Genomic DNA, 119,104 nt, shown 5'->3' on the forward strand with positions numbered 1-119,104 from the left:
ATTTACGCACGTAGGAGTGTAGATATAATTGCGGTTTTGAATCGTTGGACGAACCTTTCTTCAAATATGTTCTTGTGAAATTTTCTGCGGAGGTGTAGGTAACAATATTTACACGTATATGAAGTGTTGTTGTTGATGATAATGATAAAATACGACTTCTTGTATGTTGCGTCGCTGTTGTATCACTGTTGGATCACTAAACAATTGGTATACGGATTTTTGTGCATTCAAATGTATGAAAATGCATAAGATACATATGACATGCATTACGTTACATTTTCGAAACATTTAGACAATATACGTAATATAGCACAGTATAGTATTCACGTCTTAAGTATTATTATACGTAATGTAATGTATTATTGTTTAGTCCCTGTAAAAAATTAGAAATATATATTTTTGTATTTGATATCAGAAATCAAAGAAATTTTAACATTAAAAATATAATTATATTTAATATCGTTCATCCTGAATTTTTGTTATTTTGTTTGATTTACGACTGTATCGCAGAAATTGCATTTAGCATTACACGTAGCCAATTATTCATTTAAAAAAAAAATTTATTTTGTTAAATTCTCTGCAGATAACTTTTATATTGATGCATATTCACATTTTTCGCAAAATAATCAAATATTTAATCATACTTTTCTCGTATTACAATTGATTTATGTTATGTGTACGTGTAATGTACGTACATGTTACAGTAATAAATTCAGAGTAATAATTTGACTAACAGTGATACATGAGCATGAAAATTACTCTATATTATGTCGTATTTATCCATTCTTGTTGCACGGAACTGTTCAGATTGTAAAACATTTGATCGGGAGCTTTAGATAAGTCTGTACAATGTTATCAGGTATTTCACAACTCAAAAATTATGTTGTTACAAGTAATTGCTTATTATTATTATTATTTTCAATATAATACGCGAAGATAACGAAGTTTCCGAGTAATACATTTTCGCTCGTATGTCGACCAACTAATTCAATTACTTGTTTTACTTATTTTCAAATACTTATTTCAATTTAAAGTTTAAACAATTAGTTAAATATTTCATAATAATTCAATAATTATTATAATAAATCAGGTTGTTATTTTCTGTTATTATATTTATCAAACAACTGAACTTTTATTTCAAATTTATGTATAGAGGCTCACAAAAGTATTGCAATACTTATAGAAAGATTTTCTGAATATATGTGTTTTGTCTTATATTACTATTTTGAAATATATATAGAAATACATAGAAATAAATTTATTGCAAATACATATTTGCAATATAGAAGGTGATAAAGTTATTTCATCATTTGATATTTAGTTAAGTTAATTATCCACTATATTAGTAAGCTTTAATGTTTAATGTTTTAATAAGCTTCAATTTTGCCACTAATTATATATAAAGCAATTATTTTGCCACCAATTATATGTAAAACAATTTAAAGCAATTATATGTAAAACAATTTAAAGCAATTATTATTTATGCTCCGTATTAATTTTTTTATGAAGTATATATTTGTGTTAAATGTTCTGCTATTTATATATATATTATATATATATCTATTTTTTTTTTAGAATGTTCCTTCACTACACTTGTTTCTTTTATTATAGATGATTATTTGAATGAAATCTCGAAAGTTTAATACACAGTTTTTTTTTTATAATATAATAATAATAAATTTTTCGATTGTAGACGAAACAGTTGGTAAAAGTAATAAGTAAATTTATCGTATTTTTGCGTGAAGTAAAATTGTTTCTTTCAGAATCTTTATCTTCTTTCGCTTTCCGATAAATAAATGAGATAACAGTACATTAAATTTGCATTCCTGACTAATGAGTTTAATGAGAGATACAGCATTGGATAAAAGAAGAGTTTCTGTTCTAACTTTTTTTATTACCTTCAATGCAACATAAATTAACTTGTACATCTGTTACATGTACTAACCAGATTGAATGAATTTTTCAAATTCATTTTGAAAAATGGTAACGTAGAAGTTGTCATTGTTTGAAAATTTCAAGTGATGGTAATGAATGATAAATATAGATAGATTAAATATGTGTGTGTGCGTATAACAATTAATGCTAGATATATGTTATTTTATATTTAGCAATATTTACATATTATATCTAGTAATTCACATAATTGAATAGTTCTCAAGTTTTATTAAAGATTCCAATACAAATTCACGTATAGTAGAATCTCGTATCCAAAGATTTTGTATTCTTTACTTCGTAAATCCTTTCATGTCCGCGCAAGTTTGAGAAGTATGGCAGTAGTAAGTAAAAGTATGACACAGTAAGTAAAAGAATTACGTTCCGCTGATGTTATTTTAACAATATCGACATTGTGCAAACAGTTATTCGTAATTAAATTCATGTACAACGAAATACTATTTATCGCAAATAAAGAATGAAAAAAAAAAAAAATAGAATTCCACTGTGCACGCATGAAACCGCAAATACAAGTAAAATCCACGCTCATTTACAGTCTTTTCTCTTTTATATATAAAAATATGACTTTTAATTTCAAAAAAGCTCCCGCGTATAAAATTGCTGCTGTTAGTCAGTCGTATTGAAAAAAAATCTCGGGAATGTAAAGGTTTAAACAATTTGCAAACGAACGGATTAACGAACGTTCGATGACTTATGGAAGAGATCGAACAGCACGGCCTGCCTGCGCATTGCGATTCGGATCAGCTAATCGAACCGAGTGTCATTGGCACTGGCCCATTTACCCGATCCTAACATTCTTTATCCACGTCAATTCAACAACGCGATCATAACAGGCACACGCGTGGCGTAGTGTCTAAATAACCGGTAATCGGTTTTAAACGTTACCCGCTAATCCGTCGGATAACGAATGAATAGTAAATACGACCTTCGAGCTTCTCGCACCGTTTTCTAACATTTGTCTGTTCACCGGGGGGGTTGAACAAGGGGAATAGCCTGTAGTGATCACGGCGCGGCAGGAGGGGGTATGAAAAGTGGTCGGAGAATGGTTTAAGCTGGCGCCGAGGGGTGGCGAAATCGCACGAATCGTACCGAGCCAAACCGAAAGCTCGGTTGCCCCTGTCAGTAGGCCTGCCGCAACGCAGCAGTGAGCGCGCCTTCAACTACGTGGAGAGATTACGCGACTTTTTCCACTGAATTTCGTTGATATTCTATTCTATGTACTTTTGCTACTGCCGACCTTTTGCTATCGATACCTACACTTTTCTTTGTATTCGCGAGTAAAACGACACACAACTGGAATAGAAAAAAAAAAAAAAAAAAAAAAAAAAAAAAAAGAACCATCACTGCCCCGTGAATTTCGTAATCCATCGCGTTGGTGTAACATCTCGCATTTTGTGCACGCCAAGGGTTTGCTCTTCGAAAAAGATAACCGGGACGGTGAAACGGATGGAAATTAGGTCTGCTGAAACGAATATAATCAAAGCGTTCGTCCTCGTTCTTCCTAGTGGACCTCGCCGAGTAGAATGAATAAGAATCCATCGATTCCGAGCAAGCGACCTTAAACGTCCCTATTCTCAACGGGGCCAGGAGCACTTTCCACACTGGTGCTCGTGAAACTACATCGAAGATGAAAATGAGATTGTAACCGTTCGCTGGAAAAGAGAGGATAATATTAATCTTACTGGCATTTACTGGTGTTCGTACTGGTGATCGAGAAGCTGGTGGAATCGCCGCTCTCGCCGGACGTGGGACGATTCTGATACACCATGGTGAGCCATGAAGCTCGTACGCTGACGACAGAGCGTGCACCCTTCGACGCGATAACATCCGATGGACCCTAATGACACCGCGCCGGTTCTCTGTTACCGTCAGCATCGTCGGGGCCGTCTATTTCCGTCGCTTGGAACTTGGCGTCGTACGCGCCACTCGAGCAACTCGCACTCGGGCGAAAAAGGGCAGCGTTACGTCATTATCGGTGAACGATGACGGCAAGCCGTGTGATGTGTAACCGCGTATGAAGCGGGCGTTAATGGACCGTGGTCCGAGCGTACGATTAACCGATCGAGTAGCTCCATTAATAACGACCAAGACGCTTTACAGAGGAGGAGAAGGAGAAGGAGGAGGAGGAGGAGGAAGAGGAGGAGGAGGAGGAGGAGGACGACGTGCAGCGAGCGGCGGTTGCACCGAGGGGGATGACCGTACGACTTTAAAAAAAGACGAACACCCTCGGCTGGAGCCGCATTCTCGTTCGGTCGTTTCGTGAATGAACCACCGTTCGATGCGTTCGCTCGTCGTGCACCGTGTATCGCCGCGTGTGTTGCATTATTCTACGTGTATGTGTATGTGTGTGCGTGCGTCGGACATCGTTGACGGTCACGGCAACTCGAACGTTGATCGACAGTTTTCCCCATTCGTTCTCGAAAGTTAAATCGATCGCCGGCCAGTTCGCAACGTGCAACGTGCGCCGAGTTTAGTTAATAACTTGGTTAACTTGGTGTTAAATAATTGTACATGCACCTCGAGTATAGTACCCAGAGTTCGGTAAAAATTCGGTAAAAATTGGTTGACGAGCTGAGAGAGATCGCTGTGTGAGGTTTGCAAGGGAAACGAGTGTGCTGTGTGAAGTTCTCGCGACGGCGTGCCACGACGGTTAGTCGTGCAGGAATCCCAGAAGACGGTGGGAATCGGTTCGGAAGCGAAGTTCTAACCCATCGGAGAACTAGATTCATTGAAACTTATCGCCTATATCTGGCAACTTGCTATTCTGGGAGTTAAGGCTGCTGGATACCGGCAGCGGGGAACAAGGGGGACACGCCGGGACTCGTCCGTTTAGTTACACCCGGTCCCAGGATGAAGGGGATGTTTCTGGTGATGAGCGCGATGGCTTGGTTTGTTGCGGCGGAAGTTTTCCTTGGCGACGTCGACGAGCCGAGTAAGTGATTGAAACTTCTGATTTGCCAGCCTGCTCTCGCTCAGGAACGTTCAATTAAGACGCGACGATAATTCTGTTTGCGATTAGAAGTGGAAGGACCGCGAGTATTATCGACCGGTTATTTTATTTCGACTTCTAGACTATGGCGAGGACGACGAACTTTGAAATTTCGTTGATATCGTTGATCCTTTTGCTTTTACGTTTCATCAGATCGCTGTTAGATCGTTGTGGTCGCATATCATTATTTATAATAGGCGAAAATGAGAAAGATGCGAAGGTAATGTTTGGAAGATAGATTTTTTTTTTTTTATTTCTTTCGATAATCGTCAGATAATTGTTTTGTTTTTTAGCTTTGAGATTTCTGTTTCACGTCATTTAGATTTTTAGATTTTCCTTTTGTAACGCGATGTCTTTCTGACTTTAGAATGTCGAACTCAATTTAGTTCTTTTTGATCTTTTAGCTGTTTTTATTTCGTCTAGACTTTGTCGGACTGTGGCCGTATACGTTTAATTATAGTCGTTCGGGGAAAACGAAAAAGATACGAAATTACTTTTTGAACATATAATAACAGTTTTGCCTTTTATTTTGTAATTTTTGTTTTACTTTCTTTAAAATTGTGATGCACTTTATTGCGACGTAAAACTTATCAGTTAGGAGTTTCGATCGATAATTTTCCACTTTTAGGCATATTAATTTTTTAGACGTTTCAAAAACTTGAGAAATTGAACAGAAATTAATTATTATTTACTCTACATACTATGGTATGACATTTTCACGAAGCTGTAAGCAATTTTGGAAGTAGATTTCAACCGATTTTTAGTATCTTGTCGATTCTGAGTGCGAATAATTTAACGATTCGTTAGAATTTTCTAGTTTTCTAATTCAGTTTGTGATATTGAAACTTTATATTCCAATTTTATACATAATATAGTGAACCTCGATAGTAGCCAGAGAAAATGTAATTAAAATATATAATGAAATAACTTAAAGATATTTAGACTCTCCAATAATACGTGCTGTTGAATTACAACGAGTTTTCATTATGTGTTTCGAATGAAAATATTTTTAACTTTTATGAAATAAAAGCGTTTATGAGTTACGAAAGGAGTAATATATGAATTGTATTCACGAAGTGAATAACCTTTTTTCCACAATGTTCAACATCATCGTTCACTCGTTTCTTAGACATTGAAGGAATAAATTGTTTTCCTTTGGAGTGCTTCCTATAGCTTTGAAAGATTTGTCTTCCCTTCATCTCTCTTAATGTTTCATCAACCCATTAAGGGCCGAGCAATGATTTATTATGACAAGACTACGGACTCTTGTGCAATTTTATATTATCAAGAGAATAATTTAAAAAGTGGAAACTAGTTAAAAAATTATTTAATCTAAGAAACTGAATATTTCTATATCTTTCTTATTTTCTGTTTTTATTCTTCGTAGTATGTTTCAGCGTATTTAGTGCTGCATTATGCTCGTCTTTGCAAAATTATTGCAATCAAAGTCTTTAATTAATTGTCGTTAGTAGATTATTTTCGTAATCTAGATGGAGGGTTAAACAGACTGATAAATATTGTTGAATAGAATTTTTAATCACTAAATCTGCGTTCGTAAAATTCGTAAAATTCATTTCATACTGAAAAAAATTCTACTGTACTGTTGTATGTCTTATCCAAGGATTTATTTTTATTTCATCGACTCCATAATCTTTCGTTGTTATTTCATGCAGTGTGATTGACGTTCGATGGACAATATTTTTTAATGTTTTCAATATTTTTCTCTTGAGGGAAGTCTAAATGTGTTAAATCGAGGGATGTGTAGTTCCGCGTTCTATTCACCGGTTTGGAAAAATTTCTCAATGGGACCGTTTCTCACTTTCGAGTGCAATCTGCTGGACATTCATTGTGTTGGAGTTATTATATTATGTCTCACGAATATTTAGTGATATTAGTTCTTTAATAAATCCTACGTAATCCATAAAAATGTTTCATATTCTTTGAATGTGTCAATGACGAAATACAATCCGATCATTCGTCGGATTACGATTGTACGCAGTACGAATTAATTCATCTTCGTCTTTGATGTTCGATCGTCACAGACAGCAAGGATGCTCTATTAATCTTGATAGTATATGTCATATAAATTAATATCTCCATTGTCTGTGAACATGGCTCTGATAGAGAGCACGATGAAGTTTAAATTAATTTGTAATTGGTACATTGTAGATATTTAATATTTAGATTTATGAAAAATTAAATTAAAGGTGAAAGAATGTGTAGAGTGTACACAAAATGTAGCAAACACTGTAATATTTAGTAGACGAAAGAAATTATTATTTTGTTGGTTTCGTTTCTTTAATAAATTGATGACAATTCTTTAATAGTTGTTCCTTAGATCGTATACAAAATTTAACGTGATTTATTGTGAACGTGAAATTCCATGTAATTTCTAGTAAAATATAATACAGTAGATAAAATGTGGATGAAGATACAAGTCTTTGTTTAGGTTTCATTTCTTTATTGATTCATAACGGCATGGATTTATATAAATTAATATCTTATTAATAGCTGTGCCTAAGATCACACATATATATATTAAAAATTTACTTGAGAATCATGACTCACTATCGTAATGTTAATAATTTCATTGTCTCGCGATTTACAAACGAACAAGATTTAATGGAACTTACAATTTCTTGTAGTTTTTCCACTATTTTTCGAATATACGACGGGAAGAATACGCGTGGTTCGAATATTTTTCAGCCGCAACTTCGCAAAGTTTCTCTGCCCTGATTAAATCTTTCCTACTTTGAGTCATAAATTGTTATTTTACGATAACTGATCGAGAAACTTTCTAACACTGAAATATATCGGAAGTTACATAGTTATATTTTAAGATATTTACGATGAATTATTTCATTTAAATCATGAACTTATTAATGTAATGTATAAAATACTCTAAAAATTTCTTTGGCATTTTGTATTTTGTATTTTTGTGAATAGAACCTGAATAGAAATTTCCTTCGTGTATCTAACTGTTACAATAAACATTCTATTTCATAGTTTATACATCTTTGCATTTCATACATTTCTACACTTCTTTTACATTCTTTTCTTTTTCCTGTTTTAATCTAGTACAATTGTTAAGTTGTACTCTGACTCTGTATTCTGAAAACGAATCGGAACAGATACCCGTGAAATAGAAACCAGTCGATATGAAACTTACATCATAAATACAATTAATGCACCTCTTCTAAAATTGAAAGAAACTTGCTCCTTGGAATTTCCGACTATCCGACCATCCAATATTCATCGTCGCCACCGATAATAAACCCCCGACGGAAGATTTCCAATTAAAATTCATCGATCGCCGAATGCAACTTGGCCCGGCGAATAATCGCGTCAAGGGTTGTCAACCCCTTACCGAAAATTCTCATTGATCGCGACGAGAGTTCAACGCGATCCGTCAAAACGTTACGCGGGGAAACGGCGCGCGATCGTTGCAATTACGCTTCCAATTAATGCCGAAAGACAACTGGCCGCGGTGTCAGTCATCCGTAATGACGCTGTCGGCAGGCTCATAATTGTTATGAAGCATTTATGGCCCGTGATGAGGCTAGCCGCGCGTGCACGCTGACTGACAACGTCGAACAGGAGTAGAAACTAGAGATCGCGGATTCCAACCTGTAATAAAATGCGCGTATCGAGGAATTAAAGATTCGTGTTCTTGTAGTGCGTGCATGTACGCGAGGAAAATTCTTCGAGTGTTTCGTTAAAATTGGACTGTTGCATAATAAATCTTGTAATCAATAATAACATGATAAAATAATTATTTGTTAGAAATTTTTTGATGTTGCATCCTTTTTATTTATTATGCGCGTTTATGATATAGAATCTTTTCATGTATTTTTATATCTTTTACATAGCGTAGTCTTCAATACACGTTTTTCAAGGAAACCTTATAGGTGGACGATTTTTAGCGATCGTCTTTTCAGCTTGATAGCATGTTTCTGATTTTCTACACGCGATTTTCAATTGTTGCGTACGCCTGTAAAAAAAAAAAAAAAAAAAAAAACAAAATTGCGTGAGTAAATAACTAATTGTGTGAATAAATAACTCTTACACGAAATTCTGGTTAACTGTTAACTTCTGCTGAAGCTAACTCTTAACTTCTACTCAAAGTTTGATAACTAATAGCGATTATAAATCATTCATTTAGCGTTTTTGCAATGATGCATCGATAAAATACAGCTGTGGATAGAAAGGCATTCAATTTTCGAGTCGCACGACGTCGTAGAGAATTGAAATGTATCATCTTTCAGTTCACGTGGACGATTCTTGGTAGTTGCAGAGATTTCGTCGATTTCGATCTGTTCAATTTTCAATCATTAACTTTATATCGAAAATACTGAAAGTTTCAAGTGATCCTTCGTTTAATGTATGACGTCTGTATCTGCGCTCACGTGAAACAGAGGTACATAGAAATCGGTTCGAAGGAATGGAAAAAGAAGACGATGGGGGGAAGGGGGGGGGGGGGAGTGGAGGTGGAGGAGGGCGCGTTAATTTCAACGTGTTCGACGAGGTCGGTGCACGGTATACGTGGACAGTGTGGAGAACTCGGCTGTCAATAGTTGTTTTGCGGGCCGGGCATAGCTTCGGTTTCCGTGCTCTACGACATCGTACGGCACCGCAACCCGTTTATTTAATCGATGCATTATGCAAATTGACATAACGGCTCCACTTCGGATGCAGTAATCGACCACCATCTCTCGACTGATTCACAATGGGACAATGTATACGTTGAATAATTGGCAGTAACGTGCTGCGGCTTCGAAATCAAAGCTAGTGGACTTCCTGTTCCTCAGGAACTCGGGCAACGCCATGGACACGCGCGTCGCGTTCCCCTTTCCCCACGGTGTCGAGGTATATAAGTACTTATTTCGGTGGACGTTGCGACGGGGTTTCGCAATGTTTGTTTCTTGATGAACGAGTTCGGAGTTGGTTCGGTTGCGTAACTACAGTCTATAGCCAGAGAAGTGGTCGCATAATGCGGCTCGGTGGAAATAATCAAACGCTTGTACTACTGTACGGGAACTTTGTGTTACGTAAAACATTTTGGAAGTTAATAAGATTAATCGATTGATGATTGATATGACAATATTTTATAGTTTGACTACGGTTTGAGAATGCAATGTAGAAATTAAAAGACATTCATTTAGTAAAGAATTTAGTATAAATTGAGGTTCATGGGCTTGCAAGTTTGCTTGTATTGTACAGTGTAAATAGAAAATACTGTGCATTAAAAATAATAAGTGTCTGAAGATTTTGAACATAACAACTGTTATAAATTCACAGTTTAACTTGCCAAAAGTTACATTGTACAGTGTTAATGCAAAAGTTATTCTTTTTACGTTAATTTTACCATGTATTTAAAAATCTCGAATTAAATGTGCAAGAGAAAGTGAGTTTCATAATTAATTAAACATCTAGTGAATGAGTGCAAAGTTGGCAATGTCGATCGTAGAGAAGAAAAGATGCACGTGAAAATTTCATTAGCTTTTATATCACGAATTAATCGATATGTTGCAAAGTTTTAATTAATCCGGGCAATGAAGGTAATGAGTAAAATTTATAGGCATTGTACGTGTGTTAAACGATGTTCACCAGCATATAGACGGTTATTAGAGGAAATGAAATATATATATATTAAATTGCACATAGACATATAATAATTAGTACATTATACGTTGAGACCCGCCTCTTTGAAGGCGTTTCGACACAAATTGCGATGAAAATTAATACATCATACGATTAATAATTTCTTGACAATTGGAATAGTTTTGTACATAGTTTTGTTACGTGTCAACATATTTGTGTACGAATAACGATTAAATTCTATTTTTTTCTTTTTATCAATTTTTTACACAGTTATACAATATTCTTAAAAAAATTTTTTAACGTTGCAGAATTTCAAGATAGAAAGCTAGTAAATAATTAAAAAAAAAACACTTATTATTAATACAAAGGAAAACAGTTTCGTTCATTTATCTTTTGACGGTTCTCGCTATTAAAATTGTATGAAGCTGAATAAATTTTAACGTGAAGCGCGGAAACTTTTTTTGTGATTTTCCATGTATTAAATAGATATATTCTTCGAAAATGTAGTTTCAAAATATAAACTTATTGCACAACCTAATATTTAAAAAAAAATTTAAGAATATCAATGACAAGTTAATTTAAAATTTGAAATTTGACTTATACACTGTTGCTAGCGCATACAGAGATTTATTACAGAAAGGCTATAGTACCGTGTGTAACACGACACGGTTTTCGTAAAAGTATCTCTGCTATATATGTACGTAAGCAGTACGTGTGTGCAATAAATTAAGACGGAAGTAGCTAGTATTTCTGGCTACCTTCCATCTTTGGATGTAAGACTAATAAATTTTCTACATTATGGCATGGCAAAACTTTGTAATTAACGCATAGTCGTGTAAAAATTTGATGGTAATATGCTTGGATCGCAAGTATCGATCTTAGTTGGTAGCTGGGTTTATTATATTTCACGAAATATTCCTATTAGCTATTTCTTTTCCTCAAGAGCCCCGATATCGAATGATTTTTAACAAGCAAGCCATACATATGCTACTCATTAGAATATTTCGTTGTGTAATATATTCTATTTGATAAGTATATCAGAATTATTATATTCGGCTTACAATAAACAAATCTATATACAAGTGTATCATATTTATTATATGCAACTGTATGTGCACTAAACTCTTGATGCACTAATAATCTTAGAGTATCAAAGAGAATTAGCTTTTTTCAAAAATAAGATATGTATCTATTATATTTTTTGCAGAAGTATTTCATAATAAAACGTATTACAGATTTTTAATAAAGAAATACTTATATGAATTTTTACGCTATTATCGACTGATTTTTGTCGTTAAATATGCATTATGAATGACTTTTAATATAAATTTTTCGCCGAGAACAAGCGTTCAAAAGAATTTAATAAAAACGTGATACAAATTTTAATTTTTATTCAATGTTCAATCTATTCAATATTGCAAATTCAATTTGTATAGTTCAGTGTCATAATTGCAAATTGTTATTTGCAGTTATGTTATGTTTTATATTATTTTACATTATCTGAAGATACTATTGTAGAATTAATATAATATTCTATAAAAACGTAACATTCTCCTCGCTTTTAATAATTTATACAGTCATAAAATTCTCATGAATGATTCGCTTCAATGTGATGTTTTGAATCGTACACACATTGTACGTGCATACATACATACGTGCACCCTTCATGTTCTATTTCGTAAACATGCGTAAATATTCGAATGAAAATATCGCATGTAAATTTCTCGACAAAAAGGTGATTCACTCTCCATAACGTTTAGAACAACTTTCGCGTATCGAGATTCGAATATAGCATTTTCAAATCGTTTCACGTTCCTATATATGTACATACGTAGTTCTAGTTCCATTTTTTGTTTCGTAAATACACATCCGAACGTAAATATTCAAATGAAAATATTTCGTGTAAATTTGACAAAAGAACAATTCACCCCTCGAAACGTTTAGAATTATTTTTACTTATCAATTCTAGAACCTGATGTACAGATACGAGCTCCCATTATCCAAATATTCCAATATCCGGATGTTTTACCAATCGAACACATTGTTATTCGAACAGAGCATTTACTGTAGTAATCGATATTTTCTCTGCCATTAATTTATCAATGTTTTTCGTATTTGCGACAAATAACGTACAGAAATACGCGATATCAGACTTTACAATGTTGATCGAACGTATGAAAGAATTGTATTTAATTAAATTTCGGGATGAATCAACTTTTCATTTGCTAATATACGTAACAAAAATACGGTAGATAAAGGCACGTTCTTTTTATAACGAAAAATTCGAGAAATTTAGAAAAAATCTTTGGTGGCTTGAAACATAAGAATAACGTAATTATGCAAAGTTGATGACCTAATAGTCAAAAATAGTTCATTTTATGAAAGCGTAGAAAAATAATTAAGTAATGACTTTTCAGTGGTCTAAAAATGCTGAGACGTACGTAATTTCATAGAATCAAATTAAAAATTAGACAGGTCAATAACTATTTTTCGACATACATCCGAACAAATTGACAGTTCTTTCCGTCTCCGTTTGAATAATTAATGCAATCGACATCACGGAAATAATAATTCTACAAAAATTTTATTAACCGTACAATCTTGAGCTTTTATTCCCTCAAATGTAGAAAACTCTGTTATTGTATCTTAGATCGTTTCGTGCCCTCTCCAGCCACTTCATTTTCATTTTCTATTTCTTCGAAAACACGCATTCAGCTATATGAACATTCAGATCAAAATGTTCCACGTAAATTATTCGACAAAGGGTTAATTCGCTCACCAGAACTTCTAACGGGCAACGTTGCATTTCCTTTGTCGCGACAAATTTTAAATAAACGGACAACTGAAATAATTTTCAGCGACGGCAGCGGCAGCGGACTTTCTATCTTTTAACTGCTTCCGTTTCCGAAGTTTTCTACCGCGGTCGGTGAAAGTTCATAGAACATGAACGCCGCGCTCCATAGGTGTTCCTTGATTAGGAATAAAGAGGGAACAGTGAATACAAACCTCGGCGGAAGCGGTGGCGAATACGCGGAAGGAGATGACGTTATCCGTGAAACGGTGTTCGCGTGGTGCAGCTTAGTACCACTTGCAAAAAAAAAAAAAAAAGAGAAAGAAAGAAAGAAAGGAAAAACGCTTTGAAATATTTAAAACGCACGCGATGGGGAATCGAGCTTTTCAAATTTTATGTCGCTCGTTGAGCGGAGACAATGTTTCGAGTCGTGATTTTTTCATAAAACTTCTGCGCCGTTTCGCTCCGTTTCGATTAATTATGTTCGGGCATAAAGAACGTTGAGTTTTAATCCGTTGGGGGAGGGAGGCAGCAAAAATATTCCGAGTTAAGTTCTAAAGTTGGCCAAATTTGAAATGCGATAATCTCTCTTTACCGTAGAAATTATTAAAGAGACGTGAGTTATTCCTTGCGAGAATTGTTTTGTATTTTTCTTTTTTAATTTCCCGTTTTATCGGGTGGGATATTTTAGCATTTCGGTGTTGGTTAGGTGTGAATTAATATTTCAGAGGCATTAACGTTTCAGATTTTATCGACGTAATATCTTTTTGAAATATTCATTCGGGCCAAGTTTAAATAGGATCTCTGCTGTTGTGCTCTGATAATGATAGAAATGTAAAAAATGTCAGTTTCCAGGAGAAAATTACTTTTCATTAGTTAAACTAGTAATTACACTTCGTTTAGTAACAACTAATAGAATAGATAGTATAGAATAGATAGAAATGTTTTATAGTGTTGAGATTCAACTAACTATTCGCTATTAATTGAATTGAAATTTGTCGTGAATGATATTGTGAAACTTTTCACTTCGTAGCGTGTTTGTATTTACGAATATACATTTTGTAAAAAAAAGGAAAACAAGTTGAGAAAGTCAGTTTGTAGGAGTCAATTGTTCTGATCTAATAATATAATAACAGTGAAATTGTTAACACCGATAGAACAAATGGTGATTGTTACACCAGATAATAAATTGATATCGTGTTTTTTCGATAAAATATAAATAATGGTTACGTGGAGATATATTTTCCTTCGTTTAAGTGTTTTGTTAAAATTTCAATTGCACTTGCAATTGCCATTTAAAGCAATTTTGTTTTCCATCAACTAGAACTCAACGAAAATGAAGTGTATAGTGACGTACATGCATATTTCCTTTCGTTCGATGATATAACTGAATTGTTATTAATTGATATAATAGTTCGCGTATCATCGAATACTACAAAATTGCTTTCACGTTGGCGCAATTATTTGCAGATAATCGATGGCTACATTGAGAAGTAGTAGTTATTTAATACATACATATTTTATCAAAGAATTTTATTGAAAAACTTTTTTATTCGTTTGCATTTTATTTTAAAGGAAATATGTATGAACGTCAATAGAGTTATTAATTTATTGGTTCATTCTTGTGGAAGACAATATAATTTAATACAGAATTCTCAATGAATCACACAAGTCCGTACATAAAAATTACGTACATAGGTAAAAGATTGAAATACTACATAAATGTAAATTTTCATTTATATTTTGCGTACTGTATATTTTTATAAATTTATGCGAAATTTGTAGCAGCGAAAATAATATCTACAACAGAATAATCGTTGTAATTTTTAATATTTTTAAGCAAAATATCGTCATAATTTTTCACAATCGTCCGACATACAAGAATGGTTATAATTTTTATTTAATTTTTGTTTCTTCAATTACGTTTGTAAAAATATGGATGTGCATAAAAGTTCGCTTAATTATTAATATAATGGTTGCTAGTTACATTGATTCGATTCCAATCAAAGGAAATGAACGATGAACAATTACCACGTTCAACTTGAACGTTTAGGGTTTAGAAAACGCGGTATGAATGTTGGAAGTAAGGAGAAGCTGCAATTACGCGACACCATCCCAGGAGAAATACGAAAAGGGAAGATACTTCCCTCGAGATATCATTCGTGTACACATTGTGCCAAGTGTTACGTGACAGCTGATATAGAAATATAGAATATAGATTTACTGACATAGAATATGAAAGAACAGTATTAAAAATAGAGGAATTTTTCGGGACCTCAGATTGAAAAATTCTTTCACAATGTTGTGTGCATTGGATCGAAGCTTTCTGTAGATAAAGCTTACATCACAATCTGAGGTTATTCGAAAATTTAATTTTAACTTATAATTACATTTCTCGCATAATTAAATAATTTTACTTGTAGCGGCTAGCAGATGTCGGAGAAAAGACGTTTTCTCAGACAACAAAGTTAGAAGAATTTACGACTCACGTGGCGGCGACGCTATTGAANGTTTAGCCAATTAGGGATGTCCGAGACGGGGACCGAGTTTTCCTCGGAGCAAAAAGCTCCGAAGACGAGAGATAAAAAAGAGCAGTCGAGAGATTAAGTGTACGGCCTCCGAGTAAAAAAAAGATAAGAACGCGACGGAAATTCCGGGTTGCATTTAAGTGCATCCAAACTTTGCGATACGCCGCGAACGAATTTCCACGTCGATCGTGATATCAAATAAAGGTGTTAACAAACGATACGTGTCCGAATTATTTATCCAGCACTATACCCGCGACAAACTTCCCCAAATACTAAAATGAAAGACTATAAGAATTTAAAACTGAAGAACGTATCAGTTTGTCCTTGTCTCACTTTGTGCTCTGTTATCGTTGCTGGAGATTGCAGCGCAGTATAAGACGAACACGGCGTGCCAAGTTTGTTTCGTTACATCGTGTAATTTATCGTCTCTGTAAAACTTACTTGAATCTTTGTGAACAACTTCAGTTTCAGTAACAACAGAAATTCTCAGCAGTAAGGGGAGTTTTGTAAATACTACGACGACTAATTCATATAGTGTTTTCTAATGATCATCCCAATGATTATTCGTCGCAAATTGAAATTGATCTATGCCATCACGTGTCAAATTAATATCATACGAGAGTATTATATTTTGGATATTTGTACATTTTTGTTCGTATCGATTGCTTTTAAAATAATAAAAGGAAATAGTTTTATTTTAATTATTTAAAATACAAAGGCGATTTAAAGCCACCACGTAGCTTCAAGCATTGAGGAAATTCGAGACTTGGCAATTAGAAAATTTCCATCAGTCGCGCGCGATGATATCGATCGCGATGAATATGGAGGGGGTGAAAAAAAGGGAGAAAAAAAAAAGAAAGAAAACAGGATACACAAAACGATTGCGTGAAAACGAATTTCATAAATCACGTAACGGCGATCGACGACGCCATTTGTACGTCGTCTGAATTTCGCGAATCGTATAACCGTGCTCTGGTGGCAGGTCGAAAAATCGCGTGACGCCGCGCGAAATGTGCTTTTTACGTGCGTGACCGTTGTACCGAAATTGCAAGCACATAACGCCGTCGAAATGGAACGCAATACATGGTGAAACCACTTCAAATTACCATTTTCATGTCAACTAATATTATTATTTCTCGGAAGTTGAGGAAGGGACGAGTGATTCAAATGACGATTTCGTAATTTTGTACACAACGAGTAGTTGTAATTGGATTGCATAAAAACTCGTCGACAAAACAGTCAAATGCTTGCATGCGTATCTGATGAACATTTCGAACGTAATTTCGAAAGGACATCAGACTTTGAATAGATATGATCAAATATTATTCAGTATAGGCAGAAATTTAAATTGGATGGGTGGAAATTTAAATTGTTAGCAGCGCAACTAATGAATTTGAATTTAAGTGGGAATTCATTGAATATCATAATTAGTGCTTTGCAATCTTTACAGTTTCAAATTTCCCATAAGTGATTATACCACATTGTACTGATCAAATACTTTCATTGACTAAAGATTTTGATGGCATTACACTGATTGCAGTCCTCTGTGTTAAATTTTCATTCAACTTTTTCAAAAGAATTTTCCGATAAAAAAACACCGTGGAATTTCAATCATCATTCGCGCGCGAAGAACAATCACTCAATTTCAATGTCAAAAACGCGCAACCGAAACGAACCGAGATGAAAGCCTTTCGAGAGTCGCGGAACGCGAATACCGGGCGGGAAAAATAAATCTTGCCGCCGGCAAGAGACGGAAACAACAGCTTCGCGTCGCTGGAGCAACTTTTTTAATAATCATTCGGTTCGCTTTGCGAGAACGCATCGCAGCCCGGCAACACTTAATTTCGTAATCATCTAATATTAGAGCCTCATAACAGAACCTATCGTTGTCGGCGTTATTAATTTGCAAACTGCGCGAGGCAACGTGTCGAGAAACGCGAGGGAGCGAGACTCGGGAGAGACGGAGGAGTAGAGATCGCTTCGTAAATCACTCTGCAGGATTTATTATCGAGTATCTTCGCGAGGAACGCTCGGTGCCCGACGACCGGAAAAAGAGCAACGAAATAAAGTAAAATGAGGGGCAGGAGGGCGCGCGAGAGGGAGAGAAGAACCGTGAAAGGAAAAAGACGAGACGGAGAGAAAAGAGAGAAAAAAAAAAAATGAAACAAGAAAGAAGGGACACGAGGTACGACGAGTTCGTTTAAAAGGAAGACATCGGTTCGGGGGTAACGAGTAACGGCGCGCCTCGGAGAGCAACGAAAAAATGGCGAAACTATTCGCTTGGGAAGCGATAGGCGGACGCGTGAGAAAAACAGCGAGGCTCGAGTTTCGAGCTTGAAAAGTTCAGTCGTGAACGAACGTGAGCTGCACGGCGCGGAGTGAACTTTTCACGAGGAAGCACCTGGCTGCAAAATTCCTCCCGCAAACTGCCGCCGAATTGTGAATAATGCGCCGGTTTCGGTTGGCCCATAGGATTTTCGGCGGTCGTATACCTCCCCCCCGTATCCCCTCATTACCGTTTTCAACGACGTTGCTGCACGTTGGCTCGCAACCCCGTTGCGGCTGGATTTATAATTAACTCGGCCGGATAAACGGACCCAAACTAATGTAAACGTATTACTCGGTTTCCTCGGTTCGAGCGGCAATTGTTACGCGTATGCCGAGTTACTGATTGATGAATAACCGTAAATATGACGGAACTACGCGATACACGGGGATTTCAGGAGTATGTTGCTTTGAACATTAGTTCCTCACGATCGTGCTCGGACATTTTTTCTGTTTTTTTTTTTAAATATTGCGCGTGTCGATGGAAATGTTTAAACATTTCATTAGCAGCGAAATTCAAGAATCACGATTTTACTGAATAAGTACTGAATTTACACAACTATGTACTCACCTATGCTTCGATACTGATCTGTATAATATTATATAAATAGATTATCACACCGTCAGCACTCGTGTATAAAAATATCTGTGAAATTTGCTCATTTATTTTCTGTCATGTACAAATTTGGCGGGTCGTTCCAGAACTTTTTTATTTTTCAAACGAAAGAATGATGGTAAAATTGGTCAGTTTGGTTCCCAAGAAGTTCATACATATGTCTCTATTCTCCACTCATTCTGATTTTTTTTTTTATCGAACGTGAAGAACGCAAGCACAAAGTATTTGTACACAACACTGGAATGTCGTAAAGTTAGTCGCATGTTACTCCAAATATATTTCGGACATCAAAGTAAACGTATCGACAGAAACATGAGGATATTTGAATTCTAACTTTGTTCACGATAGTTTGAACTGTAGTTTAGAGACATAAAATGAGAAAATTCCGCCGTCTTATCAATACTTTATCGATATCTTTTGAAAGAGAAGAATTCAAAGTTACACATGCCATGTTTATTTCATTTTATGATTAACAGCACGTCTCATTGCGAAGCTAGTATTAGTTGCTGATATTGAGAAACACAGAAACGATACAGTACTACACGTAGAATGTGTTCATTGAGTTTTGATGTTCAATTTTTTTTCTATACGTTGGAGTTAAAATTCCTTTTACTGAAATTCAATTTCCAGAGTCAACATTTTTTTAAATAAATCTCTTTTGCCGGCATTTATTTAATTTCGAGAATTGATCTGTATGCCGTTAGATAAAACTAGTTAAATTTGGCTTATTTCAACTAAACGATAGCGGTGATCGATAGAAATACCTGTGAAAAAACTAGTTTTGATTAATCAGACCAACGTTGCGCTTTTATGAAAAATAAATGTCAGTTGAATATTAACTTCACGATTTTATATACAGTGAATCATTGCGATCCATATATGTACGTATATTTGTCAAATTTCGAATATGTGAAAAGAGAAACGAAGAATTAAAAAATTTTTATAGTCAGCAAAGTATAGGAATTCCAGAAAAATGACAATATTTCTTAAACATGTTTATTTAAGTATACAAAATGAAAGTTCTCGTTTGCAATTATTCTCGAAATATTTAATGCTTAATATCTACTTGATAATGTATTTAATAATTAACGATAGTCCGCAATAATAGTACAATAGTATCATTTTCCAATTTGCGGTTTACATAATTAATCAGTAATAGTTAGTTGTACAACCGTATATAATAGAAGTTCAACTAAGTGAATTCAGCTAGCAAAAGTTATTAAAATTTATTTGATCGGGCACTGACTAAAATTTGTTTCAAATAATGAAGTTTCAGATAAATGAAACTCTACCACGTACCATTTCCATTTCTACCCCTCAATTACCATTATATTTGATTACTGCTAGCCTGGACCATAATATTACGAAAGTACAATTTGCAATATATTCTAATTACTCGACTGCGGATTTTTGTGTATTTGTGAAAAATTTAAAATTGTAAAATTGCACATAACGTGGAGAAATATGGAAAAATATCTGAAGCTTTCTATAGTTTTCTATAGTTTTTGTAAAATAATTTTCTATCCAAGTTTCTTTTTTTTTTTTTTTTAATTATATCCTTAAAAGTATGAATTTACACAAAAATCCACGCAGGGGGACCGCATCGGTTTGCCGGTGACGTGTCTTTGGGGAGTGACGACCTCACGTACCCGAGTTGGTCCTACCCAGGCCGAGGTTTGCAAGAACCTCCTGGGAAGCAGACTTGTCTGCGAAAGGTATGATCTTTATCACTGGTATCGAGGAGGTTGACACATGAACCCACGGTGGGTTCGCCCATCGTTGTCAATCGATTGGGTTGGTCTCTCGGGGGTAGTGATAAGCCCACGTCGCGAGCGAGAGTCTTCGGACTCGGCGGATGAGTTACGTTTTAGCTTGGGCGCCGACCAACACATTCGGTAGGGTTTAGAAAGGATCCAAGGTTGGTTAGAGTTGAATGTTTTTCTGGTAGTTCTCCAGGGGACTCGTAATTATTGTATCGATATGTCGCCCAATTTCTATATTACAAGCACGAGACAAAATAAAACTTTCCCTAGTTGCAATTCCTCAATTACCAGGACCAGTGTAAATTCCTCAATTGCCACAAATTATTAATATAGCGCTATTATACAGAACAACTTATGTTGTGTTTTAATTAGTGAATCAAGGCTCGTTCAGAACACATTGTGCAGGACTAAACGAAAGTTTCTAATTTGTATGGAAAATTCTAATTTCGTAATTTCGCCCAAGGATTCGCTCCCAGATGATTACCAACTGCTGAGAAAGCCGCAGTGTCCAGTGTAACGCTTGATCATAAAATATCTACGAGCAAGAACTCACCAACAAGGAGTTTGCCTCGATTTATGGCGGTTACCTGACGATTTATAACCCTCAACGCGGATAATATATACGATGTTATTTACATCTCTTTTCAGCTAACGAAGGAACTTCACTTTATAATCGAAACAGACCAAACGGAGTTCTCTGGTTTGTTCAATGTTTGCCCAGCATTTCGTATTCTCGTTGCATCTCCCCTTCTCCCTCTCTTTCTCGATTTAGCTTTCATTTGCTTTGTTATCATTCTTTAAAATAGAATTAAAGGAGAAGATTCGCCCTCCCCCCTCCCGCCCTCCTTCGTTTTCTCGTTTTCTCCTCGTAATTTAATCGAGTAGTTTCTTCCAACAATGTCGATTGAAACAAAATGCAGATTCGCGCAAGTTGTCGGGGGATCGATCTCTCGTAACGGATAGCGGTCTGGCTTAACCAGTAATGGATTTAGATAGACTTCGGAGTACGATCTGGAGTTTCGTTGCCAATGCTTTCTATGCGGCGCGCAATGGAAAAGCGGATCCTCTCTGTTGGCGATACCTTTAAAAATCGTGACCCATTAGACGCTGCGAGAATACGCTTCGCTCTTGCAACTGTTGCATAATAACGCAGCTGTGGAGGATTCTCGCAGAGTCAGTGTAATAGGGAAACTATTATACGTTCGAAGAATATATGAATCATGAGAAATAAAGTATCGATGAACGAAACAAATTTCATTTTTGTCGCTGCAAGGTGTAAAGTTTGGGGTTTCCTTGCAAGTCCCGCTTCGAGGGAGTCGGAACACACACCTGTTTCGGTAATCACCTGCTTTTTTGCACCGCCTTTCGTAAACATGTGTACACTCTTCTAGAAACACAGTGTACATACGCGAGACTTGTCAAGACTTTGTAGGCTCCCTTTACGGTTAAGTTCCCTCCAGCAAGTCTTAGCTATCTTTTCTGCTCCATATCCTCTGAAAGTCGCTTCACATTATCTCGAGGATAATATAGTATCATCGATTATCAGCGAATTAATTTCTTCGACGGTAATACTCTACGATGAACACATATATTTCTTGACAGCTACGCGAATGTCGAGTGACTCGCGAAACCTTCGATCAATCTTTTACTACCTGATGGATCGCTGACGATCGTCACGCTTAAAAATGCCTGTTCGTCGCGATGCAAATTCCAAAATCTGCGATATGTAATCCAGCATATCGTTTACGAACTGAGATTCGACATTATCGAAACAAAGTTTCGTTCGAACGATCGGGTCAGATGAAATTCTTACTTTGTTTCTTAGTCGTTTTGCTATCTTATTTTGAACGATGCAATAACAATGTGTTTGCAAAGTGAATTATTAGGTTGCTCACAATTTAATTTTCTTCTTTTTAGGTAGCTCTAGTAGTAGATTTTATTTAAATTCTTTCGAGCTCAATTTCCGTGAAAGTGTTCGAACATTTATTCTAAGAAATTTTTATGCATGTACAAAGATAATAATAAGACGCAACTATTATGCTTACATTGGTAAAATTTGAAACACAGATTTAGTAAAAAGAAAAACCAATTCTAGAAAGTGTCGTTTGAATATTTTATTCATCTTGAAATCTCCCACAAATGGCTAAATATTCATATTCCAATATCACGGTCTTCATTTCCAATTCTTTCGAAACGGAATACAAGCACACGAAATCACGTGACATTCGCCATTTTGTTACCCCTGAAAAATCTGCCGAATCTTGTTACAAACCGATTCTGCAAACAGCATCGATTTCCCCTATCGTTGCGCGTTCATCTCACCCTCTCTAGTCGAGAGACTTTGGTGTCGATTATCGCGTGGATCGCGGCACGGCGTGTTTATCGCGTGGCTATAATTCCATCCACGGCGAAGAGAGTAAAGAGATTTGCATATAAAACAAGCAATTTACTCGGTCACCATGGTGTGCACGGAAAAAGGGGGAGGAGGTGGTGTTGGTGGGGCGACGGGGGTGGGTCATTACTCCTGCTTTGAAGGGTAATGGAATAAAGCGGTCGCCTTGTGTTCGTTTTACATCGTTATACCGGTTATCGGGAATTTGCTTTGATTATACGGTGGAAACGCACGGCAATTTCGGCGGGACTATTAACCGTTGAGGATAATGGATGGACAGCGCAGCGCACGTGTCATTCTCGATATTTAATTTCATATCGCGATGTACCTGGGCGACTAACTTGCCACTGGTAGTAATCCTCTTTGCTGACGCGAAATGCACGACCCTGCTTCAGAAATGAATCGCGTCAAATTCAAATGGATCTCGATGCACTTTTATGCACGGACGGCTGACGAACTGTTGTCCCGTTTCTTGGAGAACGGCGGTTCTCGGAGGTACAGACGGTGGGACGATTAAAACGAGTCGGCTGAACTGAACGTTTCGATATTTCGATCTTTCTCTCGCGTTGTCTTGTTTCGTTTAACGTTGCATCAACGATTTAAGGAGGCAAACGTTGTTAGCGAGTGAAAATTAATTTATCAAATTTGCCATGTTGCGTTTCGATGGACAGTGTTATATTATGACGTTTATAATAATTTACAAAATCAGATAATTTTGGAAGACTGTGTGTTACTAAAAATTCAGCTTAATTATTAATAGTTATGGATCGTGTTTTATTTTTTTCTTGAATATCGTACAAACATCACTTTGAGCGAAAACGTTTTCGAAAGACTCTCGTCTTTGTCGAAAATTCTGCATTGAAAGTTTGTTAAACTCCGTAAGTTGACGAATGTCTTTTCTGTCTTCAAACGGTCGGCCCCTTTTATGAAGTTGTTCCGCGTTAATAAAACTCGGATTGAATATTTAGAACAGTATATTTGAAAAAGTTCAAAAGGAGTAATGCTGTCTTTTTTTTTTGAACAAACGCGCCTTCGCCTCATAAAAGAGCCCATTTGAAAAAAACTGCATTGTTGCATTGAAAAAAATTAAAAAATTGTCAAGTGATGCTCGAAGTAAATGAAAATATAAATTCTCATTAATTTAAGCTGCTTGTAGTCCGTGCCGTTGCTCGTGTTGCTGTAAAATAGAAGAGGTACCTTTGGATATTGCCACAGAAAAGATTAAAACGTGTTTAAAATGGAATATTTGCTTTGCTTTTTGTTTCGGGCAGCTATTTCATGGCAGAAATTTTGTGGAAAAAAAGAGCCGCGTATATACTCAATCTAAACGTTGTTATCTTGATTGTGATTTTTTGGAAAGTAGAATTTATTTCGCCAAATTATGGTTTTAATATATCTCTTTATTGTTTGAACACCACAGGGAGGAAAGGTGTGATAAATATATTTTTCATCAAAAAGGTATGTTTTAACACAACACGGCTAAAGATAGAAAGAATTTGTTAAATCCAATAAAATAGCTTATAAAATAATAATATTTAATAATGTGTCCAGTGAAATAGTTAATAAAACAATGAGAAGAAAGAAATATAATATTTAAGTATTTTTAGAAATAACATTTTAGAAATAACAAAGACATGGACGGTGGGAAATTACATTTAGTTACAAAATCAAATATAAGGATAAACGATAAGGATAAATATGAAATAAAATGGTATGAAATATGAAACAAAGTAAATAAAGTAAAACGACACAACTCGAAGAATTCGAAGGATTCGTTACATAATTTAGTTTCTTCAAATAGGACAATCGATTACATTTTCTTTGATTTATTCCAGTCTTTATATCGACGTTCAACAAGTCTCGTTTAACAACACTTTTAATTATTTATTAAATTCCGAATGAATATCAAATTTGGTCATAGCAACAGCATAATCTTAAGAAACATTTTACACGCGAGTTACGTTTCACAGATCACTCTTTAAAATCACGCTCTGTGCAACGAGACGTGCCACTCTATCGTCGTGTTCACAATTCTCCAGCAAACGACTCAACCAGCGACATATTGTCGCGTCCACAAAACGTAATTAAGTAACGGTTAAATCGAACTTCCATTAACGTGATTTCCCTGAGTGATTTTCTTGTATCAGTGAAATTTATAGTCGTTGAATAAGCAGCCGTTGAAAGGGATTACTTGGGAAACCGGGTCGCGGAAATAGAACGCATCAAGAACTCGGCGTTCTCTCCTTACCCTCGGCCGAAACTGCAACAAACCGTGAAACACGGTTCTCTCTCATTCTTAATCTACTTTCTGCTTATTCCACTCTCTTGCAGGGAGGCAGTCGAAAAGCCAGACTTAACTTCGACGCCTTCACTTCAAATCCAATCCGTTTCGTTTCGTTTCGTTTCGTTTCGTTTCAAGGGATCCAATCCGTCTCATGGTAAAAGTATCTGTCCGCAACTTCCGCGTCCGAATCCCGACGTGTACTCCATTCGCTCCGCTATCTTCCTCGTGACCAATTTAATTCCTCGACTCCTCCATTCGTCGCGTCGAAATCCTTTATTAATCTCGATAATCCCTGTCAACGGCAAACGTGGTTGCGTAGTGTTCGTTTCTGTACGAGTCGGACGAGGATTTGGTCTTGGGACGTGTTGCGTTAACGATTAGAAATGTTTAGGAAATATCGGATAGTGTTGCATAAAGATCGATTAATCGAATATTATTCGTCGTTTGATTGGTGCGTGTGAAATACATTTGGATCTGACGGGCTATTTATTAAATCTTGTCTTATCGATACTTAGTAATACATTCGGAAACAGAGTACTTGCTATGAACAACGTATATTCGTTATATGTTGAGAAAATTTATAATAAAAATTCCTTTGTTAATTTTCTTATATGAAAGCATATAGATACATAAAAATATATAATGTAAAACACGTACACAATACATAAGAGTGCATAAAAACATCAAAATTATACAATATCTGAAACTTGGAACAAACTTCTGTCTAGATCCTCAATTACAATAAAGTAAAAACCAAAAAAAAAAAACATGAATTTGCATGAATAAAAATCCGCAATTTAACAGTAAGAAAATCACACAATTATTCTGAGCGTACGTTGGTATCATAGATAATAGATTTTATCGTAACGTTGATTGTCACTTGCTACAGTGTTAAATTCCAAGATAACGTGGCGCGCATTTGACAAGAATACGCACGACGTGGGAGGGATGGGGGGAGAGAGTGAGATGCTGCGTTGATTCAGGTGCAGCGAAAACTAGGTCGTTGAATGTTTGTCGGATGCGGAAAACGGGGAAAATCGCGCGTCCAAATATTGCACGCGCTCGACAATCGTGCGTGCATCGCGAGGAACGAGAAGAAGGACGGATAGAATGATTCCCAACGAGAAGGAACCGGTGGAATCCCGAGTTTCTAGCAGACGGAATGGAAAAATGCAATATGGATGGTGGCGCGTAAACGACAGCGGCACGAATGCTGCGCTCAGACAAAAAGCTCCGACAATCACGATGGAATGCAAGAAGTCCTTCAGCCCCGGTGTACGTTGTCCGCGACGTTGCTCAGGCCAGGAAGTCCCAACTGAGCGTCATTATTGCTTTGCATTTATAGCCTCGTTCCACGTTCCTTTCCATTGTTCGGCTTGGAGGCGCGCGCGCGCGCCGCCCGTTCGTCCGGGAATGAACAATGTTTAGCAAGAATCGAGAAATTTCTCTTTGAATGAAATCGTCGTGTTACGTCGTATTAAGCTGCCGAACGAAAATTGAAAGTCGCTTATTTTTGGGCATTAATCCTTTCGCTGGTGAAAGTTCATTTAGGGTGATTTTTTTAAGATTAAGTTTTATTTAGGGTGGTTTGCTAGGGTGATCTTTTAATTGACTAAATTTTATGTACGGTGGTCATTTGAGTTTTCAGATTAAAAGTTTGATATTCGCACGTGAATGTTAGCTCTTTTTTCTTTCGGTGTGATTTTTATGGTATATATGTGTGTATAGATATATGTGTGTATATTTATGGACGTTTGTGGAAATTCAGAATTTTTGGAATGTCATACTGCGAGATCAAATTTGTGTTCGAATTTATTTTGTGTTTTTTAGTAGTAGTTACATAGACTGCAGAGGGTCGGTTTAGTTTTTTTTTTCTTCATTCGTGCGTTAATTTATCAATATTATCTATTAACCTTCTTGGGTGTATAATGATTCTAGTGGACATTATATTTCAATAAACATTATTAGAATATAAATAATTTTCAAACATTTGCTTGTAATATACAATATGATTTTAAAAACTATATTCCATACTTTTAGTATTCATACTTTACTATTTAAAATATTTGAACGTGATGAAAATGTGGGAAGAACAGCAGGCTTAAATTATGTCTAGGAATACGTATACTAAATGTTCGTACTAATTTCGTTCCTCTCAAAGATTCCAACAATTTTTGAAAATTTCGAAAATCATCAAATCATCAACGCTGTACCTTTGTTAATCAGTTTTTCGTTTTGAAAGCTGACGTTTCTCTGTTTGAAGCATCGCGAGAGCTCGTGACATTTTTTCTTTCTCTCTTTTGCTTTCGAGATTAATTTCGAAAATAATGGAAGATGAAATTTTGTTTATGTTACTTTGTGTATGAACGCTCGAAAATTTGTACTTCTCTCTTATTTCAATATTTTTTGTGCGACGTGTTTTTCATCACATATCACGTGTACAGATTGTTCCGTGAAATACATGGATGAAAGCAGCAAATAAAATTAAAGCACAAAAAAGTGTAAAAATTATTTACAACGAAACAGATAATGGAAATGGATTTTTATGTATGAAGCATGTAGTTTGTTACGGGGTATTATTTTCAAAATAAAAATCGAATTGATATGATATCTTTGTTAGTACCACCAAATATCAGTTTCAAACTCACGTTTTAATGTATTTTAACGTGTATGTTACGCGCAACCACATGTATATTTGTTTCATAACACATTAAAGATAACTCTCGTAAAACGTGAAATATTGTAATGTGCAATTTCGTATATGTTTTCTTTTATACACTATCATATCCTTCGTACAATGTACTAATCCATTTTTCACACTGTACACTATTAATTCTATAGTAATTTTAATAAAAAAATATGAGATTTTGAGATTGCACAGATACAATACATGATTATATGATATTTCTGGTATCTGAAAAATTTCTAATAAAAATATATCAACCATGTTGGACAAATTTATACAGATTTTACGAAGCGTCAGCTAATATATGTATTATTCATATATATATATAAACATTAAAAACAGTAGAAGAAAATTTCAGTTGTAATTCACGAAAAAGCAATAGAAATATCGACATTACTTCAAAAAAAAAAAAAAAAAAAAAAAAAAAAGGAAAAGAACATTTTGCGTACACCAATATAATACCAGTTATATCAAATAACATATAGCGATTTCTATAATTCTAACGGTGTCATTTCGTTAAATTTCTCCTTCTTCTTTTTCTTAACTGTGTTTATGCGCTCCAATCGTTCGAGTCAATTTTCCAGGAACTCCGATCGGCTGTCAAAGCCAGTTAAAGCTCGGTCGCGGAGTTCTTTTTTTTTTTCTCTTAGGGAAGATGAATTCCGAAAGATAAGATTGTTAAGCGACGAGTAGACTTGCGGACGGCACGTTTTTCCTCTATCTTTTTTATGGGTCAGTTATATTTCAGTGTTTGAACTATCGGAAAAGCGATCTTAGATATCGCGATCGTACTTCATGGATCGTTCTTCGGTCTCTGACTGTTCTATCTCTGACACGCTCCACCGTGTTTCTCTTTCAACTTCCTATCGTTTCGTCGACGTGAAATCGCGCAGAGTAGTTTCCATACGGGATAGAATTGGTACTCGCGGCGCGCGACGTTCTTAAATTTTTATGTAACTTTGATTCTCTTCTGTTTATTTGTTAACCAATCGTCGATTTTAGTCTAACGCTTTAAGAGGATTCTATTTAATTTACTTTTACTATAGTTTTCGATATTTTTGAAGATTCTGTTAGAATATCGAGGAAATAATTTAAATGATATCAATAAATAGATAACATTTTAATTTTATAATGTAATATTTTATGATTTTAATTAACATATAATGTACTTACGTATATTTAAAAATTCAATATTAATATAAATTTCGAACAGTCAACGTATTAACTCTTAATTGCTATCATCTGTTCGAAGATGACTGATAGTTTATTTTCTCTTTTTTTTTTTTATTTTAATTTATATAGTCTCTCTTACTTGGTAAAGAAGATTGACAAGTTTTACTACATAAGACGTGAAATAAAATTAAATATTCGAAAACTGAATACCACGTAACCAAGTAGCAGAAAGAAGATTGTCAGTTTGTCATTCAACATGAATAAATTCGCAAAGGAATTTTCTTTCGCGCGCGAAAAATCCTCCCGTAATTGTCCCGTAAACATGTGCATTTAATTTGCGAATTAAATGCAGTTCGAGAGAGGGATTTATTGGGTTACGTTAATTCTTTTGTACATTTGTACTTTATCCCTGCGCTTTCTGTGTAATATCCCGTCCGAGGCAATCGACTGTCTGATTGACCACGATTTTTAGTCTCGTAAATTCATTACTGCGACATCAAAGTCAAAATATTTGCAGAAATTATATATGCGGCCCGCGTTGTCAGTGTAGTTGTTTGCCCGTAAATATTGCATTTCAGCGGATGCACGTGAAAAATTCAATAGCTGTGTTTGAACAATTTGAAACAATAAAATATGAGATACGGTTAGTTTCCGAGTCTACATACATGCGTAAATCTACGAATTTCAAATATTAAAAAGAAAAAGAAAAGTAAGAATTTTACACAGTGAAAAATCTGAAAAATGACAGCGTATCTCACGGAATGCAAACACATAAATATATAAATCTTAGAATTAATGAAAATTGCAAAAATGTGTTACGGAATATTCAAAGCCCTCAAAAATGAGTTTTTATTATAATCGTAATCAGAATACGTTTTGTGATGTACATAGATTTATATAAGATCATGTTCTCCATTCATTTATGTTCATATATGTTCTTTTAAAACAAATGTTAAAAATATTACCAGTGTTTAATTTTAACTAACAAACTAATCAGAGTCTGTAAAATATTTAAAATCGTTCTATTTGCAGTATTTCGAATTCGACCAGATCCATGAAATTGAATTCATTCTTTATCGCCGGGTATGATTTAGGAGAGACTAATTTATCATTGAACTTTATGGTTCATAAATTCATTAAGATCTGAATAATATTACTCGAAAGATTGAAAGGTAATAATTAATAATATTAATTATTAACTAGATAACTAGGTATCTCTACAAAATGGTGGCAATCTTCTATTTTCAATGTTTGAGAAATCATTTTGAAATTATTGTCATTCAGTTTATTTAAGTAATTTAATCCTAAATTATTACGATCCCCAATGGTGCAATGATATCAATTAAGAGTTGAGTTTAGAGGTATTTCGAGCTATTTGCTAAGTACATTATTCTCCAGAGTGACGCCAGCTGCGATATGGCCAACCAATATGATCTCCTTAATGTAGGGTATCACCGTGACGTAATTGAGAGGGTTGAGCTTTACTTGGTACGCCACGTGCGTGGACAGTTCAATAGGGTTAATGACAAATTTCAGTGGAGTTAATGTGAATTATTAACCATTATCGCACACGTTGCGTGAAATTGTTTTTGCCACTGATAGTGAAGAAAATACAGAGAAATCAAATGTGTATTTATTACACGAATAAATTTTATAGATGTACGATTTGTTTATCGTATGAACTAACGTATTTCTATTTTCATTTCAGTCTCTTATTCTATTCTTCCTTAACTCCAGTAAATTATTTCGAAATAGATACGACGAAAATGTGAATAAAGTTGAACAATTATGCAATTGTAAAAATATAACTACACAAGCTTAGCTGTCTTTCTAAAACTAGAGATACTTTGCAGGTATAATATAACACGTTCAACTATTACGTGGGTTCAATTTAAAAAGTATATTTAAGACTGTAAATTTTCGAGATACTTATACTTCAAATTTTAATTTTTTAAGTTAGACAATTATTAGGAAATAACGCCGAGATATTTTGAAACACTCTTTCAACATATTACATATATTTACTGCGTTGGTGCAGTGGTGTGTGTTTAATTGCGTAAAATTTTCTAGCGTATACAACAGTGTGCAGAAATTTTTTTAGTTTAAACTAAAACTAAACTCTCAATCAACTTATTAAGTTCAGTTACTAAAAGAACTTTGGCAAGAGGAAGATGTGGAACAAGCAAATTGAGAAACTCCCTGGTGAATCGATGAGACTAAACTCGTTAATATTCGTTCCTAGTCGCAGGCGTTCGCGGAGGCATCAAGACAACCGAGATCTTGCCAAAACGCGAACCTTGGCGTCGATGAAATCGGCACGTCGGAGTTTACAATGTCTCCTCGTTAAATAACTCGTTAACTCGATCCGTGGTTACCGCGAAAGGAGAGCAGCGTTGGCACTGAATTTACATTTCATTTGAACGTCATACGCTGATGGGCATACTCAAACAGTAACACAAATATACGCGTGGTAAACAGACTAGAGAATCGTCAAATTCTATCTTTCCTTCTCGTCGGCCGAATTTTCTTCGTTCCCTCGTACTATACCGCGGATTTTTATGTAAATTTATATTTTTTGGGAAAGTAATGGAGAAAGCAGGATTTGACTGGAGGTTTCATTCGTCTGTTAAATATTGTGACAGTTACTCTATTTTGAAGATTATATATATTTTCATATATTGCGCACATTCTGTGCATTTTTGTAAAAATTTTCTAAAAAAAGTCTCCGATGTTCGAACGTTGTTTTTCACGAGCAACTGCTGGTGGCACGAACAAACGAAGACGTGATATATGAGGTTAGTAACTATGAGAAATTCGTTCGCTGATTTACATCATTCGCAGACTATGTTTGCCAATCTGTATACGTCGTACTGTTAATTATCTTGGTTGCGGTTCTTAATCGTGGCGCGTCCTGCACGCGTTATTTATACATTCCACGCGATTTCGACCGGTAATGTCTTTTCCCTCTCGTTTTATTGCACAACAACCAGTAAATTCCGGTTTTTTTGAGCGAACGTATAACAATGGTTGTTAAAACGCTCCAAGTATCGCACGTTCTCTTTTTGATGTGAACAACGGAGAACAATGTGCTTTGGTATTTCGCAGAAAGGGGTACGGTAGCTTGAAAGCATGTAATGTTTCGCCGGTGATAAATACGAAATTTTTATTGCCGAGCAGTAAATCAGTTGTGTCAGGAAAGTGGAATTTTGCGTGCGTAAGACGGACGGAAGTGTATGATGCACTAGAGGAGAAAACGTGCCAAGTGTGATCCGTGTGTACGTATTTTTCAAACCACGTCGTCGAATATTTCTTGTTAAAAGAATTTTACAAGTCCTGTAATACCTTATAGTACACAGAGTGACTCATTAACTCTCAAATATCTTGAAACCATGCCAGACTCTATCTTTGAAACCATGTCAGACGAATATTAGTTCAAACTTATATGTCAGATAAAAATTAGACGGTTTCAAGAAGCGGAGAGTAGAGAATACATAAAAGTCAACTTTCTTTTTTTAGAATGGGATCATGTATTTTTTAATATGCGGCACTAATCGATGTCGCTCGAAGTATTAACCATTGTAAAAAAAGCTGTTAGTTCACGAGGTATTTTAACTTTAATTTTATAAGATCTGTCGCATGAAAAATGAAAAAGGAGCATATTATCCTCGTCTTCGTAACAATTAGTTCAATGACATTGTCACAAGTGACAAGTACATAGAGTGACAATACCAATCTTACAATACCATGCTACCCGAATATTAATTAGAATTCAACTTACAAATTTAATGTCGAAAGTCAAATATATCAGACGCACGCGCTGTCTTTTTAACATCGAGCCACGTTAATAAATTATAAATTTCGATTTAAAATAGAAAGCAAATCGCGATTCTGCGAAATTCTCACTCGAATTTTTAAATTCAATCTTCTCGAAATTGAACGTTAACGAGTGCAAATTATAAACGACGAGGTTTTCAATATTTCTAACAATAAGTAAGCGATTACAGTAAGCGATGCTTGTCTAAGAATATCGTGAGATAAGGGGTTAACCAAGATTCGTATATCAAACTCCGATCACCGATATCGAGATTCGACAATGGCAAAAGGATCCACTTGCACGCGAAAGATTCGCAGCGCGGCTTAACAAACATCGTTGGAGAATCCACCCTAATCGTCGTCTCCGTCCGATCGTCCTTAATCGAGAATCTCTTCTCACGAGCATTATTTATACATTCCGCGGAATTCCGCCGGTTTTATTAGCCTCGGTAGCACGATTCCTTCGTTTATCGTCGAACCATGGTCTGGCCGCAGCGGCCGATCGGGAGGACGAGATTGCCAACGGAACGCGTCAGCCGTGACCTGATAAAGCTGATTTTAGGTCGTCGTTTCACGATCCCACCCCCTTCCGTCTCCTCTATCTCCTCGTTTTCTACCTTTTCCTTCGTTCTCTCCTTTCGTTCGGTTCTTTCGGCGCTCCCTTATCTGCGGCCGTGATCCGTCCCGGTTCGTTCTGTTCTTTCGCGCGAAAAGAGGAGGCCTCGGGACTCAATGCGCGGCTGATTGGTCCGCGCGATTGTCCGTGGCCTACGATTGTCCTCCATGGTGCACGACTACTTCGGTGGAGACTCGAAAGAACGAACGTCAAAGAGCGCGTTTCGAAAGGGCGGGGAGGAGGGGAAGAAACAGAACCGCGCCAGGGAGAAGAAAGAGAGATATAGAGGCGGCGGCGAGAATGAGAGGAAAGGGACGAAGTGTGGGATCGAAGGAGGCAGCTACTTCCTTAGGTTTTATCCTTCGGAAGCCGGGGATTCATTCGAACGTTTCGAGTCAATGTTCGGTAAGGAAAGGAAACGCTGTCGATATCAATCGCGTGGACTGGATCCACCGGCGTGAATCCGGCCTTCTGGACTGAATCCGCGAGCTTTGTGAAATAATTACCGAAGCGATCGTCCCGTCTTGCTATTGATTGCTGGCACGACTCGCAAACAGAACCCCTTTCGATGTGTCGACCCCTCGGTCTTCGGTTCTCTATCGTTTTTTGTTTCACGAATATTCAGATATTTTATTTAGAAGAAACTACGCGATGTTATATACAGGGTGTCCTTCTGAATTATCTCCGAAGCTATTCGTCTCTAATGCGTTTCCTTTTTGTTTTGAAAGGGCAGTAACTTGGTACACTTGTCTCTAGATAGACGCGTCATTACTATTTGTTCAAGTATAATTGTGTATAAATGTTGTTCTTTTAAAGTTTGATTTTGGTATACCAACGCTACCTATTAAATCGCGTCCTTTATTTAATTATATCGATGTTTGACACAGCCTGCTTGCTACTCCAATGATAATGCATATTAATAACGATGAGAATTTGCAAATTTACAATCTTGATATGAATAGCCGGAGATTGCTTTACTAGATGGGATTATTACAATGTCATATAGCGGGATTCTTGGTTGATTACACACATACACGCCGCATTTGCTTAGTTTCTACTAAAGCCTTTTAATCCTTTATCTTTACAGTCAACTGACTTCCCAGAATATCGGGGTAATTCTCACAAAGGTACACTCATCTTCTTCCCTCTTACGTCTAACAGCGGTATCGCGAAATATATGGCAACACGGATCGACGTTCTTAATGAACAGGAAAGTGGTTAATTGCACAATTCAGTGTACAATGAGTCATAGAAGCGTTTGTGCCCTCGCAATCATTTTATGATTCTCTAAATTTCCTAAAAAAACCTAAAATTAAATTAGGAACTTTTCTGAACGCAATTGAAGGAACAAAGCTTGGGCAAATACTTGTTTCGTGTTTTGGAAATCATAATCATTTCGCTGTTTCCGATATTTCATGTACATTTTTTGAATTTTTAAATACATAGAAATCGACATTTTTTTTGTAACAAATTAGTATTCTTCAATAAAAGACATATCAATCCAAGTCCATAATGCATCAGGTATAAATATTTATGGTTATATCTATGAAAAAAACGTAAATAACAAAATAAACAGAAATAACATAGTTATTTGTTATCCACGTAATAAATATATTTATTTTAGTACACTGTTACCGATGTTATATTATTATGGTGCTAAAATTATCATTAAACATGTTACTAGATGGTGCTAAAATTATTAAACATGTTACTGACACGCATGCACGTTACGATAAATCATTATAACATATCTCTACCTCTTTAACTTATTTTTAATTTGTGCACGTAAACGAGGTACATTTAATTTTGTATTTTTATAAACATCGAAGAGGAAGCTCGCGTTCTCTCGTCTCCAATCAATACATGTATAATTAATCATAGTATGATTAATTCATGCGTATTAATTACACGTATCGACGTACAAACACTGTATTATTTACACCGAGCATATATTACGTTCTTTTGTAAAGCATTCAGCTACCGATATTTTCAATATTAAGCATTCAGTTCACTCATTAATTCTCGGTTATTGTCAATTCATTCTGTCAATATGATTCCTTTTAAATAACAGGAGTCCTTCTATCCAGCTTGTTTCAAAAATATGAAATCACGAGAAGGCTGTGTACGTAGTTGCAATTACAGGGCAAATAATGTAAAGCAGCAGTTATAAAACAAACATAAGGAGGTAATAAAAATTGGACATAGTAAAAGTTTAAAATAGAGAGAAAGCGTAGCGTAGGGAAAATGGTAGATTGAGAGGAACTTTTAAAATTGAAAGAATAATCTCGTTCCCAATTATAAATTCAAACAACGTAGAGTAACGATAAACGGAAAATTGTTGTTTAACAAATGTATGTAGGTCAGAAGAATTGGAGAGTCGTAATGAGAATCAAAGATAAAGGGAGAGCGCAATAGAAAATTAAGGGAAAAGAGGGTAGATTGAAAGGAAGTTTTGTAATTAAAGAAAATCACAATTACAGTTACAGAGCACATAACGCAAAGTGACTCTTGCGAAATGAAAATCATTGCTTAAAGAGTATAACGAAAATTGTTCGCAACTTAAAACAAAAGCAAAAACGTAATATACAAAAGATAATACATAATAGATTAAAAGGGAGCTTAAAAATTAAAATCAAATTCCAATTTACTCGCAGATACTTAGTAAATAATCAAATACCTGATACAAAATAGTGATTGAGGAGGTAGAAATTGTTACTTCGCGAGCATAGTAAAAATTGGGCAAGGGTAACGAAAGGTTAAAAATAAAAGTGAAGCCTGATGTGAAAGAAATGGCAGATTCGAAGGGAAAGGGAATCCTTTTTCTTGGTTTTATCTCTTAGATCCGGATTCATTCTGGTGGTCAGCCGGCTGGCCATCGACTTCCTATAACGTCCCGACTTTTATACCCTTGTTGGCCTCGAACGTTCGCGAAGAAACATGGCTCGCATCAATCGTGAAGAACGAGCGTGATTTTCCTCGATGAAACGGCTAGCCAAACCACAGGGGTCGCGAGATCCTCGAAACAATGATCTACCGCGTGCTTCTTTGTCACGGTGTCCCTCTGTGAAAAGGAAAGGGGTTCTTCACCGTTCTTCCCGAAAAGAGAATCGAACTTTCACGAAATTCCTTTTGTAATTCCCATTTGTCCAAAAGCCACTGAGATCTCTTTATACTTTCGTATGTAAGTCGTACGTATTTCTTATTTTTCCGCGAATTTTCATTCGACTCGTTCGCTGATCCGCTGGTCTGGAGAAGCAGGTCTCGCGTTTCACAGACGTTGCGAGACGTAAGTTTATATTTCGACGGCCCACGAAATAGAATTTTTCGCATCTCTCCGCGCAGATGTAAAAATTTGCAGCTTAAAACAAGCGGATATGAAATTGATGAATTTAATAAATGTAGAATTTGAAATAACGTTGAATGTGAAATTGAAATAGGCGACGAATATTGAATTCAACGAGCGTAGAATTAAAATATGCAACGAATGGTGAGTTTGTCATTAAGAGTGACGTGTAAACAATGATTCTTACACTCGATAGAGAAGGAAATTAATAAAATCATTATTTGTCCTTATTCTTAATGATTTAAATGAAAAAGAGGATATATAGAAACTAATAATTCTCTGGTTGCAATTAAAGTATCAGATCAAAAATATTAAAGAAGAAAAAATTTACAAAGATCTTGCAAAGAAGGTGTGAAATTCATTTCGGCTGCTAATGAATTAAAATTTCACCTTGTCTCTGTATTCGCTTTGTATCGGTTTCTCAAAATTTCAATATCCGTCCAAGAGTAAAAAATTCAAAGCTTTTGAAACTCTGTTGTGGCAGCGTGTGTAAAACGTGCGCTCGATAAAAATCGATCGCCGAGTATACAAATAGGTTAGCATTTCTGGTGAGCAAATATCCGTATGCACTTGAGAATAATACAATTGTACTTGTAGCGTTTGATTCTAGAAAAAGGTTCTTGGCAGATCTTCCAACTCTGTTTTATACGATAATTTAAACTTCTTATTTGTCTGATGATTCTCTCTTTCTCCTCTCTTAATCCTCTTTTTACACTTACCATCTCTCCTTTGTCATTGAAATCCCTGTGGTTCTTCCTGTCAGATTTGCAAATTATTTCCCCTTGTACTTCTTATTAGATTCATCGCTTCGAACTTTGCCGGTTTGATCGTACTCGAATTGTTTTGTTTAAATTATTTGCGTTCTTCTTTATCGTTTTAAGGTTTTTTTCCAGTTGAAATGTCGCGTTAACTATTCTGATTTCAGAATGATTGTATCGTATTTTTCTATTTGCTGATTGGAATGCAGTAATCTCATAATGCAGAGAGAATTTTCCATCTGAAATTATATTTTTATTTAGTATTTGCCTTCTATTTCGTATTTTTTCAATTAGAAACGCGAAAATTAAGTATTAATACATCGTTTATGCAAGACACGTAGCAGAAATGTCAGGTTTATAATTGAAATTTCTTACTTAAAATATAAATTATAATCTAAATGCAAATTGGTATTTCCCGTATAGAAAACAAAAGTGAAATCGCCTCTATTTATTTTTAATATACTGAACTCTCAATACGTTTTAATATTTCTGAAATTTATTCCCCGTATGTACTTTCCAAAATTACACAATTATATTATGCAAAGTGCAAGTACAATATGAGAAATTAGTACCGGTATGATTCAATCAACAAATTGCATCAGCGTCGATTTGAAACGAATTATTTTTATTACTGCATACTCATTATATCCTACTGAAATACACCCCGTAGAAATGTTTCCTCCTTTGTTAGCGAGCATCTCGCTTTCTACACGTTATCCTATAGTTCTGTTTCTACAACTACCCCTTATCTCCACTTGCCACGTACAACTCTCTTGTTCCCAGTCTATACTGTAAATTCGTTTCTATTTTTGTTTCGCATTTATCTCCGATTTTTATCGTTGTCCTGTCACTTTCATGCTCATATCATTCCTTTATTTTATCTGTACCATCTTCTCTTTTCCCTCGTTATCACCGTTCTCCTATGACGCCCGTTTCATCGAAATATTTTTGACTCTTGTGTCATTCTACTTCTCACTCGCTCGCATCGTATTTTTCCCTTCCGTTGCTTTTTCCTCCTTTCTTTGTCATTTTTCCTTCATTTTATTTCATTTCGCTTCTCTTTCTTTTGTTTCGCTTTATCTTTTCTCCAATTATTTTTTCTCTCTTTACCTTCTCACTTCCTGTTTCTTGCTCGCTCTTACATTCTCTTTTTCTTTCTTCCTTTTTTTTTTACGGTTTCTCCATTCTGTCGGTTTACTCTTTGCTCCTCTTTATTCTCTCTCTCTCTCTCTCTCTCTCTCTCTCTCTCTCTTATGCTTCTCCCAGGCTTCATCGTTTTTTCCCCCCTTTTTTCTCCGTTTTCCCCTTTTATCTTACTCACCGTCTCTTCCGTCTTCCTGCGCCATTGATACATTGCCTTTTTCTTTCTTTTCCCGTACAGCCTCTTTGTATCGGTACACTGCAATGATTTTAAGTCGCGATTCGATTTCTCAGTACGTTGCGCTTCAACTATAAATAAAAAGCAGCTGATTATTGAGGCAGAACGCGGTTATCAAAGAGCGAAGATAACTTGATCGAGTTTTTAGATAGTCGTTAGACTCGAGCAGTCAAAGTGCGTTGAGCCAAACTACTGAAATACATGAAGTTATACAGGTTCATCTGTAGTGAAAGTGTAGAATTGACCAAAAAAAAAAAAAACATTTGCGAAGTTTTTTTACAAGTAATTTTTTCCACTTTTTAACTTTTTATTAAATCTTTATCAACTTTGAAAGAAAACAAGCGAAAGAATTGCCTGAACAACGCGAATACTTCCAAATTTATGAAAGCCTAAAAGATTCAGAACAACGTAAAAATTTCAATATTAGCCGATTCTATGATAAAGTGGTACGAATAAATCTAAATAACTCGGATAAATATTCATCGAGAGAGCGAAGGTCGAGAAATTGAAGAATATTCTTCAACTTCGCTGCGACACTTTCCATCTCGGCACGTTCCCGGGTGCTCTTCTCTCTTTCTCTCGTCCCTTTTCTCTCCTTTCCCTTCTCCGTCCCTCTATTTGTCGTGCTGTCTCACCGTCGTTTGTTATCCAGTTCCATAAACGAGCGCATATTCCGAGTAGTATACTCGAGCATCGGCGCACCTTACGATAGCGGGAGCATATGCACGAACAAACATGGTTTCGCGTATCGTAAGTAGTATGGCTATTGCATTAGGGAAACGGGCGCGAATACGTGCAACGTGTAATGTCTCGGAATAAGGGGACCGTATGGTTCAAATTGACAATTTGAGCCCTTTATATCATCTCTCATGGCTTTAGCCAGAAACACGCCGGTTTATCGTCGGCAAACGGGGATACCGTTATTTACTTACGCGTAATTTCACTGGAGCCATGGCGAACACACGGCTCCGGCGAATGGTTCTATTCGTGTACATTCACTATGAAATATACGGGGAAATCGTATTATTTAGCGGGGCAGTTTAATTGTTTGTTCAGGCGTATTATTTCATAGTTTTATGCTCATTAATCTTTGAACGGTGTTTATTCAAGTGTATAGGGTGTCTCGGTCAAACTGGATCAACTAAATATTTACCTTGTCTGTTGTCCGCGAAAGAAACTTTAAATGTAAAATAATTCCTTTCTCCGGGTTACTGTTAAACTGTGGATTTTTATGCATTTATAAGTTATATATATATATATTTATAAGTTATATATTTGTCATGTTAATAAATATTTAAAAATTTATATTATATTTGTAATTTATATTATATTACGTATCTATGAAATATTCAAAGTGCAGTGCTCAGTAATGTAAAACAATTTTGTACCGAGGCTCTATTTTCTAAATTACGTTTGGAAAAATACAGATTTGCATGGAAATTCGCAATCTGGTTATCATTTTATGAAGTTTCAAGATACATGTGAAAGTAAGATGAAGCACGAAATTATGCGAAAGATGAAAGTACGTAGGGGTAGAGAAAAAATTTAAAAGAAACTGGAAACAACAGAGTTGGGGTCAACATGAAACATATTTTACCCGTTTTGTCGTTGTTATTAGAAAGCAACTTATCATGGATGTATTTCTTGGCAAACTTTCCGCGTCCGAATGTCGTTCACTTGTCGCTAGCCGTAATTTACACACGTCACTGCGCATTGTATCCTCTTGCCCTTTAGTCACGCGTTGTTTGTCCAGAAACCCCTGTGTGTCCATCCCTTATCGCAACCCCTTCTGTTTCGGTTGTGGACACTGCCACAGTATACTCAATCGTAGACGTATCCAGAGATAATGTAGGAATGTTTACAAGGAGCAGGGATGATCGCCTCCCGTTTACGCGTCATTTGTCTGTCGTATTAAACTGACACAAAGCCCCCTTTCTTCTTCGACCAGTGTCTCGTGGAGCCACGAATGTTGCCTAAACTGGGTTAATTCTATCGGGGTTAACCCCTAAACGGGCTTTTCTTCAAACATGACGACAGTGGCTCACGGAAGTATTTGAACATTTACCATAGAAGAACTATTACACATTGGTCTACATTATCAGATGGATTTTTACAAAAATGAAACGTAGAAAGAAAATTTATTACAATTTATTAACATTGATATCAGCGTCGATTGAAACGTACGAAGTAATAGAGAATCAAAGTAAACGTCGTTAAAAAAAATAATTAACACATTTTCTTAAAAATTTTAACGTCTCGGAAAAAGTATGTAAAAAGTTCGAACTTCTTTTGGGATCCACTCGTTTCGGATATACTTCTTTCAATTTTGTAATTTTACAGACAATGTCGTTACTTTAGATCTATCATTTCATTTTGAATACGTTGTTGTATTATAATTTTTAAAAGTATGTTAAACAATATACGTTCTCGTTTGAACTTTATCGATTGAAACAAGTAAGATTCGATTCTTCGTAATATATGTCATTGTTATTACTATTTCTTGATTGCAGTATTCTCGACGCAGTTATTAAAATGTCTCTGCTACTGTCTGTCTGACAATGAATTTTACGTATAATATCGAAATGCACAGCATATTTCCTTAAAGCATCTGCTATGCTATTCATATGCGAAGAATTCCAATTAACTCAGGCTAAATTATTTCCACGTTATTTGCTTAAAATTAATTAAATCTAATGTCTTAAACTTTGACGTTGTATTTAACATCTCATCTCGTGCATTATTACACGACTATTCGAGATTCCACTGGTCCTTAATTTTCATAAATATGAATGCTATTATTTGTAATTCGTAATGCTGTAGCGTTCGAAGTATTCACTTAAGTTAACATCACCTTGTTCCACAATAATTAACCAATATATACGTCGATAAGTTATAAATCAGTTCATTTTTTATTTTATTGTACGTTTTAGATCTATCTCCTTTTGAGTATAAAAATATAATGAGAAATTGGGAAAATAGAAATAACAGAAAAATTCTAGTTTCGTTTTGAATTACATTTTTATTAGTTTTTACAATTCTGGACATTTCTATATCTGGAATTTCCTATATTACACGCATTCTATATAATTTCAAAAGATTATTTTTTAATTATTTTCAAAAGATAAGTTGCTCTCGTAATTTTTATACTTCAATATCCAAAGTAGGGTAGTTTCATTATAACATCTATAGTACGTGAAACTCTATGTAGATTCACCCTTCTTCTCAATTCAATATTCCAAAGAAATGAAGAACATTTCCAAAAAAGAAAGAGAAAATGAGAAAGGAAAAAAAGGGACGACCATTTCAATACGATCCAATTTAATTCCAAGCATTCCAAATGCTTCATCCAAATGCACCTGACGTTACAAAAATTTTCATCGCGCAAGCCGCACGATGAATCGAATACTTGCCAATTCCACGAAACGCGAAAAATCTTGAAGAACGAACAGAACGATCGCCGCTCGTATATTTTCGCCCATCAACGTGTACGTTCTATCCATGTTTATGCTGTCCCGGAGGGTTAAGGGAGCGCGAGAACGGGTCAGAGAACGGTGGCGAGAGGGAGAGTAATATGAAATTGTGTATCGCGATACCCTATAAAGGCGAGGCCGGTAAGTCTTTCGATCCAAAGTTGGAAACGGTGTATGCAGGCCGCGTATAATGGCGGTGTGTAACGCGAGAAAGAACTGGCGCGCTTGATGCGGCATAAAATCCAATTGCAACGGGTGAAACTAGAGGAACCTGGGGGGTGGTAGTGGTGGTGGTGGTGGTGGAAGGGTTGAAGTTCTACACCAGCGTTGAAGAAAAATGTGTCATACGTCGAAACGATCCCGGTTATTTCCCTCCTCCCTCTCGCACACACCCTCGCCACTCCCCCGCTCTTCGTTCGCCGCTTTTTACAATGCTCCTTTCTAACCTAAAAGCCTTAAAGTTTATTCGTTCGTTTTTCGTCACCGAGAGATCTCGGCTGTCGCGCACTTTGCCGCACCCGGCTTCTACTTTCCAGCGTCCTCTTTTACGTCTTCAGGGTGGAAATCACCCTGAAATTTTTCGCCGTTCGAAAAACGGCGAGCCCTCTGTCTTCTGGTTATTCGACTTTCCTTTTAAATCAACGGCCAGGCGAGATAGTCGTTCTGTCGATGGTGCGCGAGGTTTCCGAGACAAATTTTTGACGAATTGCACGAGTTGGACGATATATGTATGTATGTATGTATATATGTATGAACGAACGTATCGCGTGTGTTGTATGAGTCATATTAACATTTTATTAACACTGCTACGTTTTTAGATTGATCTGAAATGATAGCAGCTTTCTCTCATCCACATTGTTAATAAAATTTCAAAATGTATTACATAATACACGCAGTATGTGTATAAAAATTATTTCGTGGCAAGTGTTCGAATATTTTCGTGAGGCACATTACGTTTAATTCGTTTACATTAAGAATTTATAGTCCCAATGACATGATTCATAATTGAAAGGGAATCAATAACTAAAATACTATGATTAGTTAGAATGAAGATTGCCTTGGATTAAATTTCTGAATTTTTGGTAATATTTGGTAACTTACAGTCTCATGATATAGCGTATTTAGAATGCGCTATTGAGAACGCGCTTATTCTTTTAATATAAATTTCCATTCGTACTGTACACGCAACGTTCAAAGTTTTATGAGAAAGTATGCCGTGGTGCATGGTGTGTATGTGTGAAACTACGTTTTCAAACGCAATCCATTTATACAATGTAGGTTACGTAGAAAATATCACGCGTCTCTCTGTACGAGGAAATTTAACCGGCGGGGTTCTTGAAAAATTTTTGCTTTTCTTCTTGGAAATTTTTTTTTACGATAAGTAGGAACGTAAGCCGCACGAGTATCTCTCAGACTGCGGCTGCTTTTAAGTGACGTTGTTTTATCTCATTTCATAAAATTGACGCTTCGAGTACAGTTGTAAAATCCATACCAAGTTTAGTGACATCGGTAAGAAAATTTGATGGCGTTCATGAAACTGACGAAACACGATACATTATTAGTGAAAATTTATATATACGATTAGTTTAATATTGTACAATATTAAGTTTATAATACGATATTATGTACAGTATTAATAAATCGTGCAATAATCGTGCACTTATAAGATACGACAGTTTTTAAATTTTATTAACGATTTTTTTATTATTAATTAACAGCGATTGAAAATGGGTTAGAGTAATTTTTTTAAATAATATATTTCCAGTGATTTTTTTTGATATAAAGAAATACGAAAATACATATGTATACGCATCTTATTTTAGTTACCTAACATATATATTACGCCTAGCTTATGAAGTGAAACTTTTATTAAGGGTGTACATAGAGATAGACAGCACGCTTGGAGAAACTTGGAAAGAGAATATTAAAACATAAGGATAGCCTTGTGTGAACAGTGGCTCTTTTGAACGAAAATGTAAATGTACAAAAACTCTGTTCTACATTTTGCATCAGCAAAGAAAGACACGAATAATGTAGAAGTTAAAATTCAAATGTTTCAGTAAGTGAAAGAAGTGTAATTAATAATTCACATACATACGGTAATTTGCAAAGATCTTATTATTAGATATCTCTATTAAACGTGATAAAATTTGTAAGCTTTATTAAATTGTACGTTTACCATTTACCATTATTATCAAATAGAATACTTTCTATAATTTTATTTCTATTTAATCGTGAGGAAATATTTAATTCTCATAAAATACTTAAAACAATTTAATCTCAATATAGTTAATATTTTTCATAATGTACACGTTCTAATTATTTCTTGGGGACTTCTCATTGAATAATTTTTGAGTTTAATGTTTCTCATTGTTATTACACGGGGATGAGTTTCATAAAGTGTTGCAAACAATTTTTCTTAATTGCACTAAAGAGATATCAGTCTAATTATTTTCTTCGTTCAAATACTACCAGGGATACGAAGGTATATTATTCAATTTAAAATACGTTTTTCAGGCGTGTTAATTTTTCTTGTTTAAACGTTATAATTATACAATATTATTTTCAATTGTATTTATATCTTCTCCTTTAACCATTCTTCAATCTGCACAAAATCCTTTCTTACTTCTCAATGTCGATACTTCACAATGTCGTATATTCTTAACAACGCCTTCGATCTCTTTTTTTTTTATCCTTTTTCCTCGTAGCTACAATCAAACATTATCTACACGACTAAAATCCGCAAATGTGAAAACAGAGATACGACATGCACGTAAGCACTTTTAACAGTGTTCAATCCCTTTTTTTACTCTTTCCTCTCTCGTAATCGCAAAGTAGCCTTGTCGAAGTTGTATCATTGCCGACCGGAACGTCTGTTTCTCGGGTCAACGTTGTTTTCCAGGGCGTCGTTAGGAAAGGGTTTTGTTACCACGTTTGCACGAATGGCGCTGTTTGCACAAGCGTCTCTACCTCTAACTCGGCGCTAGGCGTCGTGTCGCGTTTAAACGGTCGAAACGATAACAATCGCAAGAACGCGTGCGTACTTCGCAGACCGTGAGAATTTCGTTCGCGATCGCGGACGTGTTTACTGGAATTCTCACGAATTTGCGATACCCTGGTAACTGCTCGTTATCGGGGCAGCGCGACCGGGTAGTTCTTGTTCTTGGAACGTGATTCGATATCGTGCGCTTCTCACCGCGTGTTTTTATGTGAATTGCTCGGCGTATCGCGCGATACGAAATTCGGGAACGCAGGTAACAACATGAAATATTTATAGACGTGGTTTCTGTCGTGCGAGGAAACTTTAAACGTGATATTTCAACGTCACCGGGGGAAGAAAAAAAAAAAAAAAAGAAAAATGACATGATATCATGGAAAGCTGAGAAAAAAGATAGTTTCTCGTATTATTATTAGATTACTTTAGGTATTTTTGTATCTTATACGGACAAAAGTTCGAAGTATGAAGTGTTTGAATTTTCTACATGACGTTGGTACGTACATACATCTACAAACATGCGCAAATATCTTTTACTGTAGTATCTATTAAACACTTTTTCCTTATCGGCAATTTTCTATTAATCTTCTCAAATTCTTACATTTCATTATTGCTAGAATTGAGAGAATTTTACTTTATCTTATCTTTGTATTGAGTGAAGCAGTATCGGTTTGAAGCTAAACAGTTTGAATCCAAGGAGGATAACAATGAAGTAGAAGTTCAATTTTGCTAGCTTGGTAAATATTGCAGTCGAGGACTATCTCTAGCTTCTCATGTTGCGGGAAAGTTCTTCCGTTCTTAAGCTCTTCAGCTTTACAAGTTTGACTGGAGAGTCAGCCGAGCACACAATATTTAGCCTTTTGCGACATTTTCAGAAAAACAAGTAATATTCAGTCTACCGTAATATTTCAAGACAGATAATAGAGTCACAGCCAATTGTTAGCCTTCTATAATGATCTAAGACAATAATCAGTTTTCTGTAATATTCCAAGGAAAATGAATAATTATCAATCTTTTGTGATATTTCCAATTAAAGACATAATGTGATATTCAAAAACAAATACAACAATTGTCAATTTTCTATGATATTTCTAGATACATACAGTGGCGAGTCTTACCCTCTTTTTTTTTGTTGAATAGATATAATAATGATTTAATAATTTTAATGCAATATAATTTCTTGCTAGGGTTGCAATTATCATTAATCTGCTAATGAAGCAGATACAAAGTAATAATTACAATTATAAAGTAAATACAAAAAAAAAAAATACGAAATAATTACGTACTTAATCGAATGAATATAACAAACAGATGTATTTTGAAATTATAGAAAGCATGTAGAAATAAATTTAAAGAGAAAAATAAATGATGAACGAGTACGTTATAAGTATCTATTATACACACGAATATAAATCTATGTATTATAAAAAAATAGGTGTCAGGCATCACAGTACCAAACTCGACACCATCCAGACACCATCCCCTCCCCGACGAATACTTCCCAGTGTTGTTAATAAGCACAATTCTCAATAATCGACTAATTCCGACCGAAGTTCCCGCGAAATCCGATCAGGCCGATTTGCATTTCCATCGAGTAAGATCACAGCCCCGTCTGTGCATCTGCGGAGCGTGGTGTCTCGTGCACCGTCCCCGCGACGGGCTCTGTGCCTGTTGAAATCCATGCGCGTGCACTTGTACGTATACATGCAAGGAAGCGGGTAATGCGATGCATTACCGATCCGCGACACGAGGTCGCGTTTGCTTTGAATAATTACCCTAGGATCGGTGTGTAGTCGGATACGTGTTCCAGCCTGAGAACGGATCTATCCAACTCCCTCAAGTAAACGTTGATATCCGCCCAAATACGCATGTCGAATCCGTAAACGGTTCGGATCCGTCTGTTTGCGCGTAGGCATCCCTCACAACTCAATGGCCGGAGCCACGATTTGCCAGACTTGCCCGATTCGCGCGAACAATAAAAATTTATTTCTAGTAGATTGCATTTTTGAGCAGCGTGGAACAGATTGGGTACAGGTCCTTTATTTTTAGATATTTCTGGTAAGATATTTATATTATGAGAGGAAATAGTAAGGAAAGTGAATAATTGCCATTTTATGGTAATAATAATAGATAGATGATAATAATATTAGAGCTACGTTATAAGCATCTGTTACACCTATAAATTGCCAGTGTTATCCGATTTGCGCGAATGATGGACGTTTATTGCTAGTGGATCATATTTTCGAGTAGCCTGTCGTTGGTAGAAGAAATATAAAATAGACAGGCTATATATTTAGGTATTTTATAAGATATTTAATACTATATTATTAGAGTGTGACTATAATATCTATAGACCATAATGTAATATCTATAATCGATAATTCAGTGGCCGAACCTTCGATTTGTCAGAGTTATCCGATTTGCGCGAATGATGGAAGTTTATTGCATCGATTACATTTTCGAGTAGTGTGTCGAAGAAATATGGAATAGATAACGTGTATATTTAAGTATTTTATGAGTTGTTTAATACTAAAACTATGTTATTGACACGTGGATATCTATCACACTTACGATTTGTCAAATTTATCCGATTTACACAAATAATCAGGAAGTTTTATTGCGATTACATTTTTGCATAACCTAAGTGATATAGAAAAGATAGGATAGAAGTTTCGTATTTTTAGTTATACTGTATTAAAAGTATAACGTATGTATTTTCGTTTATATTTTCGTATTTGTAGTTATACTGTTAGTAAAAGGAATATAGGAGAAATATCTATTGTAAACTGTGGAGAATGTTGACAGTGTAGGACATCACTCACGTGTGAGTTTTTATATTTTTTTAGGGAGATTTTTAGATGTTTTAGAAATAGACACAGATTTTTGTCCATCCACAGCGTAAAATTTCTATTAGAGACGTGAAAATGCAAGAAATAGGAAAAAGTTTACAGTACAATAAATTGCACAAGCTTTTATTTATTTCTTTGTAAATAAAAATAATTAAAAAGTAAATATAAATAATACGAGAAATGGTTAGTAATTTATTAAAAATTACAATGTACAATACAGTTGTGCTTAAATTACATTATATTAGGAAAATATGAAAGATTCAGAGGTACGTTAAAAAAATTTTGCTGAAACATTAGTTCTGATCATTCTAAATTCTTTCACATTATTCCGTGCGTAACTTTCTTTAACTTTAAACGAAATATCGAAACGTGATTGCCTCTTACGTACGTCAGACACGAATCTGAGTTGAGAATTTGATGCTTATTACGTACATCGATTTATTGCAAATTACAACAAACAATCGGCCAGCGAATCATTGCTCAACTCTGACTTGATTGACCAGCCGTTCCTTGGTTCCTGATTATTTCGGTCACTCTGCCAACCGAGAGATTAACAAGACGATGTTGCAGGTCAACGGAGAGATCAGTCCCATAGGGAAACAGTTCACGTAGCCGCGAATTATTCGTGCACCGTGTCATAGGTTTATGACAAGTTTACTCCTACCGAGAATTGAGACGCTAGGTACCAATAGTTTCCGTGTGTTTCCGTTAAGCGATTCCGCGTTAAGTGATTTGCGTTAAGATATTTGCCTCTGACACGAGATCGACGAAAGATGATCTGACAAAAATAATTTTATATTCCGTGTCTTATCGTATCGACAATGTTATTCTATTTGCAATGATAATATCATTACCGTTATGTATTACGCTAAATACCATTACGATACTCTCAATCAATCGTATCAAGCGTACGTCAAAGCCACGCGAATAGGCGTATTTAGACAATTCGCTGTACACGACCCTTCTTAACTAACGTTGCGTTCACCGTTAGCCGAACCATTCGCTAATTGTTTCCAAGCATCCGCCGTTTGTGGATTATCGATTCATTCGGATTAAGCGAATGCATTACGAATTATTTAGCATTTGACGATGTTCTGTATTTGCCGAGACAATATTACTCCGCAGCGTTGCTAACAGGTGTTTGTTTTGTTCGGACGAGGATTAGATTGGATCCAATAATTGGATATCTTGCGTTCTCTCTGTTGTCTGCCGGTGATATTGTAGTTTGCCGAGTTTGTTAAATAGTGATTCGACGGATAAATGTAACAAGCTATAATTCATAAATCCATGTGATAGCTCGGCTGGTAATAAATGGCCATAACGTATAATAACGGTGCACGCTCAGAGCCTGATGTTTGCGAGCTTGTTAGAATAATTAATATGCAGATATTTGATAAATATTCCCATGTTCTGGACTAATATTGTACACGTGAATGATTTAGAAAGATATTTAACCTGTTTACACCGTCGCTTTGCACACTCTCAAGTCGCGGCCCAGAATACAGAAATAGGCAAGCTTCTGCGAAGTATTCCGCGATATTCCTAGTCGAACAATAGTCAGTCCTCCGCGCTGTTCGAAAGTAAAGGCACAATCTATTCAATCTCCACGCTTCAAAATTCCCTCTGCACAAATGCCCACTAATCTAATTGCAAGTCTAACAGATAACAGACAGTCGTTGAAGTTTCTTGAAACATAAAATGAAACTTTACAGCCTACAGATTTTATGTCACCGATGCATTCCGTTGGTCCAAAATAATTAAAATGATCAATTGATAATCTTTGTTAGACATTTTAACGATTGAACGATTCTTCGTAAAATAAATTGTGTACTCTCTATTGTATTATAAAGATTTTCTATTCCTTTTAGTTCTTAAACATAATGTTTCTGGCAGTAATTTTACGCCTTAGTCGTCGATAGTTTTAATGTTAGAGTTACGTCACGGAGCTGCACGGTGTTAACTGAAACATTTCGTAAATTTGATGATTTCCGAAGCACGTGTCTCGCGATACGTTGTGCACACCAGTGGCCGGTGAATTTTCGCGGAATTTTTATCGTTGGAGCTACGCCCGCGCGATGAAAAATACGATATAGCGCGGTGTTTGTCGAGAGATCGAAGGTCAGAATTCCAAAAACGACCACGATGCTTTATGCGTTTCCTTATACGGTTGTTCGGACTATTAACGGTGGTAGCTGCTTTGGCCATTAGTTGATAATCAGCCTGTTTCGTTCACGAAGATTTCGATATCGTTGCCTGAGAGTTTTACGTGCCTGCTCTCCACGCCGTGATTATTATTGAATGACCCGTTCGTTTAGCGCAACCGAGGAGCTTAAATGGTAATTTATATCTCCTGACAGGTATTTTCCAAGGTAATATTAATCATCGTCCCAGATTCCGGTTTAGAGGATAAATCTGTATGGAGTTAGATTTACTATGGTTGTGCAATGTGTGTACGTGGGTTAGAATCGCGTTCTAAATACGAATTTTAACATGTCATTATTCTTAGCGGTGTGTAGTATACGCGTTCTGTTATCTTATAATTAGTATCAAAGCTTTCGCGTGTCCGCATTTATCCATCGAGGAACAATGTTGATTCACACGAGTAATGTTTCATCTGTAATTTCGATTAATTCATATTTCGTTAAGCTCAAATCTACCATCTTTTCTTTTATTCGTTTATTTTCCTGCAAGGAAAGTGAACCTATGAAAGTAGCTTGTTTTCTGAGAATCTAACAGCAATTACTATGTTTGTGCAATGAAATTGAGAAATTGACAAAAAGTGGAAAGGTTGAAATGGTTATATTTAAAATTATATATATTATTTTACATGCGACAGTATATATGTGTTATATACGTGTTGTTCCTATTGTTTTATTTATTATTTCACGTACATTATTGCATGGTATAATCGTTAAACTAACTTTGTGACATTGTGCTTCAACAATTTATGATATTCTACTGCTATTACGCCCAATTTAAGCCGAAAACTTGTTAAATTATAGTATTGATTATCAGGCGTTAATTATGAGATGCATATTGCAGCGGGTACTGGCATGTACAGTGTTTATAGATCCCTTATAATGGAAACTAAATTCTTGCTTCCGCCAAAGTAATCTCATTGTTAAATATTTAGGGCCTGGGGCTGTGAAACACATCGTGCAATGTGTGCACGATGAAGCATGACACTGAATTTTCTGTTACGATGGACTTTTGAATAATTCTCTTTGGATATTAAACCAAGGAGCAAGTAATGCACTGGAAATGAGTAATACGAACGAGTTTCCTATTAAAAAATTTAAAATTTATAAGATGCATATGGAAAATATATATAAATGAAACATTATACGGATATTTCTCGATATACTCATATTGTATCTATAACTGAAAAAGATGAATGACAGGTATTTGAATCATCATGGAGAAACGATACATAAAAATTACTTAGTTAATATATTAGAAATAATATGATGGAAATAACATGTCAAATAAAATTTCTAAATACCCAAGGAGGCATTCTTCTATGAATGTTGCGAAATTTAATAATTTTCGTAAATCCCTTTTAAAATTTATAGTATGACGTTGTAGTTTCATTATAATGTTACAATTTCATAATTCTATAATTTCTTTTGTGATTTATTTGATTTCTTTCTTCCTCGTCGTATGTAACAATGTTTTTATACAAAGTTACTTTCTTCTTCGCTTCATTTATTTATCTCGTTGTTTTCTCAATGACCACACTCTTCATATAAAATCTCTAAATTTTCGTAGGTTATTCTACATAGTGTTATCTGCAGAGTACTACCCCGAATATACAAAATTACTACAAGGAATGATGAACTGATCCGTCCGTTATATACCCGCGATATCCTCAACAACTTTTAAACTCAGCCCAACGTGCCATTCTCCAATCGATCCTCGTTCGCTTTCATCCACGCTACTCGACACCTTCCATTTCCTTGACCGTTTCTTGCTCGTCGAACGCGCCACTCCCTCTCCCCCGTTCGATTTCGCGGGCCAGAACACAACGAGAACGAAGAAAAAAAGAAAAAAGAAAGAAAAAAGAGAAAACGATGGACATTCATGGAGTAAATCGATAGGGTCGCGCGTGATTAATCTCCGGGCGCGAGCAACGCTCGGGCAATTTCCCGAGTTGGCGTTGTATCTAAGGTGGACGAGGGAAAGGATAACGAGGTTGGAGCGAGCGCGGACGATTGATGAGGTGGCTATGAAAGCCAATAAAATCGCGACGCCATCGCGGCAACTCGCGTGAACCTAGGGGTATAAATCGGCAAGTAGGCCGATTAATTGGCACTGTCTACGCTTGTACACTCGCTTATCACTCGTCGTTGATTGTACGTGTGCAAACTTTCATTCTCCTGGACCTGCGTCTTGATTGGAAATCGAATCTCATTTTCAGAAAGTCGCATTTTCAAGCACGCTCCTGTTTCTCTGTTGCGCGATTTTCAAACGTTGCGTTTTCCCAACTCGACAGTACTCACGCTTTATGAAAATGAATTTTCTTAATTTTCGTTCTTGTGACTGGACTGGCAGAAAAGTAGGATGTACGTCTTGAAATGTGATTAACCTCGTTTTAAATCGCAAATTCATCGTGTAATCTGACACCTGATCGTTCAAACTCGCTTTAGCTCAGAGAATGTTCTTAGTGGCGAACGATTTTTAGTATCATGATGAATCACGTTCTCGTTCGCATTCAAACATGCAGGCACGTCAGAGTATTTATTGCAAAATGAATTCGAACATTCACGTATGTTACATTTAGATATTTGTTTATCGCTCGTATAAACGAATACAATCTTTGAAACACTGGGGACTCTGTAGAAATTCCGAATTTCCAAGACTCGAGTACTATTTCAGAGACAAGCATCGAACTATAATACTTGTGGATTTTCGTTTACAATTTTTAGCAAACAGTTTTACTTCACCACATTGATAAACGTACATTCTCCATATTATATTAATTAAATATTAAGATACATTTCGATCGTTATCCTCACATATACACGTTTATATATATATATCAAGTTTAATATATGTATATATTATATTATGTTCTCTATTTCTAATATTTTATTAATTTTTATAGACTGCGTGAATTCTCTTCATTTTTATTAAATTTCCCACAAAACGCATAGAAATCTGCGAGTATATTTTCGCGAAAGCTGTAGCTACGCATCGTGCAAATGCATTCATTGGAATATTTTCACTTTCGAGCAGTATTCAAATTCCACGAAACGAAACTTGTTTATCGAATTTGACTCGGATTTGTAGATACATGTTGGGACTTGACCCCATCCCCAGCTTTGGTTCGGCCAATTTGCAGTAACTCGGCTCTCGGTCAGTGACTTACTAAAACTGGAAATTTGCGGTTGCGGTAAGAAAATATACGGGATCCAGGGGCGTTGCAGTGGCCCTTGTATATCTCAGATACATCACGCTGTTCCCTGTTTGGAAGTTGAATTAGGAGGAAAATATATGTAGCGGCGGGAACTCGCGTTACACGAGCGCGTGTTAGCATGCCAAGATAATAGATTTGGAAAAATTGCTGTTTGTTTGGAAATGGAACAGAACGTTCGCGATTATCTGACTTTGTTCGAAATTTAGAGATGGAATTCATTTATAAACGTGTATATAGTGAGACATACAGATAATCTACATTAATTCAAATATTTAAAAATAATTTCAAACGTAATATTTAAAACAGAAAACGAAAGTATATTTCGTTGGTTGGGATCAGATTATATTATAAAAAATACTGATGAAGCATACTTTAGTTTTAATCAGATAGGAAAGAATCTCGTTAAAAATTATTCTCACAGTTGGACACTCGTTCAGTTCTTAAATCTGTTCGTTACAAACATAATGGAGAGACGTAAATCTCCCTCGTCAAGAAATATCCTTAGATCAAGACGTTGATTCACTCAGCTTTCTCTGCGTGAAGTACCAAAGTTATCCAGTTATTTCTATTATTTCTCGAAAGAAATATTCCCAGTCGTACAATGAAACGTTCAATTATCATCAGCATTATAGCCCGCCGTAGAAGAATGAAACGGAATCGCTCGACGCCCCTATCATTTCGCCGCGTACGTTACAAACGATAAATGACAAAAACACTAAATTATCTCTTCACGCCGAGTGAAAACAACATCAGCAAAGAAACCTCTTGAAGCCCCCTCAGCCTCGAGCTTTAAAACGCCTGAACCGCAGAATGAAAGAATTAAAGAACATCAAACAAAGAGGGTTGTTCAAATCCGACTGAGTGCTGCGGTGGGGATAAGAGCCGAGCCAGGGAGAACCGTAACAGCTTTCAACGCGTGCCCATAACTTGCAAGCGTTGAAACGTTTCGCCCCAGTAAGGAACCCATTAGATATTCAGAAGCCGCGGAAACCACCGAAACGCTCGTTTTTCATGCATAACCGAGTGTACGCCGAGACAATATTTGATAGGGTCATCTGTCGCCCTCTGAATATTGCAAGAAGATGCCTACTGTCTAAATACAGCCGTAAAAATTAGTTTCGTATCTTACGTTGTCTATCTACCGCGATTCCCGTTAATATTCGGACATTTGAACATTTAAACTGTTCGCGAAGGAAGCTTGAAGACTCTGTTTTCAAAGTGTCTTCATTTCAAGATGTTTTTAAACCACGTAGTGGATGAGCAAGTGAAAATACGTTTCTCCTCGGAAATTGTTTTCAATTGTCATACTATGTAAAAGCATTGGGAAATTTGTTTCGCGACCGAATCTGCGACTGATTCGAGGATCAAAGTCTCTCTCTTACGACAAGTCCTGAAAATTTTCTGCAGGTTTTTCTTTTCCTTGAATTCCTTGAATCCTTAAATTTTCGCCGTTTAAGTCTGTTCTGGCGCAGAACAGAACCCTCCGAGGCGTCTTGTCAGGTCAACTCCTACAAGCCTCGGCCCTGCCGAGAATTGCCAGNGGACGAGACACACGCAGTCCGTCAGAGGACTGACCCCGCGTCAGTCATACATTCACCTACATTTACACTCAATTCAGTCATCGTATTTGTTGAGAATAAACGTATTTATTCTACATCACGTCTTCATTCATTAAAATATCTCTCCGGAGGCTGTAACAGGCACGACGAGAGAGCGACGAGCGAAGCGGACAGCAACTAACGTTCAACACAGCCGAGCTTGCCGTAACAAAGTCTAATATTGTATAATAGCGAAACAAAAGAGTCGTACGTCAAGTTTCGTGAGAATATTTATTGTAAAGGAGAGGTTTCAATCTTCAAACCTATTATTGATTCCTGAAAAGATTTTTCAATGCTTTCACGGTGGATTTCAGACTTTATTTCTTCACAATTGCTTACCGTCATCAAGATTAATATCAGACAGACGCGTAATTGTACAAATCTATTTATTTCACTATTATATTACAACGATTTATATTCGTAGAATACCTCGACACACGTATCAAAGGTTAGTTAAATTACAAGCGTACCAATATCTCGTTGGCTACGAAATAACTTCTTTGAGTGTTTCGTCGAGTGTTTTGTTACCAAAAGTCACAAAGGACAGACTACGTTTCGATGTACACGCACGCGAAATATTTCAAAAGGAAGAGGGCGTGCCAATGTTGTGTTGATCCTATACCGGCGGTGATCGATCTGCGACACTGTGTGCCATAAACGCGATCGAGAACTCTAACAATATCTGCGGTAATTTTCAGTACCGATGCTGAATGTGTCGGCGGTGGCTGGCTTCAAAGCTCAAATACCTTGCGACATCGATCCGGCAAGCAAAAGCGAGGTGGTGAGCATGGTTTTTTGGTACAAAGACGAGAGGGACGGCGACCCGATATACAGCATGGATGCTCGCGGCAAATCGATAGCTCAGGCGAGGCTTTGGTCAGATCCATACGTATTCGGCGAAAGGGCGACCATGAGGACGAGCGTGGAGCCCGCGAAATTGGAGATCGATCCCTTGGAGGCGGACGACGCGGGGGTGTACAGGTGCAGGGTGGATTACAAAAATAGCCCGACGCGAAATCAGAAGGTTAACCTCACGGTGATAGGTGAGTGCGTTCTACCTTTATCTATCTATCTTTCTCAGTTCCCTTCTTTGTTTCTCTTTTGATCATCAATCGCGATTAATTGCTTTCGTACCGAGAGTCAATACCATTTGCGACGTTGTCGTCGCTTTTAATTTCAAGCTTTCTACCTTCGAGCTTGTTCTCGATTATATTGTTTGACAAGGGTCGGTCTTGACACTCGGTATCGAAAAATTTGGGAGAATTTGAATGACGAATGGACTGTGGATTTTCTTTTTTTTTATGCAATTTCGAAGTGTGTAATATGCAGAAATACGTAAAATACTCGAAGCATGGTTAACATGTTACACAAATATTTGATTGATGAAACAAGTCTCTGTTTAGGTGCTATTCTTTTCATTCTTTGTTTAATGATAATATATGCAGTAATAAATTGTTATTACGACATGACAACGTTTTAAGTAGGGATGCAGAAAAAGAATGAAATAATTCTTCTAAATGTAGAAAGAGAATGAAAATTTAATCTTATGGCAAAATTGTTCCAAACTCGACTAAAAATTTCACATAAATATGAAAATATATTTTTTTCTAAATATTTTCTCTAGAAGATGTTAAAAAAAAGACTATTTTGTAAGATACTAAAAATCAGACTTTCGTAATTAAACTTTTTACGAAGAAAAAAGTCCACAAAGTAAGGAAAAACCTTTGCTTCTTATTATCGCGAAAATAAAGAAACACCACAGAATTGGTGTATAACAATCGTAAACAACCAGGATAGCATATCATCGTTATTTAACTGTAACAATGAACAAAAACTTACTAAGTTATGAATTTCTTGTTACTGTTGGCCAACAATGCTAACACGATTTTGAATGAATTAATTGGACAGGGTACAAGAGTTCAACAGGTACTATCACGGCAGTCTTGCGATGTTCTTGTTACGGGGATAAAGAATTGTTCGTTTGTATACATTGTTTCTTTTTTCTCTCTCTCTTTTTTTTTTTTTTAAATAACATGCGTCTTCGTTTCACGGTGTGTCACCTCCAGCAGTTTTATCATGCGAATATGCAGCGTGTGCTTAAGCAAAAGCCATTTACTCGTAATTTAGCACTGCTTCGTGGCGGCGGGATCATTTATGGTGTTTAATTACATTCATCTTGCTAATACCAGATATGGTGTATTTCATAGCCTCTGTTTCTAGAACAAGAGATAACGTTTAATGGCAAAATGTAGTAAACAAAGCGACGAGCATCTGGGAATTTTCGTCACTTTTCTTTCAATTCTTGTGAAATTAATGTAACGTTAATAGAGCAGTTTATAAGGGAGATACCAGCGAAGTGTTGTGAAAGTTGTAAAATTTTTCGGTAAAATTGCGAGATTTTTATTTATAGCGTGATTTGAAGCATCTCGTTATTAATGGTTGAAATATGTTACAAGAAGATAAATAACATTGGATGGTCTATTTGTATGTTATTTTAACTCTCTTCATTTTGAATTACAACATAAATTTACAAAAAAATTGTTCAACAATCAAATCAAAAAAATATATAAATAATTCCAAGATCAAGCAACCTGAGGTAAAATCTAAATTTTTCTCACTCTCAGCGATACTGCTTAGCTAGAAGATTAGAGGAAGATTAAAAGGTCATAGAGGGAAAGAGAAATACTTGCAAATACTGACTCACGTGTCATAAATCCACTTTCAGTGCCACCAAACAAGCCAGTGATTTACACCGAGGACGGTAGAAGTTTGGCGAAGGTGTTGCAGCCGTTCAACGAGGGTAGCGTGTTGTCCTTGTTGTGCGAGGTAATGGGGGGTTCACCGCCACCGAAGGTCACGTGGCATTTCGAGGGAGAGATAGACGACACGTACACATTGGAGCACGGGGACATCACGATAAATCGTCTCGACATCACGAACGTCACGAGGAAGTTCCTCAGAGCGAGGCTAATTTGTCGGGCGAGCAACACGCATCTCGTTGCTCCTCTTACCTCCGAGATTATTTTGGATATCAATCGTAAGTAAGAAATTATTTCAGCTTTGTTAACTGTCGGTATGTTAACGATATGTTCACCTCTCGTTAAGAGCTAAATCTTCATTCGCTCAAGCTTGTCAACAAACTGTGTCGTGTTCGTGGGTACTTGGTGACAATCCAAATATTCCATCTCGAAAGACTGGATTAGGTCGATGACTCGTTCGTCGTTAACGTACAGTCTGGTCATCATTTTACATGGTGTTTTACATCGTTTGAACAAATTGTGTATAAGATAGTTAGAAATGGGACAAAATTTATCTATATATAGCATTGGAAAAACTCATCGAATCCATTCAACGTGAAAATTGCTAAATTTTTATTAATCAAACTAGATCGGAGTTCTTATTTCGTAACATAAATTTCAATAAAAGTAACTCTTCTTTCCCGTTTATAATATCATTTTCTGAGTGACTGTATGTATTTATATTTCATTAAATATATTCATATTTATTTATATCTATAAATCTATATTTATACTTGCATTTATATTGTTTTAAATTTATATTTCATTGTATAGTTTCAAGTATAGTTCCACAGGAGTAGTTCCATTTCACGTTTTCCAATTTCGCGTGATAAACATTATATGATAATAAAATAATAATAACAGAAAGACGTTTATTAATTACATCTTCATACCGTCACTCTGCAATTTCATCGAAAATTCATTTTATAAAATTCATTTTAGTATTCCACGGAGGCGAGTAGAAAAATTTAATTATCCGGAATTGCCGGTACACTCTGAAACGTTTCCTTTTACGTATAAACCTATTTCTCCCTTCTGCAGCCAAAACGATGAAGAAATTTTCAAGAAGAAAGATCTCAATACTCGTAAAATTCTATCGCCTTCGTAACTGCTCCGTAACGACGTTAACAATTTCATTGAAACATAATAATAAAAAAAAAAAAAAAAGAGAGAAAAGAAAAGTTGTATTTCACCGACGAAATATTCGTGCGAAATCGCAATTTGAAAGGCATCCGGTATCGATTCAACGACACTCTTTGAATTTCAGTGAAACCGTTGGTGGTGAATATTACGAACAAAGAAGCGCACTTGTCGGCGTTAAAAACCTACGAGATTGAATGCGCCAGTTCGGGTTCCCGGCCAGAAGCTGTGATCACCTGGTGGAAGGGAAACCACCAGGTCAAACATATGGCCAGAAATGTGAGTAGAACATTTTTGAGCCTGTGCCGACCGCGTCTTAATTCTGTGTCCGCGAGACAGGTGAGACGTGAGCTTAGATTCTGAGTTCTTCGTAGTTTGCAGATAGTCCGAACATCACGAGAAGCGTGCTGAGTTACGTGCCGACTATGGAGGACGATGGAAAGTATCTGATCTGCCGGGCAGAGAATCCAGTTGTAACTAATAGCGCTCTCGAGGATAAATGGCGATTACTTGTTCACTGTGAGTAAAGTGGATTTAAACATGAACCGTTCAAACGCATGATTTTTTTTTTTTAGATATGTAGATTTGGAATTAATAAGACGGGATATTGAGAATTTGCAACGGGGATGCATTTAAGGGATGATCTTTGTCAATGTAATATAAATGAGCATTTTTTAAATTAGCTTTCCTTCCTTAGAAAAGAAATATTTTTTATTGCTAAATTTAAATATCTAGAAACAGTACTTCGTTAATAGTACTTTCGAAAATTTATTTTTTGTATGTTGCTAATTATCAATATTTGGTAATATTGATAATACTATATTTAAAACAATATTTAAAAGTATATACTAGTATATACCTCTTTCATACGTTTTGCATAAAGATTCTTTAATTATCTGTATTTTTTTTTATGATTCACTTTTTTATTCCGACAAGTGTTCAGTCACTGTTGTGGGTGTAAGATTATTAAAAAAAAATTGTGCCTTATTCCAGCTGCATATTAAAATTTTAAAATAAACGAAACGGGTTAATATCGAATTGAGTTCATAAATTGGATCTGTAACTTTTATAATTTCTAGTAAATTTCCTGATACAATATTTATAGAGTATGACATTTATAGAGTCAATTTTGAACAATCAAAAGTTCATGCCGTTTGATGCTCACGTTTCGGGTCGTAAATGATAATAATATATAGTCACACGTTGATGTATTGCGCGTGAAATTCTCAGATGCGCCAATAGTGACAATCAAGCTAGGTTTGAGTCTGAAGGCGAACGACATAAACGAAGGCGATGACGTCTATTTCGAATGCGACGTTCAAGCGAATCCGAAAGCGTACAAGCTAGTGTGGTACAAAGATGGCAAGGAGCTCCATCAAAACTCGACTGCACGAATTTTTCTTCCCAGCGGGCAATCTTTGGTTTTGCGAAGCGTGACTAGAAATTCCGCCGGCGAATATTCGTGTATGGCAGTCAACGTCGAGGGCAAATCCACCAGTAGACCAGTCACATTGGACATAATGTGTAAGTAAATTTACAACATACGTATTCTTTTTCAATTGATTATCCTTTTAACATAAAAATTATGGAATGAATGTAACAAAAGATTTTGGGCGTGTGAATCATTTATTTCGCGAGGAAAAACGCTTGGGTAAATTCGTTTCTCAGTCAAGTGATAATGTAATATACTTGAATAAATATAGATACGGAAAAATATTTCTCTTGCAAGGAATTCATTTTTTAATCAAGTAACAACGCAATGAATTTGAGAATAATATTTTATCTATCTCTAAATTTCCAACAAATGTCAGCAATTATCACCAAGAAAAAAATTGGCGAAGCGCTTACCTGTTTCCTTGAAACGGATCAGTTTCCACCTTAAAAATTATCTGCCACTCGAAAACAACGAAAGCCACGCAGTCTAGAGCGAAAGCTGACAAATCGAATCGTGCTCCCGTTCTCACTTTCAGACGCGCCTGTCTGCAAGGACGGCTCGTCCACTCAAGTTGTCGGCGCCCTGAAGCACGAGACGATTTCCCTGGTGTGTGGCGTACAATCGAAACCGCCGCCTATCACTTTCCACTGGACGTTCAACAATTCCGGGGAGCTGATGAACGTCCCGGCCAGCCGATTCACGCAGGTGAAGCCGCTCAGCCTGATCACCAGCCACTGGCACGGCTCCAGGTTGAATTATACACCGGCCAACGACATGGACTACGGGACGGTCGCCTGCTGGGCGAAAAACAAGATAGGCGTGCAAAAGACGCCGTGTCTTTTTCAGATCATCGTCGCCGGGAAACCTTATCCCCTGCAGAATTGCACGGCCCTGCAGTCGACCGGTTCGTACGCGTATCGAATGGGTAAGTGACACCATGAAACATCCCCTGCCTTTACGACCTAAACGCCGCTAACTACGCCGTTACATACGGTCGTCATAGAGAGAGAGAGAGAGAGAGAGAGAGGATACCGTGCTCGCACATTCGATAGCTTCGTGTGTGTGCTGTGTTCAACAGCTTGTTTTCCGGCGTACCCTCGACGAGAGAGACAAGGTGTTCGGTCGTGCGTGAAAACGATCGTGAAATTAGGCGACCCCTTTGGGGATCGATTGCCGCACGCTTCGAGGGGCTGCACGGTTTTTCGTTACAGGAAAGCGACACGGGAGATGGGGATGTTTGACGCTGTTTGGTCTTGGTCCGACCGGCCGGCACGTTAAACGTTGTTAGGCTACTTTCCCGTCGTTTTATGTCCATTCCTCCTGACGTTATTTTCGGGCGTTTGCTCGGAAGTTCGGACCACCGGCATTTTCTTTTTCGGACGCGATCGATCTTTTTTTTTTGGCATTCTATCCCTCGTGCAATCTTTTTCACTCTAACGTTGATTTTCACGAGGAATGTGATTATTCTAGCTGCGAGTGTCATTTCTAAACGCGTGTAATTAATCGCAGTTGGGAGCATTGTGCTCGAAAATAAAATATTTTCTATTTTTCTGAAGGAAGACGTCTTTTGGGATTTTAATATTCTTTTGCTCGTTTTTGGTTGGTTGCGGCATATCGTAATTCGGGATTATTATTCCATTTCCTCTGGAATGTAGAGGAAAGATGTAAAGAAAAGATGTTGATATTTATTAAATAGAAGGAGGTTTTAAATAATGTTGCAGAAATGCCGAAACATTTTAAATCATGGGAATAATTTTTCTTGTGATTCACGCAAATAACTTTCACACATTTCCGCGATGTTCTGAAATCTTATCTGAAAAATTTCGACCGATTTATCGTTTCCCTAATACTTTTGCGCTGATTATCAGGTTTTATATGAGATCAGGAAGTGGCCTCGTGAAAAGAGGTGTACACATGTGTATAGTATCATGGCACTGACATTATCCGTGTTACTATATATCAGATAATAAAAACTGTGAGTCACGCTCTTTTCGCATGCGAGCTCTTCTCTGTGAAAGTTCATTTATTTCATTCACGTCCGCCATTAGAAGATAACATTAACACGATAAATAATAGTAATCTGTAACAAATTGATTTTTGATTAAAAATTCAAGGAATCCTAACTCTGTTTTGTCATCTAACTCTAATTATCGAAATTCGGAGGGGAGAAAATCGTATGGCAAGGTTTTGAAAGAGAATTTCAATCGAAAACATAAAATTCTTGGAAGAAATGAACTCATTGTCAGAACTGTCAGAGTGGAGAGCTTTAAAATAGGGACAAGCGAATTGCTACGTGGTTTTTCTTTTTTCCTTCGCTTGTTTAAAATATCGACAACTTTTCGATCGGTAGTGGCACAGCAGTTATGTGTAATCTTCTCGGAAGAACGTGCTGCTCGAAATTATCGGACAAATTTCTTTTCCGTGAAACAGGTCACGAGGATTTCAAAGTCACGGACTCGAGGGACGCTGACTGGTTGATCGTCAGATGCTCGGAAGGATTTGACGGCGGTTTGCCCATAACTAATTACGAACTGGAGGTCTACAGCGAGGAGAACGTTTATCACGTGAACACTATCTCTCTGAACCACACAGAGAAGTCCGGTCCGGTTTTTGAAGTTCCTGGTTTAGAGCCCGGTCGTAAATACAGGCTTCATCTCTACGCTGTCAACGCGAAAGGTCGGAGCGATCCTGTAGTCCTTGAACCGGTCACGCTCAAAGCAGTCGCCATGTACACCACCGGTGAGTTCTACGAATATCTTTCTTTTTTCATTGACGCGAGAACGATCGAGGATGTAGACGTTGCTAATTAGAACAGCAGGTTGTATTTAATGTTTATATTACAATGAAAGTGTAGCGTTTATTGAAGATACAAGTGCTGTCAATTATATTGAGAATATTGAGAAACTTGATTGTTAAATTATTGTTATTTATTATTATTGGAAAACGGTAACTGTAATTCGATATTTCATCTATTTAGTATTTTAATTTCTGAGACGCGTAGAAAAATTTCTACAGAAGAATCTTTCATATCTGAATTAACAGAGACGAAAGTATTGAATAATAGAACAATCATTTCTCTGATATTAACTTGCATGTATCTAAATCAATATAGTTGTCAATTTAATATTTAGAAGTTTTATATTTCTTTTGGCTGAATTATCGAATCTTTTCTAGTTATTATTTTGAACATAACCAAATGTCATTTTACTAATCAAAGAGACATTTTTTTCACCTTACAAATACACTCTTGTTCGTCATAATGATCAGAGTAAAATTTTTTCCTTAATTCTCTGCAGACTAGATATAATAACTGATCGATGGATACGCTCGCAACATTCTCACAGTGGTAATTCAAAAATTGAATTAAATGAAATCACGGTGACGGCCGTGCGGTATAAAAAGGCCCAAAAGGCACGAACGTCACAATGATGCTCGTCGCGGAAAACCATAAATACGAACGACGATACCGTAAGAGGGTGCGCGTTCGCCACGTTCGTTACGTGTCTCAATTAGCCGAAATTGCATCAAGACTCGGACGAACCGTGACGTCTACTTAGCGTCTTGGTCCACGCGTTTCAACAGCGCAATTATACGCGTATCCGCGATAATTCCCCGGCACTCTTCTCTCCCTTTCCGCGGTCGCTTCTGCCTTTCCTCCCGTACGACACGTTTCTTCGTATCCTCCTTTGCCGCGCGGGGCTGAATTAAAATCCTATAAAGAGCCCGAGTCCCTTTCCTCGGGCTGCTGTCTCATTCGAGGCGCATTTATCGCCTTTAATTTCCATCCTCATGGTTTATTCATGCCGGTCCGTGGGCGATCTCGGTTTCTCTGTGGAGAAACGTTCGCTCGCGCCCCTTCTCGGATAGGTGTTCGCCTCTGTACACGTACAAAGGCTACGTGTACGTGGACAGGGCACGTCCGCAACACGAGCTCATCTTGGATCTCGGCCTGTATACCGTTCCTACTGGTAATGCGGAGCTGGCCTGGACCGCCTCCAATCCTGTCGCCAACCTTTTGCGAGAACCTCTTCGGGAACCGTTTCAACCGGGGTCTCGGGGCTACGAGCCCCCTGTCATTTCCTGCTAACCGCCACCCGGCAAGAACCCGCGCGATGGAGCTTTTATAAATGCGAACGATTGCGCTTGAGCGAAATGAATTCCGTTCCGCGTTGCTGCCGGTTCGTTTGAGCACCGGTTCCCTGGCTATTTAATGCATTTCTTTGTTTACTCGTGCCACGGATAGTTCCCGTGGTGGATTTCTGGTTGCACAGTACGCGAGCCTCGGATTTTTCTAGTTAAATGTTAGTTAAACAATCGGCTCAGCAAACAGAGGTTTTCTTTTTAAACTTGTGGTCTTTAATTTTAGAGAAGTATAAAGTACACAGAGCAGGCTTAAGTCTTGGATAACAGGGATTGATATAATTAACAATGACGAAAGTTTTGTAATGGATCTTTTTTTTTTTTTTAGAGTACTTTATTACATTACCTTTTTCAGATATACTTTATTTAGCAAAATACAATGAAATAATCATAATAACAATTTCAGTAGGTGGCGAATTATAGGCCAAATTAAAATAATTCGATGTTGGAGAATTAGGAATTCTTTGACATACAAGTTTTACACTTCAGTTTTCATTTAGTTTCAATGTTAAACGTACGTATTTCTGCTAAATTATTAAAACTTTGAATATCCAATTTGGCCTTGTATCCTTTGCATTCTCTCACGAATTAATACTAAAATCAAGTCAAATTAAAAATCAATTAAATTAATTTACTCGCTGTAACATCGCGCAGCTTGAAGGCATTTAATTTGGCTTTGATTTATACATATTTTAGTAATATTCATCAGAGGTCTGAGAATCATACAAATTGTTAATTATTATCATATACTGCTATTATATTCTTATTAACTACAAATTGTTAACGGAAATTGATCAAAGGGACAACGTGCAAAAGAGCAGGAATGTACGTGTTTGTAAAATTCATTTTCCATTCGACTCAGAAGGACAAAGGTGTGGAACTTTTCTTGTCCAAATTCACATTATCCGAATGCTTGGCTACCTTGAATATTGTTATTCGAACATCCTATTATTCAGACGGCACACATACATATGTATGTATGTACATATGCACACAATCTGGTTTACATTTAATCGTAGAATCATTTACATAGCATTCTAATGTCCCCGACAGAAACGCGTTATGCTAACTACACTAACCGGGCACAAAATGATGAAGGTATTGGAGAGTGGTGGAAATAAAACGGCTGTACGAATGTAGACATATTGAAAAATGAAAACAGTGTTATTAAAGGCAATTTACGTTGGGGAGATAGTTTTTTTTGGCATCACGACGAGATCGTACGCGACATTTTTATGTGCTTTGAATAATGAAACTGAAGAAAAGTTGACGCATGTCAACGTTTTGTGGAGATTTCGAGATTCGGACGAGAGACGTGTTAAGGGGATGTAGTTTTACACAATTCAATCCATTAAAAATTACGCGACGATATGTAAATAGATTCGTACATGTATCCTTATATATTAGAATATTTTAATTATAATGACGAGGATCATTAGGATTGTTCCAATTAATTGGAGGCATGACGTGAATTCATCTAATAATAATAAATGTATAATATATTAAATGAATATTTGACACAACGAAGCGTTTCCCTCTTGTGTCATAAAATTCTATATATTTAAAAGGAGACGTATATGTAATGAAACTAGATTTTATTTATTTCTATTTCTACATCACCAATTCTGCGTTTCTTTTTAAACATTTAAAGATCAATAACATGAAAGAGAACGCAGATAGTTAAACATTGTTTCGAATTAATTCTAATAATATTTCCCTGTAATATTTACTTTGTAAATCATAATACATGTCTTATAATAATATTTAAATTTTCATTTCACAAAATATTTATTCTATAATATACACTATACGTTCAAATATAATTAGTTTTCATTATCGTTACCTTTATTTATAATCAAAAATTCTGTTGTAAAATTTCGTACTCAGTAATTCTAATTAGGTTCTAATTATAAATAATTCAAAGTAATCTTAATTTAGTATGAATCGCTGATCCCCGTGACTTGATAATTTAGAGATCTCCTATATTTTCACGTTTTGTTCCACTTCTGTTAAAAATAAATCCTATCTGCATTAATCTATCGAATTTCATTTCCAAAATTTAGACGTACTTCATTGAAATGCACGACCTGATTTGCAGGTTAAATATTTATGTATGATAGATAAAGAATATCTGAAAGAGAGTAATGATCAAACGATCATTGGCCAGCTATTTTGATACTCGTTGTTTCATCGTGTTCATGTTTATTGTATCGCGCTTCGAATAATGCGAACGTCAGAATTAAAATCTGTCAGAGTAATTAATAATGCTCGTGACATAAATGAACAAACAATGTCATCTTAATTTATATATCACATTTGGATTACAATCTCGAAATTATCATATTTGCTTCGAATAATGTAACAATCCACGGTGGCTGCGTGTTTTAACAGATGCACGCGCGCATCTGTTATGAAAACAAAAATGCAAAATACGTGCGATACGTAGCAACATCGCACAATGTTAAATACAGCTATTCTTCATGCTTTATATCTTTCATTCATAATAGTAATGAATTTTGTCAGCGTGAAAACGTACAGATTTCAGAAGACGTGTAAAATTTTGAAACATACGAAAAACAAGGCAGGTGTTCAGGTCTGTTTTTTTTTGGAATATTTCTACACCACGGTGAAAAACACAAATAAAACAATTTTCGTTCCATTATAAAGAAACGCGTCGCGCACTTTTTCCCAATCATTGTACATTTTCCAAGAAACACGTTGTCATTGTCGAAACGTGATTTTAACTCGGAACGTGTAATGATTACACGATAGTTTTATGCACTGATTGTAAGAAGAAGTGTTTGAACAGTACGCTTTTTTGTTCATTAAAACTTTTATAATCATTAAACCTTCCATCGTCTGAAAACATTTTAACCTAATTACGACGCAAGTGATACCGAAGAAACGAGACGCGGAACTTAATTAAAAGAAAATCACATTCAAGAGTATAATCAACAAGAGCGTTTTATGATTCACATTGTGATCGAGACTCGTGCAAACAAGAAATAAACAAATCGATCAATAATGAAGAGAAGAAATGACGAGAAGAAATTTTTTTAAAGTAAAGCTCCGTTTTATAAATCACGTTATTTTTTTGGAAAGATCACAAAATTTATTTCAGCAATTACTTTCAGCATTTTATCAATAACTTTGAATGATTGTATTCAGTATGATTGTTTCTTATCACTCATTATATGATTAGAATCATATTGATTGTTCATTTTCTACTAATTATAATGAATAAATTGTATCTGTTATATATACATTGTCAGATTCAAATTTTACCAATATGATTGTGATAGTCGTATCGATAGTATTTAGATACAAATAAATATGTAAAACATGCTGAATTTAATTTTGGTCTCAGGCAACTATATACAATGCTAGCTACGTATATTTCAAACAGAAGTGGAAATATATTAACTTAATAAATATTTCAGTCATAATATACAATACTGATTAGCATAAATAAAAAAAAGAATAATCAACGATGGATGGAAATTTATCCTACAAAGACTTTAAAAGATTCCGTTAGAGCATTTTAGAGTCTTATTGTCAGAGTGATTAAGATAATTTACGATCGTATGTATCTCCAGATATATCTTAAAAATTTTCGTAAAATATCAAGCATCAAGTTTCGTTTTAATTTCAATTTCACTCGTGGCCAGTTGTTGCCAAGAAATCAATAGAACAAATAGATAAATATTCTTCCATCGCGAGATTAAGACTTTTGTTGAAAATGCAACGAATTACACTATCATTTGTAACACGTATAGTATTCTACGCGACACACAAAATAAATCTAAAATACATCTCCATCTATCGTTGTACGATAACGAGATATTTCATTATAAAACGGAGTCATTTCAATTATCAAAGTGGATCGTGTGTCGTTGAAATTCTTCTCGAAATAGAACATCGAGCCAAAGGATCGAATGGAACATTCGAATCGGCGACACGGTCGTTTCTGGGGAAACGTCTTAAACGTGTCCGGCGAGCAAGATCCTCTTTCTTCTTTATTTATTGGATCACGAGGAAGAATTGGAGGGCGAGGAGGGGGACAGAGAAACGTAGCTAAAGAACTTCCGGTAGCAAAGATTAAGAAGGAAAGAGGAAACCGGACCCACGTCGACGACGATGACTGAGCTCTTTGGCATTCAGAAAGCGCTTCGGTTCGTTAGCCAACGAACGTTTCGAATGTACACGCCTCTCTGTATGCACCTGTACAGATGTGTACGTATCCATTCCTGGGGCAAACATATACCGGGATAATTTGATTTGTGTACGGCTAACATTTACAGGCAATTTGTAATCAGAGTAAATACTTCCTAATGCACCGGTTTAACTTTCAACGAAATTAACGAAGGAAAGGGGTGACATTCCGGGGAGACAAGCTCGCCGGAATTTAGGTGAAAAAGGAACTGTTCTAGAACGAGGAGTTTTTAAGTATTATTTGTGCCATGTGAATTATTGGTCCGAAATGTCATTGACGCTGCAAAGAGAAACAATTGTTACGATTATGTTTGGTTATATTTGGGGGATCAATCTCAAAAGTGTGTACAATGTTAAGTAAATGGAATTAAACGTATCGCAATGTTAATTAAACGAGATATGAAAATATCTCATAAATATTTTCACGAGCAACTGTAAGTAATGGCATTTCAAATTAATATGTAAAATGAACAGTTAAAATTTTATTTAGCAAAACTGGGATTTTTGTAGCGGCTTAATACTTTCCATGCGAATGTTTTTAATAGCTTTGACACAACATTTTTTTACATGTACATTTAATATAATTAACGTTACACTTCACACGAAAGCTGTAGTGATTTTGTAAAATTGTTGTACTTTAAATTTATATTTAATTGGTAACGTCGTATATGAGAGTGTTTCCCGTATTTTTAAAGCACTCATCTTTTCACAGCTTTGCTAATTTCCCTGGTAATTTAATATCCATCCTGAAAACTTTAACCTTATTTTCGTTGTTAATTCTGACCGATAAAAATCGTTCAGTGTATTGGAAACATAGTTGATTTAATATACGAAAAAAGTACCGCTTTAAACTCGAATTAACTAAATTAATACAATGGGGAATCAGGTTTACGCTTCATAATAATATTTAACAATATTATCGACGTCTTACTTATTTTCATTTTTCATTACAAATATATTATTTTTACGCTTTTAATCGAAATGGCAATTAACGAAATTCAGTTTCTCAATCGTCGTTAGAATTCAATATTTTTAATAATAACGTTCAACAATTTCATGTTCGTTTATGTTGTAGATGGAAGAATAACCGAACTAGTTTTAACGTTTATAATTATAAAGAATATTAAAGCGTTGTTATCACTACGACTTAAATATACAGTGGCAGGCAGAGGAAAATTTAAAAGGTAAATGGCAGAGATAATTTATAAGCGGAATTTCGACTTTAGACAAGATCAATAAAAAATAGAACGTCGATCAAAATATGTCTAGTATAAAAGTTACTAATTCTTACACTTATCGAATATCTGTAAAATATTTATAAAATATTTATGGTACAGATTAGGTAGGGTGATTCTACAGCTAAAGAAAGGACGAACATCAGAAATAAAAGATTTATCTGAAAGATTTATGTGAAAACTGAGTTTTGAAAACTTGTCAGGTAGATGAATTTGGCTAACGGCCAGCTAGCGAGGAGCAGACAATTGGCAGGAGATAATTCTACATGTGAAAAAATACATATGTAGAATGAAATTTTTTTCGTTGGAGAGGGAGATTTTTTTCTTCGTTTTCAAGAAAATAGAGTTTAACCGCGAATTAGTCTAATTTTTGAAACTTTTGTATGTTTCTCTCGGAAACGGACCAAATATTTTACTTTCCATTTTTTTTCACTTTTTTCGCATGTGGAATAATCTTGTGCCAATTGTCCATTCCTGTCCAGTCGAAAATTAATTCACGTGTATTTGACAAGTTTTCAACGTCAATTTTCTAAGAGGAACAATGAAGTCTATAACGTAGTTTTAATATTGTTTGTCTTGTTTTATATATAATTATTTTATATATATAATCGAACAGTAGATTTTAATGCACTTTTACATTTCCATGACTGTAATTAAGAAAATGGAATCTAAATACGAATTTCTAAATACGAGTCTTCTATTAAATACAACGTAATACATCTACTTTCAATATTTATTAAATTTTTGCATATGAAATGTCCGATTTAATGACTAAAATCCATAATTATTATGACAATAATAACTTAATACTGCTCAGTAATATTTAATTACAATCAAAGATAATCACATTATGTCGTAATATGATTAATGTTATATCAAAAAAGTGGCGACTGGAAATTCCATAAAAAAATTTTAATCACTTTATTTGCAACGATCTAATACTTCCGCATGTCCTGTGTTTTTTTGCACTTCAAGTTTTAGATACATATAAAATAAAAATAAACAAGCACATGGATAGGACCATTACTAATGAATATTCTGATAACAGGAAAGGATGTAAAATATTCTGATAACAGAATGTCGAGGTACAATAGTAGAATGCTCGGAGGATGCGGATATGAAAGGTTCTGCTGTACTTCAGTCTTATCTATTTTGATACGTATTTATTTATTTATTTAGCATATTTATTTATTAGCCATTTGATACACAAAGAAAAATAAGAATTAACGAGCGTAATCTGCAGAAATAGATGATAAAAAGTCAAAGTAAAAATAATAAAAGAGAAGATATTACAATCGAGAGAAAAGCAGTAAAATGTAAATACACGAAACATAATCTTGAAGAACTGAAAGAATAATTCAAACGACCTGATCGAAAAATCATTCACATTTCTGAATTAAAAAAAAAAAACGAATTGAGGGAACGTCTAATTGGAAGATCGATGGAACCGTTTGCACCGTTTATCGACGAAGCTTCCACGTGTTCCTTTCGTGTGGAATTCCTTCTGAATGGAGGCACGTGACTCGCGTAAAAGACGATCGTTAGATGGATGATATCGATGGGAATCGAGGGCTTGGTCGAATGCGGAGAATCGGACGATGCACTCGTTATCAGCGCCGCTAACGAGGCTTTTAAAATTGCTGACGATTGTTAACGTACACTCCGCGCTGGAGTTTTCCCAACGTCGTTCTTCGTTCCGGGGCCGATCGAGCGCGCCGCGTAGGTATTGTCGTGGGTTTTCAATTCGCGGATAGGTCGCGCGGATAATTGAATTTCGTTATTGAACGGCGGCGGCCAGTTTCGAAATTTCATCCCGATGCGCGAGCGCGCGCTCGTGCAATTAGAAATGTAATTAAGATCAGCCTCGTTCGACCAGCCTCGTTGAATTTTGTAATGCGGTCTCCGGGATTTAATTAGCTGCTCTTCCCAAGAGTTTGTCTTCATTGAAATTGAAACGACACGAAAGTTCCCTTCTTAATGTTTGTTAAGTGCAGCGGGCCCTCGAGCCTCGAGCCGCGACTTGGAACTCGAACGCAAAATTTCGCGGAAGTTCGGCGTTTGAAACACGGAAAAAGAAGAAATTGAAAGTCGTCATTAGAGTCGGTATGGGGAACTGTCTCCCTCTAATTTAAATATGCTGTCTAATTTAACCAATCTTGCACTGGCAACTGACTGCGGACCATAACGAACGACCAAACCGGTATACAAAAGTTCGTTGCTTTCTCTTTGAACTCGTCGGTATGGACATCACTGGATAGAAATGATTGAGAAGTAATAAATGTATTATTTGTTTTGCCTGGGTTTTATTGAAAACTAAGAGAAAATGTTACAATTTTAGGACAAAAAATTCTCGACGTGCGTAGCATTCCAGCGTAAGAGGTTAAAAAGTAAATTTTGTCATTGTGTTTTTCGTTTGCAATTGCGTGGCATTTGTTGTAAATGTCGTTGTAACGAATAAAGTCATTGTTGGCCGTTCTTCAGCCATGCGAATTACGCAGGATAATAACGAATACGACGAACGTTCGAGACCGATCTACAGAAACAGTAAGAGTAAATATTAGATTAGCAACATGCGCACAGTTCGTACGTAAAGTTCGACGAGTCACGAAGGTGAAACGAGACGCAAAAACATCTTCAGTTCAGAGAGAATATTATTAGACCGGGCAGATAGTTTCAGTTCGCGTCCGAGGCGTGACTTTAACACCACGTGTTTCCTTCTGTCCGCAGATCGCGGAACTTCCGACGACACCACCGACTACAGCCTCCTGGTCGCTTGCTTCGCCGGTGGGGTGACGGCCGTGTGCATTCTGATCGTCGGCGTGATCGTCACCCTGTATCGTCGCAATCATCCGATGCAGCCGATGAAAACGCACACGGAGGTGGTGCATTACGGCAACAAAGAGGACAGGGTGGTCATAGCCCCGTTAACCAAGGACACCAGCGACGAAGTTAAAAGGGAAATGACCAACGATGTGGCCGACGACGACCCGGACGTGATACCGAGCAAGATGGACAAGAGGCCCGACATCTTCCAGCCGAATTACGAGAGCCTGAAGTCGGAGAGGACGAAAGATTTCGGTCGTTTGGAGGAGCTGGATCATCCGACGTCGTCGATACCGCTCGCGAAGGACTCGTGGATCTATCCGAACGGGTACGTGAAACAGGTGGAGAAGAGCCTGAGCCCGTTACGACCTAGCACGCTACCCGTTCACCGCAGTCACGACATTTACACGAGAAGTTCGCGTGTTCAAGAGAGCTGTATATAGATGGTATTGATGGTTTGTTGACGATTATGGCGTCATCGGCTGACGCTGACCAAACTGACGAGACCGCGACTCATTTTTCAGGACTGCCGAGATCAGAAATGCTGATGCATTTTGTTCGTATGTGTCAGCTTTAACGTTCGATGGTTGCTTGGGTGATTGTCATTCGGGGATACTGTGATTAATGGAAGTAGCTTAGCTGAATTGAGAGGGAGAGAGAGAGAGAGAAAGAGAGAGCGAGAGAGAGAGAGAGCGAGAGAGAGAGGAAGTTGTACGTTTGGAAGAAAAAGGGGAGAAGGTAAGTAAATTTACTTAAATAAATTTTGGGAATTTAACCCTCTATAATGAATCGTGAAAATATTCGATCGTTTATGGGAAATCTTTATCGATATACTCTCTGCGCGCGCGCGCGCGCGCGTGTGTTACATAGAAAATTTTGAAATTTTACCGTGATCGTGTCAAATTTGAAACAAATCTAAAAATATGCACGTGTATGTATAGAAATATTTAATTTTACGCAAAAAGTATCAGTTTGAAAGTGTACGTTACATAAAATTAATTTGTATCGCAGAAGACAATTTTTATTCACGCTGTATATTAATTTTTCTTTTTAAATATACGCTTGAAATTACTGTCTCGTAACTTCTACGATCTACATTTTCGAATAATAATCATAACAATCATCTCTCATTATAATACTAAAGAAATTTCAAAATGTTTTATCCAACACACGATTGTCCTACGATAAATATTCGAATATTTTCGCAAGGCACACACGTATTAGCATATGTGAAGCTTCATTATTTGTTTCAAGTGTGATATACGTAAACTCGTGTCCTCCAGTTACGTGTATCGTTTGAAATGCAGTTGCAAGTTCTTCAATATTTCAAACGATGCAACGAATACGCACAAAATTCAAATTACCCATTCACAGTCATTCCATGATTCGCGCTACTGTGGAAAATTCTCGACGCAGAATGATTAATAACATTAATCCTCGATGCTGAAATTGTGTTCTATTTCATAGAATCTAGCGAATCATGCTATTATCGAATTTTTAAAACTAGCCTGAATAGCAGAAAGTGTCGTTTCTCCGTCGAGTAAATTTTTCAAGCTGCAAGTTTTTACATGTTTTCACAATCAATCTGGATTTTCTTTTCTCGTACAGCATCAATAGTCTCTTTGCAAGGTAGGTGTGTTTACAATAAAGTAGAAATGTTACTCACGATTTTCTACGGGGAAGTAAGTGAAAATTGCTCGCGATCGAAGAATTTATTCGTACAGATTTTTTAACTCGCAGTTAGATTAGTTCGTAATTGAAATTGACAAATTTACGCGGCGACGAAAACCCAGTTTCGATTTACCATGGTCGACTGAAAAATTTCTATTTCGAAAAGAATTTTTATACACGGTTGAAATTGACGGATTTATAAACTGTCGAACAACTATTTCAACTCATCTTCATCAGAAATTTCTATTCCAAGATGAACGTTCGAAATTAATAAATTCGTGTAATGTCGAACATCTATATATCTCGCTCATCATTCAGCTTGATCATCTCTATAAGAACAAATTTCTATTTCGAAACAAATCGATTACGATTTTACAAAAGTCGACACTTGCACAATCCAACAGTCCCTGCATTTCCAATAATTTGTTTTCTCTTAGCGAGAACGAATGAAATTCCAATTATAGAGGGTTGAAGAACGAATCGTTTGAGGAGTGACATTCCCGAGCCTCGGAAACTTTCGAAATAGGTTTTTATTCGCGTGGAAGTCGGAAGGAACGGGCGCGGCTCACACTTCACTGTCCTATCGCGAAACTACGATTGACTCATGCCAAAGAGAAAAGAAAGAAAGGAAAAAGAAGCAACGCCAAGTATGGCGAACGACGTTTGTAAATAGACAATAAGTATCGTTAAGATTCCCTCCTGAACTGTCGCGAGGTCTTGCTCTTATTTTTCATCTAGATTTTAATTAATCGTAAATATGAATGTAAAAGAGAAAGAAAAGCAAAGGAGAGTAAAGCAAAAAGAATAAAAAGAAAGGAGAGGAGATAAGGAATGGAGCGTCTCGTTCGTAACGACGTTTGTAAATATATAGACAATAAATTTTTCTTCCTTGAATGTTCGTCTCCCAAGTCGAAAAAGCTTCCCGCATTTCCGATATCGTCGTCGGTAACGTGGTTTCTCATGTTGAACATTGTTCCGTGTGAATAATTGGTGTATCGTGCGAGAATGAGCGCGCTTCACTGGCGAACGCGTTTACGCTTGGTCAGTCAACCGGTCGAATCTTTTAACGAGCATGTAAACGTTTGTATATATGAGTAATAAACCTCGTTGTTTAATAACTTGGCACCGAGTTTCGTTGCTTCTTCGAGGCCTTGCAAAAATATGCCCGACGATGTTGAGACAACGATGGAACGTTGGTAAGTAATGTTGAATTAAAGTCGTTTTTTAATAATTATTCGTAGGTTTTTTAATAATTATTGATAATAATATTAACCTATTAAAGGGCCGAGCGATGATTTATCGTAACATTATAAATTGATCGTTTAATTTCGTAAAGTTCAGATGGAGGAGATGGGGACGAAGAAAAATATCCAGCGAATTCCTTTCAGAGTTTCCAATATTGAACCTCATCACACAAAGAATCGATTTTCGAAAGTCAAAAATAAGAAATAGAATTTCATGGTGAGAAAAATAGATTTTTTTAGAATAGACAGAGGTATGAGTAAATAGTTGCGCCAATGTAATTAATCGTATGTCTTCAATGGGTCGGGCTTTTCTCAGTTGGGTCATTTTAAGACATATACTACTTGAGTGCGCGTTCTCATCAGTCCGCACTTCAATTACTACTATACAAGTATTTTAATACGGAACGTATAATAAATAACGTATAATAAATAAATAAATAAATTATAATAAATCAAGTATGAAGTACAAACTGCTGGCCGATACTGTATGATTATAAAAATATAAAATTAGATAGACTTCCGTAGCTTATTATTTATAATTGTTGGCAATTTCTGGGTTCGTATTTTTTACTTGTATTTTCGCGCTACTGACAGATCTAGGTTGTCTGCTTTAAATTAAATTCAAGCCCAATATTCATTGAAACCCGATGTTCCACGTACAATCTACCAATTGACATACTTTGAGATTTAAATATTATTTAAAATCCGCAATGAGTTTCGGTACCAACTTTTAATCGTTCTCTCCTCTCTAATAAGTTCGTCCGTAAAATTAATTCATAGAGCTTCTTACACTGCCTGTTTCTAAAAAAGAAAAGGAGAAAAGATAGGGAGAGATACGTTTTCAAATAGTGCATCTAAAGCCCTCGACGTGAAAGACGTCGAATCGCAGCAACAAATACGGCTTTACATAAATTCCCGAATTGCAATTCCAGCTCGACAGGAGACTGTTTCTCTTCCATTAACTCTTCGACGTTTGGGATATTGTTGACTGATTCCGGACGCGTAGGCAACGATTTGCTGGACCGGCAGATATTTCAGTAAGCCGCTTATCCCGCGCCGCGGATCTAGAGATCTCTGGCAGCGGCTCGTTTAACGTGTAACGTCGCGTACACGCGCGATCCACGCGGCACAGATTTCCGTCTACACGCGGCCTGACATTGCCAACAGAGATCTAGACGATGATGGCCAACGATAAATCACGTCGTTAGGTTCAACGTTCATCCCGGTGAATCTCGTTTCACGCTACCTGGGAATAAACTGTCGGGCGATATGTTCCTTCCCGCCGAGATCTCACGGAGTTAACTGTACCGCTCGACTTATTGTCGCTTTAGAATAAAAGTCGCGAAAAAAACTTTCTGAACTTTGTCCAGAAAAATTTTTGAGAATTTTTGGTTCGTTACAATTGTGAATATTTTTTATATTTTATCGATCCCGGAATTTTATGGATTACATGCACTTTGCACGTGAGAATATTGTATTATTTCTTTAAAATAGAATTTTTTTAAATAATTCTTTTTGCAAGTAATGCGCTATTTAGTAATATTAATAGTATTATTATAATATTATTATAATTCAGCGTATTAATAGTGTTCAATACATTCTCAAACATTTGTGAAGAATATTACACTTTACGAGAATCTTCAAATAGAGTTTTCGAGTTCAAATTTTGAAATTTTATAAATAATACATGCTCCAACATCAATACAATAACAGTTCAATACACTATATAAAAAATTGCGACGAATACATTATATTTCATAAGAATTTTCAAGTTTCAAATTTTCTTAGCTCTTTTCAAACAGTATTTTGTAAATCTTGATTCACGAATACTTTTTCTACGTCTCAAATTGAAAATTTTATAGATAATGCACGTAATCACACGTAAGAATAAAAGTCGCGAGAATGATATTACATGTCGGAAGAAGAAGAATGTTTGAAATTTTTTGCAAATTTTAATTCCCGGATATTGACTTTGACTTGAATTTTAGAAGCACGTATTGAACTCGATTCAATTATAATACAATAATTAAATTTTACAGAATAGAATATTATGTTACATTTATATCTGACAACTTCGTTAGTTGACTCGTAACATTATTAACTGGAACTGCAACGAGAGCTGCATTATAGATTCATCCACTTTTGCAATTAAAAGTTTCGTTAACTGTTCAAGTGCCTGAAGAGAATGCATGAAACTAATTAATTTTTATACCAAGTGGTTAAATGCAGAATTCGCGCGATTCGTGTTTTCCGCCTGTTCGTGAAAAAGAAGAACTTCTTCTTTTCCTTCTCCCGTTTCATTTCGTTGGCGATTCCCTTACATAAAGTGCAAAAATAATTACCCGGAGTTACTTTTTCTCGTTTCGTTTCTTTCAACTTATTAATTTGCTGTCGTACGGACACGGTGTTGGGAATTTTTGCAGCGTAACTGCACACTTTGTTGGGGCAAAATAATCGATCATTCCAACAGTTTATGAAACCCATTTAGCGCAGCTTGTTAGTTTATTTTCAACTTTGTATCGTGTCGTAACTTTATTCGGAATTTGCCGATATATCATTGCGAGCGAAGTGTCAGATAAAAATGTGGCTTTTAATATATTAGCTCTTTTTGTTGATTCTTATGTACTGTAATATCCAAATTTTATTTACTTGTTAGTAATTTATTGCTTGTTAAGTAACAAGAGAATAATAAAGTACAATAAGACATGCCAATAATAAAAATTAATAATAATAATAATAGCAAATAGTCGAAGATTAAGAGTTAAGTAGTTAAGATTACTTTTCTTCCTTTTAGTTTACAAGATCTGTTGCATTAATATGCATTACAATAAAAACCTATTTTATCTACTAATTATTAATATTAATAAATTGATCAAATTCAATGTGCATTTATAAATTCAAATTTTCGACATCCATAGTTTATATGAGGGAAATATAAAGTATAAATTTATAAATCGCGATCAAGTGTGAATTATAATTATAACGTGCTACAATGCTATCCATAATCTACGATTCTCATAATTTTCTTGCATGAAAACGAATGAATAAAAATTCGCAATCTGAATTACATAAAAATATTTGGTTGATTGATCTGTACGAGAATGTACAACAAGAAAATTGGGACTAGATTTCTATCCAAACTCGAGAATCTTTCTAGCATTCTCCTTTGGGGAGATCAAAGGATTCCCCTTGCTCGTTCATACTTTATATACGACTGATCGAAAGGGAAACCAGTCAGATACCAATAACTTCGGTCCTATGTATCTCGAGCTGTTGCCCTCGCGGAATATTTCTAGATCACCAGTGAATAATCCGCCGACTATAACCGATGGGCTTATCGCCGACTCACGACAGTATTTTCAGCGCCGAACCGAGGGAACGCTGATATAGCGGACGGTTCTTTCGTGCACCTTCCGAAATTTATGACGGACGCCCTAGCGTTTCGGAGCCTCGTAAATTCCGTCAGCCAACGCCGTGAACGCAATACGTGTGTTTTCCTTTCGAGGGAACGATTTTCGCGATTAGTCGGGCGAAATTTTGTGCAAACCTTCTTGCTACGTATATACGAGATCGACATAAGAGAAACGTTATACACACGTTGTCAATAGATAGTGGCCGCTTTTTTTTCTTTTCTTTTTTTTTTTTTTGCATAGAGATACTTAAGAGATAGTTCGCAGAATGTAGATAAATATAGGAAAAATATGGAATATAAAAATATATTGGAATATTGGAATATTTAATATGTTGGAATATTTAGAATTGATAGATAAATATTTGGTAGGATATTGGCGACCACTTACAATTCTAATTAGAATATATTTTATTTAATGATAAGATAATTGTAAGATCTTTATAAGATCGTGGTTTTGATTTATTTACAAATGTAAGAAACACTGTCAATTTTTATTAATTTTTATCGGTTCTTGCTACGTATGTACGAGATCGACATAAGGGAAACGTTGTGCACACGTTGTTAATAAATGGTGGCCGCTTCTTTTTTGCATAGAGATACTTAAGAGATAGTTCGCAAAATGTAGATAAACATAGGAAAAATATGGAATATAAAATATTGTAGGAAAATGTAGGAAACATCTCCAAAATAAAACACTTGTTGGAATATTTTTTTAGAATCGATCTTTATAAGATCGTGGTTTTGATTTATTTACAAATGTAAGAAACACCGTCAATTTTTATTAATTTCTACCGATTCAATTAATTTCGACAGATGTCAATGTCTCTCGCTGGCTGTACATAATTTTTACATAATAATCGACCCTTCGTTTCCGTATCTACCAACCCGCGAATTGAAATTCGTTCGTGCTACCCTGCAAATATAACTTATCGTGACTTCGTGAAGCACGGAGGTACGAAGGACGTTTGAACAATAAGCGCGAGGGAAACGTGGCCCGGAGGCGGTCGAGATATTTCGCGGTCGTTGATTTGGAAATTTAATAAGAAACGAGACGGAAAAGGGTGTGGAGGGAGCAATACCAAGCCATCAGGCTGTTCCCCTGGTTTTATCTCTGTTTCCATTTCGCCGCCTCCTCCTTTTTGCGCCCCGTAGATTCTACGCATCCTTCGTCCCGCTAGAAGACTAATATCCGCATTAAAAATTTAATTATATAAACCTGATACCGACTGATTCGTTTCTGCCTCGGTGGTCGCATTCGGGATGATGTCTTAATGACGGTCATTAGGTCATAATGAGCCCAGATGTTTTAGAAAAAATCTTCTGGCAATTTACAAAAGCGTAGGATTCACAGAAGATATTTGCTCCTCGTGAAAAATTTCAATGACAATTCAAATATGCCTGGACAATTGTCTAGAGGTTGGTTCCAAATGCCATGTAAAAATGAATCAGATTTGGAAACGTCTCGTTTCACTGGTGTTTCAATTTATCGGTTGCCAACCACATTTTATTTTTTATTAACAATATATCGTATATAGTAGAATACTAGATTATTTTTTCTTTAATTTTCCATACATAGCAAAATTTTGTTTTATTTCTCTTGTTTCGTTTCAATTTTCTGTCATAGAAAGGTATTTAATCGTTTCGTTTGCGGCTCAGAAGCGCATCAATTTCGCGTCCCTTTATCCACAAAATAAATAACGATGTTATAATCGGTTCGTCTGAAAAATTCGCAGTGAGATTCGTCGAGAAATTCAACGACTTCAAAGTTTACGTTTTATTGAATGACGCCGGCGGCTTCTGTTTCGGTGTCTCTTTATCATTTCTTCTTGGGGAAATTCTTCAGTTTTTCGACAATAAATTTTTCTTCTGTATTACATCATCGAATGAATAATGCGATTTTTCCGAGAGCAGAGGCAATTTACTTTGATAATGTTTTATCGAATAACGCAGGGATTCTGTTTTAACGTCTCTTTATCATTTCTTCTTTTCTCTTGTCATTCTCCGGGAGAATTCTTTGAATTCTTCTTTTGTATTAGAGTGTGCAAATAATTCAACTTTTTGAGAGTAGAATTAAAAAACGATAGACTCGATAATTTTAATAGAAATTTTACGTCGTATCATTTTCATTTTTCTAATTCTTCTGTTTTGTACGTTAAAAAAGAATTAATCCGTGTTATTATTCCAGAACGAAACCTGTTTTATCGATCAAGTTTCGTTTATTTTCTTCGCAGTCAATTGATCCAACTAGCAGCGTATTTTATTATTTGACTTTGTCGAACAGGAGTTCGTAATAAATAATCTTCTTGCGCAATTTTATTGAATACATAGTTCAATATTTTGAGTTTAATATTGACTGTGAAAAGAGCTGGGAACTTTCCGAGCAAGCAAATGTTATATCAATATCGATCTTGAACAGATTTGGAAACTTTCGGTCGAAGTGATTTTTAAAAACAGTTTGCAACTTTATCATTATTACGATTATTATAAATATTTCTTGTAGAGTATGCAATAATATATATTTTTACAAAATTATATAATAATTCCACTGTATCTAAGAATTTTTGCAATGACATTTAATACACATATAAATATAATAACATTTAATAAAACACATAACAAATTCTTCAGGTGAAAACTACGTGAATGAAACTCTTCACTTGAACAACAGAATAAAATCACTCCTTGGATAGAAACTTTCGACAGCCGCTGTATATTCGTACAACTTCACGCTTCGGAATTTCCTGCACATAAGTGCATAATAAAAATCCACGGTCCATTGACGGTGAATATTGTACGCGATCTTCACGACCCGTAAAAGTGGGATAATCTCTCTCTCTCTCTCTCTCTCTCTCTCTCTCTCTCTCCTTCAGCGTTGGAATAAATATTTCTCACCCCAGTTGAAACTGAACCTGTCCCGCGAAGTTAATAGTTCCGCTAAACAAAAAATTGATCGAACGTTGTTTATTCAGAATCACCGGCGAGAGCGATTTCACACCGGTCAAAGAGCACCGTGCACGCTCATCCTTCAATCTCATTTCGCGTTGAGAAATTCCTGGCGGTTCCCGAGGCAACAGGGACCCACCGATCCTCATCAAAATTTCAAAGGGCAACATTTCCGACCTATCACGCTCGTAAATTCCGCGCGTTGCACGGTTACGGCACGGCCCAAGGAGATTTATCTCTTCATTGACGCAACACGACTCGAAACTTCTCTCGTGCTCGCTAACGTAAGGATTTGTATCAAGGGTGGAGAACAGTGGCCAGGGAAGAAAAGAGCGAGCGTGCTCACCTGGGAAAACTCGTTCGTTCTATCTCCGTTCGTTGAACTTCCGCGTCGACGAGAGGGAGAAGAAAAAGTGTATCGGAAGGGGTGAAGTGTATGGTCGCGGACGTGCCACGCTCGAAATCAGGGAAGAATCAAAGATATCGTAAAATTTTATAACACCACGCTCTTCGTCCTCATTGGTGGTTATTGGACGGGATATTTTTCTGAGAAGCGGTGTCTCTTGCGAGCGTGCGTGATCTTGGAGAAGTTCATTTTGAAGGAGAGATCGATGGTATTTTATTATCGACGAGCAGTAGGTATTTGTGTATCTGTGAAGATCTGATGAAGATTGATTTAACAATTATATATATATATATATATATATATATATATATATATAATAAATTTTATAAATTTATATAATCTTTAAAAAAATTAATAAATTATAAAATTTTTTCTATTCTTGATTAATACCAAAATTTTAAAAATAAAATTATAGTTTGTCCCATAAATTTTTTATAATAATATTTAATTAATTATTATTATTATATATAAATTAAATTTATTTAAAAAGAACTTATTAAGATATTAATAAATACGACAAACATTTAATTTCTAAATATATATTCACTTTTTCTATTTTACAAAAAAAATTTACAAATAAATTTTTATTATAAAACTTTATTTAATTATATCAATTTGAAATTATATATATATATATAATAAATTTATATTTTCATAGAGGTACAGTGGCTTCCATTAATATTTGAGATAAACATCATTGAAACTGTTATAATTTTGTAAAGAGAAATCGTACAACAATAAACTTTAGGTTATTTCAAAGCCTGAAACTTCTATTTTCAAGAATGCAGTTTCATACTCATTCTATTTCAAAATGACGACGAAAACTTCAAGAAAATTTCTTCCTCATCTGACATTCAAAGCCAAATAAATTGATGGAAAAAAGATTGTACAATAAGTTCTGAGTTATCTTTATAAAGAAGAGGTTTCAACCCTTAAATCTATTGTACACTCGGTCGAGAAAGAAATTTTTCAATATTTTTACATACTTCGATCTATCATCTGTTATAAATGTGTAATAAAATGAACATTTGGAAACTTTTCAAGCTCTAAAACGTGCTCGAGTGTATCGCTGTGCGATTTTCTTTTTATAATTATAACAGCCTCAGTATTTAGTGTCCAAATTTTAATGAAATTGTAGCGTGAAAAAAATGTGAAGTATCTTCACAACAATAACAATCTGAAATTTTTCAGAAAATTTTAAACCCACTTTATGATCGATGTGCAGTTAGTAGATTGCTACAGACTACGCAACAAGACCACGAAATTCTGATATTTTTCCGATAAAGCGGCCCAGTGACGAAGTTACGCGAGTCAAAAGGGGTTAATATTTGGGAAAGCACTAAATCAGTCGCATCTTCCACTCGTGTTCCGAGAGAGCGACTGGTCAGTGCTTTTAACGTTGAAGCAGTTACTGTGAAACGGCCAATGCTCTCTCTTTCTCTCTCTCTCTCTCTCTCTCTCTCTCTCTCTCTCTCATGGGTCGCTTATTTTCGTCAATTTGGAGAAATGAACACAGCGAGAGATTGGCGCGATCGCGGAAGTCGAGGATTTCTGGTAATTTCATTCCATATTTCCTGGCAATTCCCGATATTGTTCGTAGATATCGATGAACTTCCAAAAGAATTAAAATTTTAATATTTATATATTTGCGATACAATGTGTATATGCGCGTGTAAATGTACAGAGTTTTGCGCGGTTCGGACATCAAAGGAAAATACGAAAAATGGATAGAGACCTGTAGCAATTATCGAATCGGCTTTCCCTCGATTTTAATTTTATTAATTTTCTTCCTTTTATTATGTCTATTCTCTTGTACGAAGCGAGTCACTTAACTCTGCCATTTGTCATCTCATAAATCTTCTAAATAAGAATTCTTCAAATAAAAAGTACATAGAACGCATGTAAAAATATATAAAATATCAAAAATATAGCATTCGGTAGGTAAACGTATTTAGTATATTTTTTGCCTACTTTATTTGTTTGATTTCGATTCAATCTTTTTTTAGTTCCTTGGATTCTATTATTTCCCCTCATTTCATTCATAGAAATTCGCGATCTAGCGATCGGACATAAATTCAACAAAAACTGCCAGTTATAGTCGAACAAAATGGAGAATAAAATTCAATTTTTTCTCACCAAAAATAAAAATGCAGAAATTGCAGCGAAGTAACAACGACGGACAAAGACGAGAGCCTTTCATTTTCGGCGAAGCCAAGAGTCTTCCTCGTCTTCGTGTCTCAACCTATTCCACATTCCATTCATTTACATAGCGATGTAAGATAATTACGGCGGATTCAAAGTGTATAATGGAGTGGTGGCCTTCTACCTACCATGTTTCATATCAACCATTTGTAGGAAGCATGTAACTCAAAGAGAGCTCTTCACGGTCTGACAGTGACTGTCCGTTTCAGAATTTATTGGACGTTTTCTGTTCGTGTTTTACATTGGCTACCGTGTACAATTTATCGTTACTATTTGCGGGGAACTTTGGTTGTTTCAAATAATGAGAACAGATCGCTGGTCCGTGGATGAAGGAGAATTTTTAATGTCGGCTGACTGTAGTGCGCGGTTTAATCATGATTCGAATATTGTTTTAACGCTTCTGCCGTCGAACGGCGATGATACATTCGTGAAATTTTAACTATTATTTATTATTATTGTTGTTGTTATCTTTTGCTTATGTTTGCATTATATATCATTCATTGTTATTGTTGAAATATCTTTTGAGATACCTGTACGTTGTTATGAATAATTGAAGATACGTATGTCAAACACTATGTCGGTTTCTTTAAGTAAATTTTTACATAATTTAGCAGCTCGGACATGAGTGTGTACGTATGCATATGATTAGATTGCGGATTTTTATGCATTTGTGGGAAATTCGAAGATACAAAATTGCACAGAGTGCACATGACATGGGAAAATATTATATATAAAATATTTGAAGTACGATACTTTCTATAACGTTCGATATAGACATAATTTCGATTGTTATTTCGATGAACACTGTAACAATTCAACAACATCAGTAGCATCTTCAATCGTGCGTTTTAATATTTCTGTGGCCGCGAATTTCATTTCGAATTGTTCAGTCCTTTAATTTTCGCGGATTACGAGTCTGTTAATAGCCACGTTAATCCCAGCGATATTAAATCTGTTGATTTCGTACGATAATATGATTCATCGGCCCAGCAAGTTAAACAGTCTAGCAGTTAGATAACGAATTATGACAATCTGATAATTAAATGGCAAATTAAACAATTTCTGTACATTCGATCGACGCATGCACAAATCCGCCACATGTTTCGTGTATTTTTCTTTGACAACGGATTAAACTGCCGCGAATAAAATTAGTGCACGGTTTATTTGAATAATTAATAATCATTAATAATTGGTGAAAGTTAGTAAATAATTGGTAGTATTTTATTTCAATGTAATTCTTCACTCATAAAAATATATTAAAATAAATGCGTCGGTTTTAATTTTATTTATTACAGCCATTCATTTTATATGTAATTTCATATATTAATTGTTGCCATTTCATGGTTTTAAATATTTCTCGAGCGAGCGAAAAACTTGCTTCTCCAAATTGCTGAATAATATTTTTCCACGTGTCACACACGTGCCACGAGTTTCCATTAAATACGTATTTTTCGGAACGAAGATATACCTACGGGGTAGAAGAAAAGAAAAAAAGAAAAAGAAACGTAACGATACAATTTTACAAACACGTTTACCCGCAGACTTAATTTTTATTGTCCTATTTTCCTTGTCCACGCGCGGTACATGTTAAAACAACGAGAGGGGTTATCCCTCAAAATTTATCACAAGCCAGCACATTTACATTTGACGCTGCCGCAAATTATATAATTCTTTCTCAAGAGTGAACGCAGTTATAGTAAAAAGGCAGTCATTAGACGCTAGAATTCCGCGAAAGAAAAAAAAAAAAAAAAAAGAAGAGATACAACGTCGCGTTCCTCCTTTTTATTTCGCTTTCAACTTGAAAGACATTTAATAAAGACGTGCAATTTAGCGAAACGCGCGTAAGAGTGAAGAAGCTCCAATTTATTTTTGACCTTTCTCTCCTACTTTTTTCCTTTTCGCTGGAATTTTAAAATACACGCCCCCATGCGCGCGCGCGCGCGCTTTTGAAAATACGGACGTAATTTTCGAAAGGAACGAGAGAGAGAAAAAGAGAAAAAAAAAAGAAGAAAACGAGGATAATGTGTATACGAGTAGGACAATAGATGTACTTTTAACGTTACACTCGAACGTATTCGTGCGTGCATTTTACATTTATTTCACCGGACAATAATCCTCGAAACGCGAGACTTTGTGTAAGCGAACACTTGCGGGAAAAATTGTATCTTCTTAGTTTCCATTAAGATGCAACGTCACGTCGGCGAATAGAAACGTTTACGTGACTACGATTTTAATATTATATGACATACGATAAACATTCCATACCATATGCTTCGCGCGTTTGAATAAATTTCGCTCGCGCTGCTTCCGATATCTTGAATTTCAATTCTCTCTGGTCAAATCGGTTTGATTGAGGGAGTGTTTCATGTCAAATTCACGCAGAATTATTATTTATCATTGCTAACTAACTAATTGTATATTGTATTACATTATATACATATATATTGAATGTACAATGCGATGATTGTATTATACGTATATACAATCTATATTTATACAAACAGAATTTATAGCATTATATTACGCGCAGTAACGCATAGTTATACAAAATAATTACACGTATAATTTTTCAATTTAAAAAATTTTTCGAGATCACAGTAGATCTACGGTTCATCTAATTATGATAAATATTCTATATATATGGTTATGATAAATAATATTCTCTAATATTCTGAGATATTTTATATAGTTTTTCACATCACAGGCATTCTCTGTATTCTTGCATATCTATTCTATTTTATAGAGCAGCAATAATTTCTCACAATATTGTAAATACTTCAATTTATTTAAATTTCACAAAATCGTAGAATCTAGGCGAAAGATACGCCTAGATGAAAAACTATCAATCGAGTCAAATCTTTGGGACATTCTCTCACAGTCCAAACATTAACGAACAGAATTCAATGATCAAAAGAAATTGCAAACGAAATGTCAGCCTTAATAAGTTCATCTAAATTTTTAGTGTTGGAGCCTCGATAAATCCTTTCTATGAGACCAAACATCTCGCGTTCGTGAAAAATCAAGATTCAAAAAATGATCGAGGAAACAAGGATGTTAAAAATCGAGAAATAACGATTTCTGACTGGTCGTTCGAAGGAGCGATCAAGCAGATATTTCGCAATATCGAAACGTACGCCCACAATTTTCGAGATCCTACCTATGGACTGGTGGAAATATATTTACATTCATGCACAAACACACGTGTCCGAGGTGTTCGGCGAAATTTCGATCGTCCGACGTGATTTCGTTCGCTCGCGTATGATCGTAGATAATACAGCTTTTGCATAAACATTTACTCCCGCGGGGATGTTTGACGGGTATTTTCGTAACGACTCGCGTGATTCCAGCTCTTGTCTGATTCTTCTGTATATACAGCGACGTCCGTTATGAAACACCGGGGCTGACTCGTTTTAATTAGAAACTGTGTAAATTGAACGAACGGGATGTTGGACCGCGGTACGATTTCACAGTCTGATCGAGCGAATGTTTTCGTTTTTATTTCTCTTTGACGAAAATTTCTTTTCTTTTCTTTTTTTTGTTTTGTTCCTTTCTGCTGCAATAATGATAGAAGAAAACGAGGAATCTGAATTTCAATCACTTACAAGCGACTACAAGTTGCTGCAAATATACTGTAGTATTGTGATGCGTTTCATTTTACGAAATTGGTGAATTAATCGATCATATTTTAGATAGAAATAAACATTTCGACATTACAAAAGATAATTTAACAAAAAGTTAACGTATTCTATTTCACGTGGGTCTATTCTATTTCAAAGCCAGGTCTCTACTTTCAAACAAATTTGTTTCCTAACTGAATCTACCACAATCTTGAAAAATGAAATCTCCTTTAAAACAACACTTCGAAATTTGTTGAACGATTTTTTCTAACGAAATGAGAAGAGTCTGAAATAAGGACAATTTTTCATCGAGTGTACAAATATTTTCTGGAGTCACTGCATCTAGAATAGTCAAAATACTTTCTACAGTATAATATTCGGTAGATACAGCAACTTTTCATTTTGAATTGTTTGTTAATTTTAATTATCACACGATTCAACATGTCATTTTGAGATAATTAAAACGTTTATACTTTATATAGAAATTCTGACAAAGACGTTATTTGTACATCTAAAGAACAGTGTGATGTGATAATAAGATAAACATGTCAGGAAGATCGTTCAGAACATAAACATAACGAGAGCCAGTTTATCGACGAACTTTCAGTCTATCAATATTGGGATTACCATTTTGTAATAATATAGGTTACATGGATCGGATGTTGATTATCATGAATTTATCATTCATTTGCACAAAATTCGATGCTGAATCCATAATTAGAACAATAGAAGTAACGTAATGCATAGTAGAAGTAGCAATCTATAATCTCAGAATTCAACGACATCCCTAACAGTTTAACAAATCCTTCAATTAATATAAAAACTGAAACGGCGATCACCATATCATTTGTTATATAATTGCATCGCAGTAATGCAACTAGTAATTGTACAAATAATAATGATTGCCCTGGTCTCATCACGTTGATGGTTGCTACGTATAGAAACCAATGCTTGCCCCATCCGCCCTTCATTTACTTTAAAACAAATTTATTCCACAAATAAAAAGAAACTCCTTTTGATGTACAATTGCAAAATGTTCACAATTTCTTATCATTGTGCAAACGAACAGCAAAAGGAGTTTAAAGAAGAAAACGATGAAATGTTAGCCAAAGCACAATATATTAAAATACAAATCAAAGTTTAAATTGAAACTAATTATAACTAAGTTATAATTGGTTTAAAATATTTTGCATATTTAAAAAAAAAAAATTGTTTCACATACATTATAGCAACAAGAATATTCTATAGAACGTGCTTACATTGAATTTACAAAGACTAACTATCTTATAATTGAATTAAGAATTTGCACGTTCATTATACGATTAGATATTATTCGTAAAAGTATTATGATTCGAACAATTTTTCCTAATATTTTTAAATGGATGTTAGTAGTCGAATACATGCAAAATTTTTCATCCCAATTTTCAATCGCTGTTTTAAGTCGTTATATTCCTTCATTGATGAATAAATAATGTACACGAAAATGGTAAGAGAGTCGGGTGACTTCCAAAATATGGGAGACAAAAAAGCATTGGATATTCGGTCTGTTCCAGTTAGTCAATGATTCACTATCGTCAACGAAGTTGGTTACAAATTGACGGTTTGCTCCTCGGACGTACATAGTACAATGACGTAAAATTTCACGCAGTTTTCCAAATTATTTCGCGCGATATGTTTTAATTACGAACGATTCGAATCAGTTTACTGTTCGGCGAAAATATGCGTCGAAAGAATTTTCCCACACCGAACAGGAATAAACGCTGGGGGGCAAAAAGACACGCAAGTAAGCGAGCACGTCATTACGATCATGCCTAACCTTTCGAACTTCTCAAACTTTTGTAACAGTTGCGTCAAAGCTTAAAAATAATTAGGTGACGTCAATTATTGACAGTAATTAATCGGTTCTTGTTCCTAAGTCGCATCAATGTGCTTATTTATCAATTATGTTAGTTTATATTTATTTATTTATTTGCAACTTGGGATTCGTCTTTTTAAAGTCAGTATAAAATCACGTGGAGGTTAATGATATTTCTTGAATTTCGTTAATACATGTCGTGGCGTTTAATGATATTTCTTGAATTTCGTTTTTCATTCCCGAATTAAATCGATGCATATTCATTTATAATTCAGGATGTACTCTCTTCTTTTAAAATACGTTAACCATCGATAATGATTATTCATATTTACGATTTTTATTTGCAATGTAGGATTCGCTTCTTTCTCCATGTGTAAGATTAAATAAAGGTTAATTCATATTGTGGTATTTCAGGCTCTCTTTCCTACGGTATAAAAGACAAATAAGATTGGAATTTATTTTTCTCTTAAAAGAGTAGAAAAGTATTTATGTATCAATAACTCTTGTATGTTTATTGAGAATTCATTTTTTTTAAATATAATATAAAGTTACACTTGTAAAAGTCAATTCACATCGTGGCATTTATTGGTACTCCACACACTTTTCCTTAGTGTTCTTTAATTAGATATAACATAAGAAAAGACGAATAAGGCAGCTGGAATTTATGTCCCTTTTAAAATATGTATCTTCAAACTTTTACCTGTTAAGCTGCAACATGGAACAGCAAAGTCATAAAATGTTTTATGCGCTTCCCCTTTTATTTTTCTCCCCAACGTATTATCGCGAAAACAAAAAAACACGAGCACGTTATTCGATTCGCATCGCGTTGGTATCAAAACCAGCTTTATTCGTCAGTAACCTCTTGAACTGTAATAATTATCTACTTGAAATGTGTATGAGTTCTTGTCGTATTGCAAACGAACGACTTCGTACGTTTGTTTTAAATGCAAGCTTAAGTAGAACGTGCAAGGCAGACTGTTGAAAATTAGATAAAATGCGTTTCGTTCGCAATTACATCATCCCGCGTGTATAAATCGTTTACACATTTCACGAATTAATGCGTTTCATTATATTTTATTGCCCTGAATAAATTTGTTAAGCTTAATAGGATAAATGATGATTCCACGTGGAGAACGGCGGCATACGTGATTAATGTTATTTGATTATATGATCGGTCTAAACGAGTTGAAATAATAAAACATCATTCCGCGCAATTCTTATCGATCATTCTCTCTTGTCAAACGACCGTCGGATTTTGTTAATTTCGTTAATTGAATTGCTTCTCTGTCGATTTTTAAATATTACAACTTCTGAAATTATTCCGGTATAGCTGAAAGAAAGTATTTGTAACTTTCAATATTATATTTTGTAATTTATTAACTTAAATAACCCACCAACAACTCACAAATTTAACTAATTCTATTTCACTACTTACTTTATTATTGCATTACTTTCTAATTTTTTTGTTTAATTGTTTATCATTATTGGTTACTGTTACACCTTTGTCATTATTTATTTCACGATTAAACACGGGGTGAGAAACATGAAAAACCTCATCTTCGCAATTTTACTCTGCACGTTCTTGAGAGAACTCAGCATTAAAACTTTCGCTCAGATCGATATACCTGTTCATATCCGGCGTATCCTACGACTCGATGCACACCCTTACGTCGCGAATTCGAAGAACGTCAGGACGCGTAACCATTTATTCTGGAGTCTTAAGAAATTGTTCAGAGAATCGTTGCGAGAGAGAGAGAGGTGTTCTCCTTGGAAGCGTAGTGTCGAGGCAGTCGGCGAAAAAAAATGTGCGACAAGGTGGCTGGAAGGGCGAGGGGGCTGGAAATCATGATAAAAGGAGGGACAGAAGGGCGTAGATGCCGATGGAAGGGTGCCAGGTTGAAGTGGTCTCGCACTTTACAAAATGAGATACACCCACGCCTATAAAAAGCCAACCACACCTATGTGTATGCGATACGGCACCCTTCGCGAGCCACCGCTCAAGGCTGGCGGTTTCAATCGCTATCGCGAATTGAAAGTCATCGGCGGTCCCTCGATTCGCGAATCGTTTCGTCCTCTCGTCTGCTTTCTGCGTGGATCGCCGATTCTTTTGTCTCTCTTTTTTTTTTTTGGTCGCGTGCAACGCGAAACGCGTGACGACGCAACGTTGAAACGAAAGATTGCGTGGAGTTACGAAGAGGGCGAGTTTTCGGATATTTAGTAATGAAGGGAGTAACTACCATTTTTTAATTAGGATCTTCAAAAGAATTTAATTGCAGGATATTTGAATATTTTTGCGGTTCTTAATTGATAGCATTGAAGGTTGGAGACCATAGTAATTTAGGATTTTAAAATATTTAATTTTTCTTAATTTAACTTGATTTGAGTTTGTTAATTTCAATTGTTAATTTCTATTGAATAGGACAGGATATTTCTATTTAATAGGATTAATTTTTGTTATAAGATACGGAATTTTTGTAAGTTGTAATACAAATTATTAGACATCTATAACCCTTTCTAAGGGTTAAAATAACTGAGGGTTAAAATAATTCACGAAATATAATTATTCCATATAATTATTCCAAAATGAGCATTTTCGTTACAATTTAATGATCTTGGAGCTATGGTTATTCCGCGACTTTAAGATAAACGATTGCATAGAGAAAGGGTAACTTCTCGAATATTCTTCGAATATTCATGTGCTCTCTGAATTTTAGAAAGGAGACCGAAGTTGCAAGAATGTTGGGTTATAGGTAGATTTTCACATAGGACATAATGTATTCTAATTGTTTCAATTATTCATATCGATTTAATGATCGTGTAATACAATTTTCAAGCAGTAAAAGGCGAAATAAAAGACAGCAGCCTCAATTATGAAAATTCTGTCGCGAAATTACTCGTAAAAGCTTCAGCACGTCTCGCAATCTCTAAAATTCTTCCCCATATCTTTAAACCTGCCAGAGATATTCCGGGTAGTCGAACTTATATTCGACCACCCTCTGCATATTCTTTCACTCATCCAAATTCGCCGAACGGTCCCACGAATCTTTCTCACCTCCCTCTACCTTGTGCCAATATACAGATCAGACGTATATCATTTCAAAGAAGGCAGAGGCCATTCTTTCGACCGTGCTGGCAGATATACTGGAGGAATCGTTGGAGAATGCGAGGAACCTAGCGGAGATCGCTGGCAAGAGCAGCGTGACCCAACGCGAAATGGAAATGTCGCTGAGGAATCTCTGTTTGCGTTTGAGCAGAATGCCGGCGAACGGCGCGCGATTCGACTATTGGAACGACGACGGGGACAAGTATAACAAGGGTCCTGCCGCCTCGTCCAAGGTTGGTCGAACGAAGAAAGACAAGTAGAATTAAAAAAAAAAAAAAAAAAAGAAACGTTGCACACGAAGGCCGCAGGAGTTGGATCGTCCCTCGTCGATAAACGAAATAGGTTGTTTCAGAAGGCACGCGGCACCGCTACAGCACCACGCCACACTGTCACGGAGACTACGGTCACAAACTAGTGACCATCTATCGCAATCTACGTTTCCTTCGGTAATCGTTAGTTCTGCCATTCGAACGACGCTCGACGAGTATACGTTTCGTTCCTTTAGGGGGGACTATTTCCTTCTGTTTTCGTGGAGTCGGTGTGCATCGATGTGTTTCGTGGGAAATAAAAGATGTTCCAAATTGACCTGTGCGTGTAAGTTCTTTTCGATGGGATTTATTTGCGCCTACTTGCAGAGAATGAACACCCTGAAGAGAAGCATTGAGAAGCTTCTGCAATTTATTGAGTAAAGTGTCACGTGAAACAAAATGGTACGGCATTGAGAATAATCATTCCTTATGTTTAAATGATATTTTGGTGTGAAAATTTCATCGATTACATCGTACTTTGCATACCAACGTGTGATATTGTTCAAAGCAACCACCAATATGGGATTGATAGAACGAGTATAGCATATAGGAGTTAGTGTATATACTATCGCGCGTAAGTATTTGGATATTTTTAAATTTAAATGAATTGAAGAGAAAATGAATTTGCAGAGTTAATAGATATTGACAAAAATTATAATAATTAGGCGGCTATAGACTCTGCAGAGTGACACTAGAACTACCGACCTACTGAAGTATAATATTTAGGCGGCTATAGACTCTGCAGAGTGACACTAGAACTACCGACCTACTGAAGTATAATATTTGTAAGCAAATTAAAAAGACAGATATGCTAAAATCGAAAATTCAGAAAACTAATAATAGAAAAATTAATCGTTTATCGTTAATAAAAATATCAGATTTTTAATGAAATTGCATAAAAGGCTCAATTATTTATATAGCAAACCCTGGAAAAATATATAAATTTAGTAGTCAGTATGTAAATGCTTCAAAATTTTTATAAGAGATATTAACTATTTAATATTTCTTCGTTCTTTTCTATTTATAAGTTTCAAAATTATCAGTTGTGTACGTACTGAGAACCAAATTACTCTCGAATAGTTATAATTATTAACTAATAATGTTGATCACGTGGTAATTTATGCTTACGTTTGCGATGAGACAACGTTACTGTCCAATTTTATATGCGAGCATGTTATTTACAAAATCTCGGTTACACCGCGTTGTTTATCGATATTTTGCACCATGAGCACAAAGCAACCGTGAAAAATCCAGAAAATCGAGACTATCGGGTTTCATGAATTCAGGTCATCGTTTAGTAGATATTGCCGCGTGTAATTTCGTAGATACAGCAATTAGCATCGAATCAGTTCTAGCCTCTGAATACACGATCTCTCTTGTGTTTGCTTACTAAAATTCATTAAATACACAACGCGATAAAATAAAAATAATCTCGGTATTTTCGACGAGATGTTCTAATAACCGCGACGAGTTACGTTTACGGGTATGCAAAAATCTAAAAATGTTTGGTTGGGTCGAGAGTATTTCTCGGGATCAGAGACTCAAAAAATATTCTCGGACTAAATATATTCTTCTCATAAAGATGCACTTATTTTCGAAGATTATAAAAATTCAAATGTCTCCGGAGTAGGAAAATTTTTTTCCTAAGAGATTCACCAATTTTCATCTTGAAACGTGCTACGATTCCTACTTTTTCATTGTTCCTCTGAATTTTGGATATTAACCCTTTGATTGGTTATTAGAGGCTCGAAAAAGAATAATGTATTGCCGAATAGGTATATTGAAAGGTATATATTCAAAGATGAATTTTTAACTTGTCATTCAGTGTTCAGATTTTTGGTAATTTTAAGCATTTGAAAGATTAAGGTCAAACGACAAAAATTCAAAAAGTTCTAACATTTCATTGTCTCTACAAATGCAAGAATTATATTGAACTGTTGGTTCAATTGTACTTTTCAGTCTAAACGCATATACTTTCACATAAACTTCCAAATCGAATTGGCTCGAAACCCAAGCGTTTCTTGAATGAGACTTTGCTCCACATTTTCCGAGTCTTTACAACCTTCTTATCTAGTTCGTAATCAGCCAAATTCAAGTACACTCGATAAATCATGAAACTCCAACGGAAAGAGAAGCAAAAGTTTCAGAAGTTCGTTTTATTATTATTTTTTTCTTTTTTTCTACCTAGAGCCACACCCTGATTTCGCATCGCGTTTTCAAGGGCATCCTGTATACACGCATACAAACGCTCCTCCGTTAAAGCGTTTCGTTTTAATCCCTTGCGCTGGCAACTAGTTCGCGGACCATAACGAGCGACCAGGCCGTATACTGCAAATAATTCGTCGCTTTCTTTCTGACCTCGTCGGTATGATATCACTGGATAGAAATTATAATATAGATTATAATTACATAATCATATAGGTTTTTATTTTAATTTTATTTTATATTTATTTAATTTAATTTTATTTTATTTAAATCATAAAAAAATCAAAAATATTAAATTATAAATCATAAATTCTATAATTATTTCTATTATAGATAGAAGTAATTATTAGTATTATTAGTATTATATTAGTATTAATTAGTATTATTAATATTATAAGTATTATTAGTATTAATTAGTATTATTAATATTATAAGTATTATTAGTATTATATTTGTATTAATTATTTAGTATTATAGATAGAAGTAAATTTATTATTTGCTTTGCCTTGGTTATATTTAAAAGATTCTCGACGTGCGTGACACGTGATTCGAGCGCAAGAGATTAATTTCTATCCGAAAGGAAACTCACAGCATTCGAGGGTAGCGCCTATAGCATTCATCATCTCGACGAGTTCTCACGAGCATCTCCACGCGAGCCAATGCCGCTGCATTATGCACCAGGCATAAGGACCAGGTATTACGCTGCATCCATTCCCGAAACGAACGCTCTCACGATGCGACGAGTTATCCGGCTAAATTCTATCGCTGTCATCCCCCGCGGAGATTATTCTTTCTACGGGATATCGAGGTTTGCTCTTACCATCTCCCCCCGCGACAACCGTCTCACTTCAACACTCCCCTCTCTCTCTCTCTCTCTCTCTCGTCTTTCACCGACTCGTTTCTCTCTATTTCGCACGGTCGATCATTCTCTAGTTCGCCAGCGTCGCGACGTCCTCGATCGTCGTCGTGGAACGACGCGCAAGTTTTTGAGAAACCCGCCGGGAAATTAAAGATCCAACGAGTCGCTACGAGTCGATGACAGCTGCGCCTTCCATCCAAGGCGCCTTACTCGCCTCTTTCTTCCTCGTTTCTTATCGTTCCGTCTGATTCTCTTGCCGGCGCCGTGAAAGCGCGATCGTTAATGCAAGGCCAACGTTATCGGAATATTTCATTGACAATGGAACTTTTGCCAGGATCGAATCGGGACACCGTTGCTGGAGGAAACGGAAGGACGATCGGGGGTGGGGATAGGGGCCATTGGGTTCGCAGCGTTCGTCGATGGCCCACGGCTAAATACTGCCGGATAATTAATTGATATCGATTAATTATTTACAACGACAGGGCGGTTCGATGGCGTGATATAGTTTTAGCCCAGATATAGCGTGTGAGTTTTATCACGGGAAAGTTTTGTGTGGAATGTCTATGAATTTTATAAGTAGAATTTGTTTCTTCCATACTCGATTTCTTTGCTATTGTATCTGACATCGTACTGAGATGCGTTGAGATGGGTTTTCTATCGTGCCAAGCTATTTTCAAAGTTTCTGTAACTTTAAGTAATAAATGAATGCCTGTATAATGTTTTCAAGTGCCTATTTCAAAGTTGACGGATGTGTGAAGACTTTAGCGATTAATTTTACATTCGTTCATTGTACATTTATTAATTTATAGGTACGAAACAGATTTCCTTGCTCCTATTTATTACGTTATGTCCCTCTCTTTTTCTTTAGAATATTTTATTTAGAAATTATTATACATACGAAAGATCGTAAAATTAAATTGGATTTCAAATCTACAAACCCAAAAAGAACTTATACTAATTTGCTTATAAAAATATAAATTCCGAAGCCTTTATAAAAACACGAATTTACGTACACTCTTTATTCTCTTCTAGTGTACTAAATTCTAGTACACTCTGTACACATTCAAAAGTGTCTCACTGTTTCCGCATCAGAACCGGACCAATTTTTCCTCGAGAATTTAGCTTAAACTTAACTTAAAGTTCACGTTTGCGATAGTTCTACTTATCAAGCCGATTGGGGGTCGAATATTAAATTCAATTTAATAACGCGATACAAAACGGAACAAAGCGCGCCGTTTGCAATGGATAGTGGAAGAAAGAGATAGAACTCATATCCCCCCAAATATTACAGTGGGACAGGTCTCTGTCGCGATCCTTTAAGCTACTTTTCAAATACTATCCCTGTATTTCGTTCTCGTTGGTTTCTACGTTTCTGATCCTTCTCTTCGTCAGTCAGCCGAATCGTCAAACGATTCCTTAAAATTGCTCTCTCCTCTCCAAGGAACAGGGAGATCGTTCCAAGGAACAAGGGATGGAATTTCACGGAGAGAGGCGAGGGAAGGGAGAAAGGATCGAAGGGAAATCATGTTAATGATAGAAAGCGACGAGAAGGGAGAGGCGTTGGAGGTGGAATTAATAAAAGCAATTGAAATTGAAAAGGTCTCCTTTCGACCGGTTACTTCGCAAGGTTGATGTACGGAGCGATGTTGGGTTTCTATTCGATCATTTCGAAAGAATAAAAATACAAAATGAATCGCCGCTCGTCTGAACTTTGGAAATTAATTTTAGAATATCCACGAATTTAATCAAACAAGCAAATGTCAATCAGCAAGAGTTTCCATCATTTAATGAAATTTTATCCACGCAAACTTCCAGGAGTGCCATTATATCGAAATTATGCCAGAGTGTCAAAAAAAAAAAGAGCATTCCAAGCGACTGAAGTCCCAAAAAATTTCGTTCTGACCTTGAGTTGCAACGAGAGCAACCCTAACTGAAGCGACTGACATGCGCGCGCAGCCGGATCGACCTACTTCCCCCGGGCGATCGTCGCGACGATTGCTGAAAATCGCCGTGGCTCTCGATAAAAAGTAGGAAAACGACCGGCGGTGGGGGGAGGGGGGGGGGTGTGGAGGAGGAGGAAAAGTCGGTGGATATTCCAGCGAAGGAAAGGGAAAGGGCGAAGGAGAAAGGAAAGGAGCGCGCACACCGGAAGAAAGGAACGAAGCGGTGGACACACGCCGACAGGGGGAGAAAAAGAAGTTGCACGCCCTGCCGGGGAAAACAAGCACGATGGAGGGAAGGAGGAAAGGGCCGACAGCGGTCCACGGTTACCGCGAACTATACAATAGTTGGCCGTTTCACAATGGAGCAGCTCCGGGCTGCGGGCGAGCAGACGGAATGAGTTTTTCTCCGTTTGCCGCCTAGAAGACTATTTTAGTTCCTATTCTTTCGCCGCGCGACACGCTTCTCTCTCTCTCTCTTTCTTTCTCTCTCTCCCCGTTTCTCTTTCTTTCTCTCTGTCCCTCTGCAAGGCCGGAGACCTTTTCTTCGCCTCGAAGCGTTTCATTCGGGGCTTCGTGCGCCGTGTGCTGCCGCCGCCGCCGCCGCCGCCGTAAAGTTATTATTTTACGAAGCCTCCCGGCATGGCAGGGTAGGGGACGAAAGGGACGAGAGACAGAGGGAGAGTGGGCCCACCTGGAAACTCATTTCGAATGAGCCGCGCGTCAAGTCGAAATTAATTCGTTTCCGGCTCGCCGGGACTGCCTTGACGAATCTGCAAGTATTTCGGGAACGCGAAACTTTTCGACGCGCCTCGGCGATCATTCGAAGAACCGGCAAGGAACAGGATACGAATGGAGACTGCGAACCGCACGAGTTCACATTCTCGATGGCATTCTTTGCATGATTTAACCACTTTGATTTAACCACTTGCGCTGGCATAACGAGTGACCGTACAATAATTCGTCGCTTTCTTTTTGTATGAATCGTCGGTATGACATGACTAGATAGAAATGATTGATAGATAGAATGATTGTTTTGCCTGGTTTACACTTAAATGTATACTTAACTGAGAAAATATTGCAATTTTGGGACGAAAAATTCTTGACGTGCGTGGCACGTCATTCCACCGCGTGAGGTTAAACGCGGGGATTGATTGGAAGGCTGCTGGATTGTTTTTAGGTGGAATTTCATTCACGAGACATTACTACGAAATTACTTATTCTTCGAAATTTAGAACGGCCTTTCGAATTATCATTCTTTCTATTGTGTAATTCTATAATATTGAGCTTTCTCCGGTTTCAGAAATTAATAGTAATTAGATACACTTTAGTGGATTGATATGAATTGCTTTTGGATGGAATTTGGAGATTCGAATTCTAACTAAATCCTTTGCAGCCTGTAATCTGATAATCTGTAATTTTGGGTAGTTATTCGATATCAGATTCGTATTCATTTTCACATCAACTGGGATAAAATCAACGAGGCTGGATATTACTAAAATAAAATCATTGTCCAGTCACGTAGCCTCGAAGGATTAAACAAATAAATTCAGAATCGAAAACGCGTTATAAACGAAACGATCCTCGAGAATAAACGCGCAACGTATACAGTAGTACGTATGTACGTATACGTAGTACAGTATCTACGTATGTATCTCTGAGTTGCCTCGTCGGTTGATAAATGCGTGCGAGAAGTTTACTATTTAATTAGGATCTGATCAAGTTAGTGTAATTATTTCAGAGAAAACCAGGGGGAAGGGGGAGAGGGACAAGGGCGTGGTTGCAGGATTTCACATAGTCCTCAGGTATGAAAGGGTGCCCGACCAGACCGGCGTGAGACTGAAATTAATTTGTTTTCAGTTAATTTCAGGTTTAACCGGACCACCTTGATTGCTTCGAAGATTGTTTAGTCTGACGCTGTTCCCCGTGCACGGCCTTACATAAATAGACGTTTCCGTGAAGCGGTTATTAATTAGAACGCGATTGCAACTAATTACCAAGCGAAGGGACTAAATGATTCGTTTCAATCTCTCACGCAGCGGGATATCTTCTAGCGGGGAAGGAAAAGAGAATAATATTCAATTAAATACGGTTCCGGCTCGATGTTATGGCCTTTAGCGATGATTAAAGTAAATCAAAGAACGTGTTTGGCTATGTGTAACTTTCTAACATAATTTTTCGAGGTGGCTATATATTTACGACCGTTTGGCTGAAGGGCACAGACCTGAAGTCCTATTCAATTAAAAATTCAATATTCAAGATGATGAAACTATTACCGTTTATTTTATTCAGAGCTAACAAAGTATACTGTTGCTATATTTTTTTTGTTTGATCACTGAAATCACCCGAAACTCTGTAAAAATGAAACAAATGAGTGAGAAATACCTCGACGAATTTCGCGAAGAAACTGTACAAATAAACAAGTATAGTATATTTTTAGTAGCAAGTATATTTTTCAAAGTCGTGAACAGTAATTTAAATACTGAAGGAAGATAAATGGAAGTCGATGATATTGAACCAGAGAACTTCTTTATTTGAAAATAATGCAATTTAAAGTGTGCAAAAACCTTGAGATCTTCAAGACTGCGGTGGAATATAAACGAGCAGTTTAGTCTGATTTCTAGAGACACGAAACAAATGTAAAAACTCCCCCAGTTGAGGGCAAATGGGAGTTTCAAAGATGCTTTCTGTATCGATAAATTTTAGAAATGAGAATTCCAGTTAATTGAATGGTTAATTTTGGCAAAAACACTTGAATCTGTATACATTTAAACGTAAAGAGCTTTGGGGAATGTTTTATTGTCATCCGATCGAAGTTAAACGTTCCGTGCATTTCTGGAATTTTCATGTTCTCAAAAATACATAAATATTCGTAAATTAATAATATAATTGGAAAATAAAAATAGTGAATATTAGAGAAATACTGGATTTAAATATAATCAAGTACTCTAACTATGATTAGTAATATTTTCAATATATTTCAGGTTATTGTGTAATTGAAATATAACGGAATTTCACGTGTAATTTTACATTAGCATTGAAAAGTCTTAAGGCATATGATACATACTTGTTTCAAAATTGTAAATAAAAAAATACTTAAAAATACCAAAAAAAAAAATACAGAAATTCGTAGAATACTTTTGAGCAGCAGTGTCACATGAATCATTATACGGTATGGTAATTCGCTGTTACTTGTTCAGCAAATTTTTCATTCACATAATGAAAGGGTTTAGAATTAATTAGCAGGAGTTTACTTAATCAAAAGTGCTAATTAAAATTTCGTTTCATTAGCAAATGGAGTTCGTATAAACGGAGTTCTATTGTGGATTATCATATATTTTGCTCTTTAAAAATATGATAAAATTCAAATCACAAAATTCGACGTTGAAAGTTATCACCTCTGAAAGTTATTCCGTTATAATTCGTCTATAATTATAAAATTGCGATGGCGAAAACAGGTGTCAAACTGGGCTCAATAAGAAAAAAACTTTTAGAGTTTAAATACTGACTCGCGTTCGAAATTTTTCTGTTTTAGGGGACGTAGTGCAAATATTTAATTGCGTTATGTACCATTTCAGTGAAACGCGTTATGCTATCTGACGAGGAGAATAAATAAAAAAAAAATTTTAGATTCCGTGACTCTCATAAATGGGTCGAGGATTTTTATGCATTTATAAAAAAAAAGTTTTTGAGCACACTGTTACGTGATGCGCATGATACGAAAGAATATATGAAACACAGCGAAATGCTTTCTATGATATTTGATGTGTAAAATAAATTTCTACCAAGATTCTATTTTTTAAATATTTTCAAAAATATGAATTTGCATAAGAATCCATGGTTTACTTATAAATATGTACACGTTGCATCCGTAGGTAACGTACGAGCTAGCACGATGTGATTCTTTTCAAAATGCAATACAAAATGAAATTTTTTCGTTCGAAATTCAATTTTTGAAGAGATCGAATTCGAAGCGTTAAATTAAAATTTTGAAGCCTGATCTTGGCTAATTCTAAAGAGAGTGCGTAGAAATGAATAATCGACAGACTTTTTCACAATACAATTGTTAATCGAAATAATGGAAATATTGGATTTCCTCGCACTTTCATTTCGGGGGTTGAAATAATGGAATAAAATTTTTTTTACAGAGAACGTCCCGTTCTCGAGAGAATGAAATTTGAATATTTATCGAGAACACGTGTACCAGACCAATTTCCAACTAGAAAAACTCGAAATCTATTCTCCTGAATACGAAACTATAAACGGAAAAATTTTATTCCACATTTTCCATTTATTTTCCCACGTATAATAATTTCCTTTTTCATTAGATTGTTATTTTATAAAATAAAAAAGATTTTCAATTTCGATTTTCTCGCGAATGAAACAAATTTATTCAGAAGTCAGAGTCACTTTGAAATTGGCGAAAATACTTTATACGAAAGAAGAAAAAAATTTACTAAAAAAAATATGAAAAGTAGAAAGCGTGAATACAATTGTGAATATAATACTATATTACAATTGTGTATAATTGGGAGTAGAAGAAAAATACTGAATGTTGAAAAATACTTTCAAGATACATTGAAAGTAAAGAGTTTCCCTATAAACTTTTGAGCAAGAATATATTTAATCTGTTCGTATTATTATTTCTCGCTTATCAAAGAATTGTACGAGCGCTCAAAACGCGTTGGTGTATTCATTGAACGATGGGTTTGAACAGAGTCGAAGATATTACTTCTCATTTAACCATCGTGCTTCTACGAACAATTAAATTGATCGTTCTTTTATATCCATCGCTTATAAGACGTTCATATTGTAGATTAATATTGATGAAAACGATCAAAATGATTATTTCCATTGATGTATGGATGTGTAATATAGCTCGTACAATTGCAAGTAGAAAAAGTTCCATTTTCTTTGTGTATTTCAAACGATATTATTTCATTTATATGTATAACCTAGACTTTCAGACGCCGGGAGAGTCATCAGAACGCCAATTAAGAATTCGCAAGATTACCTTGGGTTCTTTATTCAGTCGCGGTTCTCAACTTTTATCCTATAAAAAATTCATTGTACGTTTGAATTCGAGGAGACGCTTCTTCGGTAACTTTGCCGGAATAAAATTGAAAATTAAACGATCTCCCCGGCAACATGGATCCTTTGAACGGGTAAAACTGCGCCAGTTTCCTCCCGCTCTTCCGAGGAAACGACTGTTTTTGAAATTTATTCGGTGCATTACATTTGAATTTAAAAAATTTGGAATAATTTATAAAGCTTCTAACGTTTATTGTATTTACAAGGGCAGGGAAACGTATTCGTTTCCAGGAGAGATTACTTTTATATGGAGATGTCATTTGGTAAATGAATTTTGAATGTCGTCGAAGATAAAAACTTTTCGCAAATTATACCGGGAAGAACTGTATTCGTGTGTTGGAAATTTATTTTAATTTTCACCATGTCGCCAATTTCGTCTCGCCTCAGTTAATTAAAACTGTGTCTTACAATTGATACATATTTATCATATGTTTGATTATATCGTATAATAATAATAATTAATTTGTGTAAATGTCTCTAGTTTCTAGTTTGTTTAAACTAGAAAATAAAACAAACGTGATCAAATAAAATAAAAATAAAATAAAACAAAATAAAATAAACCACGAAAGTATCAATGGTCGATTTTTATGCAAATTCGTACCTTCAGGAATGTAATTAAAATGATGGAACATTGCTAGATTCTCGTTCTTCGCGCAAAGTCACGTGAAAATCACTGTGTTTTAGATATTTTATATTATATCTTCAATTCATGCGTATACTCTGCAATTTGTTCACGTCAAAATTTCCTACAAATGCACAAAAAATCCGGCAATAAATCTGGTGATAATTGTAGAATTGTTTGAAAACGTGGAATCCGGGGAAATTCGATAAACATTATATTCAAGAAATACCATTACAATGTCAACCTTTTGTAACATGTCTGAAAACACGGTTTCCATGCAACACGGTACGAAGATTACGACACTGCGGTGTTCTTGCACTTAATAAACTTAGACAACCCTCACGTAGCACGTGAATCTTTCCGTCACACTGTCTCTTAGTAATTCCAAGTTTCGTTTACCACGGTTCCGATTCGCGAACGCGAAACCGCGAATAAACCGTGCTACAGGATGGTCGACTGTGCTCGATTCCTACAAGTGTTCATCTTTGCGAATGACCCTGCATACCTAGGCCGACCCGATAAACACTCCACCGCGTAACAAACTTCAGTGTTTCAGCTCGGCGACGACTCACGGCCCACAATACGGGAACCAAGCATACTGTTCGCGGCAACGCGCCGAAACAGCAAAGACAATTGTTAGAAGCTCGAAGTTGGCGGCCAGTGCAATTACGACGGCCGTCTTTCGGGCGGCGCGCGTTGGAACGTACATAACCTCGGGGCGCGATTTTCCCCTGACACGTCACAGGATAATGCTTTTAGCTACGGCCGGTAAACTCTTTATTTCCGCGTGATATACGAGTGGATTCCAGCGTGTGCTCTGTGCGGATTAAACGAGCTGGATCGGCCGGCGTCGTCAATGGACTTCGTTTCGAGGGTCCTTTCATTATCCCGGGAACATGGACCTGGCCTTCGGAGAAAGCTGTTCATAGAAGGGTGAATAGAAGAGGACAGAAGAAGCGGACAGTGGGGAGGGGGGGGGGGGGGGGGGGGGGGGGGGGGGATGTTGGATAAAGGAAGGAGTTCGCATCCACGCGAACGAAAGAAACGGTCGCGGCCAGCGGTGGGATGAAAAGAGGGTTGGCGGCATTAGAAGAAACAAAAGGGGTATTTTCGTCGCGGTGAGGACCCGGGACTTTTCTGCTCCACCTACGAGCGCGCACGCTTCCACCCTGCCCCAAGGATTAACGTCGCACGACACGCTGCCAAAAGTGACGCGCGGCTGACCCGCGTGCGATAGCCACCACTTTGAAACCAATGAACTCGGCGACGATTTGCCAGCGGACCGCGACTGCTAGCATTGCAAATCGCATTGTCCGCGCATTGCGACAACTTGGGGAGAGACTGGGTGTAATTACAGATTTCTCTGGTCGTTGAATTGGAATTTATTTCTTTTCTTTTCTCAATTTTAGCTATTTTAATTAGGATCTATAATTTCAACTTATAAGGATTCAATTTATATAGTAATTTCAATAATTACTTTTATAATAAATAATTTATATATAATTTCAATTATTTCTGTAACATAATTAATAATTTAAATCTATAATTCTATAATTTATATTGATCTATAATTTAAAGATCTATATTTAAATTTGTTCTTTTGAATTATTTCTGTAACTTAATTAATAATTTAAATCTATAATTCTATAATTTATATTGATCTGTAATTTAAAGATCTATAATTTAAATTTGTTCTTTACTTTGTGTTGACAAAGCATTCTTTCTTTGAATAAATGAAAATATCTGTGAACACTAGAACAATCGGAATATTGTGCAAATTATAATTTAAATGATAATTAAAATAGTCAATTCATTAATTATATTTTGTCGAAGCAGAAATTAATTTAATTAAGAGTACTTTTTTAAAAAACGGAGATCTGAAATCCGTCATATTGATGATATCCATTTCCATCGATTGTTACTTCAAATGAAAAAGTTGTACAGTTACTCGTCTTATACGAAAACTACGGTATAAAAAGTTTTCTACGCATGAAAGTCCAAAAATTATTCACAACCTGGATGACAATCAACTCAAACTGATCGATTATCGAAAGAAATTTTTCAAAGTACCATCCACTTGATCTATCTGGCAATTCTTTGAATCAAGAGGACTACATATTGCATTGAATTCCACGGGGAAAGAATTTTCTAACACGTCGTCGAGATTACGGGGTTGGTGGGGGGGAGGGGGCAGGCTAAGAAACGGAACGGAACGGCTCTTTTCGCCGAGAAGAGAATCGAATAAATGCCCGGGATAATGAAATTAAAGCGAGAAACCTTATACGAGAAAGTAATAGGTAGCTTTACCAGTCACGCAACGCGCACGTGTGAACGAGGCAGAAGAGAAAGGTAATATTGTTTCCCTCCTGGAAAGTGATTCCTTTCGACGAGCATCCCTTCCGGTGATCTCTGTTATCCTTTGAATCCGTGAGTGCGCTATTTGTTCGGGGGAAAATTGAAAAATTCTGCTGCACGTTCCCGGATTATCGGCCCCGAACTATGCGATATTTCCACCGGTAAAAAGGGAAACGGTAAAAGTGTCGTTGTATTTTCACCATCTTACGACATCCGATTTTCTCTAACTCAGTATATTCCGTACTAAACAAGAATCCACGAGAAACGAGGGAGGGAGAGGCAGAGGGAGAGACAGAGTTTCCATAAGGTTGAACAGTGTGGAATTTCGAAGATTGAAAAAGTATTGTTTCCGAAAGGTATCCTCGTACGTTCAAATGATATTTTCATAATAACTAATGTCTTTTAACGGATACATTTTTCTAATAAATACATTTTAATTTCTTTGCATCGATCATTTACGCAGAGAAATTCGAAACAGATAAATTTCGTAGTCAGAGAAGTATTTGGTAGACTCTTTATGTACTAAAATGACGTATTAATAAATCTTTGTAATACACGTGTAAGTGTGCTTTTGGAACGTAAAGAAATTACGAGAGAAGAATGAAAAATTTCACAGTCAGAATGTGAATTTCGGGTCTTAACATAGTTTCGAGTCTTGAATTAATTCTGGATCCCGAAACTAACTTCTTGTCTCAAAAGTACGAGTATTCGAGTGTATTTTTGTGTTGATCGAACATTCGAGATTTTGTCCGATGTCTGACAAAAAAAAAAAAAGAAAAAAAAATGTCGTCCAATTACGTGTCTTCCAGTGAACACCAATTTTAACCAGTTAGATGAACCAAATATCTCACTGGTACGTCTTCAACTCGAATTTTCTATCGGACAGCCGTGATAATCTTTTCTGATAACGAGAGACGACGCGCGCCTGAGCGAAACATCTCTCCTGCTCGTTTCAGAAACCGTTTGCAAACTGCTACGTTCTTGGAAAATATAGGCGAAGGCGGGCAGGATCAAAGAGCCGCGTGAATCTCGCTTTCATAGGGTCACGTTCGCCCCGTGGACGAACGAACGCGTTTCGTACCCTTTTGTATCTTGAGCGTGGGAAAGACGAAGAGAACGAAGAAAGGGACCTCGTCGTGTTTCCTCTGCTTAAAAAATTTATTCAATTACCTTCCTCCATTGTCGTTGAACCGTAAATTATAACGTCGGTGACTTCGAAATGCAAATGAACTTACAACTCTTGTAAATGGACCTGCGAATTGATTCTTCTTAAGGGGGAAGACGTTTTCACGTGGTCCTTTTTTTTTTATGTTCCACGTTTCTTTATGCGTTAAAAAGGGAACAATGATTTGTAGAAATACTTAATTGATATTTCTGATAAGCTTCTTTAGTGTGACGGTGGATTCTTGTGTATTTGGATGTAGAAATATTCCGAATCAAGTGTTTGTTATAATATTTAATGAACGAGAAATAAGCTTTTATATTAATTTCATTTCTTCAGTTAAGACGTCAATCAGTGCAAGCCGTTTCTGATTAAAAGTGACTTGTGTCATGCAAGTATCGTTTCGTTATTAAAACTGTCAACGAAACAGTTTAGTCAATATAATACGATCATAACGATCTTATAATTAGCGTTTCATCGACTCAGGAATCGGGCAAGAAACGATTAAAAAATATTATAAAACTTTCGATAGAAAATGACTTACAGTGATTGATTTCCAAGTTCGCTGTACACTTAAAGTTATTAATTACAAATTAATTGATTTAATTCAATTTAATTTTTTACAACGAATGGTTGAAAACCTATTTATATAGAGAAATAAAAATAAAACAAAGTTACACAAGAGATATAAAGTGAGGATACAAAATATAACAAAAGGAACAAACATACATATAAATTACCATATACAAATATACTTATAATTTTCTACGATCCGAAATTAATATTCTTGGAAATATTAACAACCACGCTACATAACTGTAGAAGAATGTTTCAGTTTTGAAATGTAACTGAGTTTTTCTACCGAAAACCGTTCTTGCATTCAATAATATGAATGTACTCGCACGTGAAACGCAGGTGACTCGGAAGGCGCGCCTAAATCAGCGCACAAATGTTACGTAACACACGTTGAAACGTTCGAGAAAAGAAAAAAAGGAAAAGAAAAAAAGAAATACGCACATCGAAAGAACAATTTTTAATGGAACACCGCGCAAATGGAGATTTGTTGGGAATTTTTGAACGTAACACGGAAATGAATTGTGTGTGAGTTATGCGCGACAGCGCGTGCGGATTTTCGAAAAAGAAAAAGAGAAAACCGAGAGAGAACGCTTTGGATATAGTACGTGTAGGCAGAAAGACGAAAGAAATAAAACTGAAAAATTGAGATTAGGCGTAGACAGGACGACCTATTATTTGGAAAGTTTTTTGAATTAGTAATGTAGATGTATGCATATTTAATATAAATGAGAGTGTTAAACAAATACATGATTGTTACAGGGTGACGAATTAAATGGTTTTGTAATTTAGATAACTAATAATAAATTAATCATTGTAGATTAAGTCATCTTTTTATCTTCGTTCCAAATAAACTTGGACAGTCTGCAGGCTATTCGTGCTCGTATGTACGAAGCATATTTGTGTTCCGTAAAAAAAAAGATTTGTTTAAAAATTTTAACCAGTTTCCGCGTGATGAATCTTTTTGTCGAATAATTGAAATTAAAAAACCAAATGAAAGTTCATCAGAACATTCCGATCAAAATTTCCGGCAGATTTCTGGAAAATAAATGAAAATCGCGAAGGAAATAGTCAATTGTGAATGTTTTATAAACAATTGGACAATTAATTTGTAACTCAACTTTGACACGAGTTTTATCTATCTCTAAAAAATTGATATAAATCGCAGTGGTTTGGAAATATTTTGCCTTTTGTCTATCAAAACAAGATTTGAGATGGAACAGAAGTGAAAAATTAATATTTAAAACAACGAAACTTCCACTTTACTATTTTTATTTCAGATAAAACAGAAATAATCTATTAATCATAGACGGTGAATTTTTGTGCATTTACAAGAAACTTTAAATTACGACACAATGACAGGGATATGAAGAGAAAAAAAAAAAAAATAAAAATTTTCTATAATATTTGATACGTAAAATAATTTTCTAGTTAGGTTTGCTTGGTTCACAGTAATCAATGTTTTGGTTTACAGTTTGAAGAACACGAACTTGTATAAGAATCCGCGGTATTTCAGAAATAGCCAATTTCCAAATAAATTTCTTCATTTCCTCTATTCTCTACTTTAATTTATTTAGAAACGTTGTCCGAATTTTTTTCTCCGTCGTCGAAGCAATTCATCGTTCAGATATTTTATTCAAACAATCCCCGAGCTAACTTGAAAACCATCTCGGCGTAGAAATAAAACATAGACAGTGTATGTTCTAACTCGTAAATATTTTGGGACAATCTTGCTGGAGTGGCAGGAGAAAAATAGGAAGAGTGTGGCTCGCAACTCAACAACAGCAGGAGGGTGGCGACAGACGATGGAAAAGAGTTGCGTAGCGAAGGGTGAAATTACAGAACCGAGTCTCTTTTCTCAGGCTGGAATGGATGTGGCGAAAGTGACGGAGAACCGGAAGGGGGGCGAACTTCAATGCAACATTAAATACGAACCTGCGAATCTACATGGGACACCGGTGTTGCTCGAAGCTACTGTAAGTGGAAACGATACAGCGTTTGTCATAAAATTAAGTTGAAAGTTAAAGTTTTACGTTATGTCGTTTCGATTTATTATCACGCTATCTTAGTAAACTTGCGACAGTGAGTACTAAACTAATTATTGACACAGTTTAATCTAATTATTGATCTTTGACTTTATCTCAGGGATTTAATATAATCTAACATAAAAATATCGCCTCCCTATACTTACAATTAGAAATTGAGTAAAGTCTGGCACATAATAAAATACGTACTGTGTTATAATATAGTATGTATAAAAATCATATTGTATTATAAAATAATATTATATTACAATATGATAAAATATTACAAAAATATAAAATATTAATAAATAAATAAAATATTATAAGATCATATTATATTATAATATGGTCATAAACCACATCCAGGTTCAACAAAATGGTAAAAAGGAATCGTACAGCAATTTTCAAGGAGTCATAAAGAAAAACTTTCATTCTTCAAGATCGAAGTATGATTAGATAATTTTTCTTCAATTATTATACATACAAAATACCAACAATTTTTCAACGATACCGACTTTAAACTAGTTCTGCTCTTCACTGAGCTATTTGATTAGCTAGAAATTAACTTCTCCAGAGTTGGAGAGAACGAAAATATCTTTTCGATAGTGTAATTGATTGGATTGATTCCGTATCTGTTAGGCAATTCCAAGCAATTTCAACCCGAGTGAGAAAAAGTGAGAGACGCGACCAAAAATAATACCCATTGCTTAATCGACTGTGTATTATTAGAAGTTGGAAGCACGAATAATAAATAAATTCACAATTTCGACTTTCCACGTAAACAACGGAGAAAAGGAGAAAGAAAACGTCAAAGGGAATAAAAATTTAAGATAGATAACCGTGGCATCTTTCCTTGAACAAGAGCAAGAAAGTACGCCGCGTAACTTTTGTTAAAAAGTTGAAAAATTGGTATTCGCCGGTAATATAAACAAAGTAGGAAACTAAAGCGCGCGCGCGCGCGCGCGCGCGCGCGAGAGAGAGAGAGAGAGAGAGAGAGAGAGAGAGAGAGAGAGAGAGAGAAAGAGAAAGTAAAACGCGGGAAGAGTCGACGTTAGCCTGCCAATTATGGCATAATAAATGCAAAGTTATGGATCGAGTAATTAGTTGGATAGAAGTTAAAGCGAGTTGTAATCGAAGCTTCTCGTCGAGGTATCGTGCCAGGCCGCAATGGAGTTCGTCCTGCGCCACAGCATATATTAATTACTACCTTCTGTTCGCGTTGTGCTTGAAATTCAAAAGATCCACGCGAGGGGCGGAGGAGGTTTCCCTCCTATAATAGAAATTTCGATATGTTGTCGGGGCATTCGGAAACTGGGGCGAAATCAAAGCCATGTAATTTCAACGTTAGATGCAACGTGTTACAGCAAGGAGATATCGCACGCTTGTGCGTCTGTTCGGCCCGATTGTTCTAATTAGCCTGATGCCGTGATTATTTCAATCGATTTTCGCGATCATCGTTCCGATTGATAATTCGATCCCACGATCGCGCGAACAACGAATTTCGGCTCGGGATTTAACAGATTTTTAATCTAAATTTAATTTTAATGTTCATGGTGTCACTCACTGAGGATTTTCATCTTTTGGATTTAGTATTTCTTCGTAGAGAAATCTTTCTGTCGTCGATATTTCGAATAAATGCGAGGAGATTGTTTTCGACTGCGTTTCTTTAAATAAACAAGGTGCTACGCAATTTATTGTATCACGTGATTCGATGTGAAGAAATAAGACTTTTCTCAATTAATAATTGCATTCGATTGTGAACGACGGGATTAAACGAATTTTTCATCGCGAGAGTTTGTGAATAGAGATGAATGTGTATGCAGAATGTCATGTGACTGACGGTAGGGGATGATCCCCGGATAGGGGATGTTTCTGCGTGGAAAAATAGGTTGCAAGTGTAAGACGAAATCTTTCATTTGACACTTTGTGACGTTTCCAAGGAAATCGATTTTTAAAAGTCTGTTTCACTCTTCAATTCAATGCATTTCGTAGTTTCGATGGTCTTTATAATTAACTTGAAAGTTGCATGTCCACGTTAACATGAATCGATCAATATTAATATGTAAATTCAAAAATTTTTGAAACAGAGCTGCTGCAGCGTTTCTAATTTCTCTCTTTCAATTGAAATTAATATTGAAAAATTGTTCGAAAGGAATAAATGATATCTTCAACTTTCTTTATGCCTATGTATACGTTTAACACGTTTCTTCTAAATATAAACTCAAAGAAATAACTCGCAGAAGTATTTCAATCATTCGTGAGAGAGACGATTAACAATATTTCTATTCTAAACCTTGTTTTCTAAACCACTGGATATATGTACATGATCAAAAAAAAAAAAAAATAAAAAAACAAAAAAACAAAAAAATCGACATTTTATACGAACGAATGTAGTGACTATAGAATTCACCGATGTCTACAACCTCTGCATGAACCGTCCACCGACACAGGGGTGCGGAAAGTTAAGGAAGGCTTTAGGAAGTCCGACAGGTGCTCTCGAATTCCTTTTTAATCCCTCTTCTCCTATATCCGAAGTGAGCGCGGAAGAAACCAGTCGGTGAAAGGTGAACCACCACCGAGGGAACCAGCTTCTTAGCTGGCAATTTAATGGGGCTTGCTCGGTAACAAGGGGCCAGTCAAGTCGCGAACTACATCGACAAGGCTCTAAGTGACAAGTTGTCCGAAACGCGACCGCCCGCTGTATCAAATTACCCTCGACCAGGGAGGACAGTGTTATTCTTGTTGCTGGAAGTGTCAGGCTGCATCGCGTTGTTCTTCCCGTTCCATCATCGTCGCTCTACCCTGTGTATCCACGTGCCTCGTACCTACGAAATTTCACTGGAATTCCTCTTATCTTCCGGCGACAGAGGTTAGCCCATAGCGACAGCGAGCTCGGGCTGAAGAGCTGGTTCGAGCGCAAACGAGCAACCGACCGTGAAGACGTCGTGACGCCGGCGTTGCGCGAAAACTGGCGGACCGCTCGTGTTCTGCTCGTTTGATACAGCCTGCTGTCACTAATGCACTGTGATCAAAGGAACAAGTTGACGTTAGTTGTTGAAGAAAATGGCCGGTTAATATCCGGAACGTTCCCGTTTGTTTGATCGAGCGAGTGTTCGTAGGTTCGTGTCATATGTTAAGTGTCATATCGGCCACAGAGTAGGTTAATGTAATTACTATTTAGGAAGGAAACAGATCATATTATATATAAGAAGTAAATGAATAACGAAATAGGAATTGTATATAAATAAGTAACATACAAGGTATGTTAAGTTCAACCCAAATTATAAAGTTGATTATTACTTAATAATCGATTTACATGTCGATTACAAGAAAATTAAATATTGGTAGTCATCGTAAATATTATTCGAATTCAATAATTTCGATTAATAAAATATTAAGAAATTATTTATCCACCTTGAATTTTTAAAATATATCAAAAGTTATTTAATTATTTAATTATTAAATATCAAAATTATTTAATTATTTTGAAAATATATTATACTATATATATATATATATAGGAGGAATTGTATAAACAAAATAACATACTTAATAATAAGTAACATACAAGGTATGTTAAGTTCTATCCAAATTTAAAAAGTTGATTATTATTTAATATACTATATATATAGTATAATCGATTATATAAAATTATTTATGATTATATATTTAATTAAATATTAAAAAATATTTAATTATTTTAGAAATAATTCAAAGCAGATATATGTTAATGTTAACACTTTGTTCGTCTGTAATAATGTTACATCTACATCGAAAATTATTGAATTAAATGTGAACGATTTCTTATTTGCATAGCTATTTTTAAGAAAACGAATAATTTAATTTTTGACTGTAATATAATTATTTTTTACATAAATTAGTATTATATGTCACAGACTTATAAATTATGAGATTCAGTATATCTCAACAATAATTATTTATATATATAGTTAAAAACTAACCGTGCAAATTTTACTTTGTAAAAAATATAACATTGCAGTATTTATTGTTACCTTAAATTAATGGAGACTATGAAACAATAAAACTGTAAAATTGCAGCTGATTGCTGAATAGAAAAAGTGTTTTTGAATGTATTTACAAAGATTACCACTTGCTGTGCATCACTGACCTGAAGGTTAAGCAGGGAAAAAGTCATTATAAGTTGAACCTTCATCGTGTGCACATCGCTTGAACTTTCGAAGTAAATTTTTAAATAATATTTCTGAATATTCTAATTGTTTAAACATTATCTAATATTTCTAACAATTTATTTACAACAGTTAAACAGTAAATTCTCTTCTGTAATATTTCTAAGTGTTATTTAAAATTTTTAACTAATAATTTATAACTGATTGAATGAAATGATTAATTTAATTGTTTAATCGTAATATAAAAATTGTGAAAATTATAAAATAGTGTCTAGAAATATTGTAGGAATAAAATAATTTAGTTATTAAAAATTTAATTGTTTCAAATGAATTATTCAAATTGTAAAAAAATGCATTTCGATGATATTTTTGTATATTATTTAACAAATTTAACTATTTATTTGTAGCAATTCAATCAGTAATTGAACTTCCAAGCATTATTTCATAGTTTGAACAATTCATTTATAACAATTAAATTATATTATTTACAATAACGGAAAAGGTAGTTACATAATATCTATATTCCTTGCAATTTGAAACAATAAAGTTTGTAAAACGTTATGAAGCTGAATTGTAAAACAGTAAACGATAAACTTTAATGTTTGTGACACGATATCAAGCTAAGAACTACGCAACCTACAGTTGATATTTGCAAATTCTCTGTGAGCGCATTCTATAGAATGATATGCTTTAGATTTTAATGAATGTTTCATAACACATGATTCGGTAAAATTCGATAGACCTGTTCCAGATCTCCTTTTGATTAAATATCTTTGGTCCATATATTTCGTCCCTAGATCTATTGACATTTATTTTCTTATATATAAATGTACTTCCACGTGTGATATTAAGTGAAATAATATGGTTTCGTATGAAGTTAAGTATTCAATTTTGCACATCTGTTTTCAAATTTAAACTGATTCTCTTACTTCGTTATTTTATTTTACTCAAACTATTCTTCTACACATGTATATGTTTTTTTTTTTTTTTATCGTGGATGCCTTTCATCCACATTTTTATGAAGCAACCCTAAGTTTCCTCGTATAAAATTATTCGATGTACCACGCACCCATCTTCAAATTTAGAATGACAGTTCTTTTCATCCTTCGTTTCATTTTGCTTGAGCCTTTCTCTTATACGCGCATTTTTCCGGTTTCTTTTTTTTTTTCTTTTTACCTAACGCTTTTTACCTAAGTCACACGTTACAATCACGCATTCAATTTACTCTCGAAACCGTTCGTGTATAGAACAGCATACAGAGACGAGGGGCGGCACGCTACGCAGAAAGCACGCGCGCAAATTAATTTCCGTGGCACGGATCTAAGGATAGGAAACACCAGTCTTTCTCTCACCTCTTGATGCTGGAATGCATCAAACACAGACTGCGACTGGACTGCGAATGCCAGGTTGAACATTCTGTTTCGGCCTTGTCTACGAGCAGCCGTGTAGCTTAATAGTTTTTGAAGTCTTAGAGACTCTTGGTAGTCTCGAATACCTTGAAGATCCACGAAATCCTAAGTCATAAGATTTTGTAATTTCACGTCGGATGCAATTATTCCGCTCATGTATCACACGTACTTTATTCTAGAAAACGGAGATTAAACGTCTCTTTAAATCAGCTAGTTCGAAGAACGGCAATGCTTGAGAACATATTTAACCACTGCGTGATATCTGTACGATACATACATACATACATATCTGAACAACTAGCTGCTTATGGTTTATGAGGTACGTGCTACGGAAGAAATAAATCAATCAAGGCATTTCACGTGACCCGGTACAGAAAGTAAGATCTGCAAGAAAACGTGGAAAGTTTGGAGAAACACGCCACGTTAATTTTTCGCGAAATTATACGTGAAATATTTAGAAACGTTTCATAATGAAAAATTTTAACAGCTGCTGTTAGAACTGGTCTGATGACTTCAATGTTAAAAATGTTAAAATTATTTTAAGAAATTGTATAAATTATTCAACATCTTTGTTGAAGCGTAGGTATTTTAGACATTGTCCAAATATATATTTCAAATAACTTTTAAATAACTTACATTTACATTTGGTACATTATATATTTGTATTTATATAATATTAATATATTACATATTTTATATATACATTTATATTGGGCACATCGTATATTTACAAGATGCAAACAGATATATTAATGTACTCAGAAAGATGCTATTTCCGCGAAAATACAATGAATATTGATTCAATAATAATCCAACATTGTCGATCAATGAAATATCGAATATTAATCGATTCTCGCGTATGTGATCTACAAAATTCTGATAAATTCCAATTCGTATCTCCCAAAGCAGGCAGGGACATTTGAATTGCGCATCGCATCGTAATTAACCGTATACGTTTTAATTACCACCGGCTTGTTGGCTGTGACAGCGGTTCGCGAACTACGCGAACTGGCCAGAGGAGGATGGGGAAAGGAGAGACACACGGTTCGCGGGGCGATTTTTTAAAAACGTTATCTCTTGGTCGAAAATTGCACGGGAAACTTCGACGGCGACATAATTTGGCCGTGACGAATATTTGCCCCCGTGAAAAAAGCAAATAACCAATTCCCATTGTAAATTAATATAGACGCAAGTATCGCTTGTAAACAATATTTATACGAAATGAATCTAAAATGTACGATATATAACGAATATATTGTACAAAAAAATTTATCGTATAATGTATTGTACGATACGTCCACGTAACGTTTCTTGCTGATATATTTTCCAGTGAAACCGTTTCAACCAGTCGCCTACCTGCTTTGACCAAAAATACGAAAGAAACTACCATTCTACAAAGAACTTCGGAATCAGCGTTGCACGAGATCTGACGTTTATATTATTCCATTCACATCTTTGAAATATGTGAAATACACACGGCCCTTTCTTATTTTCACAATGGAGCGGTGAAGATTTCCAACAGTTGGATGCATTGTACTTTGTTCTTAAGTACGGTGCGTTGAATTGTTATTTGAACAAGTGTGACTTTACGGTCATTGTTAAAATAGAGAGGAAAGAGATATGACATGATATAATGTTATGATGTAACTTGATTATTAATAGAATTTTCAAATATTGAAAAACTTTCTTAACATGTTTCCCTCTCTCAATCTTGTGATTGTCAAATGAAACTAAATTTCCGCTTTTACTTACTTAAGTAAAGCTTATCAAACAATTCGGCCCAGTATCATTTTGCTCGAGTTAATCTGTTCATGATATCAAAGCAGGTGATAAGTATGTTCATTACTTGTTGCGTCGGCCTATATTGTACGTAAAAACGTACATACAACAACGCTATGGCACATAATGACACAGTTTATGTATTCTTATCAGAGACCAGTGCACACGATACTTACACTTAGGTGTATAAGTATACTTATTTACCTTAATTATCACATACACAGACATTTGTCATATAGTTAGGCACATAATCGAAATATTCGAAAAATCACAGTACTGGAACTCTAAGGAAGTGAACATTTTAAATGTACTTAATTATCAGAATTGTCACCTAGATACATAATCAAAGAATCTGATAAAATTGATGAAAAGTCACGTAACTTAGGAAAAAAAAAAGAAAATGGATTTCCATATTTTGACTCTTCTCTTCCTCCGCGGTATAGAGAGTCAAAAAAAAAAAAAAAAAGAAAGAAATTAAATCTAGCGTTTACGAAATCTAAAACGAAAAATTTCTCCATTGCATACACGGAATATCTCTTCCCGTGTCTGGTGATATTTTCCAGCATCATGGCGAATAGTTCTCATTTCGAGGCTGTCTCTAAATCGCTATCGACGTGCTTTTCGCGTTCACTCGCCACACAGAGCGGTCGAACATGGAAAAAGCATCACGGCGACGACCGCGGCGCGACGCATTTTCTATGGCCCCGATTCGAATTATGCAACGGTCATTATGGTAATAACCGTTCGCGTATCTCACCGGCTATTAATTCCGGCTACAGCATAAGCCGCATATTTACGGGCGTCGCAGCAACGTTTGGACAAACTCGGCGGCGCGGCCGACTGCCGAGAATGTCGCTGGAAAACAGAAAACCCCGGCCGGGTATCAAAAAGCCGGAAAATTGAAAGCGAAACACCGTGATGCGGGTTGGTCGTTCACTCGGAAAGAGACGACAAGGACCGTGAAATGAGAGGAGAGAAAAAGAAGAGAGAGAATAAATAACGAAAGAGAAAACGGGGGGGGGGGGGGGGAAAAAAAAAGAAAAAAAAAGAGATTTC

At 35.8% G+C, this 119,104-nt stretch overlaps 2 protein-coding genes across 3 annotated transcripts; both read left to right on the forward strand.

Annotated features, from left to right (window-relative positions):
• Nucleotides 1–4,555: 4,555 nt before the first annotated feature.
• LOC122529036 (hemicentin-1-like) lies at nucleotides 4,556–75,909 on the forward strand. 2 transcript variants are annotated; one of them, XM_043654762.1, is made up of 9 exons: nucleotides 4,556–4,885; nucleotides 56,036–56,380; nucleotides 58,063–58,374; nucleotides 59,403–59,554; nucleotides 59,650–59,794; nucleotides 60,506–60,799; nucleotides 61,246–61,635; nucleotides 63,141–63,449; nucleotides 73,025–75,909. In XM_043654762.1, the coding sequence occupies exons 1-9, from the start codon at nucleotides 4,804–4,806 to the stop codon at nucleotides 73,561–73,563; spliced, it is 2,568 nt and encodes an 855-aa protein (XP_043510697.1). In that variant the 5' UTR covers nucleotides 4,556–4,803; the 3' UTR covers nucleotides 73,564–75,909. The 2 variants fall into 2 exon arrangements, with proteins under 2 accessions (XP_043510697.1, XP_043510698.1); XM_043654763.1 differs by lacking the exon at nucleotides 4,556–4,885 and adding an exon at nucleotides 31,855–31,896.
• A 14,425-nt stretch (nucleotides 75,910–90,334) lies between these two features.
• LOC122529089 lies at nucleotides 90,335–94,023 on the forward strand. The gene is made up of 3 exons (XM_043654874.1): nucleotides 90,335–90,398; nucleotides 93,550–93,806; nucleotides 93,916–94,023. The coding sequence occupies exons 1-3, from the start codon at nucleotides 90,335–90,337 to the stop codon at nucleotides 94,021–94,023; spliced, it is 429 nt and encodes a 142-aa protein (XP_043510809.1).
• Nucleotides 94,024–119,104: the final 25,081 nt, after the last annotated feature.

The sequence above is a fragment of the Frieseomelitta varia genome, unplaced genomic scaffold, assembly GCF_011392965.1.
Source record: "Frieseomelitta varia isolate USP_RPSP 00005682 unplaced genomic scaffold, Fvar_1.2 scaffold_277, whole genome shotgun sequence".
NCBI lineage: Eukaryota > Metazoa > Arthropoda > Insecta > Hymenoptera > Apidae > Frieseomelitta > Frieseomelitta varia.

Excerpts from the sequence above, each read along its gene's own strand:
- LOC122529036 (XM_043654762.1), top strand. The coding sequence starts at position 4,804 with ATGAAGGGGATGTTTCTGGTGATGAGCGCGATGGCTTGGTTTGTTGCG. Across the intron at positions 56,381-58,062 it reads GGTTAACCTCACGGTGATAG|TGCCACCAAACAAGCCAGTG; the intron begins GTGAGTGCGTTC and ends ATCCACTTTCAG. Across the intron at positions 58,375-59,402 it reads GATTATTTTGGATATCAATC|TGAAACCGTTGGTGGTGAAT; the intron begins GTAAGTAAGAAA and ends TTTGAATTTCAG.
- LOC122529089 (XM_043654874.1), top strand. The coding sequence starts at position 90,335 with ATGCGTCGAAAGAATTTTCCCACACCGAACAGGAATAAACGCTGGGGG. Across the intron at positions 90,399-93,549 it reads GGGGGCAAAAAGACACGCAA|ATCAGACGTATATCATTTCA; the intron begins GTAAGCGAGCAC and ends GCCAATATACAG. Across the intron at positions 93,807-93,915 it reads GTCCTGCCGCCTCGTCCAAG|GTTGTTTCAGAAGGCACGCG; the intron begins GTTGGTCGAACG and ends TAAACGAAATAG.